Source organism: Camarhynchus parvulus, chromosome 3 (genome assembly GCF_901933205.1).
Source record: "Camarhynchus parvulus chromosome 3, STF_HiC, whole genome shotgun sequence".
Classification (NCBI taxonomy): Eukaryota; Metazoa; Chordata; class Aves; order Passeriformes; family Thraupidae; genus Camarhynchus; species Camarhynchus parvulus.
In genome coordinates, this window is record NC_044573.1 from 4600528 (window position 1) to 4734753 (window position 134226).

The 134226-nt window shown below is 50.0% G+C and overlaps 10 protein-coding genes across 20 annotated transcripts in view; 5 read left to right on the forward strand and 5 right to left on the reverse strand.

Annotated features, from left to right (window-relative positions):
• Positions 1-277: 277 nt before the first annotated feature.
• On the reverse strand, positions 278-8748 carry ERLEC1 (endoplasmic reticulum lectin 1). 2 transcript variants are annotated; one of them, XM_030945186.1, is made up of 14 exons: positions 8586-8748; positions 8005-8109; positions 7833-7913; positions 7289-7366; positions 6669-6732; positions 5560-5600; positions 3672-3895; positions 2473-2602; positions 1998-2159; positions 1653-1712; positions 1435-1559; positions 941-1018; positions 679-754; positions 467-538 (listed from the first exon to the last, which is right to left on the reverse strand). In XM_030945186.1, the coding sequence occupies exons 2-14, from the start codon at positions 8065-8067 to the stop codon at positions 467-469; spliced, it is 1254 nt and encodes a 417-aa protein (XP_030801046.1). In that variant the 5' UTR covers positions 8068-8109; positions 8586-8748. The 2 variants fall into 2 exon arrangements, with proteins under 2 accessions (XP_030801045.1, XP_030801046.1); XM_030945185.1 differs by lacking the exon at positions 8586-8748 and having other exon boundaries at positions 278-538; positions 8005-8130.
• A 125-nt stretch (positions 8749-8873) lies between these two features.
• Positions 8874-23762, forward strand: ASB3 (ankyrin repeat and SOCS box containing 3). 3 transcript variants are annotated; one of them, XM_030946038.1, is made up of 10 exons: positions 8874-8916; positions 16757-16966; positions 17267-17428; positions 18218-18330; positions 18696-18831; positions 19030-19207; positions 20517-20714; positions 21503-21754; positions 22478-22611; positions 23176-23762. In XM_030946038.1, exons 2-10 carry the CDS (start codon positions 16771-16773, stop codon positions 23421-23423), a joined length of 1617 nt encoding a protein of 538 aa, XP_030801898.1. In that variant the 5' UTR covers positions 8874-8916; positions 16757-16770; the 3' UTR covers positions 23424-23762. The 3 variants fall into 3 exon arrangements, with proteins under 3 accessions (XP_030801898.1, XP_030801900.1, XP_030801899.1); XM_030946040.1 differs by having other exon boundaries at positions 21503-21748; positions 23176-23696; XM_030946039.1 differs by lacking the exon at positions 8874-8916 and adding an exon at positions 15340-15428.
• On the reverse strand, positions 10042-15494 carry CHAC2 (ChaC cation transport regulator homolog 2). The gene is made up of 3 exons (XM_030946041.1): positions 15345-15494; positions 13437-13472; positions 10042-11903 (listed from the first exon to the last, which is right to left on the reverse strand). The coding sequence occupies exons 1-3, from the start codon at positions 15477-15479 to the stop codon at positions 11520-11522; spliced, it is 555 nt and encodes a 184-aa protein (XP_030801901.1). The 5' UTR covers positions 15480-15494; the 3' UTR covers positions 10042-11519.
• On the reverse strand, positions 23704-26587 carry MALL (mal, T cell differentiation protein like). 2 transcript variants are annotated; one of them, XM_030946043.1, is made up of 4 exons: positions 26166-26587; positions 24920-25087; positions 24578-24706; positions 23704-24243 (listed from the first exon to the last, which is right to left on the reverse strand). In XM_030946043.1, the coding sequence occupies exons 1-4, from the start codon at positions 26265-26267 to the stop codon at positions 24181-24183; spliced, it is 462 nt and encodes a 153-aa protein (XP_030801903.1). In that variant the 5' UTR covers positions 26268-26587; the 3' UTR covers positions 23704-24180. The 2 variants fall into 2 exon arrangements, with proteins under 2 accessions (XP_030801903.1, XP_030801902.1); XM_030946042.1 differs by lacking the exon at positions 23704-24243 and having other exon boundaries at positions 24408-24706.
• A 1342-nt stretch (positions 26588-27929) lies between these two features.
• NPHP1 (nephrocystin 1) lies at positions 27930-40775 on the reverse strand. 2 transcript variants are annotated; one of them, XM_030945225.1, is made up of 20 exons: positions 40293-40775; positions 39186-39250; positions 38410-38470; positions 37864-38000; positions 37338-37533; positions 37051-37152; positions 36479-36573; positions 36319-36358; positions 35955-36039; positions 35282-35376; positions 34876-35004; positions 34052-34126; positions 33692-33802; positions 32679-32761; positions 31747-31823; positions 31372-31471; positions 31152-31264; positions 29824-29897; positions 29672-29716; positions 27930-28294 (listed from the first exon to the last, which is right to left on the reverse strand). In XM_030945225.1, exons 1-20 carry the CDS (start codon positions 40383-40385, stop codon positions 28016-28018), a joined length of 2055 nt encoding a protein of 684 aa, XP_030801085.1. In that variant the 5' UTR covers positions 40386-40775; the 3' UTR covers positions 27930-28015. The 2 variants fall into 2 exon arrangements, with proteins under 2 accessions (XP_030801085.1, XP_030801086.1); XM_030945226.1 differs by lacking the exon at positions 40293-40775 and adding an exon at positions 39424-39492.
• Positions 40776-41016: 241 nt separating this feature from the next.
• Positions 41017-52552, forward strand: LOC115902186 (two pore calcium channel protein 1-like). Of its 3 annotated transcripts, XM_030945503.1 has the most exons (20): positions 41017-41095; positions 41208-41290; positions 41848-41962; positions 43029-43157; positions 43361-43477; positions 44158-44276; positions 44405-44506; positions 45125-45251; positions 46104-46305; positions 47029-47173; positions 48242-48427; positions 48674-48738; positions 49009-49096; positions 49311-49380; positions 49916-50135; positions 50246-50336; positions 50977-51090; positions 51480-51598; positions 51765-51933; positions 52170-52552. In XM_030945503.1, exons 1-20 carry the CDS (start codon positions 41075-41077, stop codon positions 52246-52248), a joined length of 2361 nt encoding a protein of 786 aa, XP_030801363.1. In that variant the 5' UTR covers positions 41017-41074; the 3' UTR covers positions 52249-52552. The 3 variants fall into 3 exon arrangements, 2 of the variants coding, with proteins under 2 accessions (XP_030801363.1, XP_030801364.1); XR_004060598.1 differs by lacking the exons at positions 51765-51933; positions 52170-52552 and adding an exon at positions 49464-49503 and having other exon boundaries at positions 51480-51595; XM_030945504.1 differs by lacking the exon at positions 51765-51933 and having other exon boundaries at positions 41075-41095.
• A 448-nt stretch (positions 52553-53000) lies between these two features.
• Positions 53001-65206, forward strand: BUB1 (BUB1 mitotic checkpoint serine/threonine kinase). 2 transcript variants are annotated; one of them, XM_030946463.1, is made up of 25 exons: positions 53001-53074; positions 53264-53323; positions 53416-53560; positions 53808-54004; positions 54499-54539; positions 54804-54898; positions 55208-55254; positions 55357-55547; positions 55746-55894; positions 56668-57005; positions 57641-57693; positions 58191-58331; positions 59087-59182; positions 59493-59583; positions 59951-60026; positions 60531-60711; positions 61203-61296; positions 61679-61902; positions 62290-62430; positions 63007-63122; positions 63752-63913; positions 64038-64195; positions 64278-64455; positions 64624-64730; positions 64911-65206. In XM_030946463.1, the coding sequence occupies exons 1-25, from the start codon at positions 53058-53060 to the stop codon at positions 65104-65106; spliced, it is 3294 nt and encodes a 1097-aa protein (XP_030802323.1). In that variant the 5' UTR covers positions 53001-53057; the 3' UTR covers positions 65107-65206. The 2 variants fall into 2 exon arrangements, with proteins under 2 accessions (XP_030802323.1, XP_030802324.1); XM_030946464.1 differs by having other exon boundaries at positions 61203-61281.
• A 2564-nt stretch (positions 65207-67770) lies between these two features.
• Positions 67771-79784, forward strand: BCL2L11 (BCL2 like 11). The gene is given in 7 exon segments (XM_030946627.1): positions 67771-67774; positions 67904-68043; positions 69412-69457; positions 69603-69692; positions 69695-69967; positions 74275-74387; positions 76670-79784. Coding segments are annotated over 7 exon segments (756 nt in total). The 3' UTR covers positions 76760-79784.
• A 13708-nt stretch (positions 79785-93492) lies between these two features.
• Positions 93493-118537, reverse strand: ANAPC1 (anaphase promoting complex subunit 1). The gene is made up of 47 exons (XM_030945313.1): positions 118218-118537; positions 117303-117464; positions 117124-117175; positions 116461-116570; positions 116215-116297; positions 115299-115372; positions 114929-115074; positions 114081-114301; positions 113241-113450; positions 112861-112956; positions 112522-112612; positions 112367-112432; positions 112077-112214; positions 111605-111745; positions 111309-111369; positions 110834-111021; positions 110313-110387; positions 109918-110183; positions 109616-109707; positions 109172-109320; positions 108135-108213; positions 108020-108056; positions 107857-107927; positions 107563-107741; positions 105427-105653; positions 104203-104321; positions 103513-103784; positions 102748-102982; positions 101923-102014; positions 101649-101783; positions 101448-101530; positions 101257-101335; positions 100909-100983; positions 100303-100379; positions 100023-100113; positions 99876-99929; positions 99419-99612; positions 99113-99199; positions 98711-98828; positions 97878-97955; positions 97474-97541; positions 96391-96529; positions 95703-95789; positions 95151-95246; positions 94801-94999; positions 94216-94350; positions 93493-93728 (listed from the first exon to the last, which is right to left on the reverse strand). Exons 1-47 carry the CDS (start codon positions 118428-118430, stop codon positions 93613-93615), a joined length of 5856 nt encoding a protein of 1951 aa, XP_030801173.1. The 5' UTR covers positions 118431-118537; the 3' UTR covers positions 93493-93612.
• Positions 118538-123707: 5170 nt separating this feature from the next.
• MERTK (MER proto-oncogene, tyrosine kinase) overlaps positions 123708-134226 on the forward strand; it is a 16949-nt gene continuing 6430 nt past the window's right edge. For all 3 annotated transcript variants that reach the window (XM_030946477.1, XM_030946480.1, XM_030946479.1), the window contains exons 1-8: positions 123708-123993; positions 127492-127825; positions 127918-128018; positions 128107-128280; positions 129397-129483; positions 130063-130178; positions 132321-132504; positions 132886-133037. In XM_030946477.1, the coding sequence (XP_030802337.1) occupies positions 123924-123993; positions 127492-127825; positions 127918-128018; positions 128107-128280; positions 129397-129483; positions 130063-130178; positions 132321-132504; positions 132886-133037 (1218 nt within the window). In that variant the 5' untranslated portion in view covers positions 123708-123923. The remainder of the gene's footprint in view (positions 123994-127491; positions 127826-127917; positions 128019-128106; positions 128281-129396; positions 129484-130062; positions 130179-132320; positions 132505-132885; positions 133038-134226) is intronic.

Here is a 134226-nt window from a genome sequence, read left to right on the forward strand (position 1 = left end):
GAAAGAGCAGCTGAAGATGGGTGAGGTACAGTGACAGGAGAATACAATTCCCAGCAGTTAAGAGTGAGGTAACAGTGGTGTTGGGAGACAGCAGGAACAGTAGGAAAACCATGAGTGGTGCTGTGGCTCCTGAGCAGGAAGTGTTGGCTTCACCTTTTCCTTCTGTTGGCAGCTGAACTCCTCCCTTGAAGCTTCAGTTATTTTTGTGCCTTTTCTGAGTCGAGTTTACACCTTAACAATGGCATCAACGAGGGGGGAACGTGCCACACACGAGCCAGGCAGGAAGTGCAAGACAAGGTTTTAATCATTAAAAGTTTATCAATAAGCTCTTATATACACATAGTTATACACAAAGTGGTTCACGAGTCCCTCAGCTTGGAGAGCTGTGCTGGTGAGGCCTTTGTCAGCTCACAGACACTGTTCCCATGGGAATGGCCAGGATTTGGCCTTGGGGGCTTTGCTGTCCTCAGCTGGGCACTGAGAGGAGCCCGTATTCATCTGCTGTATCCAGGATTTTACAGATGACTGGAGATTCCACCTGGAACAGAGAGACCAAACCATGAACTCAGCCCTGCAGGAATCTTGGGAACAGTCACTGGGAGAAAGGGGCCACCTTAAACATAATCCTGGAGATGTGCTCTACTACCAGCCCTGACCTCAGGGAGTGTCTGTACGTACCCCAAGGATGTATTGGCAAGAGTGAGGCTCCAACATGTAAATGGTCACAGCGTGAGGGGAGTCTGATTCTTTACATCTGAAAACAGAGGAAAAATTGGGGAGTTGGTAGGCAATAAGCACACAGTAACATGTATTTCACTGCTGTCTGCAGCATTTTATTAAGTTAACAGCTACTGCCTTCTGAGCCTTATGACAACAGCAGCATTTTCCCCTCTGACCCAGGAAACAGACACAAAACATCACTTTGTAAAAGTCCACTTACTTCAATTTCACAGTCACCTGCCTTGGCTTGTCTGTCAAGTCGCAAACATCTCCATTTCCATAGAAATGAGACACCATCCTGCCATGAAAGATCAGAATGGAAGAGTTTGGGAAGTATCAAACACAATTTTTAAGCAGTCAGTTCAGCAGTGTGATCCAGCACCTCGTCATTGGTCAAGTATTTAATATAGTAATAAACAGCAACTAGTATACTATATTATGTATTATTATACTGTATATTATACTACTGTTCTATATAGCTATTATATTATTATATAGTAAGAGGTTGCATTGCAGTTACTGCAGAGGGAAAGAGTTGCTCAGTGCTGAAAGATTTTCCTCTGTGCCACACCCGAAGTGCTGAATTCCTTATTTGTGATGCTGACTGGGGGGTAAATCTGAACATGCTGCTCTTGGCAGTTTATTTTACCTGTTGATAACCCAAATTTCACAGGGCTGGGCTCTGTGTCCCAGGTGTGAGAGCCTGGTTGGTACCTGACTGTCTGGGTGCCATCCTCTCGCAGGTAGAAGGTCCTGGCCGCGTTCTTCCTCGACCACTCGATGTGCTCCTCCTTGCTCCACGTACCCACCACCACGGAGGTCTTGCCACTTTCCTTATCCTAAAAAGGGAAAGCTGACCACTACACCCTGTCCAGAGGACTGTATTTTCTTAACAGGAACTTAAAGGAACGAACAGAACTCTCTGAACACACCTCGTGGTACTGGTGGACGTATTTGCCGTAGCAGAATTCGTATTTCCACCAGCCAACGCCCTGGGGAGAGGAACAACCTCAGTGTTAGAAAGAACCAAACAGAATCCCTAAAACAAACAGAACACCCCAAAACAAACCCATCCTTTTCCCCCCAGACCCTAAACCAGCTGTTTCAGCTGTAAAACTCTGCATTTGTTAGTTAATGAAAATCCTTCATGGCTAATGCTGTTACCTACTTTCATTTCACTGTCTGCTCAAATTAACATTTCTATTGAAATTCAGTTTAAGATAAAAACTAAACAAGTACACAAATTAGGATGTACTCCACATAGCTTTGCTGCTCACCCCATGGAAGCAGTAGGAGCCACTGAGGAATTCCTTGATGAGCTGCTCATCGGTCAGTTTGGAGATGTGGGTTGTCCCCACCGTTAGCAGCTGGTGGCTCCCAACAGCCACAGGCTTGTGGATGGAAGAGAATTTCTCTTCCTTCGTTGAAGGCATTTCTTCCTGCAATTAAAGGATACAATTAAATCCCCTACAAAGTCTTACAAGTTATATGAAGTTACTGAACACTGAATCAGGCTGGCTGTTTTGGGCAATTTTAGCTGAAAGAAAGAAAATTCCACTCAAAATCTTCACACATTTGTGAACTGTAGGCTACAAAGACTACAAAAATTTAAATCAGGAGCCCACACTTGCTTTGTTTTCCTTCCAAATAGGGTGAGTTACAGATGGTTTCAACAAGCTTAAAGACAAGTGAAAGACTGACATCATCTTACAAAATATCTTAAAAATGGAAAGTAAATGAAACAAATCTCACCTCCTTAACCCTCCTAAAAGGCATCTTCAGCATTTCCTGCTGTTTCTCCAGCTGTTCCAGGTTGTGGGGTTTAAGTGGGGATCCTGGCAGGGACTGGCAGAAGATGTCATTCACAGGGGAAGCCCTGAACCTGCCCAGCAAGGTAAGAACATGTCACTGTCACACCTTCAAGTACAGGAATCAGTGCTCTGAGCTTCTGGATCTGCTGCTGCTCAGGTGGTGCAGGTGCATCGCTGGATGAGATGCCAGGTGTACAGGGAAAGCCCCAGAGGCTGAGGCACTGCTCAGGGCTGTTTTGGGAACACACAACAGGAAAAAAGGTGCACTGAACTTGGAATTTGGGTTGTGATCCCCGTGATGTCACTGGGCAGCATTCCCAGGCTGCCACCTCCACCTTTCCTTTTTTACCAGGGTGACGTAAGGGGGGGAACGATGATCCTGTGTTTATTTTCAGTGTTTCCTGCTGGTGGCCAGGAACCCTTTGGAAGGAGGCAGCAGCTCCAGATTTTATCCTTATCAAGCAACAGAACAATATCCCTGTGCACCTTCTATGCTTTTGTCCTACTGCTCCAGAGGCTGAAGAGACTCACACATTAAACAGATAACAGTGCAACAGATAAGTGCAGAAGATAACAGAGTATGACCAAACCCATCCACATGAGAAAATTTACAGTGGATATCAAACATTAAAAATGTTTTTAGCACTTAGTAACTCCAACTGCCATGTGTTTACAAAATGCAGGATTTTGCCTTCAGCCCTTGTGGCCTGTTTCAGATCCCTGATTAAATACTCACTTGTTCCAACATCTGTGTAAATCCAGGAATCCTGTCCATTATTCCCCCTTGTCTGTATAGCACATTCCCTTTGCAGTTCTCTTTACATCCCTTGGAAGGTCCAAAGACTCAGGGGGACCCTCAGATATGTGGTACAGTTCAGGGAAGGGGAGGAAACAAGAAACCTACACTTCATTTTTGACAAAATAACACTGAAATTGTGAATTCTCCATAAGGAAATGGCTTCTAAGAAGCTCCTCATGTTGGGAACAGCTAAAGTCAAGGTCAAGGTTATGCTTGGAGAAGATACTTTTTGGTTTTATAGACTTTTAAAGTGTACACACATGGTATCTACAGTTTTCAAATACCACGAAGATGATCCCTCAAGAAATCCCAAACCAAGAGGAGACAGAGGTGCTCTGTACCTGTACTTGGGGTGGTTGCAGAGCAGCGGGGTCAGGATCACCACCTCGTACTCACAGGTGGTGACTTCTGCCACGGACAGGATCTCGTGCTTGGCCTCGGGGTGGCAGATGTACATCACTGTGCTGGACCTGGGCAGGTTCTGCCTCAGGCTGCAGGGAGTGCCATTGCCCAGCTCCACGGGGTAGTAGGGTGTCATCTGCCCTTCAATGTTCTTTGTGGGGATCTGGGTGAGGGAAAGGAACAGGTCATAACCACAGCAGAGCTCCTGAGACTCCTCTGAAACAAAAAATGTTATTCCTGTGTGCAGAGCCAGCATCACCAGGTTAAAATCAGACCCTGTGTGGCTGCTCAGTGTTTCTGCAACATCCAAACTGTCCTGGTGTTCACCCCACTGGCACCAGGCTCTAAAGAATCAAAAAAAAAAACCCCTGCAAAGTCACCCTGGTACCTGCACTGCACTTCTCAGTATTCTCTGCCCAGGCTGCTCCTTATCCCACAGCACGGGTGGATGTGGCTAAAGAAGTTAATGGTGTATACAATGTAAATCCCACTTTGTCACACCTTCCAGTCTGCTCCCTTCGGGTTTGCTCCTTTGTGTTCCATCCAGCTCCCTCTTTAAGACATTAATTCCCTAAGTGGTAAATCTCTATCCTGGAATTAGCTGGAGTTCCTGCCTTCCCAAAGCGCCCAAACTCTTTTTTACCCAGGTTGCTTGAGCTGCTGAAGGTTTTCAGTGCTGAACAGGCAGGGGTCTGTGCTAAAAGACAGAGGTGCTTTCTGGGGTCAGGACACTCCAGGGATCCAGGACCTCTCTGCCCCTCACCTGCTCTGGCTTTCAAGCCACGTCACCCTGTCCCAGGCCACTGACTCCTCCCAGAAACTGCTCCACAACCAGTGAAGACATTCACGAGATTAAGGAACCAACATGCCCTTGCCTGATAAGAGATTCCAGGAAATCCTGACATGGCAAGTGCGTCATAAATACTGCCCAAGAAAAAGGCAATAAAAAGACTTCATTTCCTCTGAAGGTGAAGGAAAAAAAAAAGCTGCACTGCAAAACACTTGGTTTTCTTGGCTTTCCAAGAGGCACAGCTGCCACTGCCACCAGAACAGGCCACGTTCTGCCCCCACATGACTTTCAAAATGCTCCTCAGGCCTGGGTGCTGCTGAGAACCCTACATAACCACCACCCTGGGCTATTCCAAAGGCCACAGACACAAAAACTTCATTTCAGCATCACAAACAAGGGGAACTGGCAACAAGGTCCAACCTGTTCTCACTAATTCCAAACTCCAGCGTGCTTCAGGTATTGCCATTGCTCTGCTATAGAACCAGCTGCTCAGGAGTTGAGTTTTGGGGCCTAAACAAGTGGGGAAGTCCTCTAAGGGGAAAGGGAAGCACAGACTATTATGGGATGGGTCAGCAAGTCAGCTCCATCTCTTAGGGATTTTGTGCTGTAGGGCTTTGATAAATTGCAAGTAAGTAATTTGAGCAGCAAGACTAAATAAATTTTCTGAGCTGTGACTGTAATTAAAAGCAAGAGAACTGCAGCTTAGGAACAGTTCCATTTCTTGATATTCATTTTGGGAGGGGAATAATTACATCATCTTATCATTAGACTGGATATTAGGAAGAAATTCCTCCCTGTGAAGGTGGGGAGGCCCTGGCACAGGTTTCCCAGAGAAGCTGTGGCTGCCCCATCCCTGGAAGTGTCCAAGGCCAGGCTGGATGAGGGATAGTGGAAGGTGTCCCTGCCCATGGCAGGTGGCACTGGATATCTTAGAGGTCCCCTCCAACACAAACCACTCTGGGATTCTATGATTAAATATATATATAAATTGCCTCCACTATTGATGGCAGAAGTTAAAACAGATGTTTTTCACTTGCCTCTTTTGCCCCATCTTTGGAATTTTCCTTCTCTTCTTGATCTAGGGAATAATTAAGAACGAGGTAAGTTTGTGCACTTGGAGAAAAAAAAAGGAATCTCACAGAGAAGCTTTTCTGGTTTGTGTATTTGCTGGTGCTTTATACACTGCCAAGAGCCACTTGCAGGTGCAAAAGAGGAAAGAAAGGAAACAACCAGAGATCTGAGGCCCACAGCAAACAGAGCAAAATACACGTCAGCTCATCACAAAACCACCTGGAGCTGGTAGGACAGGCCAAATCCAGCCCTGACAGCAAGGCAGGGCTGCAGAACACGTCACTGCAGCTGTTTGGGAAGGGTGGGAATTGGACAGGAAACAGGCAGGTGCTTTGGAAGGAGCAGGAGGTGCCAGATAGGAAGCAGGGAAAGGACACAGGACACAATCTGCCACCTAAGCAGGAAGGGCAGAGGGACAACAGCCTGACAGCCTCAGCTATGGTCACCTGAGGTCCCATCAGGCTTCAACATCCAGCCCCACAAAATGGGGGACTCCAATCAAAACATTCTGTGCTCTGTGCAGCAGCAGAATGAGGCACCCCTGCACAGAGACTGCACCCACCCACCCAGAAAAGCCAAACAAGGCACGTGCTGAAGCCCTGGTTCTTTCCAGGACTAAGATCCCTCACTCAGGGCTGCAGCCAGAGATCCAGAAGTGGGATGAACAGCACTAAATCCCCCCCAGGAAACTGCAGCATTCCAGTTCATCGCTTCTAGGAAAACAATGGTGTCTGCCTTTCACACACTGGCCTAGAATGAAACAAACACCCCAGCCTAGGTCATGTTTTCCTATTCTGCTTCTGTTCTTTCCATCAACCCTGAATGACCACTTAGCCTGTGGATTTCTTTGAACTAATCTGCAGGCAAAACATGCTCCAAAAATCAGCTATTCCAAACTGCCCCTTGAGTTTGGGGCTCAGCGACCTCATTTCCACCCAAGTCCCACTCTAGGCACTCAAGTATTTCAGAGGATCTGTGCCAGGTTCTCTAAAAAAAGGCCCTCAAACTGGTCAGACAGGAATAATTAAAACCCAAAAAATTCATTATCAGCAGAATGAAATAATCCAAAACACACCTGGTTCTGACAACGGGCTCTTCATTATCATATTCCCCAGGTAGTATTCTTGGATGTTTATTTTCTACAATCAAAACAAACATCAGTTACCAGTTTCTAAGTTATTTCAGGGACTTCAATGTTGCAAACAGATAAAAGAAGTAATAAAAGAAAGGCCCTATGAAATCAGGCCTTGCTCTGCTAAAGTGCCAAAACTAGGCTATCACTTCTAAGTGCAGACAGCTTGCAAGTTCCCATACAAAACAATTTTGCAATTTTGGAAATGAAAGATCATTAACACAACAATCTACTTCTATAGTGAAGAACAAATGGAATCTGTAATAACAAGAGATCTGTCTCATGAGAATCAATAAAACAGTATGTAAACTAACTAAAAATACAGAAGTTTAATTGACATGCAAAATACCATGTACTGAGCAATGAACTAAGTGTATTGCCAACCAGCAAGATTTGACACAGTGCCTTCTGATAACCCTATAAAAATATGTCCTGTACAGTAAAGATGCAGTTTTTCTGCATGAAGAAAGTGGAATTATGGCTAAATTATTACAAAAACTCAAGTCTGCAGGAGCAATTCAGCAGCACTGTGCCAGTGGGAAAGGGGGTTGCTTGCAGCCTACCTGCCCCGTTTCCTTCTCCTCGTGGTACTGACGGATGTGCTTCCCATGGCACACCTCGTAAGTCCAGTAAGATTCAATCTGAGAAATAAAATACATTTTAAAAATTAACTTTAGATGTATTTATACACCACAAAACCACCCAAATGTTGGCTTTTGCAGCAAAATGCTGGAGCACCCTCAAAAACAAGAGCACAGCTAGTGGTCTCAGTGTTGCCCAAACAAAGACAACAGAAAAGACTTCCTTGACTTTCACACAAATAAAACAAAGAAATAAATTAAATGAAAAAAACCAATATTTTTATATGGATTATATTTATATGGATTTTATATATTTTTTATATATATATATATAATTATAATCCATAGCAACCCATTTATCTGAATTCTGACATCTCTAATCACACAGAATTTTGTCAGCAATATTAAGGCATAAAGATTGTGTTTCAGACTGTGTTAGTATTTAATTTACTACCCTAAAACCTTGACATGCACAGGCCTGTAGCCTTTTAATTGGCATTTAATGAACAGGACAAAAGTAACATACTCTATAGGAACAGCTGCTTTGCTTAAAGAGAGGCTCCAGCAGCTCCCCTGGAGTAGGACCTTTATAGTCCTTTTCTTCTTCCTGCAACAAAAGGACATCTCATGATATTGAAACTGACAGTATAAAGACTCAGCTACAGTTTATATTTACAGAATCACTCGCCTGAACTCACCTCGTTGCCACTGGCTATCAATGGCAGGAGACACTTGTACTTCTCTTTATCCACAGTGGTCATGATGATATAATTGTCCTCCTTGTACAAGACACCGGTGGTCGGCTGAGAAAACAACCAACCCATGATCAGCCAGGCAGGGGCTTTTTAATGCTACTCATTAGAAACACCCCTGAATTCCTGAGCGGCGCTTCAGAGTATTTCCTGGGATTTAATTACACCACAAGACGCGAGTTTGGTGGTTTAGCTGGCTGGGAGCTGCTTGCTGCTGCCTTCGCTTTGGATCTTCTACTTCCAACTATTCCCTGATCCCCTCCAGATGCCCGATCCCCTCCATGCCCCCTCACTCCTGCTCTCCCATTTCAGACCTTTACTACAGCCCCCAGCCCCAGCCATCCCCCTTCACCCCCAGCTCTCCCCCCACCGCTTTCGGCACAGGATCCCCCGGGATTCTCTCCCAGCTGCCGGGCTCCCTCCGGCGGCGGGCCAGCCCCACCCGAGCCCCCCTGAGCGCCGAGGCGGCTCCGAGCCCCTCCGCGGGGGCGCGGCCGTGCGGGCCCTCCGGTGAGGGGAGAGCTCACCAGGCTGAGCTCGGTGCCGGGCCAGTTCACCCTGAACGGGATGTCGTCGCTGAGCTGCGGGAGCGCTCGGCCGCCCTCGGCCACCGCGGCCACGGCCGCCAGGAGCCCGCAGAGCAGCGCCGGGGCCGGGCAGGGCGGCCGCAGCTCGCAGCCCCTCCGTGGGGCCGGGGCCGGGCTCGGCGGCCGCAGCCCGCAGCCCCTCATGCCGGCCGGCGGCTCCGCCGAGGCCGCGCCGCGCCGCCGCCACGTCGGCTTCCGGCAGCCGCGATCAACAACCGGGGCAGCGCCCCGCCGCCCGCAGCGGCATCCGGGGCAGCGCTCGCCGCCGCAGGTGAGGGGCCGGGCGGGCACGGAGCGAGCCAAGGAGCGGGGTGAGGGGTGGGGGAGTGATGGAAGTGAGTGATGGAAGTAAGTCAGTGAGTGAGTGAGTGAGTAGAAGTGTGAGGGAGTGAGGAATTTGAATGAGGAGTGTAGGTGAGGGAATGAGTGTGAGGGAGGAGTGTGAGGGAGGCAGGAGTGTGAGGGAGGCAGGAGTGTGAATGAGGGAATGAGTGAGCGAGGGGTAAAATGGGGGCGAGTAAAAGGACGGGGAGGGGAATGGGATGCGAGTAATTAACTTTGGTCAGCAGTGGCAGCGCTAAGGGTTAAACATAAGCAACAGGTACGAGGTTATGAGTGTAAAAGAGCACTTCAAGGGCTCTCTGTGTGTTTCTCTATACACCCATGTGTATATTTGTGTGTGTATCTATACACCTGAGAACCCAAACAGTCTTCACATCAAAGCAGGTTAGGCCAGTCCCACCTGATCCATGGGAAACATGGAGCAGATAAATAATTGAAGGATGTAAGAGTGAGAAATTAATTGGCCATGCTACAGAGAATGCCCTTATTACAGAGCCTTGGAGTTATTCTGGTTGGAAATAGCTTGGAGATGATGGAGCCCAACCCTGAAGTCTGGATTTCCCTCTGCCTCCTCTCTGCATTATCTTCTGTGAATAGTCATGGATGTGCCTGTTGTTTCCCCAAACACTGTTTGAGAACAGGTTTAGCAGTGGCTTTGTGTGCGTGGTTGTGTAGTGAAGCCTACAGATATAAATCTGTATTTGCATAAATAGAGACTGAGCTTAACCAGTCAGGGAAAAAATGAAGCCTAAATGGCATAAAATTTTTAAGGTAACAGATCTGGAAGGGGTTTTTTTTTTTGGTAGGGACCAAAGCTGAGGGCAGAGCAGTGGCTTTAATCCCGCACAGCAAGAACAAATGTATCTATTTATCCTTCCCACGCTTTAATTAATTCCTAATGTGCCACAGTTTATAGCAGCCCCTGTGTGTTGTTTGTCATTTCCAGCCCCAACAACAATTTTATAGCGAGGCACAATGAACACACCCCTTGATGTCCACCCTCAGACAGACACAGTTTAAACGTAACATTTCTGGAAATCTCCAAGCCCGTCAGTCATTGTAATGCGTTTTTATTGCACTGAAGTCGTACACAGGAACGTGTATTATTGCAATGGTTTATGCATTTAAGAAGCAAAGAACACAAAGCCTTGGAGGCAAAGACAGAGAATGTGGAGCTACACAGAATCACAGTACTTAAATAATTAGCATTTTAAAGGGAGGATCAGCCCTGATGGCTCTGGATCCCCTGCCCTCTTTTAAGGAACAAGGATAAGTTTTTGAGGAAAGAATTTTTAAATCTAAAAAAAAAAATTCAAGAAAGCAGAGAGTGCCACTGCACACTTTACCTTCACAAATATAAACCAGGAAGATGTAAAGAACACAAAAGGTCAACCTTTTTAGGGGAAAACCACGCTTTTGTTGCAATTATAGATGCAGAATCCAGGCTTCCAGGCTGCCACTAAACACTTACACATTCCCTGGATGGGAAAACAGGATGTTACGTGGTGTTTGAAACAAGACCTTTTATATTAAGATATAAAAATATACTCGGTTAAAAGTTAATAAAAATAAACTTTTGAGGAGCAAGTCCAAGTTGGGATGGATTGCATCAGGAAGCCTACCAGCCTAAATGGGGCTTCCCAACCCTCTTGAGATGTGCAAACACACCCCTAAGGTTACTGGAGAGAGGGTTCCTCCCTTAATTACCTTCTGTTGGTGAATCCCTGAAATAAAATCTATCCTTGCAGCTGGGATTTTCCAAGAGATGGGGGCCACAACAGCACCTGAAGTAACAGAGATGAAAATTTCTCTTCTTGCTGTGTTGTGACTTCAAGTCATGCTCTTAGTTAATTTTAATGTTTGGGGGTTATTTATATTAGGATTAAAAATTAAAAGGAGGCATTGACAGGGTATGGCTTGGTTGAGCCAGAGTGCCCAGAGCTTTGGTTTTCAGGGCTTGACATCAGCAGCCGAAGGAAGGAATTATCTCCTTTATAATAAAATGGTTTATCCTCTGCATTTAAGGATAAATTAACATATGAAGGGTGAGATGACTAATTCAGTGGCGTAACTTTATTTCAGAGGAGTTGAATGTTGATATAAATGTTCTGCTACAGAATTTAGGCCAACCACTTAAAATTCCTGCACTGTGGTCTGGGATCAGAACAAACTATCACTTAAATCTAAGGAACTTGTTTCTGCATGCCAATTTTGACCTCAAAAATATTCTAAAGATTTATTTTAAACCTGAAATAATAATAAAACATAAAGAGAAGTTTAAGTGGTTGTCTTGAGGTGTAGTCTTTGGATGAAAAGCTGAGATACCGAATTCGAACCTAGAAGACTTTTGCTGCTCTCCTTTCTTGAGAAAGAATGGAAGAATGATTTTGGCAGTTTTAAGTAACCAACTCCTATTCTGAATGCAGCATTAATTAAGATATGCAGCACTAATTAGGACAGCACAATACAGACGAGCATTCCTCCCAGGGTTTAAAACTCTGACACCAGAACCAGGCCTGTTACGAGGTCACTTCACAGACAGTTGAGATTTTGGTGCTTGTTCAAGAGCTCCTTGACCAGTGTCTCTAAGGAGAAGAGGTGCTCATCCACATCCTCGGGCACGAGGTTCCTGATGGAGTTGGCCAGCTCAAAGAGGTACTCGGTGTTCCTGCCGCTGGGCCCGGCGGCGCCGAGGATCTGGCGCGCGATGTCCTCGAGCGGCGCGGGGCCCAGGTAGTTGGGGTTGTCGCGGGTGCCGATGTAGAGCAGCACGTCGAAGGGCTGCACTGACGGGTCCTTGGGGTAGAAGATCACCGTGGTGGTCCTGTAGCCGCCCTTCTCCCGGAAATCCAGGTAGGCCTTCACCTCTCCTTCCTTCCCGGCTGGCAGTCGGTAGGCGACGCCCCACACGCAGCCCTGCCCGAGGAAATGTGGTCAGAGGGATACTCGGGAATCGCTGCATTTAGGCAAAGCTTTCAGGAAACTGATTTCCTGCCTGTCGCAAACATCTTTTATGAAAAATCCTTTCCTTAGGATTTTTCTTCTTGAGAAGCTGAGAGGCTTCAGGAACAAGATGTAAACATTGATTATCTGCTGCTGTAGAATGCAACAAATAGATTTTTGATTGGCCTATGCTAGTTGTTTTTAATTAATAGCCAATCACAGCTTAGCTAGCTCGGACAGAGAGTCCGAGCCATCATTCTTTTTTATCAATTCTTAGCTAGCTTTCTGAAGAAATCTTCTATTCTTTTAGTATAGTTTTAATGTAATAGATATCATAAAATAAATCAAGCCTTCTGAAACATAGAATCGGATCCTCATCTCTTGCCTTAACCTGAGACCCCTGTAAACACAGTCACACCTGCCCTTCTGCTGCTTTCTGCAGTGTTTGTTAAGAGTCCCAAAGTATTCAGTCCCTGCTTTATTCAGGCAATTATCAGTGATCATCCTCGTTCTGCTGTTTTGGGGTTATTCTTTAGATTAGGATTAAAAATTAAAACGAGGCACTGACAGGTTATGGCTTGTTCGAGTCAGAGTGCCCAGAGCTTTGGTTTTCAGGGCTTGACACCAGCAGCCAAGGGAAGGAATTATTTCCTTTACAATGAAATGGTTTATCCTCTGCATTTAAGGTTTTCTTAACAGAGCAACTTCTTGTTTTGTTTGTATCTGGAGTAGTGAGTGATTAGCCTTGGTGCAGGCCACTAAGGAGCTGGCAAAGAGGACACAGAGTTTCTCCCTGACCTCATAAGATTTATGTCTGAAAATGACAAATTTAAATAATGCTGAATTTGCTTTATCCAGGCAATTATCAGTGAAAACAGTGATCGTCCTCTTTCTGCTAAGGCTGAGATTTTCCACAATTTTTTGTTTTGTTAATATTTGGAGTAGTAAATAGCTTGGTACAGGGCACTAAGGAGCTGGCAAAAAGGACACAGCGTTTCTCCCTGACCTCATAAAATTTATGTCTGAAAATGACAAATTTAAATAATGCTGAATTTGAAGGAATTTTGATCAGGTCCCTTGTGTTTAGTGACACTTGGGCAAGGACCTGAGGGTCACCTACACCTGTTACACATCTGAACTGGTGTGGTGTGCTGAGATACCTTCACAATCTGGTCAAACCTTGTGAAGCTGAAATTAAAGCAATTACATTTATCATTCAATGCTGATGTCAAATCATGCATGTTTGATATATCTTTCTATCAAATTCTACATCTCACAACTGGATAGCCAAAGTGATTATTCCAGAATATACTTTAAAATATCCCTGTGGTAATAACAGACCCAAACTACTTCCAGTTTATATTGATTATTTGAAACAATCATTGGTGTAATTCTGGGAAACACTGAGAGAACTTTTCCCTGAAGATAAGACAGTTATCTGCTCGTAGAAAAGCAAAAATTAATGAGTGGAAATGCAACAGGACATTCTGTGCAACAGTACTGTACCTCAGCATCTTCAACCAGGGTCACAACTCTTCCAGGCTAAAATTTAAAAGACAAAATCATCATTCAGTCAGAGGTTTTTGCCCTAAATCATGAGCAAAACCAAACCAAAATGAGAAAAAAAACCAAGGAACAGGAATGAAACGCTCACAGCACTAATGCAGCACAATTCCAGTAAGGTCCAGATCCAGTGTAAGTATTTCTGGATAGTAGCTTTGGATGTGTATTAGATAAAATAAACATGTTAAATTCTGGGTGGACAGTGCCTGTGATACAAAAATTAAAGGCAGTCAGAAATTGGGAGGGTTTGAATGTCCTGGCTTTACGTGTGCTGCCCAGACTCAATTCCACTGCAATTTAAAACACTGACAATTAATTAACAATACAATAACAATGATAATTAAGAGTTTCATTAATGCAAAACTATCCTCAAGGAGTCCTTGGAGCCACACTGGGTGGAGGGAGGATACCTTGCAAATGGTTTGTTTTCCCCAGGAAGTTCATTCTTGTAGGAAAAAATAAGAAGCCAGTTTGTAAATACTGGAAATAAAATAGTTGAAGTTTGTTGTATAAAACTTTAAAACATAAAACCCTATGTTGAACTACATCTGCAGTTTAAAATTGCTGCTTTTGGCATCAAATTAGTTCTCTCCCAGCGTGAGCAATTTATTCCTGACCTGCCTGATAAAATAAGGCAATAAAGCTACATGAACACTAAATGACTCCTATTTCCTGAGCAGAAATGAGTCTGTTCCCATGATACACCAAAGATAACTTCAGTGTTCCTTTTGGATTGTTTTTTCCATAGTCATTGATAGTTCTCTAACTTGTGCACTTGCAATGGGTCATGAAGATTTTTGTGAATTACGGATTAAAGAGACATTCTGTAGTGGATGGAAATCAACTTCTTGCCCTTGCTAGGAATGTCTGTAACTGTTGCCTGAAGTCATTAAATTTAATTTAAATCTGATTTGATTTAATATGAAGGGCAGTACTGAGGAGAACTTCATGTTCAGGTGGGCTGTGTGAAGGAAGAAGGATCTGTTTGCCTAAGGAAGGGCAGGATATTTACTTAATTGCTTGCAGAGTCCTTGTCTTGCCTTGAACTACTCAAAACAAACATTAAGAAACAAATTACTAAATACTTATTGATCAGAGGAATTAAGTACTGTTTGTACTACTGGGAATAATCCTCTGAAAATATTTTTAAAATGCAGCTAACAAGTAATTTGCTGTATATTTGTAAGAACTGTTTTTTCCTCGTTGCTGTTCTTTAATGTGTGTCAGTGGTGGCTCAAGCTGTGTTCTTTGAGCTCTGTGCAAGGTATTTTATGGTGTTTGATATTCTAACGAGTGTTGTTTCATCTGGCCCCTTCCACGAAGCCAAGACATGTTCTTTAAAATAATCCTGATGCTTTTTCTCTCTTAAAGCCGCTTCAGGTTTTACAGTGGAGTTACCTGGGTGCAAGGTTATACCTTATCCTTCCCCCGTGGCTTAAAAACACATGACAGTGGGAATGTTCACTTGGAATTTTAGTTTCTTTTTCTCCTTTTCCAAACAGTGAAGAATTTTAGAACTCCAAATATTTCCTAATCCATGGATTTTCACCTGAGAGTAAAATAAGTTAAAACACAGCCGGGGGTTACTTGGGTCAATAATTCCGGCTTGTCATATTCCTTGTGCACAGCCTGACACCCGCCCCTCACCGAGGGCATTTAACGCCCTGAATGACAGATGCGGGCATTTTTGAGCCCTGTTTAAAGCGCGTTATGTTTGTTGTCGGTGCGTTTCTGTTGGTGTGTTTGTTGCTGTTGTGTTTCTGTGCAGCCCTAGCGGGCGGCTCCGGCCGCGGGGCAGGGCCCCAAGCCGGGCCCGACGCGGCGGCCGCGCTCCCCCCGGCCCCGGCTCACCTTGCCCGGCACCCCGCGGTGGTCGGTGCTGCCCTGCCAGAAGCGCCGGCTGTAGCCGCGGACGCGCCCCACCAGCTTCTCCTGGTAGGGGAAATCCACCTTCCAGATGAGGGAGCCGTAGCCGAACACCCACATGGCGGCCCGGCCCGGCGGGGCCTGCGCAGAGCCGCGGGGCGGCCCCGGCCGGAGGCGGCGGCCCCGAGCGCCGGCGGGGCGGCCCCGGTGCGGCCGGGCCGGTGCTGTGGCGGCTCTCAGGGAGCTGTTCCTCGGCCCGGACAGCCTCCGCCAAGGCCACAAACGATCGTCCCCGCTAAAACCCCTCAGCGACCACGTCCCAAACCCACAACCGACCTCCCCCCAGCACCTGCCTCACCCCCCAATCCTGCAAACAACCGCATCCCCCCAAGCGATCACCTCGCCCCAAAGCCCCCGACCATCTCTGCCTTCAAACCCCGCAAAGAACCACCCCTTAACCCCATAAACAACCATCTCTCCTCCAACTCAACCTCCCCTTAAATCCCCAAACACCTTCCAAACAACCACCTCACCTCAAACCTCAGCCATCTCCCCTCAAAACCCACACACGACCTTCCCCAACCCACCCTGTGATAAATTGGGTTTCATTTCTCACAGCCCCAGGTGTGAAAAATGTATATTTTATGATTGGCTTTTCGCAAATATTAAAATTAATATTATATGTATTGTGTTAGAAAGTAATGCTGTGTTAATTCTCTTAAGTTGTGTGTTAAATATATTTTTAGGTTATAACAAAAAATAGAAACTGGGCTATGTAGGATACTTTTTTTCCCAAAGAAAGGACTTGCACTGAGATAGCAGCCACAGGACACCTAAATCCTTCAGAGAAAGAGAATTTATTGCTCCATTATCAGAAGAAATGAACTTCTTCCTGCCTGGCTCAGGCTTGAAGGCGCCGTTTAGGATTCAGAGGAAGAAGTCGACAATGACCAGACAGAATCCTGTGTGTGAATGGAATTTATGCATCATGTATGAGATGTATGAATGTACAACAGGTTATTGTTTTTAAGGATTAATCCTTGGTTAACGTGAGTCCTTTTTCGGGCTTATGCTGCCCAGAAAGGGTACCTGGACGTCCATAACTCTTTGTTTCTATTGTCTCGTATTGTCCTAATTCAAATTGTCCAAATTATTATTACTCTAATTGTATTACTATTTTTATAACCATTTTATTACTATTAAACTTTACAAAAATTTTAAAAACAAATGACTGGCATTTTTCACACCAGGCAATTACCTCTCCCTAAGCCCCCCAAACCACTATCTCCCTACAAACCAAATCCTCTGCCAAACAAACGAAACCACCCTCATATCTATATTGTACCAACACACATCTCTTTTTTTTTCCTCCCTTTACTCCTTTCCTCCTGCTGCAGAGTTCCATGCAGGGATGGATTTTACAGAAGCCTATTCGGACAGGTGCTCGGCCGTGGGCCTTGCAGCCAGAGAAGGAAACGTTGAGATTCTGAGGGAATTGATAAATCGAGGATACAGCGTCGATGTCCCGGATAACAGGAGGTGGCTGCCCATCCACGAAGCGGCAGCACACAATTCCAGTGAGTGCCTGAAGCTGCTCATTGATACAGGTAAGGAAAACCTAATGGGAAATGGTGTGGTTTTGTGTTAAATTACCCTGTCATAGAAAATACAAGTTGCATGGATTTATCCTGTTCTTGTTTGGGGATTTTTCTGTGTAGTTTCCCAACTGCGCTAAGTAGAAATTGACATATTGCCGTTCATGGGTGATACTTGAGGTGATAACAGCATATTCATGGGTATTCCATAGGCCACATATCTCAAATAACTCTGTTATTTTCGTAAAAAAATTGTATTTTGTAATTCACTGCCAAATATCCCTTTTTCCCCCTCATTATGCTCCTCTGCAGCTCCAGCTGATGACTACATCCACTCGAGGACGTTTGAAGGGATGTGTGCTCTGCACCTCTCAGCCCGTCACGGCTCTGTGGAATGTCTCCGGGTTCTCCTGGAAGCTGGGGCTGACCTGGACAATGTCACCACCGAATCTGCCACCACCCCACTCTTCCTAGGTGACAAGAGCTTCCCTCAAGTCCCAGAGTTTGAACTCACCAGTTAAAACTCGAGTTTCTCCGAGTTTAAACTCACGGGAGTTTCTTACTTGCCTGCCGTGTTGCAACTTTTTGTAGCCCTAAATAATTAGGCTTTAGACTCAGAGGTGTGGAAATAACCTTTTGCTTATGGGTAAATCTGCTTCAGACAGTGTTTTAAAACAAATTATAAAAGCAAATTATAAATTATAAAAGCAAATATATTTTCTGCATCAAGCACAGAAAAACTTTAGGAGGTTCAGGATTACATCTGTATGAGGCTTTTTCAAAGCCTTTTTGATTTTTATAATTCCTCCCTAATTCTTTTGTAAAAAAACTTATTTTTGACATTCCTAGTTTGGCAGTTAAAGTCCATTGTTTTAGTATTTTTTCTGTTACTTATGTTTGACCTAATTGAATGCTTAAAACCTTTGTTAAGGAGAATCCTGAGGGTCTTAATCTTCTGATTAAATACGTTTATCGGTTTACTTGCCTCTGTGCCCAGACATCATGTGTGCCATGTTACCTTTGTTTCCAAGTCTTTTCCAAGTTTGGGGGAATTTGGCATCATTTCCATTCCCCAACACTGTTTTGAGGATCTAAATATAAAAGGCAAGCAAGTATATAATGGGCTAATTTGAAGGAATTATAATTGTTGTTTCAGGAAGTTGGCAGTGAGACATTTTGAGCTTTTAAATCCAAGTACTTGAATTATTTCTTTTTCAAGTCCTTCAATAAGATTTTTTTCTTTTTATTACTGTTCTATGGAAGCTGTTGAAAATAAACATACAGAGGTTGTCAAGTTCCTGCTCCAACACGGAGCAAATATTGAAGGTTCTCATTCTTGGTCTGGATGGAATTCTTTGCACCAAGCTTCCTTTCAGGTAACCTGTGAGCACATCGTGTAATTTTGGTGTAACTGGTGTATTCTGGGGGATAATAATTTGTTTAATAATTATTGCATTTTTGTCGGGTAATTTTTCCTAACCTACTCTAGCAGGCATAAGCTTGTAGTTAAAAATATGTTGGCTTAATGGTTCTGACACATACAAATGACTTTATCATGTAAGTGTGCAAAAGTGATCAATTTGAACTTGCCTAATTTCTTTTACCATTAATTTTTAAGTGTATCTTTAGGATATTGAATATATTATGGGTTTTATTATTTCTATCTGGAGCGCGTGGGCAAAAACGGATTGTGTGATTTCCTCGTTTTCCTGCTGGTTGAGAATAAAAACATTGATTTCAGGGTTCCACTGAGATAATGCAAATGCTCCTGGAGAAAGGGGCCAGCAAGGACTGTCGTGATGACTTTGGAATCACCCCTCTGTTTGTGGCTGCTCAGTATGGCCAGCTGGAGAGTCTGCGCCTGCTTCTGTCCCACGGTAACCACCATCCTCCATTTCCCTGGCCACGCTCCCAGCAAGTCCCACTGAGTGCAGTTGGAGCTCTGCTCCTGCACATCATCATTTCCAATGTCAGAGGTTTTATTTCCTTATTGCTGAGGAGACCTTGCTGAATTTGAAGCCACCCTGTGAAAGATAATGACTGATGGAGGTGACTTTGGTTTTGTCTTGTGTCAGGTGCGGACGTCAACTGCCAGGCCAAGGACAGGGCCACTCCCCTGCTGATTGCTGCGCAGGAGGGACACCTGGACTGTGTGAAGCTGCTGCTGGCTGCAGGGGCAGACCCAAACCTCTACTGCAACGAGGATAACTGGCAGTTACCCATCCATGCAGCAGCTGAGATGGGCCATGCAAAGTAGGTGGTTGCAGAGGCATTCAGACAGAAGGTCCTGGTCACACAAATCTGATCCCCAAAGGAGGAAGTTCAGCCCTAAAAGGGGGGAAAATTGAGTGTTCAAACTGTAGTTTAGAAGTTCTGATTATTTTTGTATTTTAAGTGTCTCTTAATAGTTTCTTCCACACTGAGAGGTAGTAGGTTTAGATAAAATATTAATGAAAAATGCTTTCCTGTGAGGGTGGTGAGGCCCTGGCACAGGTTTGCCAGAGAAGCTGTGGCTGTGCCATCCCTGGAAGTGTTCCAGGCCAGGTTGGACAGGGCTTGGAGCAGCCTGGGATAGTGGAAGTGTCCCTGCCCATGGCAGGGGGTAGAACTGGATCGCCTTGAAGGTCCCTTCCAACCCCAACCATTCTGTGATTATATGATTTTTAATTCGGCATCTAACCTGGGTTTGATCCATAACCTAATGAATTTAGAGAGATTTCCACAGTCCTGAACCAGATACCAATTCACTCCATGGCCATTTTACTTCTCCATTTAAAAATGCAAATAACCGTGTTATACATTATACATGACTTGAACAGCTGCTAATTAGAATTCTATATTAAGTAGCAGAAGTAATTATATGCAAATATTGAATTAGCTGGACCAACCAGAAAAAATCAAAGCCACAAAAACAGTTTCTTTAATCATTCCAGAGATGCATTTGCAGCTTTGCCCAATTTCAGATATACAAGTCAGTTCCACAGCAGCAAGCCAAGAGTGGAAGGAAGTTTTGGGAGTAGACCACTGGGGAGAAGGATCTCTCAGGAACTCCATGATTCACACATGGACAGCACTTAAGTTTATAAATGATGACACATCACTGGCAACTCTTATGCAGCACCAGTAGGTGCCAGCAGCAGAGGAACTGGTGTTTGCCACTAATGTGATGTGGCCTGGGGTGTGAGGTGTGAACAGAATGATTTTTCTGTTTCACAGAACTAAGAATTCGTTTCATTTGCAACTCACATTTACAGTTTGCTTCCAAACTTCCTTGGAGTTGGGATTTAATGTGCAATGGTGTTCTGTTGCTGTAAAAAGAGTTTCTGGGTAACAGTAAGTAGCTGTCCCTGGTTTGATTTAAAATACTTCTTTCCAGCCCAAATCCATCCCAAAGCACAACATTTGCCAGGGGTCTGTGTATGGAATTATAAAGCTGCAAATTCAAGAGTGAAAAAACCACGATTTTCTTCCAAAGCTGCAACGACCCTGTGAAAAAATAGCCGTGTGTTTAAGATTAATCATTGCAATGAGATCAGAAAGCAGTGGTTTTAAACACCTGCAGGATACTGGAGCTGCTGATTCCAGTCACTGACCGGCTGTGTGACAAGGGCGAGGGCAAAGTGAGCCCCGTGTACTCCGCGCTGTACGGCGGGGATGGCGAGTGCCTGGAGATGCTGCTCAAGCAGGGCTTCAGCCCAGATGCTCAGGAGTGCCTAGACTTCGGCTGCAGGTCCCCCATGTGCATGATCTTCCAAAAGCAGTAAGCAAACATCTTCTATTTTGGAGTTATTCGTAATCATATTTGCTTTAATTAACTTACTTTAAACATGTAGTTTCCCGCCTTCTTCCCTCAACAGCTGTCTATCATCTAATATTTTTCCAGAATTTCAGTGTCTTCCCCCTTTGCAGACACTCCTTATTATTCCCATTTCCTTGGGAATATTAATGTGAAGCCCTGCAGTGTGACTCACTTGCTGCACTAAGGAAAACATCTTCAAAAACGGCTTTTGAATCCTCTCAGATTTTAACAGATTATTTCTTTGTACATGGATTGAAATTTATTTATTTATAATATATAAATATTTATTATAACATTTATAATATTTTTTATAATTTTATAATTATATATAATTATATAAAATATTCATATTATTTATGGCTGCCATTTAAATTAATGAGGTTTGTTAGTAGTGAATTTAGTTTGTGACCTGCTCCTGGGAAGCTGCCTTTAAAAATCCTTGGACACCATTTTTCCCTTTCTGTCCTGGTGTTGCTTTATAATAAATAATTTAAGAAGGGATGCAGAGCAGGTGATTGCTCTGTGAACAAGGCAGGTAACACATGTCACCACTTCTGTGGAGTGATGTGTCCTCTAATCCCTAAAAGACAACACCAGTCACAGTCTCAGCCCTTATCCTATTGGGGGTAATGATAAAAGGATTTTAATAAAAACATTCTGAAGTGTTTTATTGCAGACAGATGTAACAAGTGGTGGGTGCTTTCTGAGGCAAAGCTCACAGGATGCCCTGTTCCTTCTCCTGCTCACAGGTATTACCAGTTCATTGATGTCCTGCTGAAATATGGCATCACCCTGCGTGGCATCAACTTGGCTCACTGCCTGTGCCATAAGAAGTTTGCTCTGTTCCGGCGCTTCCTGAGGTTCGGCTGTTCCCTGCCCTCAGAGGAGGAATTAACAGACTTCATCCTCTACAGCAGCACGGTGCAGAAGGAATACAAGGAATGGCTGCCCTGCCTGCTCCTGGCTGGCTTCAACCCCGTGAATTTCATGTGCAGGTTCTGGTAAAGCAGGGAGCCTTGTCTTTATTTACTTAAACATCCCATGCTAATGTGCAAAGCTGCTACAGGATGGCCCTTGATAATCTGTTGCCACCATCAGGAACGGGAGGGGTTGTGGAAAGTCTGAAATAAATCATTCACACGTCACGTCTGGAGACAGTAAAACAATTTTCTTTAGGAAGAAAGCCAAACTGGAAATTGCCTTTCTCTAGAATAGCAATAAAGCATCACTTCCCAAGTTTATGTCTAACATCTCTACTTAACCCCCAAATTTAGCTGCAAATTGTGTGTGTGATACTTTAATACAGCCATGGTAAGAAGAAATTTCAATGGGAGAAATAGGTCAGGAGGGATGGGAAACAAATGGGAAATGAAGCTGGGCCAAGGCTGGGAGGAGAGGAAACGGATGCAGTTTGAGACTGTTTTGTTTAACACAATGTGGCAAAAATTCCAGTCAGATTTTTTTATTATTATTATTATTATTGAAGTTTTTCCACATATAAACAACAGCTTGGTGATGTTTTATATTTAATTGGGCACTACAGGATTAGAGTTTTTAAATATTTGTATTTTCTTCAGGCTGTAGTAAACACACCACAAGTTTGCTACTCAGTCACTGAATGAATGTCACTGTCTTTGTGTATCACATGTGATGCTTTTTGGTCTTTTATTCTGTAATCTACAAATACTTTTAAAAGGTATTTTAGAGAAGTCTTTGTTACACAGGATTTTCTCCATGAGTGAGGATGTCCTTAATTTTGTCCTGGAGTTCATGAATTGGAGCAGACTTCCTCCAATTGTGGAGCAACACCTTTCCCAATACAAGGAGAAGTTCACTTGGACTTCCAAGAGCCATTTTGGTAAGGAATACAGGCAGGAAAATAGTGTCTCTGTGTGTCCAGCTTCCAGGCTGCAGGTGGGGAGATTTAGGAGATGACAATATGACTTAGTTATGTTTTGCTTCTCTAATTTGATTTGTATTTCCAGTGAGGCATCTGTCCTGTTTTCTAAGCATTGGACAGTAATTAAATGCAAACCATAAAAATCAAACATAATCAAAATGTGACCATCCAAAAAGATTCAATTGGTTGTGCAGGAATTTTTCATAGTTCAGCCTTCAGAAAAGCAGGTCATGTGTTATGTGACTGAGAAACTGCACTTTGGTGTCTTTGTTAATGATTCCTTTCGAAGAAAATTCTTCTTTAAAAGAGTCTGTAAGAATTTTTAAGCTGTCCAAGTGATAATGTCATTTAATAATATTTCCTTTAAAGTGCTTGAAGCTAATGAGGATGTTTTTGGAGTTAAAAAATGGGAGTTATTTGAGAAAATGGAGATTAAGTTCACTCTTGATTTCCTTTTTTATTAGTAAATATATTGGTGTAGTAATAGCTGCTCTGTGTTTGACTTGGGATTCCACTTTCCAGCCTTCCTTCCTTCCCTGTCCCACCTGTGCCGCCTGGAGATCCGGTCCCTGCTGCGGAGCGAGCGCCTGCGCTCGGAGCGCGTGATCCGGGAGCTGCCGCTGCCAGCCTGCCTCCAGGACTACCTGCTCTACCGGGATGTGCTGCGAGCCTACAGCGTCCCAGAGCTGCAGGACTGCCTGGAGCAGGGACAGGAGGGAGCTCCTTCCAGTCACTCCGAGGCAGAGGACACGGAGGAGGGACAGCAGTAACACCAGCGCTCCGTGACGGCGGTGCCGGTGCCTGGACTCCACAGCCACAGGTTTTGTAATGGGAATCAGGAGACACGGGAGGAGAGCTGCTGTAAATGTCTGTTCTCCTCCCATGTAATCATTCTTTTCACGCTGTAGTTTTGTACTACATCTAGAAATTTCCTATGGGTTCTATGATTTGCGTGTTTACAATCTGTTGTAGCTTTGTAAGTGAACATTTTCTGTTTCTTTTCTAACTCTTGGGAAGTAAAATGAGCTTTTTCAGTGAACACAGCTTACAGAGTAGTCAAAATCTGCCCATTGACACTTTATTCCAAATACAACGTTTACCAAATGAAACCATCTGAAAAGTCAAGGAACACAATCTTGTATCATTGTTATGAACTTGTGTTGGGGAGGGATGGAGCTGAACCGGAGAAAGGCACATTACATAAGAAAGGAGATTTTTTGCTGAAGGAACGGTGATTTTTTTTTCTCTTCCCATGGTTGTCAATATTTGGCAGAATGTCAGTGTTGGAGGCTTGGGGCCTGCACCCAGTCCCTCCCCTTGCGAGTCCCTCCCCCAGACAAGGCAGGAAATGTCCCACAGGCACGCCAACGCGTGCCAGCAAAATCCCTCCTGTGACGAAGTACAAAAGGACTTGCTGTTCCCGAGGCCTGGTGCCAGGGCTGGAGCAGGGACACCTTGGGATGACAGCAAGGTCTCTCACACTGGGAAAGACCTCGTCCTGTCAAGGTGAATCTGGTGCTGCCAGGATCACTGGTAGTAGATGCTGAAGGCGTGGAGGATGTACAGGAAGGTCGTGAGAAAGGCGAAGAACTGCATGAGAGGAAGAAGAGGAAGGGTCAGCTGGCAGAGTCAAACCCCATCTCCTCCCAGTGCTCTCAGCATGGGGAAGCCTCCCAGCCCAGAGCTCCCTCCAGCCTCAAAGGAGAGGCAAAGCCTCAGCTTTTCCCAGCATCCAGCCACATCAGGCTGTCCGTGAACTGGTGCACCCTGAGAAGCTAACGCCAGCTGCACAACTCACAGAGCTGAGGAGCTGAAGCTCTGCCCTGTTGGCACTTGGGGTGGCTCTGCTGTGGCTTTAGCACGTGCTGCTGCCCTTGCAGGGGTGAGTGTGTGTCCTGCAGCCCGGCAGGTGCTCTGGACTCACCGATGCGGCGCTGTTGAGTTGGTAGTTGAGGGGCGCGTTGGTGCCGAACTCAGAGTTGATGGTGGCGTTGGCCTGCAGGACAGCGGCGCTCATGTACAGAATGGCCGTGGTGCCATGGTACAAACTGTCCTGCAAAACAAGGCACCTGTGAGTGCCCCAGAGGGGAACAGGGGCCTGGAGAGGCCTGGGACCGAACCCTCCCAGGCAGTATTTCGCAGCAGAGCTCCCCTGGACTTTCCAGTCAAGGCAAAAGGAGGAAAGGGTTGGTGGGTCACCAGCCATGGTGATCCTGCGCCCTCATTGCTGCTGCCAACATCCACCCATGTTCCATCCCCTCCTTACCAGCACTTTCCAGTTCTCGCTGTTCCTATGGAAGCCGAGGAGGTAGCTTAAGAGGAGCAGCAGGGAGATGAGGCAGGAGGTGAGGGACACGTACATCACCCATCCCTGCAGCAGCGGCAAGGAGACGGAGGTAGCAGCGACGAGGATCCACACCCAGGTCCCGCAGACCTGCCGGGGACAAACAGGCGCCTCTGATGAGTGTGGGATGAGGAAAAGCTCTTTTCCTCCCCAGTTCCCTCCTCGCCTCCCCCCTGGGCCAGCTGCAGCAGCCAGCGGAACCCCTGCATCTGTCCCAGAGCATCCCGGTGCTATGGGAAGCAAGCAAGCAAGTTGGCACCAGTTTCCCTTAAAACTCATGGGAAATGAGTGTTCACACGAAAGGGAAGGGTTTGCTGCCGCCTTGCAGACAAGGAAATGTCTCACCCCGAGGGATTTGGTGGAGAAGCCAGAAAATGTGCTTTTATCTGGGAAAAGTGAGCAGTTGTCGCAACCCAGCCCTGTCCACTTGTTAATATCCAGGGCTTGGAATCACAGCATGAGGAAGTCTCCTCTCAGCTCCACGCACCAGCCTGGAGCGAGTTGCTCGCTCCGGATCCACCCAAAATATTTACTGAGCACAAAAAGCCCACGAGGTCATCGGGATGAGCCCGTGCTGCCCTGTGCCATCCCAGCTGCAGTGGGTGAAACCCCTGGAATTGCAGCAGGGAGCTGAGCCTGCCACCACGGGCAGGGATTGTGCCTGTGGAGCACAGGGTGTGTGGGTTGCCAGCCCCGTGCACCATGACAAAGTACATCAGGTGCTATCTTGGCCCGGTCCCACCGGATGCCCTCTGGACCCAGAAGCAATTGAAAGAATCATGGAATGTCATCACACATTACCAGACGCCCAATTGCCTTCTACCCCTGGAACGACTTGATACAGAGAGCAAAATTGCCTTGATTTTCAAGCCATTTCTACAGAGAGCTGTTTCATGATAGCAAGAGCTGTAGTCTGCCCTGGATGAGCCAGCAGCTCTTCAGCCTCTCCCAGCCCCACAGCAGCCGGTGACCCTCACACGGGCTGTGATTGGAGCCGAGTGCGCCTTGTCCTCAAGCAGTTCCTAAAAACCCCTTCAGGAATACTTTGTGCCTTCAGCATAAGCTCAAAGACAAGATGTCACTTCCCAGTCAGGATGCCTTCAGGATGGCTTCGGGGGATTTTAGCCAGGAGCGGGCTCCGTGAGGCAGCGGAGCGAGGCATACTCACGATCTCCGGCAGCATGAAGGCGTAGGGGATGGTTTTGAAGACGGCGGCTCCGGAGGGCAGGGCGGGCTGCGTGGAGGCTGCGGAGGGACCCACCGAGGCCATCTCTGCCCCGCTGACAGCGCTCCGCTCGGCTCCGCTGGCGCTCGCCCGCCCCGCGCCGCTCCCGTGCGGGATTTAAGGGACACGCCCGCGGGACGTAAGCACAGGAACCGGCCCGGGCTGGCACCGCGCCGCTGCCCCGGCCCCGGCCCGCCGAGCCCTGGCACCGCCCGAGGCTGCGGCCGCTTCGTGCATCCCCCTGCCAGCCGCGATGGGACACACGGGACCCCGGCCCCGCCGGGCACCAGTGCAAGGTCATTAACTGCAGGGGGAAGGAAAAAACTTCCTACACCTTGCCGGCACAGAAACGTTTCCTGCAAACAGTTCTCTTGGCACGCTTCCAATCCTGAAATATTTTAGCTTCCACTGTTGTTGCCTCCTCCCCTTTCTGTTCAGGTTTCTGCTCCGCAGTCACGTCAGACCCCTCCACACCCTTCAGGCACATCCAGCCTTCAGAAAGTAGCAGGTAAATTTTACAAACACACCAGGAGGGTTTGGCAATGTGCTCCCGAGTGCCCAGTAAGGTGTGAAGGGGAGCTGCAGGAATTTCTGCCTCCTGGCAAATGCAGTTTGGAGTCGGGAAGCACTTGCTGTCTCATCCAGTGCACTCTGCCTGGCCCCAGAACTCCCAGATAAGGGGTGGGATGAAAGGCTGGGGGTGGCACTTCTGCCTGGTGGCCCAGAGAGGACCCAATGACCCCATTAACCAGGGCAATGGGCTACAGCAGGAGGAAGACACTGTCCCAGTGAGTTATCCCAGTTCTGCTAGAGACAGGTGATGCCCCAGGAACTTGGCTTCTATGCCAAGCTCTTGCACAACAGAGCAAAGATCAAATCCATGCCTCTGAGTGCTTCCTAGGCTTGGGGGAAGTGTCCTGTGGTATTCCTGGAGGCTCCAGTTTACAGACACTCCAGTGGGAGCTGGTTTTTGGCTCCATGCAGTGGAGGTTTTCAAAAATCTTGTTTCAAATCTCACCAGACAAAACTGAGCCTGGCCCGGGCTTAAATCCAGGTGTGACTCAGTGGCAATGTCCCCATCACCCTGCAGGAAGCATCCAGATGCTCCAGCACTAAAGAGAAAGTGGATTAATCACTTCCCCTTGGGAATGGGCAGCACACAGAGCCTGTGGTCACAGGGCTCTCAGGGGTCAGCAGAGGAAACAATCCTGGGGAAACACAGCATTCCCAGGATTCCCACCTGCTGCTATTTGTGTTGGGTCAGGCATATTCCTGGGAGGAACCCAGCCTTCTCCTGAGTGGGGGAGAGGAACAGGCAAACAGTCTAAAGACAGAACAACCTGCTGGTCACTGGTTGGGCAAGAGAGGATTCTTCCCCTAAGCTGGCTGTCCTTGCTCAGCAGCATTCTTAAAGATCTCTCTTCTTTCCCTTCCCTGCTCCGAGGCTGCTGGGGGACTGGGACAAAGAGCCTTTTTGTTCACCCTGGTTAAAACAACACTGGAAATTAATTGGAAGCTGCACGGGAGGAGAAAAGAGCTACCTCAGCTTTGGCAAAGTATGACACCTGACATGGCAATAACAAACAGGTAATAACAGGCAACCAGAGCCTTGTTTAACCCTGCAAAGTTAAAAATTTAAAATACAATTTCCAGTAGATAAACAGATAAAATAATTTTAATCTCTCTCAAAATCTTAATTGTGCTAAAATATCCATTACAATTCAGCTCCTGCACAATCTCTTTGGTAAGAATTTAATTTTATTGTTACCACATCCTTAGAGAGCCTGAATTGTTCATTCTCCAGGATTGTTTTCTCTCACTTCTCCTAAGAAATCATAGGCCAGCTCTGAGATGTCAAAGGCTCTGTGGGTGTTTTCTGATGACAGCAGGTACTCCAGGGCACCGTCCTTCTCCTGGCTCCTCTTCAGGAAGTCATGGATCACCTTCCAGCGAGACAATTCCACCTCCTCCTCAGCCCATGTGTAGCTGGGGAGGAACGTGGAGCAGAGCAGAGGGAACACAGAGTCGTGGTACACCAGGACAAACGCAGACTTCAGGAATTCTTGATCTCTCTGCAGAGAAGAGTGGCGAAAACACCTCAGTGCAAACACGTGGTGTTGCCAAACACTTTCCAAAGTATTGTACATGGGAAAAAACCCCAAACAACTCACTCTCAGTTTCCAGGAAAACAATGGGAAGAGATCTGATCTTCCTAAACATACATCTGTTATCTCAGATAAGCCTCCAGCATATCCACACTCTGCCAGCCTTCCCACAAACTACAGGCACTGAGACCCCTTTGCTCTGGGGTATTTATATTTCTTAAAAGCAGTGCCACATCCTCCCTGCCCTGGAAACCCAAATTCCTGTTATCTCCCTGCTGTCCTAGGCAGAGCATGGCTCTGATCCCACTCCTTGGAGCCAGAGCTGATGCTGCCCCCGGGCACTGCTGTCCCACTCTTTGTGCATGGTGTGACCTCTGTGCTCCCCTGTGAACATCAGCTTGGAAAACCCACAGACAAAGGATCAGCCTGGTCAATTATCAAACACATGGGAAAGATCCAAGTCCAGAGTGTCCCAGCCCCAGGAGCGCTGTGCCTGGCAGGGAGCGTTTCACAGCTCAGCCTCACGGAACCACCCAGGGGTGAGCATTCAGCAATCCTCCCCTGGGAGTGGCACATGCCAGTCAGGTAGAACTGGATGGTTCTGGGATCCCAGGGAGTTGCCAATTCCGTGAGTAGATCTGCTCTCCTTTTGGATGAATGGCCCTGACAAAGCTGCTCTGACTCAGCGGGTGTTTGTTCTGCGTAAACAGGGAGCCCTCCTCGTGCATCAATTCAGGAGCATGCACAGGAATGAAATATCCCACTGCTGCTTCCAGGAAATCCAGCATTCAGAGCCAGTGGCTTTCTCATTCAGTTCCTGCAGCTGCTCTCTGTCCAGGGGACAGGATGTTGGACAAGGTCTGGGTGAGCCCAGGGACAACCAGGTAAATTCTCCAGCTGTCTTTGTGCCAAAACATGGGATTACAGCTGTCTGGGGTAGGGACATCTCAGGAATTTAGGGAGCCTTTTCCCAGGCAGATTGTGGGAGGACTGAAGCTCAGAGTTTGGAGGAGGGAAGATGATTTTGTGGGCATACACAGACCCTTTTTGTATCCATGACTGTTGGAAGCACATCTTGACAGGGAGCCACTCTGGGTACCAACCTATAACAGGTTCCCCCCTAACAACACTGGAATACAAAGTTACAAGTCAATTTAATTTTCCTCTTGCTCCTGGTTTACTGTTACATATCTGGGTGAGAAATGTTAAAAACTACATTTACATATCTCTACTTTCTAAACAGATGTATGGTGAGAGGAAAAGCTAAGCAGCAATTGCACTGGCAGGGAGCAGCTAGTTGGAATTACTCTGAATATTTGGAAAGAAAAACCTGTGGTTTGTTACCTTCTCAATTCTCTTCAATGTTCTTTCTTTCTCTGCCCAGGCACTCTAAAATGAAATGAAAAATCAGAGCAAGGCTGGAGAACTTTGTCTTCTCCGAGGACAGGAAAAAAAGCGCTCAAATTTAGCCTGGAAATCCTAACAAGGTAACATACCCGAAGTGCATCCATCAGGTCTGGCTGATCCAGGAGTTGAGGGAAAGTTGCTAGCACAGGATTACAGATTAAGTCTGAAACAGAAAACAAACACATTCAAGGCTAAGGAAGAATCAGTTTTCAAAGTATTGGCACATCCAGGTATCCAGCACATCCCCTCCTGTCAGATTATTCCAAAGGGAAAATGAGCTGTGACAGTTCTCCACAGCAGGGAAAGTAGAACTCCCTAAAAACTGTTCTGACTGCAGCCAATTCTCAGTGGCTGAGACAGTTAAACCAGGAGAGGGGACACACAAACCCCAGTGCTCTTTATTGGGAATGCCAACAAACATGAACCCTTCCTGATTTACCTGTCAGAGGTGTTTTCCCTCATTTCTGCACCTGCCTTTTTTACACACAGCTGCAATTGTGCTGCTTAGTTTGGATGTTATGGATAAACACACTTGGGTTCTACCTCAGCCTGGTGTGGCATTTTAGGAGAACCAAGGACCAAGTGCACAGTGAATTTTTCCAATGGAGCACACATCCCACTGCACAGGTGTCCTGGTGCTTTTTGGGTCATTTCCATGAGAACTCACGCTGCTCCGGTGATTATTTTAATTAATGAGACTGTGGATAAGATTCCAAGTGACAGAGAGCAGGATTTTGGCTAAGGTGTTTTCTTTATCATGTGATTTCAAATATTGAATGTACACTTGTTCCTTCACCTTGAAGCTGATGGTAAGTTTGGTAAACATGAAGCATTTACTAATGCCCAAACATTTCGGGGAAGACAGCCAGGACTGATGACTTCTGGGAAGGAGAACAGGCATTTTCAGTTGTCTATTCCTAAAGTGTTGGTGGATTTTGAAATAATAGAATCTTCTTTAGTTGCTCAGCTACCAGAACAACTCCTGGAATAAAGCCTTGCAATGGCTTCACATGAAGTCTGAATCCAAAGGGATGCAATTTAACTCCAGGAGAGGTCATCAGCCTGATCTACTGTCCTAAACTATGCAGATCAAACCAGGTAAGTGTGGCAGTTCTCACCTATATAAATTCATATGTAGTACAGGTCAGAAATGTAAATTTTCCTTATTTCAAGTTGGTTTTAAAATGGAGAAGGCTATGAACTATCATTAGTTCTGTTGAATAATCAGGGCAAGACATTGAGTTCTAAATTCAGAATTCTCCAACTTCTGTCTCTCCCTACTGTCAGCAAGTAAATAATAATTAAAAACTAAAAATAAAGAGGATAACTTAGCCTGAGTGCCAAAAACATCTCTTACCAAAGGGACAGCTGGCAAGAGTCATTCCCTGGATGAACCTGATCTTCCTGCAGTGCTCACCTGTGCTTTGCATGCTCGTCCTGTCCTTCAGGAGGGCATCTCCAAGGATTTGCCGATAAAACACCAGGAGATGGATGTAGCACATGCCCCCAACTAATGTTTCAGGGAGAAAACTGTTGTGAAAATAAGGGACAGCAGTTGAGGTGTTCACTGCAAACACTGCAGATTTCTCTAGGCTGTCTGGAATACTTTTTCATTTTATGGAAGCACAAGGACTCACTTCAGGATGTCTTTCGAGTGCACACTCGGTGACTTCACTTTCACCAGAAGCACAGGCTGCTTCCTGAGGCTCATAAACTGCTGAAAAACCCCAGAGCCTGCTGCAGGAAGAGAGAGCCCAGATTCACACAGCCAGTTTGAAACAACAGTAACAATTCTATTACAAAAATGGGCATTTCAGTGGGTTGAGAACTCTTTTGAGTTTAGTAAGCCTGGTAACATCCAGCTCCCCACAGCCAAGGCAAAAGCAGATAAATAATGAAATGCATGCAAAAATAGAACACACAAACCCAAACCAGGCTGTGGGGACTGTTGTGAAGGAGATGCAGCATTGATCACATTATTATGTTTATGTTATATTGAAAAGAAACCACACCTCTCCTCGATATTGATGGGTCAACCTCAACGCCTCTCTCATAGGGAGTTCCACCACTCAGGACCAGCTCATGCATCCTGCCAATAAAGATAAATTTGAAGCCCATATGATATTGGGAATTCAACTATTTTTGGAATTTAATTGTGCTGGGAGGTCAATTATTTTAAAAGCCATTAACAATATTGTTTCTTTTCCATAGCCCAAGTATTTTTCTTGCATGGAATTTAGCAATTGTTTCGCTACAATGGTTTTGAGGAATCACCAACAATTAAAATCTTCCATATTTAAAATTTGTTAAAGAATAATGTAACCCCAGTTCTGCCAAGAGTAAGTCACTGCTGAAACAAGCATGAAATTGAATCTGTAATACCATGCTTCCTTAATGAAATAGTAGAAGAATATTTTAAAAATGAGACTTAGAAGAGATTTAGAGACTTCTAGAACAGTAGAGGTGTCCTGTGGGTATTTTTTTTTGCACTGTAACCCAGATAAATTCAGAATACATATACACAATATATATATGTCTACCAATACTTGGCAAAAACCAAGTTTTGAAAGTTGAGCTACAATGAATTATTTCTGTCAATAAACAGAAAGTTTTCCTATATTTAATAAAATAAAAATATACACACTTTAATATTCTTTCAGATGACTGGACCCACTAATCATAAACCGTAATTCACACTCCAAGAGCAGTGAGAGATTAATTCACAACAACTCCCACCTGACTCCATGTCTTGGGAAGCAGTATCCCAATTTTCACCTGGGAAAGGGATAATGCAGCAAAGAGCCAGAATCCCAAAGGACTGGGCTGGATGCCCCTGCCCCAGCAGTGTGTAAGTATGAAAGATGAGTTTTACTCTCAGTCTAAAACAAATGTATATACATCTGTGTGTAAATACAGGGAGAGTAGGAAAAGGCAAAAAACTCACTTGGAAGGAACAGGAATCCCACTGGAAGTGAAAAGCTTCAGAAAGGCCCAACCACAGCTCAGCTCTCCTCTTTCACCTGTTGACTAGAAAAAAAGAGAAATGTAAATTATTTGAGCAGCTGACCCAGAATGAGTGACTGAACCACAAGTAATAACAGTAACCACATGAAAACTCTTGTAGTTATCCCCTTTTCCTCGTTCACCTTTGTGTGTTCAAAAATCACAATCTGCCTTCTCTGAGGGTCGTTTTTCTGGCTTTACCATCTATTGTCTTACTACCTGTTGTGCTTTCCAGCAGCATATCCCAGATGGACAGGCTCTATCTGTGTAAACTGGAGCTGGAGACCACTGTCCATGCTGCTGAAACAGTTAAAACTTTAGTTTTCCAGCTGTACAGGACATTAGTCTGAAATAAACCACAGAGATGGAAAACTGCAGGAGTGAGGGGAGAACTAGTCCATTGTGATCCCCTGGCATGGGATCTTTGGCACAAGTTATTTCAGTGTTGCTACAGGGACACTCATGTCCATGAGTCAGAGGGATTTTTATTCTCTAATTAAGAATATTCTCCCATTAGAAAATCCCAGAATGGTTTGGGTCGGAAAGGATTTTAAGGATCATCTTGTTCCATCCCCTGCCATGGGCAGGGACATCTCCCACTATCCCAGGTTGCTCCAAGCCCTGTCCAACCTGGCCTTGGACACTTCCAGGGATCCAGAGGCAGCCACAGCTTCTCTGGGCAGCTGTGCCAGGGCCTGCCCACCCTCACAGAGAAGAATTCCTTCCCAGTATCCCATCTATCCCTGCCCTCTGATAGTGGGAAGTCATTCCCCCTTGTCCTATCACTACATGAGCTTGTGAAAAGTCTCTCTCCATCTTTCCTGTAGGCTCCTTCCAGGTAATCCTATTCTCTAATCCTGTTCTCTAATGAGGGATATTCTCTAACTGGGACCAGCTGGTTCCCTTTATAAACCTGCCCTTGGAGGGACTTCCACTGCACCTCCCCACACTCACATTGCACTTGTATGTGATGCCAAGCTCAAACAAGATCCCAATGTCTGAAGACAGGGAGTTGGACCTGACAAAACAGTCACCATCAAGCAAGCTGGGTAAGATGCCCATCACCTGATACAGAGAGGGGAGGAAAAAAAATTAATATACCTATAAAAAAAATCTTTAAAGCTCATCAAGCACATCCCTCACTCCAACACAAGATCTTAGACCCAATCCATGTAAAAATGAGGAAAGAACCAATTCCAGTCAAAACCTTGCTCCCCTTATTGTCTCTCCATGGAGCACAGCTGTGCCACCAAGGAACACTTTAGTGACACTAAAAGGAAAAAGCTGTAAACAGCCAGGGGCTGTATCACCTACCCTTGGAGAAAAGGTCCAAGTTTGAGGATTTTTAGGCAGCCACGTGGCTCTCACTGTGTGAATGTTACTCAGCACCTGAAGTGGGGAAAAAAGCTAAGGTCAGTTTTTCTGGAAAGCCCCTTTCAGAAAATGCAGGGTTATCCCAGATGGATCCAACACTGCAAACAACCAAGACAACTGGAAGAAAACTGCTGGATAATCAGGGTTATGTTTTTACAAAAAGCTGCTCTGCACACACACAAAAGAACAGAGGATCGAGGGCATGTGGAGGAACCTGCCCCTGACCCAGCTGCTCCAGGCCCATCCCAGGAGACAGATCAGCCCAGGAAACACTCACTGCAGGTGGGGGACCCGAAATTAGGGAATTAGAGAAATGGAGCTCCCACCCCAGCCCCTCCCAGGGCCACCCAGCACAGCCCCAGGGGCAGGGTGTGACTGTCACCCTGAGTCAGGAGCAGCTCCCTGGCTCACCTCACACTGCTCTGGGGCATCTTGGGGCTGCACCTGATTTACCACGAGAAGAAAGCAGAGGGAGAGAAACCAAAGGCAGAAAAAGGGAGGGGTCCAAGTGCCTTGTGGAGCACCTTGGGTGGGAAGCTTGGCTTGCCTGGCCATGCCCAATGCCCATCAATGCAGTCTGGCCTGTTTTATCATTCAGTTCTGTTCTTCTGGGTGAGTGGGCTCAAACCAGACTCATCTGAGCATAAATTAAGCAGCTTGGAAGGTGTGTGTGTCTCTGAGACAGAGAGGAAGCAGAACCTGAAGGATGCTGGCAGCTCCAAACCTCCTGCAGTCCTTTTTTGGGAAGCAGACATGTTCCTTACCCGGCTGCCATCGAAGAGGCAGAGCCGGACGTGCCGGCTGAGGACGCGCACACCGCTCCCAGGGAAAGGGATCATCTTGCAGCTGCATAAAGTGACAATCAGGGACACTCTGGTGGGTCTAGGATGGATCTGAAACACAGCAGAAGAAGGATTAAACCTACAGGCCCCTCTGCACGTGGTCTCATCTTGTGTTTATGGACCATTGTCATTTTCCCAACCACCAACCCAGTAGCAGCAGGATTTCTTCACAAGCCTTTAGCTCTGCCCCAGGGATGTTTTAGAGACAGACAGAAGGTGCCAGCAGAAGAAATATTTGCACCAGAAACGGTGCAAATTAAGACACAATCACCAGCCAAAAGGAAAGAAGGCAAATAAAGTTTGTATCGCCCTTAGCAGCAATACTCACAGTATTTCTCTCAGAGTTCCACACCAAGTCTCTGAAAGCCAGCTGGGATGGAGTAAGCTTGGGTTGCAAATAGTAACTTGCTCGAAACTCTTCACCTACAACAAGAGTAAATTTAAAAACTCTTCATTTTTCAAATGATCTTTATTGTGCCCAAAAGGACAACACCCAAAATTCATGTCCACTTGAATATTTGAGTACACAAAACTATGGAATTATCTGCCATGAGCACTGTCTACTATTTGTGAGTGTTCTGAAGTATTTAATCTCAAAAGCACAATAACTTAATTTAAAAAAGAGATTAAACAGCTTTAAACAGAAAGACTAACAAAACATGAGATATCTTATATATATTTCATCAAGAGACTAGAAAAGACCTTTAAGAAAAAGGGAAGATTAAAATAAAATTTAAAAAATCATCATTTCCTGCGAAGTCAATAGGAAGAAACTTGCAAAGAGGAAACTCTTTGAAATCATAAGGAAATTTTTCAGGATTTCACATTGATAAATTAAAATTTAAGGGAAAAAAACCTTTTATACTTTTTTTGATGGGTCAAATACAGCCAGTTAGCCAATTAATTAAAATTGAGCAGTATGGATTGGTGTCCAACAGGCTGGTGACAGGGTGAGAAAGCCACCACAGAGACCTGAGAATCCTGCCAGGTGAGATCCCTACCTTCCTCCAGGAGCTGGAACAGCATGGATGGGCGGAACCCTGCAGGAACTGCCCCTGTGGTGGTCAGCACCTCCACAGTGTCGTTCTAGGAAAAACAAAGGACAAAGGATGTTACTGGTCCTGCTATTTAACAGCAAATTTCATCCTGATTTACAGCTGTTTACAACCAGAAACTTGAGGTATCAGTCACCTCTTCTGAAGCATTTCTGTGGCATTTCTTGCTACCAAAAACCCCCAAAACACAGATGTTAATTAAGAACAATGGTCTTTGATATGAGGCACAGTGTTTGGGAAAAGGCACAGCTTTTCTACGGAATAATGAAGATCATGGCAGGTGAAGCTGCCCTGTAAGAGGGGCACCCACCTCTACAATGGCTCGGACAGCACTCCAGTGGGAATCTGTTCTGGAAGAAAATAGAGGGAATTATAGTAAATCCTCACATGAACAAAAATTTAGCCACTAAATATTGCTCTGTTTCCAAACAGCAGCAGCTTCACAACCATATCTGAGGCATTCCATTTACCTTTTTTTAATTTCAGTTCCATCTGCTGTTTCATCCACCACTTCTACGTGTTCTTCTGACTCCTCCTGGCTTTCTTCTTCTTCTTCCTTAGGAACCTGGAATTCACATTCAAAATGGCAAAAGGCTTGAGTTCTTCCCAGTTCTGTTCTTAAAAATGCCTTCTCCAACCACAGCCCATATTAATATAAGTTTAGAATAAATTAAGTAAGTCCAGAAAAAGAGATTTTCTGTCTGTGATACAGAAAATTGTTTACATAGACTCCCATTTCAGATAAATTATTAAAACCCCAAATCCATCCACAGCAGCTTGGAGTCTTCAGAGTTGACCTTTAAGTGACAAAGATTCTGACTTTGATATTCAAGAAACTTCTCTGCCACAACTCCACAAAGCACAGAAATGCTGCTTTTGATGGATATCTCCAGCCTCATGGACAAAAACATGGAGCTATTTCCAAATAACTGGCTTTATTTCCAAACAACACATGGCATTGTGACCAGATCATTGATTATTGGTCATTAATCTATATAAAAGAGCAGAGGTGAGATGAGGACAGAGGTTGCAGCACACCCACCGCAAGGTAGGTCCTGGGAACGAGGCCTCTCTCCCCCTTGGAATTTTCAGCTACCCACCAGCCATCCTCCTTCTTGTCATGTATGAGCAGGATTTCACCTTTCTTTGGCATTGGAGGAAGGCACAGAGACAAAAAAACAAGCAAGTATTTAAATGGAAAAGGATCTAACTCCAGTTTCTCCCCAAATCCCACAATTTGGCTGAATCCCAAAAGCACAGGATTTCATTATGGTTACTGCTTAACTCAGAGTGATCTGTAGTAAAAACTCTTTGCAGAGAGATATTTACCACAAATGTGAGATCCCCTTCCTGCTGGGCATCAAAGTTCCCAACAGCAACACATTCTCTAACATTTGGATCATCCAACAACTTCTCCTCATCTTCTTCTTCTTCAGTGTCTTCCTCCTCACTTTCTTTATCTTCACTCTCCTCCTCTTCTTCGTTTCCCTCTTCTGCATGAGGGCCTTTCTGGTGTTCGTCACCCCTACCCAAAACAAATCAAACTGGTTTTTAGTATCATTCCCACCAAACTTCCTGAAATGCTGTCAAGCCTTTGCAAGGACATTATTCAGATACAGCATTTCCATTCCTCTGTTTTGCTCTCTGTCCTGAAGAAACTCCTCCAAACCTTATATTCCAGCCATAGAATATCCAGCACCCCGAGAAAATCCCAGCAAGCTTCTCTCCTGAGCATTTCTACTTTTATCCTTCTGTTATTTTTCAGCTAATTAAGGGGGTGATATAATGACTTTTCAAGGTCCATTCCAGCCATCCTTTAAAAAACCAGTTGCATTTGTATCTTTAAGCTACTCACCCTGGATAATTCTTTGTCACCTTATCCTGATCCAAGACAAGAAGGAGTTTCTGCAGCTGCTGGGAGAGTCTCAGCAACAGCTTTTCTTCCTCTTCCTTCCTTTGGCTGTAATTCCCCACCGGCGCAGGCTCGTCAGCCTGACAGAGAACCCAACAAATGCCCCAAAGAATCAAAGTTCCCCAATAAATGGCTCAAAGAATCAAAGTCCCTCTATAAACTAAGTTTTCCAGACATGCATTACATGTTTTCCCCTTCCTGGGCTGCTGTCACTCCCTCTTTAGTGACAACGTTCTTACCCTTTCACTCTGCCAAGGTGAAATTCTCTGTTAAGTTTTCACCTGGGACTTGGACAAAATAAAGCACTAAAGTGAGTTTTTAAATGATATAAATGGATATAAAAATATAAATTGGAGAGATGACAAGCAGGGATTGTGCGGTGCTGGGCACTGCTCTTGTCCTGAGGCATCTAAAATGGAACACTGATTTTCTTTAAACACTTTCCATGGTGAATTTTGGAGAAAACCACAAATTAATCTCCATACTTACTTTTTTCAAAGCATGGAGAGCCTTCGTATTCTCCTCCACCAATTCCTTCAGCTCTGTACATCTGCATTGAGAGCAAGACAGGCAGATGGTATTTTCTTAAAATTCTGACCCAAACCACAGCTGCTGACTGAAAGGTGTCATTTTAGGTGCTTTGTGTCCCTTCAGGTTGAGAGTTCCAAGCCCAAACAGCAGCATTTGCCAGAATCCCAGAATAGGTGGGACTGGGATGGACCTCTGGAGCTCATCCAGTCCAACCCCACTGCTCAGACAGGATCACCCAGAGCAGGTGACACAGGAATGCATGCAGCTGGGTTTGGGATCTCTCCAGAGAGGGGAGGGAGACTCCACACCCTCCCTGGGCAGCTCTTCCAATTCTCTGCCACCCTCACGTTGGATTTGTGTTTTAATTTATGGCCATTGCTCCTCATCCTGTTGCTGGGAACACCAGAAAGAGCCTGGCACCATCCCCTTGGCACCTGCCTTGGAGATATTTATATGGATTGGTGAGATCCCATCTCAGCCTTCCCTTCTCCAGACCCTCCTCAGCCCCAGAGGGCTGGGAAAGAACCAGCCTGGACAACAGGAGCGGGAAGGGCAGGGAGAAAGCTGCACAATCGGGAGAGAAAAGGCATGGAGGGAGCGAACACTGCTGAGGGTACCAGAGGGGACAGTGAGGGCAGCGCCGGGGCGCTGGGATCGAGGGGTGGAGATCGGGATGGGAGTCGGGATGAGGGTTCGGGATGGGGGTTCGGGATGGAGGTTCGGGATCCCCTCACCTCAGCCGAAGGGGCTCCCGCTGCCCGGGGGCTGCGGCCGCGCTCTCCGCCCGCAGCGCCTCCACCTGCAACAGGGGACGGGGCGGTCAGGGCCGGGGGGACGAGACACCCGGTATGGGGCGGGACACCCGCTGTGGCACCGCCACCGGCCCCGGTACAACCTTTGGTACAACCCCGGAACCGGCCCCGGTGCATCCCTGGTGCAGCCCCGGTACCAGCCCCGGTTCGGCCCCGGTACCTGCGCCCGCAGCTCCCGGCTCCGGCGCTGCACCCGCTGCAGCGGCCCCCGCGCCCGCCGCTCCGACATGGTCACCGGGCAACGGGGCAGCCCCGGCGCCGCCGGATGACGGGCCCGGGGCGGGGCCGGAGCGCTCCGCGGCCCGCCCCGGCAGCCCCGAGATCGGGAAGGTCCCTCGCAGCCCCAACAGCCCCGGCGGGGCTCATCTGGGGACAAACGAGGTGGCGTTTTGTGATCCCAGCCACGGAATCACAGAAAGGTGGCGTTGGAAGGCACCTCTGGAGAACACCCAGTCTGATGGCAGGATGGTTACGTTTGGGAAGGAGGTCCAAGATCAAGACAAAGCCTTAAGGGGCTCTGGGCAGTGCATTTTTCCCCCCATAGATCTGAGAACTCCATAATACCTCTGAAAAGCAGCAGCCTGCAATGAATCCCCCAGCACTCCCGTCTCCTGGCATTCTCTAGCAATGGGAAGAAGGAACTTGCTACAGCTACCTGCACAATTCCTTATGCAAAGTGCCAGGAGGAATTCTTACTCCTTTATTTCACTTGTTCATTCACCCAGCCAAAGCATGAGCTCTTTCACCACTTAATTGTCCCCATGCACACCCATAATGGGACTTGTTACATGTGCCCATAAGGCACGTTTTCACATTTATTCCAGAAATAAACACCTAGGAGCACCATGCGATGACTTTTGCGAGTTTATTGTGTTGGCAGCGCTTCCTGGCAAGGGCAGAGCAGCAGGCTTAGAGCTGGACAAGTGCAGACAACCCTTTTGTGGAACATGGAAATCCGAGAATCATGGAATCGCTGAGCTTAGGAAAGACCTCCGAGATCATGGAGTGCAACCCGTGACCGATCCCCACCTTGTCACCCAGCCCAGAGCACCGAGTGCCACGTCCAGTTGTTCCTTGGACACCTCCAGGGACGGGGACTCCAAACCTCCCTGAGCAGTCCATTCCAGGCTTGGGATCGCTGCTTGCATATCCTCGGTTCTTTCTTGGGCTAGTCTGACACAGTTTGGGATCTTGCTTTGCGAAGGGAGGAAGAGAAGTCCTGCCATTCTATGGATGCTGTCCTCTCTGGCAAGCACTGCTATTCCACGGACGATGTTCTCTCTAGCAGCACTGGTATTCCACGGATGATGTCGTTCCCCAGAAGCCCTGATATTCCACGGATGCTGTCCTTCCCGCTATTCCACGGATGCTGTCCAGTCGGCAGCCCTGCCAGCCCAGGGATGCTGTCCTTCCCCAGCAGCGCTTCCCCCCTTCCCAGCGGCTCAGGCAGCGCCCACCGGAGCCGGATAATCCACCGGAGGAGCCGCCGGGAGCCCGCTGCCAGGCCATGCCGGCGCTCAGGCCGCTTCCAGCTTCTCCTGCGCGGCGGCGAGGCGGCGCTGCAGGTATCGCTGCCGCCAGCGCAGGAAGCGGCGGCGCGCCCGGCCCGCCTGCCAGCCCACGGCCACCCCGGCGGCGAAGGCGGCCAGCAGCGCCCAGCGCACCACCCGCGGCCGCAGCGCCTCCAGCACCATCCCGGCCCCGCCCCGCTCCGCCGAGCCCGGCACCGCCTCCCGCTTCCGCCGCCGCGGGGGCGGGACCGGCCCCGTTAAAGGCGGCGGGGCCGGGGAGGCGCCGCGTCCGCCCGCGCCATGGCCGAGGCGGCAGCGCAGGTAGCGCCTCGCCCCGCGGCACCTTCTCCCCTTTCTCCCCCCTCTCCTTCCCCTCTGCAGCTCCGCGGAGTTCCCCCGCAGCTCCTCACACGCTGCCTTGTGTTTCCCCCAGGATCTCCTGCTGGCAGCGGCGTTTGTGTCCGACGCGCAGTACAACAGGAATATTCCTTTTAAGACCTCTCCGGAGGCTGTCAGGTAAGGAGGGGTGCGCCCCCCGCCCCGACCACACCTGCGGAGAGCCAGGCGCTTCCGTGGCCAAACAGCAACCGCCGGGAAAAGTCGGCGGTGCCAAGAGGGGTGGATGGGTGGGGCGCCAAAAGCTGGACTTAAACTGAAATGCTTAAAACGGAGCTCAGCACATCTGTGTGTTGAGGATGGGAGTTGACATTAAAAAGTTGTGGTTTGCTGGAGGGGAGAAAATAAAACTAACATAAAGTCTTCCGAGCCTCTGGGGCAATGAAGAGTGTGGGAGGCTTGGTTAGCTCTCAGCTGTGTGGAAGGTGCTGGAGCGGCTGAACCAAGTTAAATATTTTTGTTTACTGTAATAAATATTCTATTATTTAACCCTGCTCTGAGAGGCAATATCGTATCCGTCAGCTCTGAGGCTAATTTGGAAACACATTGTCAAATTCCTTGCTGGCAATAATGTTTGTTTGGGACAGCAAGTGCTGTTCTTCCAGGACACATTTGGTGATGCCCTGGGGATGTGACCTGTAGCCTTTATTTATGGTGCCTGTGCCTTCTTCCCCCAGGCTCTATCACCTCTACAACCACTGGATGATGCGAACAGCCACCTACTTCTTCATCTTCCTCAACCTGTCCCTTGCCCTGTTTGAGGAACCTGCAGTGTATCCGCTCCCCTTCCTGGTGAGTTTGTGGTGTAGGAGCAGCAAATGCAGCTGCTGGAGCCAGCAAGGGCTTCTTGGTTCAAAGTGGTTGTCAGAGGTGCCAAGAGACAGTGGATGGTGATGTTTTTGTGGATATCTTTGATCTTCTGCTCTGGTGAGACCTCACCTGGAGTCCTGCATCCAGCTCTAGGTCAGGACCAGCGCAGGAAGGACATGGAAAGTTGGAGTGAGCCCAGAGGAGGTCACCAGGTTTATCAGAGGGGTGGAACAGCTCTGCTCTGAGGAAAAGCTGAGAGAATTGGGGTTGTTTAGCCTGGAGAAGCTTCAGAGTGACCTAATTGGCTCTTCCAGTACCTGAAATGGCCAACAGGAAAAACTCCAAGGGCCTGGAGTGCCAGGACAAGGGGGAATGGCTTCCCACTGCAAGAGGGCAGGATTCGATGGGAGATTGGAAAGAAATTGTCCCCTGTGAGGGTGGTGAGGCCCTGGCACAGGTTTGCCAGAGAAGCTGTGGCTGCCCCATCCCTGGAAGTGTTCCAGGCCAGGCTGGACAGGGCTTGGAGCAACCTGGGCTAGTGGAAGGTGTCCCTGCCCATGGCAGGGTGTGGAATGGGATCATCTTTATGGTCCCCTTCAACCCAAATGATTCTGTGACTTTATAATTCTGTGATCTGTTTGAAATGGGGACAAAAAAGGCACAGGAGCTGGCCAGGGACTGTAGGAGCCATTGTGGCCACCAGTAATGGCCCATGTGACTATGGTCAAAGTCATGTTGCTGTTCTCCATCTCAGAGACCAATTCCAGCCTTTTTTGGGACTCAGGTCCAGTCCTCATGCATGAAAGTAGAAGCCAAGTTTTACTTTAGGCCAGACTTCTCTGCAGCCTTAATTTGTCCTGCACCAGTGTGATTGTGAAAGATGCGCTCCTTGAATCCTAAGCAAACACAGACTTGCTGGCTTTAACCTGCCTGTGGCAGGGAATTCTGCGAAAGGAAGCCCGAAAATACTGCTCTGCCTGTTTTTTCTTGTGCAAAAAGGAGTATTGCTGCTCCTGGTTGTGCTGGCTGAGCCCTGCTCTCTCTGCAGGCCACGTCAGTGCTGGAGGTGCTGTGCCTCCTGGTGTTCCTCGGCCGCCTGACACACTTTGCCAAAGTCACCCTGCACAACGTGTTCTGGAAGGACACCAAGAACATCTGCATCATGGTGGCTATCCTGGTGAGTTGGGCCCAGGGAAGGTGGATTTTTTTTTCCCCTCATGTTGCTTTCCTGGGATCCCAGACCTGGCATACGTGAGCCATGGCCAAGCCAACTGGGTCTCACAAACCTGTCATGTGTCACCTCTCCTGTATCAACGAACACTTCACTATCTAGACACATTCCAGCATTAATTCTGGGAGCTTTCCTTCTTTCTCCCACAGCTCTCCCTGACAGACCTAGCCATATATGGGGTCCTCAGGCTGTATGGTGTGAGGAGCATCCGATGGTCAAGGATTGTGAGGCCCATCTTCCTCATCAACTTCGCAGAGAGTCGCCAGGTAAAGAAAAGGTCTGGTGGGATGTCCAGGGTCCTGTTTTTTCAGACAGCCCACTGCTTTTCACAATCCAGGGGATGTAGCAGAAGGGTTTTATGGCAGAATGTAGGGTCCCGTGAGAGAAGGTTTGTTTCAGAAGTGGCCTGAAGTAATAATTTGAGGTGGGCAAAAGGGTGGATTCACACAGTACCACAGGAAAAACCCCTGTCTTTCTCCCTGAGTCAGGGACCAGGTTACTGATTTCTGGAAGTCTCGTGGGTAAACAAGTGCTGTAGTCTGGGTTTGGACTCTGATTCCTCTCAGCACGGAGAGATCTTTGTCCTGCTGCCCAAGACTGGTCTGGTCCTGACTTAAAAATGAATAAACTGTGATGTGGAGGCCTGGGGGAGGGAGCAGCTCAACATTTGGGCTCAGAGCCTGTGTTTTGTGGCCTGGAGTGATGGATTTCTGTCCCTGACTGGTTCCCTGCAGCAAGAACATCTCGGCAGTGCCCTGGGGCCCTCTGTCCCTTGGCTCCTGAGTTCACTGTGATTTGTAGCTGAGGCCTTTCCTCCTAGGATCCCCCTGATGAACAAGGAAGAAAGGCCTGGGTCTTTTGCACCCCATTTCAGGGGTTTGATCCAGGGATGGTGAGGGGAAGAAGGGGTGCCATGTTGCCTCTGAACATTCCCTTGTCCCGGCAGATCCGGAGGGCGTTCCGCAGCATCCGCAACACGCTGCCCGAGATCACCTACGTCTTCCTGCTCTTCATGTTCAGCCTCCTCATGTTCTCCCTCATGGCCTTGAAGCTGTTTGGAGAGAGGTGTGGGTACTTCCTTTGCTCCTGGGATACTCTGGGCACACTCCAAGCAATTCCTAGGGAATGCAAGCACTGCTCCTGTCGCAGGACATGTGATCCCAGTGCTTAACTCCAGGCTCTCTTCCTCCCAGGAATCTCCAGACAGCAGAAGGCCTGCCCTACTTCAGAAACTACCTGGAGATTGTGTTTGACCTCTACGTGCTGGTGACCACAGCAAACAGCCCGGATGTCATGTATGGATGTCACGTGTGGATGATCAAATCTCTCTCACAGTGCTCTCAGGGCTCTCTGGGCAGCCTCTAATTGGCACAGCAGAGTTAAAATTCTGTGGGTGTTGGGCTTTTCATCCCTGTCTCTTCTGGGTTCCCACTGTAGTTTGTGCTGGGAAGGCCCTGTCAGGAGTAAGACAGGGACGAAGGGCTCAGTCATCCATGTGCTGGAAATATCTTCAGCACAACTGCAATGGTGCAGTGACCCTGGGAATTTAAACTGAGAAATAAAATGCTGCTCACCCTAGAGCAAGTGGAAAAGCAGATGTGAGAGCAGCAAGGGTCTGGGACCAAAAAATAGCATCTGGCTGAGGCATTGCCTCATGTCTGCTCTTAAATTTGGCTGCACTGGCATAGATTTCATCTCTGTGCTGTCTTCTGCACCCCTTCAGTCAGGGCCTGACAAACCAGGATGAAAACCCAGCAGAATAAAAGTGTTCTTGAAGTGAATTAATGCAGTTTTTAGCTTTTATCTGATGAGTTTGATCTGGCAGTCCAAAACAGCACTTGGAAATCCACGTGGTAGTCTGTTTTCTCATGGACTCACTTTTGTCAAGCAGTAATACCTCTCCCCTTCTCTAGGATGCCAGCGTTTGACTTCAGCTCCTGGTACGCCCTGTTCTTCATCGCCTTCGTCATCATCAACACTTACATCTTCATGTCTCTCTTCCTGGCTGTGGTCTACAACAACTACAAAAAACACCTGAAGGTAATGCCTGGAGGGGCTTGTGACCTTCCTGCTGTTCTCTGTCAGGAACCTCTGTCTTTCCCTTGGAAAGCTTTGAGAAGGGGAAGAGCTTCTTGCAAACAACAGGCACAGACCCACTTCTCATATCATGGGCTTGTTGGGAGTTCTGCTGTTGGCGTTGAATGAAATATTCTATGGTGTTTCCCACTGATAAGAAGCTCATTCTGCTTTATCTTGGAGGCGTAGTCCTAGCTCAGGAATGCTGTCTCCATGCAGGGAACTGTTTTTTGCACAGCATCTTTGCATGTGCTCTGAGGGCAAGTGAATTGGAAATGGGAGGTCTGAGTAAATCAGAATTTTTGTAGGGGCAGTTTGGGACTTGTGATCAAAGGAGGAGAGCTGGGAATTCCTGGGTACTCCCATGAAGGGATTGGATCTTTCTCAGGAAGCAGAGTGCTGGATGTCCCTCTGCGCAGTCATGTGCAGAAGAGGATCCCACCCCCGGCTCTCAGCAGGATTCACTTGTGGATGGGAAGCATGTGTGGGCACATCCTCTTTGCTTCTGTGGCCATGCAGATCCCGTGATTTTTGTCACCTCCTTCCTGTCTGACACTACTCTTTGTCTTTCCTTCCGGTTTTTCAGTGCTGTCCCAGCATCCAGCAATCTGCTGATCCTTCCAGAGCTCGGTGTGGAGACCCCACAGCCGCCTGTTAAACACCATTTCTTACCCTCGCCCCCACCCTAACTGTGCTGTGCTTTGTGTCCAGTGCCATCCCCCTGGGTCTCGCACCTCTGTGCTGTGCAAATGAGTTTATTTGTTAAAGAAGGGGGGAGGGCACCTGGAGCCGCCTGACTCCCAGGCTTCTCTCCAGAACGAGATCCGTAAACTCGCCTACATGAAGCGCCGCAAGATGATCGAGGCCTTCAACCTGCTGAAGGAGCAGGAGGGAGAGCAGTTCGTGGTCCGGGAGGCCCGCTGGAAGCAGCTGGTCAAGCTGGTGGCTCCTGACACCAGCAATTCCCACCGGGAGCTGCTGCTCCGCATCTCGGATGACAAGCAGAAAGGGTTCGTAGGTGAGCAGTGGGGACTGGGGAGGAGGCAGGACCCTGATCCTTCCAGGGGTTTGGCTTTGGGAGTTTTGATCTGTAATGGCCCCAGAGGGACTGAGAATCACAGTCATTGAGGTTGGAAAAGACCTCCAAGATTGAGTCCAACCTGTGCCTGTTCCCCACCTTGTCACCCAGCCCAGAGCACTGAGTGCCATTTCCTGTCGTTCCTTGAGCACCTCCAGGAATGGGGTCTCCAGGCCCCTCTTCCCTCCAGATTCCGGGAGCCCCGAAAGGTTGTTCTTGCTGCCTGTGCTATAGCCCATGTCCCACACACTGTGAGTGGCCTTTCATGGCCATTTGGTGTCAGGCCAAGCTCTCCATGGGATGTGGGACCTCCTGTTCTCAGCAGAGGATGTGGAAAGCCTCCCTTGTTATCAGATGCAATGTGGCTCCCCACACAGTCCTCTGGAGCGGGAATATCAGGAGAGATGGGTCACTCTCCTTGTTCTGAATCCTTCTGTGGTGGTGGTTGGCCCATGGCTCGAGCCAATTCCCCAGGAATGGGGCGGAGAAGCTGCTTGAATTCCAAGTTCAGCCCGTTGTGGTGGACACCACTCTGGGGTTGGCTTTGCTGGGAGCAGAGACCGAGGAGCCCAGACGGCTACCGCTCCCGTGGGCTCGGACGTGCCTTTAGCAGGCACTGTTTGTTTGCCATGAGATCAGGCTGACGCTGCCACTCTACTGCAGACAAGAAGTCCTTCGTGCAGCTGGCAGACCTGCTCAACATCCAGGTGGTGACGCTGAAGATCCGCAGGCACCCCCTGGCGCGCTTGGCGCCGGTGCTGTACGGATCCGCGCCCAGCCGGCTCCTGCGCGGCCTCGTCAGGCACAGGTGAGCCCTGGCACGGCACAGGTGAGCTCTGACACAGCTCAGGGCTCTCCTGGATGTGCTGCTGGGGAGGACAGACCCTCAGGGCTCTGCTGCTGCTCCTGGCCTGCCTTGCTCAGTGTGGAGGAACCAGCTGTGGCTGTGGGCGAGGCCCCGCTGCCTGAGCTGGGTTTTGCTGACATCAGGCTGTGCTTTGTGCCCTGCCATGCACTCAGATCTGCTCCTAGCTCAGCAGTCTCTGCTGCAGAGCTGTGTCCTGCTGCCTCATCAGCCCTGGGAGTTCTCTAGAGCTCTCTTTCACCTCTGAGCCTTGCCAGGATCCCAAAATAGCTGAGGTTGCAAGGAACATCTAGGGATGGGCTAGTGGAACTCCCTGCTCCAAGCGAGGTCAGCCACAGTAGGGTACCAGGGCTGTCCTAGCTGGGTCTAGAGTATCGCCAAAGGATGGAGGCTCCATAACCGCTCTGCAACCCCTTCCAGTGCTTGATCACCCCTGGTTAAAAAAAAAACCAAACCCCAAGCAACTTCTTTGTTTAAATGGAAGTTCCTGAATTTCAACTTGTGCCCCTTTCCTCTTGTGCTTCCACTGGATATCACTGAGAAGAGTCTGGCTCCATCTTCCCTGCACCTTCCCATCAGGTATTTATGCACAGGAGCTGCTCCTGACCCTTCTCCCTGTCAGGTTGGACTGCCCCAGCTCTCCCAACACATCACATTGCACTGCCCTGTCATTCTGTCAGCTCTGTGACCTTTGCTGCACCAGCTCTGTGTGTTCAGGCCTCTCCAGTGCTGGGGAGCCCAGCTCACCCTGGTTCCTCCCCCAGCACCTCCAAGTGTGGCCTCACCAGAACTGAGTGGTGGGGAAAAATCACTTCCCTGCACCTGTTAGCCAAATTCTGTGTTGGACTTCAAGAGCAAAACTAAACTCTTCAGTGACTCTCCCAAACTCTCAGATTTGAGGAGAACTGATGGGTACAGAATTTTTGAGAGAGGAAGAAAAGAGCTTATGAAATAACTGTGTGGCTTTGACCTTCTTGGGAGCTGCAGACTGATCTCTCTTGGTTCTTGCAGGGTTTTTGTTTGGACCTACGATGCCATCATCCTGATAAATGCTGTCTTCATTGCTCTGGATGAGGAAAGCCCCTACATTTCCTATGCGGAGTGGGTGTTCCTTGCTCTGTACATCGTCGAGATCCTCCTGAAGGTCTACACTTATGAACCCAGGGAGTTCTTTGGCAAAACCCAGTTCTGGAACTGGTGAGTGGGCTGGAGGTTTGTGTGGAGCGTGGTGAGTGCTGTGCTCAGCTCCTCGAGGACTGAAAGGCTCTGAACTCCTGTGCCAGGGTGTGTTTGAGGTGAATCAGAGGTGGTTGTGACAAAGCTCTCCCGTGTGCCCATAGCCTGAGCTGGCCCTGATGTGAGGAGCAGGGGTCACTGCTTGTTTAAACCCCACTCCTGTCCCTGTCCCCCAAAATCTAACAGCAGTGCCTTCCCTCGTGCCAGGTTTGATACTCTCATCATCTTTGCTGCCCTGACTGCAACGATTCTCAATGCCACCCTCAAGTCCAGTAAGTGCAGCTTGAGCAGCCTGCATGCCTTGGGAATCCTGGTGTCCTCCCCAGCCTTCTGGCTTGAGAGGCTTTGTGACCAGACAAGGAATTTGTGGAGGGTTTCTAAGAACTAACCCAGTCTTCCTCTTTTTTCTTTTTTCTTTTTTTTTTTTTTTAGCTCCCTGTTATAGTGTTTAACAAGGACACAATCGTAACAAATCAAAGAATTTTATCTAAATGCTTCCTAGATTTATTTTCATAATAAAAACATCTTTGTTCTTTTTTCAGCCATGAAGTACAACAGCCAGCAGATCCTGGACATTGTGTTCATCCTGAGAGTCCTCAGGCTGATCCGGATTGTTGACAGCATTCAGAGGTGAGGAGGGAAGTGGGATGGGAGATGGTTTTTGGGGAGGGGTGGCTCTGTGCCAGAAGAGGTGTTCTGTGTGCCCACACTGACCATGGCCACCCCACAGAGCTTCCCAAGGCCTTGCCCCAGCCTGCCTGGGAGGAGCCCAGTGGCTGCAGGAGCCTCTCTGGGGACGTGGGGAGCGTGGGCTGTGACAATAACCAGCGTGGGCTCTCTGCAGGTTCCGGGTGATCATGAACACCCTGATAAACATCGTCCCGACCATGCTGACCTTTGGTGGGCTCACTCTGGTAAGAAATCCTGGTGTGTTGGCTCAGAGCACTCCAGTTTCAAAGAAGTGTGTCATAAATCTCATGCTCATGCTGTTTCCAAGGGGATAAATGCAATTCCCTGGATGGCAGGCCCTTGGAACTGTAAGTACCCGTTTGAGTCGTGGCCATTGTGCAAGCAAAAAGCATTCCTGCTTTTCCTGGATCAGGACATCCTCCTTGGATCCATGGGGTGTTCAGGCAGCCTGGGCTTTGCATCATAAGGAATCAAATCATGGTTTGGGCAAGAGGCTGAATGAGAAACCTCGATTTCAAATGATTTCCTAAAATGAGCTTCTGTTATGATTTGGGAATATTTCCTATCCGTGTATTTGTAGTTCTTGGCTAATTATTCCTGCTTGGTGATTGCTGTTGGGTGGCTTGGGGCTCTTGGAGTCTGTGCTGCCCTCCAGCCCCTTGCTGTGCCTGTGGAAACTGGGAAACCTGCTGGGATGCTGTGCTTGCCCTGGGGCTTGCAGCTTGCTGGAGAAGCAGGTGATGGGGTTTCTCTTCCCAGGTTGTGTATTGTGTGTTTGCTATCATTGGCATGGAGCTATTCCACGGGAAAATCCAGTACTTCCCAGCCAACTCCAATGCTCCTCACGCCCTGGAGTGTGGGAATCCAGCTCTCAAGGATTCCCTGTTTGCCCGTGGGAAGTACTGCAAGAACAACTTCAACAACTTTGCCTCGTCCTTCATCGTGCTCATGGAGCTCACTGTGGTCAACCAGTGGCACGATATCCTTTGTGGGGCACATTCCCAGCTGGATCCTTGGGACATTTGCTGGGTTTCTGGTTCCCCCCTCAGCTCCTCCTTTCCTCCTCTTTTCCCTTAACTCCCACTCCACTCTTTGCCAATGGATTTGCCAATGTGACAGCTCAGCCTGCCAAGCTCTACTTCATCGCCTTCCACATTGTGATGGTGATAATCATTGTCAAGTACGTTTTTTGGGGTGATTTCCTCTGCTTTAGGGGAAAAGGGGATCTGCCCCTGTCAGGGCACTGCTGGTGGGTGCTGGGGTCACCCACTGGAGACAGGTGGGATGGGTTTGGAGGGATCTGCTGCATTCTTGTCCCCACTGTGTGGTGGTGTTCACAGGGGTGCCGGGAGAGGGAAGAGATGAGAATCTTGACTCCATGTTTCAGAAGGCTGATTTATTATTTTATGATATATATTATATTAAAAGAGAATGATATATTAAAACTACACTAAAAGAATAAAATAAAGGATTTCATCAGAAGGCTAGCAAGGAAAGGAATGGAATGATAAAAGTTCATGACTCTCAGAGAGTCCAAGCCAGCTGACTGTGATTGGCCATTAATTAGAAACAACCAACATGGACCATTCAAAGATGCACCTGTTGCATTCCACAGCATCAGATAATTATTGGTTTTCTTTTCCTCTGAGGCTTCTCAGCTTCTCAGGAGAAAAATCCTGGCAAAGGGATCTTTCAGAAAATACCATGGTGACACCACTGGGTGCTGCTCTGACCTGGAGGCGATGGAGCACTGGGGAATGAGCCTGGGCACGCAGTCAGGGAGGAAATGCTGTCTCAGTTCTGCTCGTTGTTTCTTTCAGCATCTTCGTGTCATTCATCCTGGAAGCTTTCTTTGTGGAGTACTCCCTGGAGAAGAGTGAAGTGGAAACTGCCATCGAGCAGAAAATCCAGGAGCTGGGAATGGGAGTTCAAGAGTAAGCCCCCAGATGTACCCAAGCTGGATGTGGCCAGTTTGGCACCACTGATGGGGGAAAACCACCCTCTGTGTTGAGGTGTGAGCTGACATTCTCCTTCCTTGTCACAAAGTTCTGGCTCATCTTCCTGAAAAATGGAGATTCCTCTTCCCTGCCTTGAAGTTCTGGCTCCTCTGCTGGCTTAGCTGCCAGCAGAAGGCCCCTGGTGCTGGCCTTGCTGCCTCCCCTGGCTCTTCCAGCTGGGAATTCCAGCCCAGAGGACAGGAAGGATGCTGGAAAACAACCCCATGGCTGGTGCTTGTCCTGCCCCACTGAGAACCCATCACTGCCGGGCTCCCAGGGTGGGATGTGGCCCCTTCCCAGGGTAATTCCTGGCCCTTGCTGTGCAGGGATGAGCTCCAGCATGAACAGCTCCTGGACAACATGGAGAGTGCCGAGCACGAGCTCGAGGGGGAAGGTGGAGCCAAGGCACAGAGCAAAGGGCTGGTGTTCAAAATTGCCTCCAAACGTAAGTGTGACCCTCCAGGGTGTGCAGGCCCAAGGCTCCCAGCTGTTCCTGGGGAAGCTCCCAATCCTGCTGCTCCCTTGGGGCTACAAAAGCAGCTAAACGCCACCTGGGAACTTTGGGACAGCTGTGGACCTGTGACATTTGTTGTTTCTTTTTACTTCTGTAGCATCTTCTCCTCTCCCACCTCAGCCCTTCTGTGTTCCGTGTGCTCAGCAGCCTCCCCCTGGAGACACTGCCCTGCTGGCCGAGGTCCTGCTGTGCCAGGACACCCGTTTTCCTTTCTCCTTCCTCTGGGCTTTGCATTCCTGCTGCCTTGGATCCTTTCTTCTGGCTCGGTGACTGTTTCCCTCCTTCTCCTGGCTTTCCTGCTGTACCTCAGCTTTCCATTGTGTGGGAATAGAAGGGCTTAAACTCCCAAATAATGGCCTTACCTTCAAGAAGGGCTCAGAGTAATTAAAGTAGATGGGATGGAAGAGAGGGACTGTAGTTTGGGGGATTTTCTTGCCTGTTTTAAGGTATCCAGAGGAGCACATCTGGTGCTCACAGGGCATTTTTTTTTTTGTCCCCCCAGGATACAGGACAGTGGATGCTCTGCTCCAGCGCATGTTCGAGGCAGAGATACCCCTGGAGGACGAAGGCCCTTCCTTTGAGGAGATCCTGAACTTGTCTCCCACCTCAGCTGTTCCCAGGAGCCCGAGTTCCGAGAGCGCAGCCTGAGGGGGGGGATCAGGGAATGAAGCTCATTCCCGGCTGTCCAGGTGCTCCCTGGCCGCTCCCACGCGTGGGGCCCGGGTGACACGGTGGGAACAAACAGCTCTGTCCTGTACAGGAGCTTTATCTCATGTAAAAGTCTCATATAAACCTCTGGAATGTGGGCAGGAGTCGGACTCTCCGCCCGTGCCCGGGCTGGGACGGTGCCGCGGGCAGTATGTTATGGAATAACTACTTCTTGTAACTGGAATTGTATCGCAGCACTTTTATATGCAGCTCTGGAGCGGTGTACGCTGAATGAAGCAGCTCTTTAGCGCAATAAATTCAGCAGTTTGGAAAAACGATGGAGTATCTCCGAGTTAATGATGGGAGAGGGTTGCGGCTGCTCCAGGATAATGTGCGGGGCTTGGAGGTGGGAAAAGAGGAGGGGGGAGAGGAGTGGGGGCTGCTCCGCGCTCCCAGGGCCCTGCCCAGCCTTTCCCTTTTCCCAATTCCTCCTTTTTTCTCCTCATTTTTTCCCTCATTTCCCTTGGGCCTGGCCCCAGGGCGCCGTCCAGCGGCCGCGGTGGGAACTGCACCCGCGGAGGGCGGTGTTTCCTGTGTGATTGATGGGGCAAAGGGCCAATGGGGATGCAGTGCGGGCCGAGGGCTGGCCAATGGGGATGCAGTGCAGGCCGAGGGCTGGCCAATGGGGAGGCGGTGTGCGGGGCCGCGCGCGGCCAGTTTGAATCGGCGGGAGCGGTTGGGCATGGACGAGCCCGGGCGGTGAGCGGGGAGCGGGATAACCGGATGGGGAATGGATCACGGGATGGAGAGCGGGGTCGGGGGTGTCCCGGCCCCCGGAGCTGTGCGGCTGCCGTGGCCAAGCGGCGCCATAGGGGTGGCAGAGCCCCCGCCCGCCCCGGGCCCTTCCCAGCCGCCCTGATCCCGGCCTGACCGGAGTTTTCCCTGCAGGAATTACGAGGCTCAGATCCGGAACTACCGAGGGCCCGACCCTCTGGAGCCGTGGGACAGGTGAGCGTTGGGCCTGGCTCGGGGGGTGCCGCATCCCCGGTTCGGGCGTTGCCCCATTCCCGGGCCCGGAGCTGACCCTGGGATGGTTCCAGGTACCTGCAGTGGGCAGAGGGATGTCTCCCTCTCCCAGAGAAGCAGAGCCGCTGGCCCGGGCTCCTGGAGCAGCTGGTGGAGCTGTTCGTGAGCGACAAGCGGTACCAGCAGGACCCGCGGTTCGTCAGATACTGCGTCAAACTGGTGGGTACGGCTGCGCTTCTCTGGGAATTAAATTCAATTAAATTATCCTCATTCACCCACCCCGCGGTTCTGGCACGGCAGAGAGCTTTGGGAGGACCGGGAGGCCTCGGGAATTCTCATTCTCTGCAGGACAGGGGGATCAGAAAAAAGCAAGAGTGTGGTTTTTAAGCTGTGTAGCTTGGAGAGATTCGCCTGAACTTCTCTGATACTTTCCTCTTATGGTGACTGAGAAATTCCTGTTGTGCAGGCAGAGTTCATCTCTTCCCCGGGCCAGTACTTTGAGTACCTGCACGGGCAGGGAATCGGAGCCAGGAGCTCGGATTTCTACCTGGCCTGGGCCCGGCTGCTGCTCAAGGAGGGCAACGCGCAGGGAGCAGCAGCCGTGCTCCAAACAGGGCTCCTGAACCAGGCACAGCCCCGGGAGAACCTGCAGCAGCTCCACTGGTAACTCTGCGGCCTCTTCTGCTCGTTTACTCTGCGCTCATAATTACTCATTATTAACCGTATGATTTTTATTTTTAAAGTTTTTTTTCAGTGTGCTTATTTTTGGTAAAGGGAGGGTTAAACTTAATAATGTTTCTTTGCTGTTGAATATTCATTGGGTGTTCTGGGATGGATATTAGAAAAAAAAAAATAAATCCCAGAGTGAAGCAGATCCTTGGAATTGAGCATTTAATTCTGGGAAGCTAAATGCAAAAAATCAAAAGTAATATGTAATATAAAACATAAAACAAATACCCAATTCTGTTCTTCTGCTGCCTCTTGGAGGCCTTTTTAGTTTTGCAGCTGTGGAGATGTCCATATACAGTACAAACCTTGCTTTTCAATGTTGCATTTCATGGCGTGATTGTACGAGGAAATCCAAGATTGCTGGGAGGCAGGGAAGGGTGAGGGACAGTGATTTCATGGTAATAACTGAGGGTTTTTTTGCACTTTAGCTCCCTGCAGAGTTATGATCCTCGGAATCCTCCTTTGCAAGGTGAGGACGAAGAGTCCTGTTTGATCTGCAGCTCCTCTAAATGAATTTTTTACCTCAATGAGTGAGTTTTGTCACTGAAAAAAACCAAATTCCCTGTAGAAATCACCTTATTTTCCCTCTGTATGTGAAAAATTCTTAAGGGCAATGTATTCAAAACAAGTTATTAATTTTCCAGTGCTTCAAGTTAAGTAAAAATCACAAAGGAGCAAACAATTTTTACTCATTAATGAATAGGAAATACTTATGTTATATTTTCTGTCCCAGACCCTGCTGCTGTAAAACCACTTCAGACTTCCCATGCTGCAAATCAAATGGCTCCTCCAAAAGGTGTCTCAAGCCCTAATCCCTGCAAAACTCAGGTGAATTATGAATTATTTGGGAGAGATGTTTCATGTGGAGTTTGGGTTGGTGAGCTTGGCTGAACAGGGCAGACTGACTGAGTCTGGTGCATCCCAAAACTGATACGGAGATGATGTTGCTGCTGTGATGCTTGCAGCAGGAAAACACCCCCATAGGAATGTCCCATCTGGGAAGCACTGGGACACACCCAGTGGCCTGACACATTCCCAGAATCACAGGAATAATATTAGCAGTGCATTCTGTGCCAGTTGTGCTGCTTGAACTTAATTTAATTTCATTTTTTTTTGTGTTTTATTTCCCTGCTTTAGGGTCTGGATGCTGCTGGTTCTCAGCCCTGTGCTGCTGGAAGAGAAGTGTAAGTGGTTGGGAGGCCCCTTCAAAGTCCCACAGTGAGAAAGCAAGCTCTCTGCTGGGACAAGCCCCCCAGCCCTGGCCCTTTTCTCCCTCTCCCTGCCAGGAACTACATCACCTACATCTCCAAGTCCGAGGTTGCTCCGAAGCCGCCGTCGGGCGCCGCGGGCTGGGAGCAGGTCCCCATGTACGACAGGAACCTGCTCCTGTGCCAGGGCTCCGAGCTCTCCTTCGAGGAGCTGAGGGCCAAGAGATACTTCAGGAAATATGAGCTCCTCAGGAGGCAGCAGGCACTGGGTATCCTCCTTTTCCCAGCTCTCCAAATGGCTCTTTCCTGGTCAAGCTCATGCCTTGGGCTTCTGCCAATGCCACATTCGTGGTGTCTCTCCTGAGGAGGCACAGTGAGCCATCAGCACCACATTAATTCATTTAATCTCACTGTTTGTGGTCATGCAGAGCACACATATTCATTTAGTCTCACTGTTTAATCCCTAGAGGAGGAGCAGAAAGACTCCTTGAGGAAGAAGGAGTCTGCAGTGCTGGAGCTCCAGGCCCTGCAGCAGAAGCTGGACCAGCTCACCCAGCTCTCCAGGAGCCTGGAGGAAACGAGACTGGAGCCAGCAGCTGAGCCAGGCCAGAGAGGGGTGAGTGCTTCTGGGATGGACAGGAAGGTTCTATGTGGGCTTATCCCAGAAAATCCAGCCATGCTGTAGGAGCCAGAGTTGGTTTTTCCCTGGTGTGAGGCTGCAGCTGGGCTCTGCTGCTCCATGCAGAGCAAGATGTGACCTTGAGCTGCCCAATCTTCCTGCATGGGATAAACCCCTCTGAGGGGGCTTACAGAGTGTTACAAAGCTGAGCCACAGCTTTCACCAGCTCCAGGAGGTGCCTGCAGGCTTCTTCCAGAGCCCAAAAATGAGCTGAATTCTTCCTGGGAATGCATCCTTCAAACTGGGACGGGCTCAGCTCATCCGGTGCACGTCACAGACAGACACCAGGCTCTGGCTCTGGGCTTTCTTCAGAGCTTATTGCAAAAAGGAAAGAGGAGAGGGGGGAAAAAAAGTGTAAAAACATGTTTGATATGTTTTCCTAAGAGAGCACTGTGGGATAGGATCTCTCTCCAGTCTGGAGGCTGAGGCTGCAGTACCAGTGTGGAAACCTGGCACAAGCTGCAGCACCCAGGTTTTAAAGGTTTCACCCTGAACTGTGGCTTTGCTTCTCCACAGTTTAGTTTGAGATACAGCTAGAAGTTCTCTCGGGTTCTGGGCACATGGAACTAACAGGAAAAATAGGAATGGCTGTACCTGGGGGGAACCTAAAGGTTCTGTTACATTGTGGTCACGTGGAGCTGGTAGAGAAAATGGGAATGGCTGCATCTGGGGGGAATCTGGGTGTCACAGAACGCTTCTCATCCCTAAAGGCGCCCCCACCTGCGAGGCCCAGCACATCTCACATCCCAGGGAGCTGGATGGCACCTGCTGCAGGGCTGGATGTGCCAAAGGGCCCAGCTCTGGTGCCTGAGCAGCCCCAGCTCCAGGCACCACCAGCTGCCGCTCCCACCCTGCGGCCAGCGAAGCCCCTGGGAAACCACATCCCAGCCACCTCCCCCTGGGAAGCAGCAGAGGAGAAGGACCCAGCTGGAGCTCGGGCAGAGCCTGGGGAGCTCCAGAAGAGTTTGCTGCACCCTGCCTTCAGTGCTGCTCCAGCCCAGGAACAGGCTGGTCCTGACCCAGCTCTGCCTCGGAGCGCGGGAGAACTGTGAGTGTGAACAGGCTCCTCCTCAGACTCCTCCTCTCAGTTGTGAAAATTAACTAAAAATAAGCCTTTCTTCCCCTTCTGGAAGGGAAAAAAATACCTGACCTGAAGCCACTGTTTATTAGAGTTAAATCAAACTTGGTCCTCGTGCCCACGTTTAATTCCTTTCCCCCTCTGGTTTAATTGCAGTAAGAGGAACTTTTGTGTGTAGTGCCTGGAATAAACCCCAGGATGTGCTTTGCTCCTGCAGATCCCACTCCAAGGTCTCCAGAGAAAGATAAAAAGTGCTGGTGTTTCTCTCCTGCACTTTTGCTGTGGGACTTGGCCACAAAATGGGGGGGCAGAGGGAGAAACCCAGGCTGGCAAAGCAAGGGTGGCTCAGTGGACTTGGCCAAGGTGGGAACAGTTGTTCGCTCGTGTTCTGGAATTCCTTGGAGGCAAACTGTGTCCAAGGAGAGCTCTTAATGCATTTTAACCTTTTTAAAGGACTCTGCTGCCTCCCAGGTTATTGGCAGCTATAGGAGAAACTTTCCAGGGTGATCTTTATTAAAGGACCTCTCACCTCATTGAAATAGAGATTAAAATGGGATTTAAATAGCTTTTATCCCAGGGTAATGTTGTGACTCTTTCTTCTGAAGGTCCCCTAACAAAGGATGCACTGGATTAACTCCTGCTGCGGATGTGAAGGAAGGTGAGGAACCTTTGGATGGGGACTGATGCCATTGGTGTGGCTGTTCCCAGCTGGGAATCATTAACTGCAACCCTGGCAAAGCTTCGTGACTTCCCAGCCTCCATCCCTGCATGCCTGTGCAGGGTCTCTCTATCCCTTCCATGGGACATGGATCCAGCCCCTGTTCCCATGTTCTGAGCAGTTCCTTTTGGAGCATGGCTGGGAATCGCTGTTTGTCCTCACTGCCTTCCTGCTTCACTTTCTGTGTCAGGATAGAGCATTCCTGGGAATGGCAGATGGATTCCTTGGAAGCCACCCAGCTGTCCCAGGTCCCTGTTGCCCTCCAGGGCAGCCTCCCTTGGGACTCTGCCACGCCAACCTCTGAACAAGCCAAAATCTCCCCCCAAATTCTGCGTTGCTGCCGCTCATTTGTTTACTTCCCTCGCCAATATTTTGCTGGAATGCTCATAAACAACCCCAGGCTCCTCCAGGAATGACCTTGCCCTTGTGTTTTCCAGCCTCCAGAGTTGGGAATTCCTCCTTTGCCTATGGAAATGCTTCCCAGGCCACCCCCAACACCTCGCTGGGAGGAGCAATGGGGGCGACAACGCCCTTCAAGGTGCAGCCCTCACCCACGGTCCACACGAAGGAAGCCTTGGGTAAGGGCTGGAATGAAGTTTTCCTTCCCCTGGAGCCCCTGGGATCTTCCCTGGAAACGTTAGTGGAGCCTTTTCTAGCCAAGGGAGCTGTTCAGGGATGGGCATGTGCACCATCCAAAGAGGAAAATCACATTAAATCGTTAATTGTCTATTGGGATTATCTGGGTGACCCAAAACTTCTGACCAGAAACTGATGTTTTAACAACATCCCAGCAGCCACATCCCATCAATTCCTGCATAAATCACTGCCAGGCTTCTTTGGGAGTGTGTTGTCTGAGCTGCTTTTTCAGGGAATCCTGTTTGGGAGGTGAAGACCTAAACCACACTAATTTGGAAGTTCACAGTCAGCTCTGCTTGATGCTGAGCTGAATAAAAATGAAAAAAAAAAACCAAACCAAAAAACATTAATTAGTCCTACAAATATCTAAGTTTTCCAAAAATCTGAGAAATTAAAGAAGAATTTGCTCTCTTAGGAAACTTGGAATGTCCCCTTGGACAGGGAATAAAAAGGGCCACGACCAAGAGTGTGTTGGCAAAAATTGGCCCTTCCTGTGTCTGATCAGTTGTCTGAGGTGTTTAAATGCAAGAGGGAGGAATAACTGGTTATTGACTGCTGATAAATTATAATAATATTATTAATTGGCATTTAAGGCTGTTAATAGAGTTAATTGGCATTTGATTTGGCTGCTACACAATGGAAGAACCTCTGAAAATTTCTTTATTATTTATTCCTTTATTATTTCTTCTTTTCTTAGGTGTTCTCATGGATATGTTCCAAACACCCTTCTTGCCTGAGCCATCTCCCCTGGAAGACAGTGAGGAACAATTTGAAGCCTTTTGCAGAAAAAGTGGTGTGTGCTTTTTATTTCCCATGGAATTCCATCCTTTACTTCCCATTGACCCCTCCCACCAGCCCTTGCTGTAAGAGTTGAGCCAGTCTGAGACCCAAGGGCTTTACAAGAGTGAGCAGAGAGAGAGATTTCACATCTGGGGTTGGGCTGGAAAAATCTCCTTTCCAAGAGTTTGTAGGAAAGGAGTGGGAATTCTGCAGGTGCAGCTGGATGGAGCCCTGAGCACCACGTGCCTGGAGAGGGGGGAGAAGGTGGCTGTGTAAATAATCTTTATTGGGTGAAGATAACAGGGGTTATCTTTTATTTTCAGAGCCTGGTGGATGTTTGAAAACGAGCATTGCTGTCCCTGCCACTCCTGCCTTTGCCATCTTTGAGGATGAGGAGGAGAAGGAGAATGGAGGGTAAGGAGGGGAGAAGGAGCAGCTGAGCTCAGCTCCTTAAAAATCTGGGAAAAAATGGATGCCATTCCATGGGACTTTGCTGTGGCTGTGCCAGGATACAGCTGGTGGAGTGGCAGGAGCAAAGCAGGAGCTGCTGCTCTGGGATTGCACAACTTCCCAGTTTGGACAGTGCTTGGACAGTGCTTCCATTCCCTGCAGAATTTGGGTATAACTCTGGGCTGCTGCAGCTTCTCCGAGTTGCTGCAAATGGGGCTCTTAAAATAAAATTAAAAATTCAAGTTACAACAAACCAACCTTTGTTGTGAGCAGTGTGCCTGGGAAAGCTCCTGGGGAAAAGCTGTTCTAAAGTTTTTGGGTCATTTTTCAGGATCCCACAGCACAAGAACAAACCAGAAGAGCCCAGAACGTTTGGAGAGCATCCCTTGACTGGCTGTGCAGCAGAAGTGAGTGGTGATCCTGCAGGGATTAGCCTTGGAAGTGGGTTATGCACTTAGGAGGGTTACCACAGTGGGTGGATTCACCTCTGCTCTATCCCAATCCCATAATATTCCTAGGAATGATGCCTGCTGGAGGCTGGATACTTCTTCCCATTTCTTGAGCGTTTTTGATTGTTGATTGGCATAAAATGGATGGAGAACTCCACCTCTCAAATGTGTGGGCTTGGCATCAGTTTGGGGGAAAAAAAGAGACATTTCATCTTCCTGCAGCCATCTTGCAGCTTCCATAGCCAGGGAGATGGATAAAACTTGGAGAGAAGAGATCCCTTCCCATGGGATTGGCTTTTCCAGGCTCTCCCAGCAATTTCTGGTGGTCTGGCATTTTGCTGTGGCTTTGACTATTACCAACATTCAGACCTAGTCTAAAACTATGGAAACATGGGATTTTGTTTATATTCCAGGATAATTTTGACGGTTTCATTTTAAATCTTGGTTGTTTTTCCTGCCTAGGAAGAAACGGGGACCACGGAATTCCTGCGGGATGATTACACGGTGTGGAATGGCCCCTGCAGCAACAAAGCCCTGGCTCCCAGTCCAGACAACACCAGGGATTTTGCCCGAGCTGCCCAGCTCATGTCCACACCCTTTAATTACCTGGCAGCTCCTTCCCAGCCCCCTTTGCAGGACAGAGGTAAAATAAGGAATTTTTGGTGTGGGAAACATTGAATTTGGTGCCTCGTGACTCCATTTCTGCCCAAATCCAAATCCCACCCAGGTGTGGCTCCCGCTGCTGCCACTCCTGAGTCCACATTCCCTGTGGAACAGCAGCTCATAAGCACTCCAAGGATTTTTAATTGGGATAAGAGGAGGTGGTGAGGGACAAGAGAGGCTTTGTGTGTCCAGCTGCTGCTGTGAACCATTCCAAGGGGTTGGGAATATCCAAACATGGGCTGAATCCCATCTGGGAGCACCTTTATGCTGCTCTGCTCTTTTTAAGTCTTGGAATCTGCTCCCTGGAGAAATCCAGGTGTTATTTTAACTCGGATATTTGAAATGAGGCTTTGTTGAGTTCTGGGTTTTGCGGCAGCAGCTTTTGGAGCTGCTGGCTGAGAATACTCCAAATATTCCTGCTTTTGGGGAAATAAACATTGACTTGCTCTTGTTCTTGCTCCCTTTGTTCAGCCTGTAAGGAAAGTTTGCCCCAAATGAATTTGGAATTCTCTGGAGAACTGCACAGGCAGCCAAAGCCCAAGAAGATAAGGTATGCTGCTCCAATGTAAGTGTCCCAAGGTTTTCCCCTGTATCAGCCTGGCTCTGCCCAGCACTCTGGGGGTAAATGGACCTGGGATTGGTGACCATGCCCCCAAAATCCTTCCAAGATTTAAGTTCTGCCCCATGGAAATTAAAAATTAACTGGCCAAAAATTCCACTGTTTTCTTCTCTTGGTGAACTTGAGAATTATTAGGAAATGGGTAAAGTGACTGGACCAAACCTAGTTTTCCCAAAAAAATTCCATTTTATTCACCTCCACGTTGGCTGCGGTGGCATTTGACACATTTTTGCTCCCTAATGGTGCCAAACCCCCAAGGCAGAAGGTTAATAATAGAATACTATTATAACATTATTAATAATTAATGATACTTTGTTTAAATCCATAGCCCTGTTCTCCAACACGTCCCAGAACAGAGAGGGCTTCGTGGGAACCTCCTGAAACAAGGGACTGGAATCCAGGGAATTGCTGCAGCTGCTTCCCAACCACTGCATGAGCAGACAGCTCAAAGCAGAGCTGGACATTCCTCCTGCCTTGGGGTGGACAGACCTTCCCAGGAGATGCTCTGTGGAGCTGGGCAGGACAGCACAGCGTGGAATGGGAGACCTGCAGGTACACAGCATTCCCTGGTTCTCCTCCCTGCATTCCAAGGGCTGTGCCCTGTGCACTGGAGGGAGCAATTCCATGATTCCTGTGAGGAATCACTGCTCACCTGCGAGGGATGTGAGGAGGGATGAGTGTGGGTTGGGCCTGGATTGCACATTGCCATGGGTACTCCAGAGTGCACTTTGGGAAACTCTGGATTTCTGGGCAGGTGCAAAAGATGGAGCGTCAAAATCAAGGAATACTTCACATATCAAGGAATACTTCACATATCCTTATCCCTCCTGGGGTATTTATTATTTTCTTCAAATCAGTGATGCCCTCTCAAGCCCAAGCTTGTGTTACCTCCTTGGAATGACACCCAGAGCTTAAACACTTCCCTTTTTTTCCATGAAGTCCTTGTTGAGAACCCTTGGGACAAGGAATTGATTGGCAAATTCTTGTCGGAGCTCCCGAAGCCGCTCCACACCTACGCCAACTACTTTGAGTGGGAATCTCCCCTTCCCTTCATCAAAGTGAAGGATGAACTCTCACTGGGTAAGAGCTCCTTCCAGCTCATGGCTGCCAAGCATTTCTTGAAGCTTTTTCTAGGAGAACCTTTGGGAAGTGTGTGGGAATTCAGCTTCCTTGTGTGTGTGTGTGTGTGTATCTCCAGCTCATCTCAGCCTCAGGTTGGGAGTTAGGCCTGGGGTTGGTTTGTTTGCCTTTTGTAGCATGAGCCTTTTGGATGAGGCATTTTTCCCAGTTCTCCCTGTAAACTGGGCCACAGCTCTTCAGCTTTGTGTGGAACAGCAGCGGGCCCATGTCAACAAAAGCTGTAGGACAGGGATTGCAACATCCCTGTGGGACTTAAACATTGGTGTTTACTTTTCAGGGCATGCCCTTTGGAATTTGACTGCTTCCAGGGGGTCAGGCAAAAATAGAAACACTGGGGTCGAAAGTGTGGCGAGTCCAGCACTCCTGCTCTCTCCTGTTCCTAGCAGGAAGAGATTTGTAGGGAAAGACTTGATCTAGGATTAAATCATTCATATGGGCTGGTGCTTTTCTCTTTTTTTTTCTCCTGATTTTCCTCTGTGGAGTTGGCAAGCAGGATTTAATGTTAATCTTTTAAAGGTTCCAGCTCATTCCATGTGGACTGCTTGGTTGGAGAAGGAGCTTTTGCCCAAGTTTATCAAGCTTCCATCCTGGATGCCAGTAACCCCCAGAATAATCAGAAAGTGATTTTCAAGGTCAGTGGTGTTGGGCCACAGCAGCTCTCCTCGAACAATCCTGGAGTCTGACCCTCCCCCATGGGTGGATTCACACACATCCTTGGCCTTTCCATGTCAGATCTCCCTCAGGACCTTTATGTGGATCTCCTCTTCAACATTTAGTCCTTCAGGAAAAACTAAAGCCCCTCTTTAACCCCTGAAGTGAAACTTTTTCAGGAAAGGAAGGTGATTTATGCTTTCCTTGGAGCATCAGGGATTCACAAAGGAGTGTGTGGAATTGTGGCATGGGATTGAAGTCTAGGTTTGAGAGGATTAATCACAGAGTTTATCAACTGAGGTTAATTATTGTGCGGGTGGGGAGGCCCTGGCACAGGCTGCCCAGAGAAGCTGTGGCTGCCCCTGGATCCCTGGAAGTGTCCAAGGCAAGGATGGACGGGGCTTGGAGCACCCTGGGGTAGTGGAAGGTGTCCTGTGGCAGGATATGGAAGATAGGACTGGATCATCTTTCAGTTTCCTCCCAAACCAAACCATTCTGGGATAAGTTCATGAGGGAAGATGCCTGATCTGCCATTAAAAGCCCAACCCAAGAGGAACCCCAGCTTTTACCGCTCCCAAATTTTCCCAGGAAATCCCCTCCTTTCTTCCAGGTCCAGAAACCTGCCAACCCCTGGGAGTTCTACATTGCAACCCAGCTGGTGGAGAGGCTGAGCCCCAGCGTGCAGCACCTCTACATCCACTTCTATTCCGCCCATTTCTTCCCCAACGGCAGCGTCTTGGTTGGGGAGCTCCACAACTACGGAACGCTGCTCGTGAGTGCCACCAGCTCCTGCTCCGGAGCACCTCTGCCCTCACAGAGCCTTTCCTCCTCCTGGTTTTTACCTCCTTTGGGAATGTGTTGTGCCTTAACCCATGCTGTGTGTCCCTGGCTTCCAGAACGCCGTCAACGTTTACAAGAAGCTCCCAGAGAAGGTGATGCCCCAAGCCCTCGTCATCTACTTCGCTGTCAAAATCCTCCACATGGTGGAGGAGTTGCACAGCTGCAAAATCATCCACGGGGACATCAAGCCTGACAATTTCATCCTGGGAGAAAGGCAAGTGTGTCCTGTTGTCACCAGATGTCACCTCATGGGAGCCTGGAGACACTGAGGGGGGTGTTTATTGTCCTGGTTGAAGGTTCCTGGACAACAGCACGTGTGACATCGACGGGCTCTGCCACGGCCTGACCCTCATTGACCTGGGACAGAGCATCGACATGAAGCTCTTCCCTGAGGGAACAGCCTTCACTGCCAGGTGTGAAACGTCTGGATTCCAGTGCGTGGAAATGCTGACAAACAAACCATGGAACTACCAGGTAAGGGATGGCCTGGAATCTCAGCAGTTACTGCACACCAAACAAGGGGACTCTGGTACCAGAGCTGGAGCCTCTTGCAGAGCCTCTTCCCCTCCACGGGGTGTTTTCAGCTCATTTTTAGTGCTCTGGGTGTGTTTTTGACACGAAACTGGTGTGTTTTTGGTTTAGACAGACTACTTTGGGATCGCAGCCACCGTGTACTGCCTGCTCTTCGGGTCCTACATGCGCCTCAAGGACGACAACGGGGTCTGGAAGCCTGAGGGAACCTTCAGGAGGTGGGTGTCCAAAAAATTCCCCAAATCTTTGCCTAGATTTCCTAGAAACCCACGTTAGTACCACATTGCTCCGAGGTCAGGTTCTGTCACACCTTTCCTAACTGGGAGCAGAGTAAAAACGAGTATTTTAACAGCTGCATTTAGCGCTTTTTTTTGATGCTTTTTTGTCCCTTTTTGTAGGCTTGCCAACGCTGAGCTGTGGAAGGAGTTCTTTGAGAGCCTGCTGAACATTCCCAGCTGCCACAGCCTGCCTTCCCTCAGAGCCCTGCGCCAGAAGCTCAAGGATTTATTCTGCAGGTCCTACGCTAAGGAAATCAAGTTCCTTCGGAACAGACTTGTTGTGTTGCTCATCGAGCACAAACGCTCACGGAAATAAGGGTTGACTTTGCCCAGTTTCCAAGGACTTGGGGTTTTATGGATGTGGAATATTTTTGTAATAACTTGGTTTCAAATAATAAATGGGTTTGGGGTTGACTTCAGCAACGATGGCTTGCATGTTTCTGTGCTTTTTTGGGGGGGAAAAATATGCTAAATTGAGTTGTTGATTGCTTTGGGAGGCAATGGGTGTACTTGGACTGGGTTCTTCCTGCTCTGCCTGTCCTTAGGAATTCCTAGGATGGAGGAAATGGAGGTTTGCAGGTCAGATGTAAGTTGGACAGGACTGAACCCACCCTTGGCACCTCCAGTTCTGACCTCCCCCCACATCATTATTCAAGCTCAGGGGAAACTCAGAAGACAAATGTCTCTTGTTTGACTGTAACGGCAGAATTTTGGGAAGTGTTCCATTAAAAGGGATATTTTAGCAGCACAACCCCCGCGAGGGAGGGGAGGGCATTAATTTGAGTTTTGCATCTCCCCACAGGAGGGAGACAACAGCCTCCTATTCTCCCTCCTCCTGCTTGTGTTTCAAGGGTGTTTTTCCTCTGCTTAAACTGTTCAGCTGGAAAACCATGGTGAGCCTGAGCACCTGGTAGAGCGTGGATGGTTAGGAGGAGCTGAGATGTGTTCTAGACATTGCTGTTCTCCCTCCAGCTGGGGCTCCTCTCCCTGCCCTGATGGCAGAACCTCTCAGATTCCCCTTGGAAGCAGCCCACTTCCCGTGGCACGTGGAAAAGCCTTGGGCTTTGATCCGAAGCAGCTGGTTCCTGACTCAGCTGGAGCGAGTTGCACCAGGAGGCAGATCAGCTGGAGCAACCTCAGAGCTGGTGGAAACATAAACATTGGATGCTGGGGTGGCTTTTTTTGTTCCCTTTCTCCCCTTAGTTGCATTTTTTTTTACGAGCTGAGCCGGAGCCAGCTGTTCTCTGGCCAGGCCAAAATCTCTGCCAGGCTTAAGTTTTTAGATGTATATTGTAAATTATATATTTTTAGTTCCTCGTATAATGCAGAGGGATGAGTGGAGGAGCACTTTCCAGAGCATTATGAGCACAATGGAGCTTTTAGCTGCAGATTTGCCCTTAATAAATGCTGTTATTTCACATTAAACACCCTTAAAAACAGCCCCCTGTCCCAGCCACCTGCTCCTGCCCCCTCCCACCATCACCCCACCAGAGGCAGGGAGGAGAAAGGTTAAAACCTTTCTACGTGGGGTAAAAATGGATCAGTGGAGTGATGAGGCGGGGTGGAGGTTCTGCTGCTGTGTTTTATTTAAACCAAGCTGTTGAAAGACCCAGGAGTGGAGCCCAAGGAGGGCCCAGCTGGCAGGGCGACGTTTCCTCGCCGGCACGCGCCGGCTCCACGCCGCTGCAGATCTCGAGGTATCCCCAGAGTCGCCCTTTAGAGATAACTCATCTTGGGGCCTCCACCACCCACACGGGAGAGGAGAGATTTCCTGGCGCGTGGGTGGGTGCCTCTGCCTTTTCTTCTGCAGAAAACCCAGGTTTTACTCATCTTTCACCCTCTCCCATCGAGCCGGGGCCCCCGGGCTCTGAGGCTCTCTCCCGGCTCCTCCATCCCTTGCTGGTGCTGGCCCATCACCACTCAGCCCCGGCCAAGCCCTTTATGCTGCCACCTCCCTGCAAGTCCTGGCCAAAATTCTTAATTTTGGCTTTGAAGGCATTAACAGGGATAAAGTGTGAGGTTATTCAAAGCTGCAGTCACCTCAGGAATTAGTCAGGTGCACGCTAATGAAGCAGCAGTCCTGGTCCCCCTCCTTGGGGTCACCCACGGCGATATCACTTGCCCCATTAGGAACAATAAATAAATTTAAATATACATTAACAGGTCCCAAATGCACTGGTGGCAGCAGGGAATCCAAGCACCACCCCCTGCCCAGCCCAGGGACCACTCAGGTCACAACAGGACCATTCTTGTCACTTCATTCACCCCCACATCACTGTCACCTCCGTGGATGTGTGGAGATCCCCCAGAGAGGGTTTGGGGGTTTCTTTAACTAAAATACACATTTTTTTAACAAAACCCACCTGTTCTTATCTCTATCCAACCTTTGCTGTTCGAGCACCCCCACGCTGATGACACAGGGCTTGATTTTGGGTTGGTGTTTGAAACTGGGAGCTCTGTAAAGGTCAGGCTCCAAGCCTGGCTCAGACAAAGCCTCGTGCTTGAGGCTCAAACCTGATTTTATCTGGCAGCACGAGTGAAGTAACATTTATCATGATGGGTGAGGGAGAAGGAGAACAAGGTGTCATTTTTTTCCGTTGGTGCTTTGTTCAGGTCAGAATGGGTGAGCACCTGCTGACTGGGGAGGAGGGCTTGGGGGTGGTTTTCCCTGGGGGTTTTCAGGGCACTGTGAGGAGTCTGTTCCCTCCAGCCAGGCCCCATCTTCTTTGCTCCAATCTCCTCCCTGGCCGCTTCCCAATGGCTGGGACAACCTGCTGGGGTTGGGATTGGGCTCCATGATCTGGGAGGTTGTTTCCAACCTAAGTGATTCTGTGATGGCACAGAGGGAAGGCTGGGTGGGAGATGCCACAACTGGAGTGCTGCAGCAGCATGGGATCCCCTCCATCCTCCTGCATCCCTCTCCTTTCTCCCTCCTCATTTCCATGTGGGACATGGGAAAGCTCCCTGCACATGGATGCCGATGGGTGCGTAGGAGGGCTGGGATGAGGCATTCCCAAACAGCATTCCCAGGGAGCTGGGGATGGATGCTGCAGGGCCTGAGGCAGGGCTGAGGGGCAGGTTTCAACTCCCCCTCCCTCAATCTGTGCCCACAGTGCCAAAAATGAAGGACTTTGGGATGGGCTTTGGTGTAAATTCCTCCAAGATGGCTCACGACAAGAGGAACGAGGATAACGTCGAAACAGATTTCTTCCGTGAGGCTGGAGCCGTGATTCACGGTGCGAAAATGCACTTGGTGCCTGTGCTGGCTCTCCAAAATCCCGAGGGCAGGAGGAGAAGGGCCAGCTCAAGGCTGGGTGCTGGAAAGGCCAGGCGGCTCCCCATCCCCTTTCTGCTCGCGTGAGCCGCCCACGCAGAAACGAAAACGACCCAGGAGGAGAAAATAGACTCAACATCTGCTGCTGGCCCTGTGTCCCCGCAGCCCAGGTGCCTCCAGTGTCCCCCTCGCTCTGCCCCACCACCACAGGACGCTCTGCAAGGCCCAGCCAAGGGGAAAAGCCTCGGGTGGCTCCTGGATCCAAGGGAAGCATGAGGGAAGCGGGGCCTTGTGGAGCCTCGTGGGTACCACTGCTGGAGGGCTGGGAGAAGAGGAACAAGCCTGATTTTCAGCACTGCTTCTCCCTCACTGTTCTGGTGTGGAAAGGTGATGGCCAGGCCTTTTGAGCCCTTCCCTTCTGCTGCTGGGCCCTGTCTTCAAATTTTTCCCTAATGTGTCTTCCTAAAAAATTTCCCTTATTATTTTTGCCCACTCAAACACCCGTAGACATTTTTCCTTCCCCTCCCATTGGAGAGGCATGAAGGGGGTGGGAACAGAGCTGGAGCAGCCAGGGATGCTCCAGCAGTGTGTGGGACCGTCCCTGGCTGAGGTGAGGGACACTGGGGTGGAATGGGGGACCCGTGACCACCCCAGAATCGGCTCCAGCAGCAGCGCTCAGCCCCTGTGGTGGATGGGCTGGGTCCTTCCTATCCATAAGGCTTCTTCCACCCCGTGGTCCTTCCTACCCCTTCATGGTTCTTCCTCCTCTCCATAGTCCTTCTTCCTCTCCATGGCCCTTCCTCTCCACAGCTGTTTCTCCACAGGCTGGAGATGCTGCTGCTCGAGGGATGCACCAGTGCTGGTGTGTGTGTGGGCTGTGAGGTGTGCACGCACATGGGGGTGTGTAAGGGGTGTGCAGGTAAGGGGAGCACCCACGGTACACGGGGTGCGTGTAGGGGTGAACCCCGCGGGGTGTGTGCTGTGTGTGCAAGGTGTGAGTGCGTGCTGCAGGGTGGGAAGGGTGAAGGTATCAGAACGCAGCTCTCGGGCTGTGTTTGTGTGCGATGTGTGTTTGTGTTTGTGTGTGTGTGTGTGTGAGGCTGGCAGCGCACGTGTGCGTGTGTAAGGCCGTGCCGTGCCGCGGGCTGTGTTTATCAGCCTGGGCCCTGTCCCGGAGCGTGTGTAAGCCTGTGCCCGAGCCCAGCCGGGCGCTCCCCGCGGGCGGGGCGGTGCCGGGGCGGGCGCGGGGCGGTGCCGGGCCGGGGCGGTGCCGGGCCGGGGGAGGCCGGGGGCGGTGCTGGGGCTGTAAACACGGGGCGGAGCGGGCCCGGGGCCGCTCCCGCGCAGACCCGAGCGCAGCCGCGGCCGGGGCCGCTCCAGCGGCGGCAGCACCGTGAGCGGGGCCGGGGGCGCGGGGGCGGGGGCCCGGGCCGGGGCCGGGGCCGGGGCGGGGGCGCGCTCGGCAGAACAATGGGGCGGGCGGGCGGGCGGGCCGGCCTGGGCGCGCTCGGCCGCTCACCGCGCTCCGCTCCCCGCAGGCAGCCCCGATGGCCAAGCAGCCCCCGAGGTGAAGGCGCGACGCGACGGCGAGGGCGGGCGGCTGCCGGCGGCGGAGGGGCCGGGCCGGGCGCGCAGCTGCGCCCCGGCGCTCCCGCCGCCCTGCCCGGGGCCGGCGCGGTGTCCGCGGCCGCCGCGGCGCGGGGCCCGCCCGCCAGCCCCGGCCCCTTCGCCACCCGCTCGCCGCTCTTCATCTTCGTGCGGAGGTCGCCGCTGCTGCCGCGCTCCTCCAGCGGGTACTTCTCGTTCGAAGCCGAGCGCAGCCCCGCGCCCCTGGGCTGCGACAAGGCCACGCAGACCCCCAGCCCGCCCTGCCAGGCGCTCAGCCACTGCCTCAGCGCCATGGGTAAGCTCCGGGGCGCGGCTCCCCATCCTCCTCCTCCCCTCCCCGCCGGGCTCGGCTGCCCTCGCTCCCCCTCCTCACCTGGCGTGGCTTTCCTCAGAGCCGAGTTGCTGTGGGGGCGTGCGAAGGTGTGAAAGTGAAGTGCCGGGGGAGATGTGTGGAGGGTGAATACACAGGTCAGGGGTAGGCTGAAAGTGCGGGAGCGCCTTTCCGACCCTTCACCTGGCTTGGCTTTCCTCGCCTTCCCCTCCTCACCTGGCTTGGCTTTCCTCAGCGCCGCGGAAAAACACGGATTCTCGTGGGGTGTGTGAAGTGCCGGGGTTTGTGCACAGGTGTGGATGAAGAGGAGGGGTGTGTAAAGCTGTGAGCACACGGTGCCAGGGGGTTGTTGAGGGGTGCATCAGGGGTCCTGCCCTTTGGCTTCCCTTGGAAGGATGGAAAACGCAGGTAGCCACGCCAGGCACCTGCAGCAGCACCTCCCGCATCCCACCCACCCCGTGGATTTTGGGAGCAGCCGTGCCGCGGGCTGGAGGCTCTCCCGGCGCTCAGGGATTTGTGGAAGCTGGCCGGGGCCGCGGGCAAACACAGCGCCGGGGAACTCCCGCGCGTCCAGCGCCGGGGTTTTTATTACTATGATGTTTATTCTTTTCCGGGCTCGGTCAGTCACTGCCAGGGGAGGAGGGGACAAGAGTTGTTGAGTCCAGTTTTCTGCTCAGGGCTCGCTGTCCCAGGATGTTTTGCCAAGCAAGTGGCTCCTGGCTCGTGTGCCGCTGCCGGCTCTCTCATCGATCGGTGGCGGAGGTGCTGGGGCCATGCATCCCGAAATCCCGCTGGGAAGCGGCCCGGAGGCGGGCGGGGGCGTGTTTACCAGTGGCTTTGCCAGGTGAAGCCTCTCCAGCAGGGAAAACCTGCCCGCGGGAGCTTGCATGAGTGTCCAGCATTCCCCTCTCCTGATGCATTCCCTGGTGAATTGGAGGAAACCTTTGAACTCGCACCAGGGCACGGTGGGAGCGAGGCATGGGGATAACAAACACCAGCTCCGAGCTTTTTTGGGATCTCCACACCAATTTTTTTGGTTGGTGGTGTTTTTGCTCCCTCGTGGCTCTGGCTGCGGAGGCCTGGCTGTAACGTGCCCTTAGGGTAGATTTTGTGACATTATTGCAGTAATTACAGCTTAATTCGTGTTTCACAACCTCGCCCTGGCATGGCCAGGCAGGGATGCTCCCGGAATTCCTCGCCGGGAGAGCCAAGGCTTCAGTTTCTTTTATCTGGGAAGAAATTGAAGTTTTCCCTGATTTTTTTCCCCCAAATTCCTGTGCTCTCATCAGCTGTTTTATTGGAGCCTTTGCTCTGTGAGTGTTGCTAGGGGCATCATCCTAAACAACTATAAGCGAATGGAAAATCCTCAGTGCTGTTTAACTGGGACTCCTGGATACTCCTGAATGGATTAAGCTGGGAACGTGGAGCTGCAGATCTGTTTTATCCCCATCCACATCTGCAGCTCCCAGGCTGTGACTTCCCATGCAGCTCTCCTTGGGAAGTATTCATGGCTTTGCCCTGCACACCTCCTCCTCAATCCCTGTGCCTTGGCAGTGTCCAGCTGGATGCGTGCCGTGGAGTTTTCCACATGGAAGTGGGTCAGTCCCTCGGGAAGGAAGCAAAGGAGATATTTTTGTTGTGTTTTTACCCACTGATTTTATCTGTTGTGAGCAGAGGCTGCAAGGTGGAGAGTTTCTCTCGGAAGCATAAGCAATAATAATTATTATTTTTATTAAAATAAACAGGCGTTTCCTGCGAGCAGAAGCGATGGATGCTCCCGGCCTCTCCCATGGGCAGTGGGGAGCTGCTCCAAGGCTGCTCCAGCATGGCGAGCTCATGCTCTGCCTCTCTAAATCCTGCAAAACCTTCCCCAAAGGCTTTGCTGAGGGCAGATAAAGGTGGAGGCAGCCCTTGGGAATGCCCTGGGTTGTGTAAGGAGGAGCTGTTGGTGTGGAGGATTTGGGAAGTGATGCTTTGGGCTGTGCCACCTTTCTGACAGTCCAGGGGACGCATCCAGCTGCCTCCAAAGCTGTTTCTTTTGGGAAATGAGACAAAAGCAGCGAGGGGATGCTCTGGGATGGAAGGGAACAAGGGCTGCAGTGCCAGCCTGGAATATCCAGGACGATGCTTTTGGGGGTGGGAAGGAGAGGAGCAAGGGTGAGTTGATTTGTTTGTTCTGGGGGAAGAGGTTGGCAGGGATGGGGAATTCCCAGCTGGGAGTGTAAGTCACCCGAGATAAACTCACTCTTTCTGGAGGGGTTCGGTCACTCTGTTTGTGGTATTTTGTGTCTCTCCTTCCTTTCCTTCCATTGGATTTTTGGTCTGAAGGCAACGTGTTTGTTCGCATGTGGATTTTGGGAATGTGGCTGGAGCAGGTGCTCTGGAAATGGCTTTTCCCAGTGCTGGTTTGATCCCGGTGTGTATTCCCATGAGGAGAGGAGCAGTATAAACCTGTTGCTCTCCAAGGAGATTGTCCACGTGCAAATAGTTGGATTTAAGAGGAAGACCTTGAGCTGGGAATCTGCTGGTGATGTCCTGATGCTCTTGTGTTGGAATCGCTGCTGTTTTCTCCCGGCTCTCCAAGATTTCCTTCGGTGAGGGATTGGATACCTAACCCAGGAGCTGACGTTGCACTTTGGGGTTGCTTTCTTTGCCCTTCCGAGCTGGAACCGCAGCAATTCCATCCTGGAGCATCCCACGGGCCGGAGCCAGGCGTGGCTTCCCGGCGGTGCCGGTGCCCCGGGGTTGTCACCCTCGGTGGTGGCTCACGCTATGACTGTGTCCCCCCGCCCCCGAAAGCGCCCGTGACTGGTTTGGGGACCCGGTTATGACTGGCCCCTTTCGCCGCCGCCGCTCGGCAGCGCCGCAGAAAGTCCTTTCTGAAAACCTCAGCCCGATTTCGCTCTCAGCCACCGAGCCCAGCCCGAGTCTCTGGGGCGGGAGGGAGGATGGCACGGCGGGGAAAGGATGGGGCGGACGGAGCAGCGCGGCTCCCTCGCGTGGTTCTCCTCACGTCCCCGGCGCTCCTCGCCTCTCCGTGCCCCGGGCTGGCCGCGTGTTTTTGTTTGCCGGCCGGGCCGGGGAGGGATTTGGGAAGCGGCTCCGCCCCGGCCGGTCCCGCCCGGCTCCGGCGGGATCGCGAGCGCCGCGCGTGGCGCGCCCGGCGGCGGGAGGGGCAGCGCTCGGGGCGGGCGGCGGGCGCTGCTACTACAGCGTGAAAACAAAACACAGCCCCCGGCCGGCCGAGCGGCGCTGCCTTGGCTCGGAAATGCATTTTCCAATCAGGTTGGAGCCAGGCTTTTATTTAATTTCTTTCTTTCTTTTTTTTTTTTTTTTTTTTTTTTTTTTTTCTTCTAACTGCCCTACTAATCCTTTGAATGTTTGGAAGATTGGAAGCTATTCCTGTTCCCTTGTGATTTCTCTGAAGCTGTCGTGCCAAAACGCTGCTTTGTTTTGTGCAGTATTTTTTTTTTTTTTTTTTTTGGTTTTGTTGGTTGTTTTTTTTTTTTAAATATTCCTTAAGACTTCAGTTCCTGCTTGGATCCTGAACTTTAAGGAAGGGGGATGAGGTGGTGCTGGGCATCATACACAGTACTGTTTCTTTTTTTTCCCCCCTGGCTATTTGCAGGATTTATCACATGTTTAATAACTTTTTAAGATGGAGACCTAAATAATTATGTATCCTGCAGTATAATAAACACATTAACTCTTTCTTTTCTCTTTCAAGCCAGCACTTGGATTTGCTGGAACTGTGGTTTCTCCGCACATAAATCCAACTGTGGTTTTCTCCTCCCTATGACAAACCCATTGGTTTTCCTTGTTGGGCGCTTGAGAATGATTTGGGGAAGAAATGTGAAAATTGAATGAGGCAGAGGGTTTTAAGGTTAGGGAAGGAGTTGCTGCTGAAGGAAAAAAAGGGGGAAGAGGAGGTTTGGCAAGGGAAGGAAATTGGAGTGTGGCATCTTGGCTCTCATCCCTGTTTAAGAGGACCAAAGCTTGGAGATGGTCCCCTGGAAAGTCTACAATAAATAAATAGAAGCCTGATAGTAGTAATAATAATACAGAAATAACCAGGAATAAAAGCCTGTTCATTGTACACAGTGAGTCCTCACATGCACCCCTGGGATTTAAGAGAGATAAAACATAATAATAAAAAAAAATAGGAATAAGATGGCAAGAGCTGACGGGTTACTAGAGAGTTTTATGTAGTAAATTCTATACAATTAGTTCTTCTTCCTGGGTTTCCAACTCTCCTGTTCCATCCCCCGCAGCTTCCCGGTGGCAATCCCCCTCTCCAGCTGAAGAGGTGCAGCCGGAGATCTGGATCGCGCAGGAGCTGCGGCGCATCGGGGACGAGTTCAATGCCTCCTATTGTCCACGCAGGGTAACTTTCCCCTCTTCACCTCCCGTTTCTCTCGAAGGGAAGGGCTGAATCATTTCTGGAAACTCTCTCTGCGGTGAGCATTTCGCTCGCTCAGACGAGAAAAGGCTGCGCGGGCGGGGGTGGCCTGGACCAGGCAAATCAGCGGCGGCGGCCTCAAATCAATGAAAAATAACCTTTAAATCAATTGAAAATAACCTTGAAATCGGGGCTGGAAGCTTTAGGGCACCAGGTTTGCACAAGGGTTTTGGGGCAGAGGTGTTAGGTTGGGCCTGGACCTGATGGTGATGAGGAAACTTTTAGAAAGGAAGAGGCAGGGGAAGTTTGGGGGTTTTGGGGGATGCACTGCCTGGCAGCATTGCTTTTAGGGAAGCATTTAGTGGGATTCCCAACCCAGCTCCCAAATCCCAGCTGCTGCAAAGAAGAAACTTGGTCCTAGAACTTGCTTCTCTTGCAAAGACTGTTTTGAAAGAGTTTTTATAAGCCCATGAACTCGCTCACCTTGGGGTGTTGCAACCCAAGTCGATGCAGTAATGCCCCAGAGGAGCCCAATCCCAAGCCCAAGGCAGCCCAGCCCAGGGGGTGAAGCAAGATGGGCTCGCCAGGATGGGCTGCTGCATGTCCCTGCTTGTGGATTCTGCTCCATCCACCTGGGCTTGGCTGTGGGAAGAGGGGCCAGGAGCAGTGTTGGTGATGGAATGCTGGCTGCTGAATCCTTATCCATCCTCTTCAGCTCCCAAATAGCTCCTGCAGTGCTTCCTCACTGCTCCCAGGGTTGGCTTTCCCACAAAATGGGGGTCACGCTGCTACGATCCTGCTTTTTCCACATCATCTCCACCTGCTCCACTTTTCCCAAATGCCCTGGCATTCCTGACCTGCAACAAAGTGGTGATAAGCTGATACCCCAATCCAGAATCCAAAATCCAGAATGCGCATCTTCAGACCTCCCCCACCCAGGCTGATCCCTTGTGATGCAAAGTGGCTGCCTTTTGGGATAAAGGATATCTTTTCAATGAAAGGGAGGGATAGGCTGTCCAGAAAGCTGGAGGCACGTGGTAGCAGCAGGCAGATCCAGAGGAGCTGGAAGAAATGCAGAGTGCCATGGAATATCTTGAGCTGGAAGGGATCCACAAGGATAATCCAAGTCCAAACTTCTTGCCCTGCACAGCCCCAGCAATCCCACCCTGTGCCTGAGAGCATTGTCCACATGTTCCTTGAACTCTGGCAGCCTTGGAGCTGTGACCATTCCCTGGGGAGCCTGTTCAGTGCTGGACCACCTATCTCCCATCTCCTCCCTGCCTCCCAGAGCAGTGCCTTAAATTTGGAATATTTGTGAGGAGCAGGAGCATCCTTCCTGTGTTATCCTGGCTCCTTTGGTGCTGGAAATCTCTGGGCACATCATGCTGCTCCCTACAACCCTGTGGTGGATAAGGGGGTGAATTTAATGGGAATGGGGGTGTTTCCCAGGCAGCAGCAGGGTGAGGTGCAGGGAGCATCCCCCAGGGTTGCACGAGGCTGTTCCCAGTGCCATGGCTGCAATTCCAACCCAGGGCTGGCCCGGGATGAGGAGTGGAGCGCAGAGGACACGTCCTGCCTGCTCAGGTGTCACGAGCAGGGGACGTCATGCGTGACCCTAAAAACACTTTGTACCTGCTGCAGTCAGCATGTGACAAATTCTCACTCCCTGCACCCAAAACTTGGGAGGTTTCAGAGCATTTCAGCCATTGTTGAATTATCATCCCTGAGGCACTTTGCGGAAAGGTCCCTTTTCCTTCTGGAAGTGTTCTGGCTGCTCCTGAGCTGTCTGGGCTCCGGAGGGGAGGGTGGAAGGGCTCATGCCTGCCGGCCCTGCCTGGCTCTGAGGTTTGCCCTTTCAGCCTGAGGTTAGAAATGGGGAACTGCAGCAGTGCCAGAGCTGCACTCGCCGGGCAGGTCGGGGCTGTCGGACGGGTCCCGGCGCGGTCCCGGCGCCTTCCCTGTCACGTTCCCCAGGGTGTGGCCTCCCCCCCGGGACCATTTCTCGGACAAGACACCAGGAAATCGGGCCATTCGTCATCCAGCCACTCCTTGTCCCAGCAAGGCTCGTAGGTCCCAGGCTTTTCCTGGAAGAGGGGGCATCCCTTGACTGCTGTCACGAGCCCCAAGCTCTGCTGGCTGCAAAGCGTTGAACACTTTGTGCGTCTGGAATATTAAATGGGGGGCTTCATGCTGGGAATTAAAGTCACCACTTCGTTTGGTTTTTCTCTTTTTTTTCCTTTTTTTGTTTTTCCCTCCCTCTCTTTCAGGGTTTCTTGGATCACCAGCTGGGAAACCCCCAGGTTATGATCTTGCGCCTGCTGCGTTACATCATCAGCCGCATCTGGAGGCTCCAGTGAGAGCGCCCGGCGCATCCCGAGCCACCAGGACTGAATTCCTCGCTGGGAAAGCCCGGGAAGGACGGACTCATGGATGGATGTGGGGCTCCCACCCTGCCTCTCCCCCAGGACACGTGGAAGGATGAGGGTGGATATCCCATTCCGACCGCGGCGTTTTTGTGGCAGAGTGGTGTTTACTCGGTGTTTCTCTCCACTCTTCTTATTCATTTTTTTGCCTTTTTTTCCCCCAAAAGAGTTTCAGCGAAAATGTGGAATCATGTTTTGTCATCGTTCCTGGAATTCTGTGGCATGAGCCCCATGGCAGGAATGAGGGAAACCTGAGCCAGCTGATGGGCAGAGCCCTTGGAGTTTGCCTTGCAGAGGCTCAGATTCCTCCCCCTCCCTTTGCCCCCCGGGGTGTTTGCCCCCAAAAATGCTGGAAAAAGGGCAGAGGGATTTAATATCAGCACTTCTTTTACCTGTAAATACCTAATGCTACCCCAAATCCAACTTCATTTGCATAATGCAAATCAGCCTATTTCCTGCTGACTGATTTTTTAATTTTTTTTTTTTTTTTTTTTGGGTTTTGATATCTCTATTTTTTTTATCCGCTCTGAATTTCAAGACTTCGCTGTCGAACTCCAGGGTCCAAACCATCACAACTAACCAAACCCCAAGCCACCAGGTTGCCTTTTTTTAAAGAGATTCTTTCTATAAAACGTGTGAAAACGCTTCTGTAGTGTCTGCTGTCAGATGTGGGGGACTGAGTAATCCAGCAATAAACCGTTCCGGAGGCAGGGAGCAGCTCCCGGAACACCACAGCCAGAGGCGACGGCAGCAGCACCTGTTGGGAGTCGTGGCTGTCCAAAGAGGTTTCCAAGATTGTGTTTTCCTGGGATCCTCTCCGTGTTTGGACGGGGATGAGCACCCAGATGCAGATGGAAGGATGCCAGCCCGACATGGATCTATCCAGGACATTCCAAGGGGATCTGACTGCTCTGTGTCCTCCCAGAGAAGTTCCCAGGTACTCCATGTCCCAGGGCCTCTCCCCTTCCCCCCCTGGAGCCATGGATCCATGGGTATTCCCCTTCCCAGCAGATGTTTTTGGGGGATTGGCTGCTCCAGCCATCCCATATCTATGCACAAACACCCCCTTCCCTCAGGCTGGTGCAGGTGCTCCCCAAAAGCTGCAGGGCTGTTTCTAGTCTCACCAGCAGCATAGGAAAAGAAAAGAAGGAAAACTCCATCCCAAGCCCCCCTTGGAGCGGTTCTTCCCACAGGGAGAAGCTGCTGAGTGCCATGGATGATAATTAGTGTTAATTAATGATGGACAGACCCCAGTGGGACCTCTCTGCCTGGCGGGCCGGAGCGGGGCCTCCCCTCCTGCTCCTGGAGGATCATGGAGCTGGTTTTAACCTCGATTGCCAATTTTATTCCCTTTTTTGTCCTTGGAAGTGCAAGGTGAGCAGCGGTTGCAGGAGCAGGGAGTGTTTTGGGAAGGGCATTTTGGAACCCTCTGGGGGGACCCTTTGCCCTGGTGGAGAGTGAGCGGTTCAAATAACGAGGGAGCTTGGCCAGGGCAGATCCTGCTCCTCATCCCTTGGGATTTGCCTCTGGCTTTGGCTCACCGTGGCTGTGCTGCCCCAGCCAGCCCTACTGTAGGCTGCCACCAGGGATTTCCCATGGAATTCCACTGGTAAAATTAAAAGGATAAAACTTGGCAGCAGAGTGGGGGAGACCCAGTGAGATTTTTTTTTTCTGCTCCCAGTTGAGTTCCATCGTTGCTGGTGGATGAAATGGTGCTTTGGGATCTCCCAACTTTGGGCATCCCAGAATGTGTCCCTTGGAGTACACCAAAGAATCACCAAAGAGCACTTTACCCTGTCCTCCCATGGAGACAAATTCATTTTAATGAAAAAAAAAAAAAAAAATCAGTATATTGGCAAAGTCTCCCAGGGCCTTCTCCACAGGAGGAGTTCCCAGCCAAAAATCATAGGAAAAGGAACTCTCAAAAAATAGGATTACTGTGGAATTGTGAGGTTTAGTGAGAAAAAGCCCCCAAAAAAGCCTCAAAACAGAAGAATGATATAGAATAGGGATTTTTTCTCCTTTCAGCCATGTTGGCTGCCTGCTCTGGGTCGTGTTTAAGTGTAGCCTGTGCTCTGTGTTGCACCAAAAGGATGAAGAGTTTTCCTTGGAAACCAGATTGATCCTGTTCTTGCTTCTCCTCTTTTGCACCAAACTGTAAATACTCAAATATTTATTAGAGTAGAGTACCATATTATTTCCATCATCTGAGCCAAATATCTGTGTGCAATGTACTCCCTCTCCTTTCTCTCCTGTAAGTTTTGTACAGCTTAGAAATACTTTAAAAAAAAACTAAAAAAATTTAAAAAAAAAAGTTCCTGTTTTTTTCCTACACTTTTTTAGAGTGGAATTGGTAAATACTGTAGGTCCTTTTATTTTCTTTTTTTTTTTCCCTGTGTAATTAATGCACTCTACTGTTTAATGCTGTAACTTGTAGAAATGTTGTATATTTATTTCCTGCTTATTTAAGTTCCTGTGAAGATTCGGTTTCCTCCCTGCCAGAAGTGTTGGATCCCCTTCCAAAGCCATCGTGGTGTGGATAACAAGATTTTAATCTTATTTTTCTCCAAGTGCCTAAGTCTCCACTTCCCAGGAGTGATTTAGGCACATCAAAGACTTCAGCATTAGTGAAATTCAGTGGGAATTTGGAATTTGGTTCCTCCACCCCCCGGGATTGCTCCAGCCAGGTTTTCCTGGAGCAGCCATCCCATGGGATCACGTGAATCACTAAATCGTGTCGCAGGACCCAGCTAATGTAGCATTTTTGACTGCAATTTCCCTGCCTTCCTTGTGTTTTGCACTGATGAATTTTGGACAGGGTAATTGCCACTTTACTTGTGCAATACTGCTGTAAATAATTGCAAGAGCCTTGTTTTTCGGGGGTTGTTTTTTGGTTTTGTTTTTAAGAATCTTTTATGTTCTTTAATATGAGTTTTATATGAATAAAAACTTTCAACTATTTGTCCCGAGTGCTGGTTCTTTGTGGGGATTGAGGTTCTCCTAAGAGGATATTTGTGGCTTTATCACCAATTTTCCCCATTTTTCACCCATTCTCCCTCCAGACCTGGTGTTCCCCTCTCCATTTCTGTGTCCTGGAGCTCCAAGATGCTTCAGGCCACCCAAAATGCAGCTCTTGAATGAATTTGCTTTGTCAGGTGCTGCCTTGAGTGTTCTAACCTCAAAGGCTGCTCCACCTGGGAGTTATTTGGGGATTCCTTGGAATTTTTTTGCTTTTCCTCACATTTCTGTGGTCGTGGGCTCAAGCCCAGCTGATGGGCACCTTCCATGCACTTCTTGTCCCCAGCTGGTTTTCACTGGCACTGAAGAAGTTTTGGGGGTTATTTTATGCTTTGTGTCTTCTTTTATTTTATTGTTTAATGCATTTGTTAACATTATTTTTTGTTATGGAGCATCACTACTTTTTCCATTTTATTATTTCACATGGCAGTTTTTATTTTATGGTTTAAAATCTGCTCCTAAAAATTCCCATCCCACCTTCCTTCTGCCTGGACCCTCCATCCCATTTGTCCCTCCAGCCCTTCCTATCCCTCAGGAAGAGATAATGTTCCTCAGCAGTCACCACATGGAAAGGATTTAAAAACACACCAAGTCCTACTTGATAAACAACCTAAAAAATTTCTGGATTTTTTTTTTTGTTTTGTTCTTGAGTGTGTTTCAAATTACAGAAGTTCCTGAAAGGGAAGTTTATTGGTTTCAGGTGCTATTTTGGGGGCTTCTTTAACTCACAAAAAAAAGGTTTAATTGCCCAGCCGAGCCTGTGGCAGCTGCTGGCTCTGCTCTCCCGGTGCCTCTGTGCTCCTGTTGGGATTTGGGAGCTCATGGATGTGTCCAGGTGAGTTGTCACACCTGGGAGGTGGCCCTGCTGTGATTCAGGTTGGGAGGAGCTTGTGCCCTGCCTGAACCCGGTGACCTCGGTGATGCCGCGGGAGGGAAGTGCTGCCCCTCTCCGGGATCTGCCCCCGGCACGTGCCAGGCCCAGCTTGGCCAAGGCCAGATCCAAGGGGGTCATGGCCACCTTGAAGGTGTCCCCACCCCAGTTTGGCCATGGCCAGGCTCAGGCTGGCCTCAGCCCACACTGGACATGGCCAAATCTAAGGTGGGCACAGTCCAGGTTGGCCAAGGCCAACTCCAAGGTGTTCCTGGCCCAGACAAGGTGGTCGTGGCCTGTTGGTCATGGCCAAGCCCAAAATGGCCTACCAAACTCAGCTTGGCCTCAGCCCACGCTGGACATGGCCAAATCCAAGGTGGTCCTGGTTTAGGTTGGCCAAGGCCAACTCCAAGGTGTTCCTGGCCCAGACAAGGTGGTCGTGGCCTGCTGGTCATGGCCAAGCCCAAAGTGGTCGCTGGTCCACCAAACTCAGCTTGGCTTCAGCCATGTTGGCTACGGCCCAGGCCCACCAAAGCCACATCACCAGCCAGGCCCTTCCCATGCTCTTTAATTCTAGGAACTCATAAAAACCCCCACACAATTGTTTTAAGGATGACAAATGGCCTTTATTACTTGAAAAGGAGCAAAGTCCCAGATTTTATTAATGGAAAAAGCCACAGCTCCCTGTGTCCGTCAGAGCTGGACACTAAAGTCTGCCATGTGCTCATGCGGTTGGGGACACACAAAACTGGGACATTCCTGCACTGCCACACCCCTGCCAGCCTCAGGAATGCCGAGCAACCCAAGCTGAGGATGATTCCAGTCATCCAGAGCCACGGGAGCGACACCAGGCTCTCCCCACACACAGAAATAAATAGATTTTTTTTTTCCAATGACTCGCCACTGACCTTTCAAACACCTGTGCAGCCTAAACCAGCTAAAAATACCCCCTGAGCTTTGCATTTGATTTTCATATTGCAACAAAGCTCTCTCTTTCCAGCGGCTTTTCTGCCTTTCTGGCAGCTCCTTGGATGCTCGATCTCTCCTGGGATCACACCCGGCACAGACTGAGATGGGAAGTGTTGGATACCAGGGAGGTCCCTAAAAGCAGTAAAGGGATGTTAAAGGTGCTCTGGCAGGGTTTTTATAGGGTGTAAGACAAGCTCAGGGATGGCTGGACCCAAGGGGACCTTCCTGCTGCCCTTCCTGAGCATCCCAAACCTCTTTTCTGCAGTATTTGGAAAAATTAAACCCTGCAACCCAAGGAAAGGCAGACAATGAAGTTACCCCTGATGGCGACACTACTGCTCCAACAAAAGCTGGTCCTGTGGAGCTCAGAGGGCCTCACACAACCCTTGTGGGGATAACAGGGCCTGTTCTTCCTGGATTTGATGGATTTCTCCTGGCTGGGTTTGTGACAGGCTCCTCCATCCCTTTTCCCAGGAGCACACACAGGTAGCCGGTGCTTCCCGGCCTGGCGGGCTGCTCATTAACCCACATCTCAATTATGGGCAGAGTGGGCCGAGCCAACCCTGTTTTGACAATCCCACACTTCTCCTGGCTGGTAATTAATGAAAATCAAGCTGGAAGGTGGCACGGAGGCCATTCCCTAAGGATGGAAGAGACAGCGAGTGCTGCAGCTCTGCCTGTCCCCATCCTCATACCATGTGTGACCTCGCGCTGAAAAAGTCAGGATTTTTCAGAAATCCTTCTGATTTTCACACAAATAATCCCCCTGAGATTTGAGGGAAGACCCATGGGATGCCCTCGGCCCACATTCCAATGCCTATCCCTCCTGGAGCCAGCAGAGTCCCCCTGTCAGCCGGGGGCAGAGGGAACAGTCACACGCGTCTGCTATTACCATTCAAATGACTTATTGGCAGAAATGGGTTTAAAAATAGGGGTTTTATGATAAACAAGGTAACCTCATACAGGAAGTGAGCTGCAAATACTAAAACATGTTGTACAAAGGTGGTAGAGAACAGAGCTGCCCCACAGAACCGAAAAAAACAACAACAAAACCCAAACCCTGCAAGGGGGGAGTCCAACATTTTCTTGGGGTTTTTTTTAAAATATGTTTTTCGAAGGAGGGAAAAGGGGTGAACTGAGGGGAGAAAAGGGCAGGGGGCTGAGATAATTTCTGCTCCCCATATGGCCCTGAAATAAAGGTGATGCCAAGGCAGCTCTGCGATGTGAGCCCTGAGTCTGAGCGCGCCGGGACTTCAAAAAGTGTCGGGTGCTGCTGCTGCTGCTGCAAAAAGGTTTTCCTCCCGAAACCCCGAGTGTGGGCTGTGAAAGAACATGGTAATGAAGAAAAATTTCCCCAGGGCTGCTCTTTGATTATCACCAAAGCCATCGAGTTTCAGTTTGAGTGATTTGTATTTATTTATAAAAACAAAGACGAAATAAGTAGAACGAAAACAAAAACCTCATCCTAATTTCTGAGCTGGAGCCTGATTTATTCGAGCAGAGACGTTCAGGTAGAGCAGGCTGGGTCGAGAAAATGAGTTGAGTTACCCACGTGCTGCAGGGCACATTTTTTAAGGTTAAAAAAATACCACAGACCTCCCCCAAAACACATCCAACCACCCTCACTGGTGCCAAAATGCTGATTTGCGAGCCCCTGGGCTGGGCAGCAGCTCCGGCCACGGGGTTCAACCCTGGTTTGGTGCTGGAGCATCTTAATTCGAGTGGGAGAACAAAAGAACATTTCTCTTTTCATGTGTTTTCACTTCCATCGTGAGAGAGCTGGTTAAAAAAACACACAAAAAAGCCCTTCAGTGGTCTCTCTGCCTCCACTTGTTGTTTTTCTACCGATTTTCTGTTGTTGGCTTTTGTTATCAGTCTCATCTGCAATTTGTGGCCAATTCTGACATGTTTCAGGCAGACAACGTGTTCCCAAAACTGCTTGCAGTACAGTGGCGAGGACAGGCACAGCAGAACCACAGCACAACGAGAAAAAGGGCAGATTTAACCCCAAAATCAGCGTTTGCCCAAATCTGTGTCCCCAAGGCAGGGACGAGCCCCAGGGCAGTGCTGGGTGACACCAAACCAGCCCCTGCCCACCCCCTCAGTTTAATTGGAATTAATTCCATCTCCCCCTCGCAGGAGAAGCCAAACTCAGCCCTGCGTGACCCACTGGATTCTTCCTGATCCCAAACAGCATTTCCCAGCATTTTCCCACCCGTGGGCACAACCCCATCCCAAATACCCCCAAATACCCCAAAGAGCCCGGGGTGAGCCCCGGTTTTGGCAGCAGAGCGTGGATTAAATCACTGGGGCTGTGAATTACCACCGAAAGCCAACGCCGCCGACCTCGCAGCCCTTCAACATTAATAGCGAAACCAAAAAGCAAATTAATACCGCAGGAGCAAGCGGGAATTTGGCGATTTGGCTGAAATTCAAGCAGAGTCACCCCGGGGCACGCCACGCTCGGTGTGGGAGGCGATGCCGGCCAGCAGCAGCAGCAGCAGCAGCAGCTCGGGAGGAGCAGAGGGGATAACCCGAGGGGTTTTTGGGGGGTTCGGGCTGCAGGGGAGGGCTCGGGGCTGTCACCCCGCCGGGCCGGGCTCGGTGCTGCCGCAGCAGCCGCGGCTCCCCGGGCGCGCCGCCGAGGGAAGCGCCGCGCCGAGCGGCCCCTGCGCAAGGAGAAAACCAATTTCGGGCTTTTTCAGGGCAAGAGGCGGCTCGGCTCGGGCTGCCCGGCCGGGGGAGGACTGAGCCATTGTGAAACGCGGCTCCTTTTCCTGAGGCTGCGGCTGCCGGCGGGAGGGAGCCCGGGGGATCCCGGGGAGAGGCTCCAAACGGATTCCCGGAGCCGGGACGCCCCCGGCCGCCCGCCCCGTGCCCCAGGCACGGCACAATTTCGGGCTCCCCCGAGCGGGGAGCAGCAGCCAGCAGCTCCCTCAGGAAGGGCTGCCTTCAGCCCACAGACCCCTCCAGCCCCAGATCTGCCACCTCGGGGTAACTGGGAATGGGGGGGGTCGCAGCGCCCCGCTCCTCCCATCCCGATCCCCCCCGGCTTCCACCGGGAACCCATCCACGCCATGGGCTCGGCCGGGAAAACGCTAAAATACAGAAATTCAAGTCAATGTCTCAGGGCTCTCCCAAAGCTCTCTCCACTTCCTGTGACAAAACAAAACACGCTTCGTTTGAAACTCATTCTTCCTCTATTTAGTGCCGAGAAACGATGACCAAAAGCGCCCTCAAAACCCTCCCGGGATGCTGCTCCCTTTCCCGAGCCATGCACACCGCAGGCAGAGCACGGAGCGGGGCTGGGGCAGCCTCAGCAAGGCACGGAATCTTTCATTTCAAACGATTTCATTTCAAATCTCGAGCTGCGCTGAATTTCCACGTCGCTATTTTCGTCTACCCCCCTCCCCCTTCCCCCCTCCTTCCCCACGTCACTGATCTCAAACCTGAGCCAAAGGTGGCAAAAGGGGGGGACAGGGGAGAAATTTGGGGTTTGCCTCATCCACTTCCCTGCGCCGGGGTCAAACACACTGGGAATATTTGCAGAGAAGGAAAATCGAGGCAAATCTATTTGCTTTGACTCGTGTGGGGAGAGTGGAACACTGAGAGATCCCAAAATCCTCAGGCTTTTCCCACTCATTCACCACGGGTGAAGAAAACAGATTTTTTGGGAAGTTCAGCCCCAGGAATTGGACTTTGATAATCCTTGTGAGTCCATTTCAACTCGGGATATTCTACCAGTCACATTTCCAGCACTTCTGGGCTGCCCTCCCGCCAACACTGCTCCCTGAGCATCCCCTGGGCAGCTGAATGGAAAAACAGGGGAGAAAAGGGAATTTGTGGTTGATCTGATTTTGCTCCATCATAATTTTTCAGTGGATGCTTGACCTGAGGGGGAATGGCTTTTATCCCGGGAAAACGGGAACAGTTGGCTTAAAAATGTCGCACCCGGAAAATCGTACAGGATTTCCCCAGGGGTTTGGAATTTGCCTCTGAGATTTAAGCTGAAAAATTCGATATCAAGAAACCCAGCTGGTAAATCACACAGGCCTTTCCCAGAGACTGGGATTTGCCTCTAGGAATTATTCTGGAAAACTCAATACCAAGAAACCCACCTGCCATGATTCTCTTAGAAGTAGCAGTTAAATCTGTGGGTGCTTCCCTCTATTCCCAATCCTGGCATTTATTCCCAATCCTTGCATTTATTCCCAATCCTTTCCTATTATAAAAATAATCCTTTTAAAATAATCATTTTTTTAACTTTTTTTTAAAATTAGCCCCCCCACTTGGCTTAATTTATACTATTAAGGATATAATTGTTATTATATGAATTATATTATTTTCATTATATTTATCACATTACATTAATTCTCTCTATTCTATCACAGTATGTTATTAAATTTAATTTAATAAATAGATTTTTTATATTTCAACTTTATTTAATAAACAAATATTTTGATGTATTAATCACCATATTATTCAATAAACATACAAACAGTTTACATGTAAGAATACATTTAATAATTTTATTTGAACAGAAATAAATGTCTTTGTATGCAATATAGAAATAAAGAAAAATACATTTACATATAAATAGAAATATATTTACATAAATTTAATTTTATATGAATATACATGTATAGGATTTATTTAAATATAAAAAGCAGGGGAATGTTGGGAGCTGTTGGATTTTAATTAATTGCCGTGCTAGATTTTAATTAATTGCCCTGCTGGATTTTAATTGCCTTTCCTGATTTAAATTCCCCTCCCTGATTTTAATGCCATGGAAAAGTGTGGAAGAGCTCAGAGAGCCTGGGAAGGGGCACTTTTGTGCCAGGATTTAGTCCCAAAAATTTGGCAAATATTTTCAAAAGAAAATAAATCCCAAACATCTGAAAAGCCCCAAATCCCTAAAACATAGCCTGGGTGCCCTTGGAATCACAACACCACAGGAATGGGCTCCAGGGGGACCTGGGTTGGACCTGGGTGCTGGGACGGACATGGCAAAATCCCTGTATGGGATTCCTGGGAATTCCCGGCAGGGGACAAGAGCAGCTGCCCAAAAGTCCTGGGAATGGGCACAGAGAGAGGGAGCGGAGCAGCTGGGAGATGAGGAATCCCAGTACCAACACCAGCACCACCAGCACCAGCAGTAAAACCAGAACCAGCAGCGCCAGCACCACAGCACCAGCATCACCAGTACAAGCAGAACCAGCAGCACAAGCACAACCAGAACCAGCAAACCCAGTACAACCAGAACCAGCAAACCCAGTACAACCAGAACCAGCAAACCCAGTACAACCAGATCCAGCACCACCAGCAGCACCAGAACCCAGTACAACCAGAACCAGCACCACCAGCAGCAGCACCCCCAGCAGAACCAGCCCTGGCAGCCACCCAGTCACCGCTGACTCATTTTCGGCCGGAGCCTCCCGGCGCTGCTGCTCCGTGGGGTTTTCCCTTCCTCCTCTGCCACCAAATTACCCAACCCCCCCATGACGTGGGGCTGCAGTTCCAGGAACTGCTCAGCTCCCCACAGCCCAGTTTCCAGCCCAGGAGCCGAACTGGTGCTGTTGGAAGTGCTGGTGGCACCCACAGCCTCGCTCCGGCAGCGGGACACAGATCGGGCACCCGGCATTCCCAGGCTGGGCCCCTCAGCTCGGCACTCTCGTCCCAAAAACTCATCCAAAGCCACTCCCTGCCCTTCCCACAGAGACTTTTATCCATCCCGTGGAGGCACTCACCGGGTCCATGGCTCCTTCCCCACATCCTCTGGAGCGTCTGAGACGGGAAGAGAGAACATCCAGGACTGGGTATGTTTTCATGGGAGTGGGTGGAAAAATCCCAAAGTGCTGACTGCAATTGTTTCCCACCATTAAATAATTGGGAAGGGGAAAAGATCCTGCTTTCCAGTCTTAATCCCAGCAGGACAGCCATGCTTCTGCTGATTCCCTGGGGAAAAATAAGGAAAAAAGGCTTTTTTTTAGTTTATGCTGCTTCAAAAACCTCTGCTGCTTCTTCTGTTCCAGAAACAGGGAATCACCTATGGAGGAAGCAGCACTGGGAATGCTGGAAGCAGGAGAAGAGCAGGATTTCTGGCCCTCTGCTCCCAGGTTTATGCCGGTGGGTTTTGGGCTGCAGGGTGGGAATGATCCATGGCTTTGTGCCCCTGGGATCACAGGCAGGATGCTCCACCACAGGGATTCACCCCTGTGCTTCCCACACTTCTCCTTCCACAGCCATTTGATGGCAAGGGGTGAGGATGAGCTTCCCTGGGAAACCCCAGCCCCATCCAGCACAGCTTCAGCTGGAATGTCATGAACTCTCTGATATCGAGGATTAACAGGAATGACAGGGGGATGTTGGGATGAGAGCAGAAACCTTGGCTCCAGCATCCTTCCCCGGGCTGCAGGAATTGTGCAGGCAGAGCAAAGCACAGATAAAAATCCATCAGCAAGGGAAAACTGTAAGAATTCCGCTAATTCCAGTCTCACTTTCCCTCTGCTCAGAGCCCCCTCCTTCCCAGCCACAGGAGCATCCCCCTGGAGCAAATTCCCCACACCCCAATTCCTGAAGCCACCCATGGATCCCCTGCCATGGGATCCCTCCATGGATCCCAGAGCAGACCAAATCCATCCCCCATCCTACCTGGCCTCTCCTCTCCTCGCCGCACTCCCAGCCCGGGATGTGCCGAGGGTTTTTATGGCCCCGTCCCTCCCGCCAGGATGTGGGGAAGGAGACTTTCCCATGGCCCAGGGGCTCTCCCACTTCCCCCATCGGGAAAGGATCAGGGAGTTTTTTATCATCAGAAAGAGATTTTGCTGGGAAAGGTCTCGTTTCCCAGGGCCTGGAGCCAAATCCATGGGGACTGTTGGCTGAGGAGCTTGGGAAGGGGATGAGATATCCCAGAATGGGAGCGGGAGGCTCCTTCACCCAGGGAATGCATCCCTGAGCTCTCAGGCACCTTGGATATTCTTCCAGCCTGGAAAACCCCATTTTCCCCCCATTCCCATCTAAAAGAAGCCGTGTCCTCCCAGCAAATCCCCTAGGAAAGGCTGTGGCTGCACGTGAGGGATGGAAACCATCCCCATTCCCCAGGGAGCAGTTCCAGAGATGCTCACCCCACTCCAAGCCCTTTCCCTCCCAGCTCAGGGACCTTTTCCCTCTCTCCTGCAGCCCGGGGGTGGCTGTCACCCTGCTGCAGTCCCCACTCTGGGTTTTTCCCACCACGTTTCTGTTCCATGTGCTCTGGAGCTGCTGTATTTCGGGAAAACAACGCGCCCCATGGTCAGCTTAGGGCAGGGCTGTGCTCCTGGATGCAGCTGGAGTTTGGAGATGACTCAGGGGCACGAGCAGCCCTGGGAGCTGTGACACGGCAGGGAGGGGGAGCCCCGGGGGGTGACAGAGGGAAGGGGCAGCTCCGGGAACCTTTAATCCGCCTTTTCCAAATCCACGCTAATCACACTCGGATTTATGACACTGGAGAGGCAGCTCGGGGGCAGAGGGGGTTGGCACTGAGTCCTCCATGGCCATGCCACCATTCCAACCTCAATCCTGTCTTCAGGACCTGATGGTGGCTTTAACCCTTCCAGCACCATCACTGCAGCGCAAGGAAAAGCCTAGCAGTGCCTGAGGGAGCTGACATGGGATGAGCGATGGCCCGGCTCAGCTGAAGGAGGAAAACCACCCCAAACCATCCCTTTTTTGTCCTCATCTGCGGCTTTCACCCATTTTCCATCCAGCTCACTTGCCCGAGACTCCAGGGATTACAAACCTCCAAATGAACCCAGGAACTGTGGAATTCTGGAGGCGTTGGAGCACCACACTGGCTACAGTGGCACCAAATGCTTGGCTACTCCCCCCAAAAAACTGGGAGATGGATGGAAAATTCCTCCTCTTTGTCCAGTGCTTCCCACCAACATCCCTGGAGCTCCTCCCAGCACAGCACAAGCCGGTGGGAAATGCCCTTCCTGGAAGAAATCACACCACGAGCATCCTATGGGAAGGAGGAACATGAGGGTTGGGAGTATTTTCCACTGTGGTGGGAAAACACTCAGCCTGCTCCCTTTCCACCTTTTATTCCCCCCAAAATTGCAACAGGAAAATGTGCTGGCAGTCATTAGCATCTCCCTGGAAAATGCCAGCCCAGCTTCCAGATCCAACTCTCCAGAAACCCCTGGAGTGGCTGCGAGCTTTAGGGAACGCCAGAATCATCGTCCAAAATCCCATTTTCCTTCTAAAAAGAAAGGGGTGGAAACTGCTCCTGCTGGATATTCCCGGTGGGATGGAATATCTGCTGCAGGATGCAGATCCCAAAAGAATCATGTCACACCACCACCTGCATCACCTGTGGGGTTCAGCCACATCCACCCGAGCAACGCAACACCCCAAGGGATCCCTTGGGATAGCTGGGATCCCACGGGATCCGGCTGCTCTGCCGGGCATGCCGGCACCTGCCTTCCCGCAGAACGAACAAACAAGTTGCTAAGTCACAGCAAAACCATGAAAGCAAAACCACAGAGCCCCAAAGCGCCTCTGAGTCACTCCCCGGCCGCCGCCACGGCCCCACAGCTCTCCCAAAATTCACCGCCACCTGCAGCCGCTGATCCGTGCTCCAAAGGGCTGCTCCGGCGGTGCTGGGAAGCGTTTCCCAGCAGGGAAAGCCTCTCTGAGTGCGCACAGGATGGATGGAGGAGCTGAGGTGATGCCCAAACCAATCTGGCAGCTCCACTCATCCCTTCTTTCCTGTAACCTCACCTGGATTTTTTATTTTTATCGTTATCGGACGGTGCCGAACGCTGGTGAGGACGGGGATGGAGCCGAGCCCCGGGCAGAGAGCGCTCCCGGGATTAGTCAGCGGTGGCGACATGAGTCACGGAGGTTTGGCCGCCCAGTAAACCCGGGATTTTCGGGTTCCCGGCTCCGGGGTTGTCCTGGGGACACCTTTCGGTAACCGGTGCCCGGTTCTCGCAGCCGCCTCCCGGCGCCGCTGCTTTGCCGTGGCATTCCGCAGCGGCTGGAACGGCGGGATCGGTCCCAAATGACCGCGTCCCGTTCGTGCCTGCGGTGGGAATTGCGATGGAGGTGCGGGATGCAGGCGGGTGACAGCGGGGCCGCGCCGGTGGCCGCGGTGGCGATGCCGACAGAGGTCACTGTTGCCGAAAAGTTGCGAGCCCCAGCCAAAAAAACCAAAGGGAACTCGGGGGGGAAGGCGGCGATGAGGCCGGGCTGGAACGGGCACTGTTGGACCTTCCCGGGAATGATGCACCGGGAAAAGCACCGCGATCCATGGGATGGGATGAGCTGGAGGAGCCGCACTCTGCCCGCAGCCACCGCGGGACACCCCAGGACTAAAGAAGGATCATGAGGATAATTCCCCCCTGGAGAGGGAATGCGCTGCCGCCGGATGATCCCGAGGGAGAAAGCGGAGCCAGAGCAGGAAAAGGAGGGAGCCCGGGGCTGCTGAGCCCTGGCAGAGCCCCTCAGCTCCGGGACAGCCCACGGGACACGGGGAACCGCAGCTTGGGATGTATCGGGCGGCGGGAGAGTGGGAGAGGCAGGAGGGGAACTCGCTGCTACCTTCCCCAGCCCAAATCCCAAAGGAGAGCCCAGAAGGAGCGGGAGAGGGCGGCACGAAATGCCCCAAAAAGGTGACTAAGCACTGAGGGGGCAGGCATGACGCCAGCGGAGCCCGGCCTCCCTTCCCAGCTGTGCCATTATGGTTGGTATCAGGGAATGGCTGGGGTGGGAATGTCCCATAAAGCCCATCCCGTTCCACCCCTTGCCATGGGCAGGGCCACCTTCCCCTCGCCGAGGCTGCTCCAAGCCCCGTCCAACCTGGCCTGGGACACTTCCAGGGATGGGGAATGGAGTCACCCGGGCGCAGGAGAATCTCCACATCCCACCTCCCCCTTCTCCGTGCCCGAGCAGCGCTGCTTCCCTCCCTGCGGCTCCCGGAGCATCCCTAAATTCCTCCCAGCTCCAGGGCTCCTCCAGCAGATCCCTGCGGGCCGAGGCAAAGCGCACACCCCGCGCCAAATCCCAAACGTTCCCCGCTGCTTCCATGGATTGCTTTTCCCCCGGCAATTCCTGGCAGCGGGCGAAGGGAGCAGCGCCTTACCGTGGGCGGTGTGTGCGGGCCGCCCCCGGGCCGGGGGCTCCCGGTGTTCCCGGTGTTCCCGGCCGGAGCCGGGAAGCGCCGCGGCGGGGCCGTAACGGGCGCGGGCGGCCCGGGCGCGCTGTGCCCCGATCATTGGTCCAGCTCACGGCAGCCGCTGCTTTCAAATTCTGCTCGGAAGGAAACAGGAAGCCCCAGAGCTCCTCGCCAGAGCCTCCCGCGCCCACCCCCGCCCACGAACTCGCCTCCCTCGCCAAACGCCGGGAACGGGGCTTTTCCCGCATCCGGCGGAAACCGGGAGCATCCCGAACCGCCGAGGTCCCGGCAGGGAGTTGCTGGAGATGCTGGGTTTCGCGTTACTCGTCATTTTTCATCCTGTTCGTGGTGAAATGAATCGGCGCCTTCCAGCTTGCTCGGCCACAAGGCAGCATCACCCTGGGAATGCGGGATAAACCCCATGGATCCATCGGGACAGCCAGAGGGTTTAGGACACCTCCAGGTTTCGCAGCTTTCCACCCCAAATCCAGCATTTGGATTTTCAGCTCTTTGTCCAGCTGAGATAATCCCAGAGGCTCATTCTGGGGCTGGGGTAGAGGCTTGAGGAGGCAAAAAAAAGTATTTGTCCTTGGAAAAGTCGTGGGGAATTTAATTCCCCATCCCTGGAAGTGTTTGGGGTCAGTGTTGGATGGGGCTTTAAGGAAGGTGTCCCTGGCCCTGGTCTTTAAGGTCCTTTCCAACCCAAACCATTCCAGGATGCCATGAAATCCCACTGTCATTCCCTCTGGAAAATTTGCACTTCACGCTTCCCACTCCCTCAGTTTAGAAGGAGGTTCCCTGAGCTGCCCCACCTCGTAGGGGAAGGAACCTCCAGGATTGCCCCATGAGACCTCCTGGCTCCTCTGATTTCCCATCTGTTCATGGATTCATTGAATTCAGATGGTTGTGCTTGTGGAGCAGGTGTGATAAATTAAATTAATTAAAGGTGCTTGTGGAGGAGGTGTGATAAATTAATTAATCTGTTTTTATTAAATTAGAGAAGTTTCTGAACAGCTTAAAAAAAAAGGGATGAGGGTTGGAATTTGGCACAGGCTCTGCCTCCTTCAGGACACCTCAAGCAATCGGAAAACCGCAGTTAACACACAATACATTTGTTTTTCATAAGAATCAGGTTCCCATAATTTTCCTGCTTTTGCTCTCTTTTCAATCACTCTTGGTTGTCCTCCTCCCTCCATTTGACACTTTGCAAAATCCTTGAGGATTTGGGAAAAAATAGAGAGAAATTGGCACAAATCCTACAGAACAGGATTAAATTTGGAACAACAATAAGCAGAATCCAAGCCTTTGGCTCTGGCTGAGTAATCCCTCAACCTCTGGCTGCTTTTTATGGAGTAATTCCATGTGTTTGGTGACAAATTAAGGATCTGCTCTGCCCAGAATCAACAAGGAATGAGCCCTGCTCCAAGTTCGTCCAGGGGGATACACAAGGAGGAAGGGAACACAAAGTGTTTAAACCACGAATTATTTCCATTGTTTGGAAATAAGATCCACCACAAGCAAAGGAGTTATACAGCCAAGGAAAAGCACCATTCCCAGCCAAGGTCTTTCCCAAATTCCCCACAGAAACCACACATTTGCAAACAAACCTTCGTTACAAAAGTAAATTTATTATGACCTCACTTTTATAGCTCTTTTTTTAAATTCCTCATAACAATTTATAAATAACTCCTGGTCGTGGTTGCCACAGCTGGGGGTGAGTCTGCTGTTTGGGAAGGTACAAAAAGAAGGGGATTTTTGGGAAGCTTGGTGGGACTACAGCACCATGGCCTGGGGATTGCCGAGGAGCAGCGGAGCCAGGCGCAGGAGCGCCCGCACGGGCACGTGCAGCCTCCTCAGCTTCAGCAGCAGCTCTGAGAAGTTCCTGCTCCCTAAAAACATCCAAAGCAAAGGAAAAGGGTGTAAAAATGAGCAAAGATTTGCCTGAAATTGGAGGGGGAAGCTTCAGAGAGCTCATCCCATGGATACGTTTGTTGTGTGCTGGTTGGAAAGTGAAGTTCTACAAGAGATCTCAGATCTCTCTGAAAACAGATCCCAAATCCGGGAAGAAGGAGAACACAGAGGAAAAGAACAGCCAGAAGAGAGGTGTGTAACAGGTAACTGGAATCTTCCATGCCCAGACACAGGAATTTGTGGCCAGCACAGGATTCTTGGGATAGGCCCCTGATCCCTCATGGATGTGGTGACATTTCTGCCCCAGCCCTAAGCAAGGAACAGAGCTTCCAAAATTTAGGTCCAGCTGCCTTTCTTTTCCCTCAGTAACCTCAGGACTGGTGTATTCCCAGGCTGCTGGAGAGCAAGGAGAAGCTGCCCAGTGAAAGGATCCAGGATTTCCCCAAATCCCAGTTTCAGACTCACCTTCCAGGCCTCCAGCTGCCAGCTGCCCCGGTGTGGGCACAGAGTGGTAAATCAGGAAGCACGCCAGCATGCTCAGCTGGGACTCCTCTGGAGCCTGCCCACTCAGGTAGGAATGTAGGGACACGTCCCCTCCGGCTGCAAGGGACAAGGAATACCTTTGGTGACATTTGGGAAGCAGGATTTCCACAGATAGATCCCACTGAAGTCTCCATTCCCCACAGAAGGTGGGCTGGGAGGTTGTTTTCTGACCTCCCTCCTTCTGCCATGGCCACCCTGCTGTGGTCACTGTTTGCTTTTGCTCTGGGAAAATTCTCCCTGTGCAAGATGAGGAAGGAATTTTCTCTGGGAAACATCACTTTCCCTGCTAAAAACCTGCCACCACTCCAGGCAAACACAGTTCTCCAGGGAATGTTCCACACCACACTGAAAACACCCTCCCTTCCCTCATCAGTTTTCCATGCCTTTGAGGCAAAAACCAACCTGGATCAGCAAGACAAGAACCAGGTGAGCAACAGGGGATGGAATGAGATGGTCTTCAAGGTCCCTTCCAACCCAAACCATTTCGGGATTGAAATTCCTCCTTACCTTGAAGCCACTGATCCAAGGTGTTATCTATGGTGCACTTCATCACTGGCAGGAATTCCGAGTTCATGAAGAGCCCTCGGGTTGGATTCCTGCTCATCCTCTCCTGGTGGCTCCGGGAGCTGAAGAATTCCAGCACCAGCTTCATCTGCCACAGCTCAAAGGTCTCGGACATTTCCCTCCTTTCCAGCCTCCTCACGGCCTGGCAGTGGGAATTGGAGCAGGAATGAAGCAAGTAAATGACTCCTCAACCCCTGCCCTCACTCCTCTGGAAAAGCACATGGAATGGCCACTGTTTGCCCCCCAAAAAGTGGGAAAAAGTGTTTTTTCCAACAGGAACAGGAGTTTCCTACCTGGTCGATGGCAATGTACGTGGGCAGCATCTCCGGATTCTCCTGGGTCACACACTCGTAAAGGATGGAGGAGAAAAGATCCAGGATTTCCTGTTTCTGAAGAAAGACAGGTGTCAGGCACAATTTATTCCAGGTTCCTGCCTGGAATTAATTAACTGATTAATTAACTGAAGTTAATCCATGCAGTGGCATCACAGGAATTTGGGATAATTAATGATACCACTTGACTTCTACCCTGGGATAATTAAACTGGGTTTTATACCCTCCCTTAAATAATTTTTAAAGAAATTCCACATAAAGCACCTTCTGTGACTTCCCCTAAATGCTTCATGGCCCTCTGGATCTGTTAAACACATTCCTCAAGGAATGGGACAAAAAATCCCAATATCCATCCAACAGGAATCAAAGGATCACCCTTGTATTACACAACATCCTGCAGGATATTCCCTGCTCCTGATGGTTGCAGGGCTAAATTCTGCTCTAGAATTTAAGGCAGGTTTTCCCTACTTTTTATCCATGGAATAAGTGTTGGTCCACACCAACACTTCCTACCTGGCCCATGTCCATAGTCGGTTTACAAAAATAATCAGCAAAGGAAAAGAGAGCAGGATCGGAAGTGAAAGCAGAAATTGCTTCTGGCTGCAAAAAAAAAAAGGGATTAAAACACATTCCTAAAGTGAACTTTTTGAATTTGTGCACAAAGGTAGCAACAACTGATTTCCAAAGTGTCCAGAACACAAGGGAGAAAACTGGAACCCATACCAAAGGCTGGAATCCATGCCTAAAGGTTGGACTCAATGATCTAAAAGCTGGACTCAATATAAAGGCTAGACTAGATGATCTAAAGGCTCGACTCAGTGATCTAAAATTTTGATTCAATGATTTAAAGGCTGGATGCAATCTAAAAGTTGGATTCCATGATCTGAAGGTTGGATTCCATGATTTGAAGGTTGGACTCCATGATCTAAAGGCTGGATGCAATCTACAAGTTGGATTCCATGATGTGAAGGTTGGACCCCATGATCTAAAATTTGGATTCAATCATGTAAAGGTTGGACTCCATGACCCTGGAGGACTTTTCCACCCTAAATGATTCCATGATCAAGCACTTCATGGGCAGGACATGTCCAACACCTGTGTCTGCCCACGCAGATGCACCAACACGTGTCTGTCCTGTGAAAGCCAGCAGAATTCCCTCCCGCAGCAGCGTTCCTGGCAGGAAGCACCCTGGGAGCAGTACCTTGAAGGCCCGCGCTTCCGAGTTGCGGTGGGTGACGGTCTGTGCCAGGAGGCTGCGCCATCCCATGGGATCCTCCTTGTAGGAGAGCTGCCCAGCCCGGAGCTTCACGTACAGGATGCCACCCTTGGAAAGGATCGACCTGGAATGGCACAATGGGGCTGATTTATGCAATCAGGAGGAAATTCAGGCTGGATATTGGGAAGGAATTCTCCCCTGTGAGGGTGGGGAGGCCCTGGCACAGGCTTCCCAGAGAAGCTGTGGCTGGCCCATCCCTGGAAGTTTCCAAGGCCAGGCTGGATGGGGCTTGGAGCAACCTGGGGTAGTGGAAGGTGTCCCTGCTCATGTCAGGGGTGGCACGGGGTGATCCTTAAACCCCTCCCAACCCAAAGCATGCTGTACTAATGGAGTGAGCTCAATTTAATCCTTCCACCTGACAAGGGGGCAATCAATGATTGGACTTATTATCTTGGAGGTCTTTTCCAACTTAAATGATTCTGGGACTGATCAATGGCAAGTAAATTACCTAAAAGCACCCCATTACGGAGCAAAGATTGAGCTGGTTTCTCCCACCCCTCACTGGAGAGTGCAAAGATAAGAATGATTTCCACCCCCCCACCCCAGATCCTGTGTTCCGGTAAAATCTCTGGTTCCCACAGCTGCCCGCCACGTTTCGAGCGTGTCACGAGGGTGGGTGGCACTTTGTGACATGGGGTGACACGAGAAAAAGCATTTCACAGGGCTTTGTAACAGTCCCCAACAGTCTGGGAAATGTGATATCACCGCCACTCAAAACCAAACCAAAACCATGAGTTGTAGCTGCTCTCCGGTGCCTCATCCCACTACCAGTCTGCGGGTTTTACTATCAGGTTTTCCCCGACCCTGTTTTTTTGCATGAATTATTCACCTCAATGGGTGAAACCCAACTCTGCAGTTTCTTTCTTCACCCCTAAAGTGCTGTCAGATGCACAAGAGTGACTTCATAAAACCCAGGTTTCAACACAGAGCTGTGGTAGGGTTTAAAAAAAACCACGAAATACGATTACTACAAGGTCATGATTCAGTTGAGCATTAAAAAACACTTACTGGAGATGAGTCGTTCCCTTGCTTAAATCTATTAATAATTCCCAGTACCGGGGGCCCTTCACTCTGATCTGTCAATAGAAACATTTTATTACTAAATATAACCAGAATCATTGAATTAAGAGGCTTTTACTTTTTTTTTTTCTTTCAGAGCTGGTTTATAGTGTTGCCCACACAGAAAATTCAGGAGGAGGTTTGTGTCTCCTACAGGGAATTCCCTGCTGCATCAGATCTTGGAAGATCTTGATCAAGACAGAAGACAGAAGACAGAGAATTGTCTTTGGAATCATAATGGGACAATGTCATCCAGAGTCAGGCTAAGGAATCAAAAACCATCAGATCTCAGCTCTTGAGATTTGTGACACAAAATCCAGGTGGTTTTCCATTAGAACAGAGATTTCCTCTACCTGCTTCAGTAAGTGGAGCTCTGGGAGAAGCGTGGGTGCCATCAGCTCCTCGGTGGCCTCCCCGTACCACTGTGTGCCCTGCAAAACATCACAGGAGCCACAGGTTAGAAAAGCTCATTTCCATGGGAAAAGGAAGGAAAAGGGAACCTTGTGGGGAACAACTGCCCTGGCAGCAGGCAGGGGGTTCTGTTCCTAAGTAAACACAGGACTCATGTCTGGAAACAAAGACTTCCCAGGCCGTATTTTCCATGGATGGATAGATCAACACCTAATGCCAGGCACGGCTGAAACGTGAAGGTTTGGGAGGCAAGCTGCAATGGGAACATGGAAAACTCTCTGCCAGAATCACAGAGATCACCTCTTCCCCCTAAAAATTCCAAGAACTCAGTTCTGAGCATCTCCCTTCTCCCATATAAAACAAATCCCACAGAAAGGACTCTTCCCTGAGGGACACCTGATGGAAGCACCGAGGAGAAACATCAAGTTGTTCATCTCAGAATTAGGAGAAGGCATGGAAAACCACAAATGGCTCCAGCCACCTCTGAGCCTTTGGAAATCCTTCTGAAGAGGGAGAAGAACCTGGGTCAGTAAGGACACCCTTGACAACTCTGGTGACTCTCCCTGTCCTCCCCTCTGCTCTCCAGGTGCCACCAAAGCACATCTGAGGTGTGAGTGGGTTGAGCTCAAACCCTTCACTTATTTGTGCAGAATTCACCTCATCACCACCACAGCTTGAAACCAAACCCAAGACCGGAGGCCACTCCAGTGAAAACTGGGATAAATCCAAGTGTTTGGTCATCCCACAGCTCCTCAGGGCCTCCCAGCCACGTTACCTTGTAGGTGACCTCTATGAGGGCGTAGCAGGGGGTGTTGGTGTCCACGTCCACGGGAGTGAGCAGCCTGGGCTCGGCTGCCAGCACGTACAGGTGACGCAGAGCCTGCAGGTGGTACCTGGGGTGGGAACCAGGAGCTCAGCATGGGCTAGGAATGATCCCAGACACCCAATTCCTGCTCCACATCCCAAATACAGCTCATGTGGCCATGAACAGGAGCACAGCAGAGCTGGTGTTTCCTCACTGACCAAAGATCGTTACCACTGCCACTTACTTCTTCCATATCTCACTTTTTTTTTAATGGAGAACCTCCAAAAATTGATTTTTGGTAAAAGTCCATAATTTGTCTTTTGTAAGAAGATGGTTCAGCTGAAGGAAATGGGATCCCCATGAAAGCCTTACCGATTGTCCGTGCTGTGAACAGGGAAGTGAGGGTACAGAGCACAGAGAAGAGCAGCAATGGAGGAGTTGGAAGTGCTCAGGGAATATCTGTAGGAAAAAACCAATATTGTCCTTTAGTTTTCCTTCTAAAAAACAAAGGAGGCCAAAATATTTTGGTGGGACGAGGAAAGGAATTTCCAAAAGTGCAAAACCAACAAGACTTTCTCTGCCAACAGAAGACACCTTTATGCATCCATATATTAAAAACAGGGAAATGGAGGAAATGGAAATAAGGGCAGAGATCTGCCTTTGGAAAAGGCCCATTACCTTCCTCCTCCCAGGAAGAGGAGCCCCAAAGCCATGTGGTGAGCCAGGTGGAAGCCGTAGTTCATCTCTCCCCCTGTCTTCTTGTGCATGAAACGGCAAAGCTGGAGTACTTTGAGGTTCCCAGAGCCGGCCATCACCATGGCCAGGGCCAGGAGAAGGACACTCAGGCACGTTTCCAGGTTATAGTGACCTGTCTTCAAACACAACAGAGAGGTTTCATCACAATTCCATGGCCAACAGCACATTCCGGGTGGGATGATCCACCACTTTCCACCCCGGAGCTTGAAAACCACATTCCCCAGAAGGAGGGAGAGCCAGCAAAGTCCTTCAATGATTTGCAGCTCTGCCACATCCTATAGATCATGCGTAATCCAGGAAATTAAAAGGGCTGGGTTTGTTCCCATTGAGGTTTTGCTGAGGGTCACACAAAGCCATCTTTTTGCTTGGAAAAACTTACTATGGACGCTGTTGGAGCCGACAAGCACTTCAGGAAATCCGTGGCGTATTTGTACTAGAAAGAAAAGGAATGCCCAGTGAATATGGATCCTAAAGGTGAGTGACAGTTCCCTGGGAAGTGAATGGAATCAAATAACCCTCCTCTTACCAGGCACTGAAATGCTGCCAGATTTTCCGAGCCGGCAAAACGAAATCCCAGGGATAAACACGCTCCGGCGATGATGTAGACGTGAGCTTGCCTAAGGAACAACACAAACAGGAAATGACTAAATGCTCCTCTTCTCCTCATCTGAATACACAGCACAAACCCCTTCATCCCTTAGAAATAAAAGGGAAGACTCATCCTTTATAGGATATCCCATATAAGAGAACTCTCCTTTACAGGACAGTGAAATTCCCTAGGAGGAGATTTTTGGGATGTTACTCACGCCAGCGTTTCCAAGCTCAGGTCTTCAGAGGAAGGCAGCTCTGTTGCATGAAGAGAGATAATGTTCTCTCTAATGATCTGTAAAAAGCAGGGAAGGAAAATAAATCCATGGGAAAACTGATGACTCATTGAAACTTTGGCCATCAAGAGTTCATAAGTGATACCAAACAGGTCTAAGGGAAGGAAAAGCTGTTTTTTCCCCCAGCAGAGACCATCAGCACCCTGTAGTTCTCATAGGTATTGAGCTTACTTGGTCTTAAAAATTCCATACAATATCTTGGAATATCCCTGATTCCACTGTTGGGAAGTTATTCCTAATGCTCAACTCCATGCAGCAGTTTTGGACCTGGCAATGCAGGGAAAAGTTTAATCCCTTCCTTTCCCTGACATCATTTTGTGTCTGGAACAATCCCATGTCTCCTCAATCATCTCCTTTCCAGTCCTTGGTGCTCCTAAAATCCAGGGATCCCAGGGGACAGTCACCTCTGTCATGTTAATGTTCATTTCCTTGTGCTCCTGATGTGACTATGGAAATGCTCACATGGAAAACAATGCAGGGAGGTGAAAAATTGAGAAGCAAACACAACACACATAAACAAACACCCACCTGAGGCACATTGCTGTTGACCCACTTGGAATTGGGCAGGATGTCATCCCACAAAATCAGGCATCGAGCCAGGGTCTGGGAAAAGTGAGAAAATTTATCTATGGAATTGGGAAAAGCTATAAAAATACACCTAAAATTAATGTAACATTTCCCATAAATTGTGTCTTTCATCTATTTATCATTAAATTCTGTCTCCATGGCAAGGAAGGTGCCAGACTTACAAGGAGGAATTGTTGGAAGGGGTGAGTTTGGCTGGGAAGCAAAGGATTCTGGATGATGGGCATGTTGGGCTGGAATTCCTAAACATCATTTAAATAGACTGAGGAAAGAACCCAAGGGAAATCTTACCCTCAACAAAAGGAATTCTGGTTTGACAAAGTCCAGCAGATACATGGTGTCTGGTGCTTTGAGCCAGTCAGCAATGGATCTGCAGGGCATGGCAGAAGAAAAGGGTTTCCAGGTCACATTCCAGTAATCCCAAACCTCAGCAGAGCCAACACTAGGGCAGTTTAACCCTGCAGGAATTCCCAGGTCAATACCTGTTGTTGGTCTTCAGGTAAATCATGGCAAGTGCAAGGGTGGCACCTGGACACGTCACATCCACGTTGATGGTGTCTCCTTCCTGGGAAAACACAGGGAACACTTCCCACAGGTTCACTTGGAAGGGAATCATGCTCCCAAAGTCATGGAGACACCTCCCAGAATTCCGACGTAAATGAGCCAGCACTGGCACCACGTACCTTGATTTGGTAACTGGGAGATTTATGCTTCTCCCTGTGCATTCCTGCCTGGAATCTCCTGTGTCCCCCCACCATGTACTGGTAGAGCTGCTCGGGAACGTTGAGGTCTGACATCCCAATCAGGTTACTGCCATGCTAAGGAATGGAAAGAAGGAAAACATGGAAGTGCCTTCCTCTAGGAGAAAAACCCACAGGCAGCTAGGAGCCAAGGATGGAACAGCTCTTGGAATGCCATCCCAGTGGATAATGAGTCTCCTAATTGCAGCTGACTTACCCCAAGGCACACCATTCCCAAGGCCAGCCCTGATGCCAGGGAATAGGACTCTCTGTCCGTGCAATATTCCATTTCTGGGCCGGGGGGACGCCCTGGAGAAACCAAACCAGCAAAATTCACCTTTGAAAAGTCCAGCTTATTGCTTAATTCCTACTGAAAGGAGAAAAAAAAAAAATCTGTCCCTCCTTAGGGAAGTCCTCATTGGAACGACAAGGAGCTGGCAGTTCATCTATCCACTCCCAAATAGCAACTCCCTCCTAAATGTTATGGTTGGAGTTTAGAGCCATGGTGAAAACGCCAAGTTTAACTGAGGATACTTTAAGATCCTGAATCAATCCAAATGCTGTTGCTAAAAAAGGATTGCACATATCCAATTTCTAGAAACACAACAAATTCACCCTTAAAATTTATCCCAATCCCTCTTTAATAAACCACACAGTCTCCAAGTATAGTCCCATGTAAACACGGAGAAAAGCTGTTACAAATTAACTCAGAACGAGAGCACAAGTGAGATCACAAATCTGCTGTTCACATCAGCTCTTAAGGCCTAGTGGTTAAAAACTCTTAAAATTCCAAACAGGAGAATTTAGGGCGCCAAATTTCCAGGTGGAAGAAGTAGGAACAGTAATGATGCTGCCACTTTTCTTTTACTAAACCCAATGACTTTCCTTTTTATGCTGCACAAGCTCCCAAGAGGGACCATGAGGTTTGGGAAAATGGGAAGAAAATGTGGTGGGAAAAGATGCCAAGGTTACAATCCCAACTCCCTGGTGCACACGGCGACTATCCCAGCCCTCATCCTGTTTTTCCAGTGCTGGCACCCACCTATCTCAGCCAGCAGCACCTCGGCAGTGTGCCTGTGGGCAGTGCCCTGGTAGACCAGGCCTATCCCGACCACAGCAGCCACCTGGACGTTGTGGGGCACATCCAGCTCCGTGGAGGTGGGAGGCAGCAGGGCAGGGATGTGGATGCTCAGCAGGCGGGTGATGGCCATGTCCATGGTGCCCAGCTTGGCAGCGGAGACGCCGAGCAGGAGCCCGATACTCGTCATCTCGTGGCCCTGGATAAAGGGGACAAGGAGCAGTGAGGTACATTCCCAGTGAGGAATGGGAAAACCCCTGTCCCAGTGCTCCAGTGGCCTATCCCAATGAGCTGTGCGCAGGGTGGAGAGATCTGGTGATAACGCTGCTGGAAATCTTTGAATGGAAATGGAGGTTCCTCATTCTGCAGAACCCCAGAATATTTAGGATTGGGAGGGACCTCTGGAGATCATCCAGTCCATCCCCCTGCTCACTCCGAGCAGGTGACACAGGAATGCATCCAGGTGGGTTTGGAATGGAGTTTCTTCAGAGGCTCCATGCCTTCCCTGGACAGCCAGCTCTCCACCACTTCCTTGGAAAGAAGTCCTTCCTCACACTGAGAAAGGATCCTTCCAACCCAAATCAGGCACCACAACTATAACAAAGCAACTCAGACATTCTCCCACACCAGGAAACTCCCAATGCAGCCGTTCAAAGAAACCTTCCTTGTTTTGCCTAAAGAATCCAATCCCACCAGGATCTGCCGCCTGGATGTGCCAGAATTCCTCACCTTTGTCAGGTAGTCATGGATGTTGAGGGTGGCCAGCTTGGTGAGGTGCCCGTTGAGGCCCAGGGCCATGAGGAACCCTGCGTACTCGTTGGCCAGCTCAGCGATTTTGGGCTTGTTGTAGACGATCCAGGCGGAGTCGATCTGGGAAGCAGGAGCGATCTTCAGGCCGGCAGCCACCCCGTTGTGGAAGCTGGCCCAGCAGGCCATGTTGGGGGGGACATCGATGTTCCCGCTGTTCAGATCCACAGTGGTGTTCCTTGGAGGAGCACGGCCTGCCATGGGAGAGGGGATAACAGCGGTCAGGAAAAGCCAAGCTCTCCATCCAGTGCTAAGTGAGGGAACAGCTCCAATCCAAGAATGTTCAGGAATGTCAGGACAGCCCTTTGCAGGATCTCCATCCTGTATGCCCCCAGCACTGCTTAGGCCATTTTTCCACTTCTCTCTCCTTCTGTACCTAAGAAAAGGTTTCAGTGTTTGATAACACTGGCCCTGACCATTCCAGAAGGATCTGCCACCATTCTAGGTGGCAGATTCAAAGCCCAAAGGGGCTGCTTCCCCACAAAACCCACACTTGAGCCATGAAATTCTTGGTGGAGAAGATGCTATAAAAATTACTGTAATGGGATAAGAGCTGGAAGAAAGCCCATCCTGCTCTGGGATGGACTGGGAAGGAACCCCTGAGCAACGTACCAGTGAGGTTCAGCTTCGGGATGGGCAGCTGCTCCGTTGGCACAGGATGGTAGGAGAACAGGGTGAACATTCCTCGTCCAACTGGGAGTGCCATGGTTCGCTGGCACAGCTGCAGCAACCTGGTGGGGAGGTGAATCCAAAAATCACATGGAAGATTTTCCCAAATATAAATGACCTACAAACAACAGGCACTGGACAGAACCATTTTCCCCTCATTGTGACTCCTTCTTTCTCCTTTTGAACCAAATCTTTGGTCCTTACAAGGTGCATCTCCAAGATACCTTTTAGCTGTTGCAACCTGGCACTATTTTTCCCTTAAAGCTGGTTCAATACATCCATTCCACAGACACTTCCCAGCCGTGCTGGAAGTGAGCTGAGAGGAGAAAGCCAAGTAAAGATGGTTGCCCTGTGGGATCCTGCTATGAGTGGTGATAACACCGAGTAATAACCCACGTAGAGAGGTGATAAGGTGCTTCCAAGAATGCCGACCACAGTTCTCTATGATTTAGTCTGGAAACACTTTCTAAACTCCTTAGATTACTCAACTCCCTAGGTCAGACTCAGAACATGTTGCATGATAACGGTGTTCTCAGGTTTGCTTTTTAATTTGGTTTTTAAAGAAGAGGTTTTTAACCCACCCCGCAAAAAGTGAATAAAGCAGGACAGGGATAATCGAGGCCACTGCACACAGGTTTCAAAGGAATGGGATGGGACAGGGAATGTGCTTTCTGTGGAGTTCCAAGGTCCCCTGTCTCAAGACCAGCCTATCACAAAGGGTTCTCCAGTTTAGGCAGGGCATGGATGGTTTGGTCTCTACAGAGTAGGTCCTGCTTATATTTCACATTTTTTGGGCAGAAGAAAGTGCTACGAAATCCCTTCAACTCCAACTGACCTCAATGAGCTGTCTGTCCTTCCCAAGAGCCCTCTACTCCAACACAGCAGAGCTTTGATCCACGCAACTCCAAAGACTTGGATTATGATGTTTTTTTAATTAGATTCTGAGCCTCCAAAAATATCCCCACAACCTTTCAGCTGAATGAAATACTGGGAAACAGAAACAGTTGGAAACGGAGAAATTTCCAAGGCCACACTGGATGGGGCTTGGAGCAATCAGGGATAGTGGAAGGTGTCCATGGCCATGGCAGAGGTTGGAATGAGATGAGCTTTAAGGTCCTTCCAAACCCAAGCCAACCCAAGCCATTCCATGCTTCCAGGACTCCTTACCTGTTTTCCTTCTCCTCAATGTACTCGTGGTCACTGGCTTCAGGCATCTGCACCACGTTGACGCGGACGGGCCGGGCGCTCTGGAGGAGCCTCCTCACCTCCTGCACCCTCAGGTCCTCGCTCCAGATCAGGGACATCACCTCCTCGTTCATGTCGTTCATGCCATCCTCATCCTCCTCCGACTCGGCTGCCGACGGAATGTCCGAGGACAGCACCGTGCCCACGGACTGCAAGGGAAAGGGAAAAGACAATTCCAGGGGGTAAAATTGTCAGGAAGGCACCACAACCTGAACTCACCCAGCACAATGTGATGGGTCTGCACACAGAAGGGATGGACACACTGATGGACACATGGACACAGCATTCTCATGCTCCTCACAGGAATTTAAAGGCCTGGAGGATTTCCAAAGATGGAAATCAAGTAGTTTTGCACAACCAAATGCGATAAATAACTAAAGACAAGAGGATATGACACCTCAAATGCATTGAGGAGGTGATGTGTGATGAAGTTCTTGTCCTTTCAAAATCTCTCGTTTTGGAGCAATTGTAGGAAAGGGTTTTCCTTTCCCTGCCTACTCCATCAGCCCAGTTTGTGATTATCCCAATTTGTGATGAGTCCAACCAGAGCTGCTGTTCTGCAGATTCTGCTCCAAGCCCTGTGTTATTTTTCAAAGTGTTGATGTTTTCACACATCTATTTGGATTCCCTCTACAACAACCTTGGAAAAGCAAATTACCCATTAAAGCAGCCTACACAGCAGAAAATCCCAAAATTCCTCACTATCAGAAAACTTGGGACTCATCACAGCACCAGAACGGTTTTGGAACTTCCACACATGACCAGAAAAGCATGAAAGCTTAGGAGCACTCTTGGAACAACCTTTCCCATGCAAGATTTTAGAAATGCTTTTCTAAAACTCTGCTCTCCTGTTCGCTCACATCACACAAGTGATGAGAGGACCCAAAGGGAACAGATCTTCCCGTGGTTCTCTGGGAACATGTGGCCCCAGGAAGGCAAGTAAATGAAGAGCTGATGAATGAAACCCAATTTCTTCTGGTAAATCCACACTCAATCTCAACACACAACTGCACCACCCAGAGCAGCAGCGTCCGTTCTGAAACAGGAAACTCCACCCTGCCCTCCTGAAAAATGACAAACAATTTGGGGTTTGAAGCTCACTTTGGCCTTTTAAGGTCACATCAATTCAAGGCATTGTTATAAAGCTAGTGATAAAATCAAATTTATCATCATTTTCGATGATTCGTGAGGGTTTCGGTTGGGCACAGCTTCCACCAGCAGCAAACAAAAAGGATTTTTCGTGTGGTGGCAGGTGGGGCTTTGACCTGGAGTTAATTAACCTTTCTGCCAAATTAATTACAGTTTTGATATGCAATTAGTCATAAAGCCTTTGCTGCAGAAAACTGGAATAACTTTAATATCCCTTCCAAAGCTGAGACAGCAAAAAAGGATCTTGACCAAGGTGGATTTGAGATTTCAATTCCAATTGCTGACTTTGGAAAAGGCTCCAATCTTCTGCCATGACAGGGTTTTACGTCAGCCTAAAGAAGATTTTTGGTTTTCAACAAAGGGCTTTTCAGTGAGATACAATTCCTTGGGATGCTGGTGATAGCCACCATCAGAAGAAAATGCTGAAGGGAAAAACATCACACTGTTTTTTAAATCATTTTACCTCAAGATACAAATAACTAAAACCTTTTTTGGGAAAAAAAGAGAAATGTGGCAAGTGGATTTCCAAATCCAGCTCTTCTAGTGGAAAGGAGGATGCCAGCCATGCCAACACAATGAGCCTCTGACAAATACCCACTTCCTTCTCCTTCTGCCATGGTTTGATGGCAGAGCCTCTGGAGAAAGCACCAAAGAATGGGTGGAGGAGGAGGAATCCAACAGCTCTAGAGGTAAAACTTTTGTCTAAATTTAAAAATGTGATTTATCTTGAGTTTTCCAAGCTATCCATGATTATCCATCCCTGCTGGATGTCGCTTTTCACACCAAAACCCTTGTACATGTAAATCCTCCATTTTGTTGCCCTCAGTTTGGGAATTAAGCTGGAAGTTCCCGAGCTGCTTGCTCTGCCCAAACCCTTGGATTGGAAGATCCCTTTGTGGCCATACTCACGGATTTTCCCTTCTGCAGGCTCCCTTCCCAGGCCTGCTTGGACAAATCCTGGCGGCCGATGAGGAGGCAAACAGCTTCCGGCCAGTCTGAGGCCGGCTTCTCCCGGCACTGGTAGATGGCATCTCGGATGGGAAGGGCCACACCAAAGGGAAGAGATTCCAGATCTCTCAAGGTGAAACCTTAAAATTAAGGAGGGGAAAAAACCCCTAAATAAGTTTTATCAATCCCAGACAAAGAGTGTTTCCTGTTATCCAAGCACATGGTTATTCGGGAATGTTGTTGTTCCGCTCTTACCAACACTGGTCATCCAAAGGACCAATTTTTCAGCCAGGCTGGAAACAGAAGTGCTGGATTTGAAACTGCACCTGGAAAATTAAGGAGAAGCCAATAAAAGCTCATCCAGAAGTCAGCAGGAAGTCACAAACTCAATAAAACAACACCAAGAAAGTTTCCATACCGACTGTCATCCTGCTCCATCTGCTGCTTCCGTTGGCCTAGGAAAGACAAGGCTGTGTTAATTCCATGTTTTCCAAGCTCGAGGCACTCCCAGGATGGAGTTAAAGCATCCTTACCTGATGTGATCTTGTACAAATAATGGGAGGCTTCATTCAGCACAGCACTCTCATCCCCCAGGATGTACAAAGCCACGCTCTGGGGGAGGAGAGACACCAAAAAAGTCATTTTGGGGCTGATATTCCTTTGCTTCCCAGAAAAACAGGCAGGAAGTAACTGGAATACAAACTCAGAAGTGGTGCAGGTGTATTGTGGGGAAAAGGAGACTGAAACAACTGAACAACAACAAACTTTAAAGCTTTAAATTTTGGGGGGGAAAAATCCACCCTGAAACAATGCACTGAATTTTCCCTCATTGCTCCAGAGGTAAAAGGTAAATATCTTCCCAACAGAAAAACATGTTCCCAGTTATCCTTCTTGTGTTTCTCACATTCCATTTCTACTGCAGGACACACACATTTCCCACTTGGTCTCCTCCACGTCTTGGATATTTTGTCAAGGTTCTAAGTGAAAAGTTGTTGGGTCCAGCCAGCAAAATCCAAGGGATCAGTCTCCATATTTTGAAAATGCTGGGAAAAATCACATCCAGGTAAAATGATTTTATGGGGTTTATGAAGAAGATCTTTAACTCTGAGCTCCGCAAGGGCAGATCAGGCAGAGAAAGGAGGAAATAGATCCTGGCTTTTTCTCCCTGTTTTTCTCCTTAGGCACCTCAGGCTTGACACCTCTGCTCCCAGTTGGAAGGGTTTTCTCATCAATGAGTAAGGAAGTGATGCTGACCAGGAGATACTATCAGCACTCACAGGACTAAATACTGATCTTGGGGCATGCCCAAGGAGAAAAATGGGGAATTCTCATTCCCAAAATACAGATAATTCCAAGTTCCATTATTACTTTGCACAAACCACAGAAAACCACAGAAGTGGTGAAGCTGCTCAGCTCCAATACATCCAGTAAACGAACCCCTCTGTTATTTCACCCTCCTTTAGGGATGTTTCACTCCCAGGAAATTCAGCAGCTGGAGCAAGCCCTGCCCACAGGGCAGTGCTGACAGAACAAGGCACATTCCCTGTATTCCCTGTCCCCCAGTACTCACCAGTACCACCAGTTTGCTCCTTTCACAGATCCCTGGTAAGTAGGGATAAGGCTGCACTCCCTCTCCCTTCAGGCAGGAACTCAGCCACTGGAAGATACTTGGAGGCTCAGCAGAAAAAAAGGAGGGATGGAGCATGAAACCTGTTTGGACTTAAGATGAACAGCAAAGACCATGAGCTCAGGGAAAAGGCACAAGAATCCCTCACCATTCCCAACTCCTCCAGCATTTCCTTCAACAAGACAAATCCAGCATTTCCCCACAAAATGTTACAGATCCCTCCTGTCAGATGGGATTTTATGACAGGAATGAAATCTCAAGGCATCTATTTAAGGAAGAAAACTTATCTCAAAGGAATAAGCAGGGGATAGTCCTCCAGAATGAGGGGAATGTTAAAAACAAAGGGAATACCCAAGTATCACGGAACAGCCAAAGGCTTAAACTCACCCTGGTCAATTATGCAGGTCTGCCTGGAGGTTTTGACAAGGGCTGGGTAGTCCCTGTAGTAATAATCCATGTAAGCTTCCAGTTTCAAATCCCTGGAATGAGAGATGGGGGAGTCACAGACTGGGAAAAAACCACTCCAACCTCCTGGATGCCGCCTTTGGGCAGCTGCTGCTACTGTGGGAGAATTTGGAGCCATGGAACAAATAGGAAAAGTTTTAAATATTCCTTTCCTTCAAATACAGGGCAAGTTTGCTCCAATTTGGGCAATCCCACCAAAAGAAACGATTTTCCAGTGGGAATACCTGGCCAGCTGAACCAGGAGAACCACGAGGGAGCGGAGTCCTTCTCCCATCAGACTGTTCAGTTTGAGCTCCTCGTAGATGAGGTGGAGAACAAAGAAAATGGCAGGAATGTGGGAGAAAAGGAGGGTGGAGGAATCCAAACTGAGGCTCTGGGAAAAGTCATCCCTGGAAGCTGAAACTTCCAGAGGGTCCAGGCGCAGAGCTTTGGCAACGGGATGAGACTCGAAATTCCTGTGGTAGTCAGAGCTCAGGAGATATTCCCAGTCCTAGAGCAAAGAAACAGGAAAGAAAGACAGAGAATCCATGGTGAACATAATTTCCAGAAAGGTAATTCCAAAGCACTGTTACACAGGAATTTTTTCCCTAAAAACCAATCCAAATATAACATTTCTTACCTCATCTGACCCAGTTTCTGATGGCCTTGCCTTCTTTGGAGCAATGACTGGGGAGAGTGATCCTTCAAAATCGAGCTGCAACAAATTACAGAAAAAGAAATAAAACAGAAGAAATAAATAGAAAAATAAAAATTAAATAAAGAGGTTTCTTTGTGATTTCTTAGGAACCAGGGTTTCTTGTGATTTCTCTGGAACCAAGGTTTCCCAGGTGAATCACAACATCTGAACTCAAGCCAAGCAGGACATGATGTGGCTTGAGGTACTTCTGGATTTGCTGAACAAACTCCAGAAATCCAAAATCCTCTTTAGAGAACAACAATCTGAGTTGTGACCTGTGTTTAAACTCAGAATCGATTCAATATGGATGAGACGAACCAAATTTAAAACAGCAGTGTTGGGTGTTGAGCTGGAATCAAATCTTCATCATTTATTTTTATAATAAGCACCTTGTAAATGTATCTCATGATAAAGACAGAGTAAAACAGGCCTGAAAATTAGAAGTGAAGAATGGATTTGCTCACATTCCGTGTCCAGCAGAGCCTCTCAGTGTTGTAACCCATCATGTTCATGAGACAGGTGACAAATAAATTCCATTCTGAGTGGTAGCTGGGCCCTCCTGGGGCATTATAGGCGTTGTACCACTTCACCAACATCTGCACAGCTGTTTCCTTGGGCAGGATGGCTTTCACCCCCTGCAGGCATCTTTTCACTGTTGGAAAAGAAGGAAATCATCCATCAGCTCTGGTTTCCTGGGATTTGCTTCATCAGTGGTGGAAATCTCCACAGGTTCCTCTTGCTGGACCTGCTTTCAACTCTAAATAAAGCCACAAAACTCCAACAGCTCTTCCTTGAGTTGAGCATAAATCCTCCAATTTGGAACAAAAATAAGGAAAAAGACTCCTTTTTTTGCTCATTACTGAAACCAGCCATGTCTGAACTGGCACCTCAGCCCTTCCCCAAGCAAAGCAAAAACCACCTAAAACTTTGGAAACCTACCTAATTCCGAGGTGGCAATTTCAGGAATACTGATCCGAACCATGGTGTTATTGCTGAGCTCCTGGAAAACCCAACAAAAGTGGAAATAAATCAGGAAATGCATCAAGTGCAGGCAGAACAATTTTCTATCAACTCAGAACTCCTTAGTGGGTGAAGATATTCCCAAATCTTGGCTTCTGCTACATTAAGATGTGGAATTCAGGCGCCAGCTCTGTGAAACACTGGAAATCTTGGAATTTTCTTGAAATAATCTTTGTTATCAAAAGTGCTGCCCCAAATGACAAGGAAATACCTACTAAAGTTACTCTGTTGTGGACAGGATCCCTCAGAGCTTGGATGAAAGTCCCAAGTTGTTGGAAAGTGCAGTCCTCAACGTAGGGGGAGTCGTGGAGCTTGGAAGAATCCCTTAATTCCGGAACTGGAGACAAAAGCACGCTCTGGAAAGTGGGAAAAATGAGCCCATTTTAGAGTTCAAATTGAAGTGGAATTCAGAATTAAAGTGGATCTGAGCAAAGAACAGCTATAATTGTGGGGTTTGAAGTACTAACAAGAATCTTGGAAATTACTATAAATCTTTCCAATCCCCGCCTTGGAAGTTTTATGGCAAACAGAAATAAATAAACAGGGCAGCACCACAGAAATCTTCTTTAAACACAGTTTATTCAGAGGATTTACAAAACAAGAAGGAAAGATTCAACTGCAAAAGTCACCTTAGAAGATAAAAAATACTGATCATTACAAAAAAAGGAATATTTCCTTATTTGTTACCTCTTCCAGGGGCCCCAGGTGCTTGTTCAAAGGCTTGGATGGAGTACTGATGCTATCCAAGGGAGTGCTTGGCCGAGGCATTGGGTTGGACATTGTCAGGGATGGGGCAGGAAGCCCAGGAATAAAAACCTTCCCCACCTTTTTGGTGGAAAAGGGAAACAAAAAGTTAAGTTTTTCTCTAAAAATAACCCACACAAAAATTATTTAGTTGTCCCATTAATACCATGGATGCTTCAGAACTCCCTTTCCAGCACTGTTCATAAATTAGGGATGGAAAAGGTGTCGCTTACCCGAACCACTCCAGAATAAAGCACCAGATTCCCACTGCCTTCCAGAACCAGCAGTGTGTCAATTCCCTGGAATAATCAAGCAGCACATTCAGCTCCTTGTGTTTAATTAAGGAGGCACCAGCTGCGTGACAAGGACATTCCACAGGTAACAATACCTCCACTGGAGCTGCATCCTTTGCTGGAATATTGGTGACAGATCCAAAGATCAGCTGTGATTTATCGTTGCTCTCTTGGAATTTTACACACCTAGGGATTAGGGAGAACAGGAAACATAAAAGGTTTGTCCTGGGTGTTGTTACAAAAAGAAAACACAGACTTCCAACAGTGCAGTGAATTTTTTGTGGGTTTTGTGGTTCCTTCTTTGTTTTCCCTGCTTTGCCCAAAAGAAATCAACTTATTTTTAATTTTCTAGTTAATTAAAACCCCTAATGTACTTCCAGCTAGGAATTTCTGGAGTGCTTCTCCTGGTTCACCTGTCCCCAAGGAATGCTCACCTCAGCTGGAGCTGGGATTCCACTAAAAAGCACAGGAATTTCTGCCCACAAAGGTCAGTGGAAATGAACACTTTGGATGCCTGGGAATTCTTCTCTCTGGAAAAGAGACAGAAGGACCAGGTTAGAACCTGCTTTGCTTTGGAGACTCCATGAAACCATTCAGAAAGCCTGGAATAATACACCAGCGAAAACTGGTCCGAGTGCTCAGCTCTCTGCAAGGGAGCTAGGCACTTAGGGAGCATCATTTTCCAAAAAAAATCAGGAAGTGCAAGTCCATGAAGACTCCAAGATGGCTCCAATTGCAGAAAAACCTCTCAAATAAGCTGTGATTTCACTTTAATTGCTGCTTCCCAACTCTCATCCCAAGAAAACCAGCTGACCTCATGCTTGGGACTGTTTCTGTCCACAGGTGGTCGATGCAGAGCTCAGGAACGATCGGCTCCGTCTCCGGCACGAGGAAGGAGTCGTTGGAAATGGAATTTGGGGAATGGGTAACGCTGGGTCTCCTTGGGGACTGCGCACTGCTGGAAAAGTTGAACCTCTGCACTCCAGAGAAGGAATGGACTCCCAGGGCTGGGGAATGGGAACGGCTGCAGGCAGAGACAGGATATGGATGAGAAGGGGATCTTCAAACTCACGGAAAAATCAAATACTGATGCAGTCAAAAAGTGGATCTTCAAAATTAGGATAGAACCAGAGACATTGGATATGGCCAAAAAGTAGATTCTCAAAATCAGGGAGAATCCCAGAGAGCTCATCCAATGACTTTAAAACCCAACCAAACCCTAAACCAGGAACTAGCTCACTGTTGATTTCCTTTAGTTTTCTAGCACAGGAAAACAATTCTTAAATTATTTTCCAGGCATCTCTATCCAAATCTAACAGATGAGATTTCAAAAGGATTTCAGATGGTCCATTCCATCAAAAATCCCTCCCATCCCCTTCCCTCTAATTTCTTTAGAGAAGCCAGCCCAAAACACTCCTGGGACTCAAACATCCTGCCCACATTCCTTGATCCATGACAAAGCAGCCTCCTTGGCTCTGGCACAGGCACCACCCTCCTGTACTATTGGGATAATGGCACAGGAAGGGCATTCCAAGGGAAATTTCAGGTGCTGCAACACAAGAGGCACCTGAGCTTTGGATGGAAAGCCAGAGAGCAAAACGTGTCCATGGTATTCCATGGGTGCCATCCTTTGGGATTTGCTGTGGGTGCTCACCTCAAAGCAGCCATGTTGGAGATGGTGGGAGAGCGGGATTGCAGGTTGGGAGAGGAGCTGGATCTGCTCTGGCTGTGGATGGATGAGTAGTTCTGGAAAGGGGAGCCCACAGGGGAGTCTCCTTTGGAGAGGCTCCGGAGATGAGCGGTCAGGGAGCTGCTGGTGGCCATGTGCTGGGGAGTGCCCCCCTGCTCTGGGAATTTCAGCACCAGGCTCTGCTCCTGGGAGGAAAACCAATGGCATGTGGGCAAGGACAGCCAGGGAGAGGCTTTTCCAACAGCTTTTCCCATCAGTTACGTGTTACAAATTCATGCTCAGCCTACTGAATTAATCCCATCAACCCTGCTCTTCCACTCCCACAGAAACTGCTCCCATGTTTTTTTTTGCAGAAATCACAGGATTTGGTTGGAAAAGACCTTAATGCCCAGCCAGTTCCACCCTCTGCCATGGGAACACCCTCCCCTATCCCAAGCACTGTCCAACCTGGAACACTTCCAGGAATGGAGCAGCCACAGATTCTCTGGGGAACTCTGTCAGGGCCTCACAATCTTCACTATTAAAGTTTCCATGGCACTAAGTTACTTTCCACTTTTCTTAAGCCTTCTGGTCCAATGTATGGAATAATATGTTAATAACATAATCCATGACCATCACCATCCCATGATCCCCCTGCTCCAGGCAAATCCATGGGAAAATACTTCCAAAAAACCAAAAGAACCAGCCCCACCAGATATCCTACTCTTATAAATGAAACAAATCCCAAATCCCAGGCATTCCTAACACACATCAGGGCCCAGAAATGCACACAGCTGTTTTCCAGGGATCTTCACTCCCCAGGGAATGTGTACCTCTGGCTTGACTCTCCTGAGGGCCCAGACTGTGTGTAAGCTCTGCACAGTGTCGTAGGTCATCACAATGGAAGGGTCAGCGCTGAGGAACACGATCCTCAGCGTGTGGTCAGCCACGTACTGCACCCGGGACGATCCAAACACTCCTGGAAAACAGGGATGCATCCCAAAGGATCAGCCCCACAACAATACCACGAGCATTTCCCACACTCTCTTCCTTCCACAATCTGGGTTTCTCCCCTGGGCAGCTTCCCTGTTCATGCAGCCACTCTAACTGCATCCTTGGAAGTGACTCCTCCCGAATTTTTTGATACAGGGACACACTGGGATTTGCTGCCACCCCGAGGGACTCCAGTGACATCCAATGTACCTCCAGACTTCCAGACCAGAGGGGTGATCTCATCCAGGGGGTGCAGCATGCTGAACATCGTCGGCAAAGGCTCCCTAGGGAAAAGCCAGACAAATCAGAGCCTGGAATGTGACAGCAGGGACACAGATTCCATCTTGAAAAACTCGTTGGATTCACTGAGTAGACTCAATTTTTCAGGACCCCTATTTCTAATCCCAGCTCTTCTGAGGACTAGAGAATCCCAGGGGAAAACCAAAAGAGTGGATAAAAGCTGCTCATCAGTGCATTGTCCAACTGCTTCCTTTGGGATCCACAGAGGGCTTCCACAGGGGCTGGGAGCCTCAGCCTACAGGGAATGGGATCCCTACTCATCAGGGAATGGGATCCCCACTCATCAGGGAATGGGATCCCCACTCATCAGGGAATGGGATCCTGCAACTGAGAGAAAATGTCTTGATAACAATCCCTCAGTGACTCTCCCAGCTGTCCCTGACAGCCTGGAATCAATTCCTAGGACAAACCTCAATGGAATCAGGCTGGTGCTTCCCAGATCCTATTCCCAGGACCAGCACTCCCAGACAGTTTTTAACACTCAGCTTTGAGTGTGCTCAAGCAGAGTCACTGGGATGGGATAAAAAGACTGGAAGAAGCACATCAATAAAATCCCAGAATGGTTTGGGTAGGAAGGGATCTTAAAATGATCCCATTCCACCCCCTGCCATGGGCAGGGACACTTCCACTATCCCAGGCTGCTCCAAGCCCCATCCAAGCTGTCCTTGAACACTTCCAGGGAGGGGTCAAACACAACTTCCTCCTTTTCCACCCAATTTTACCTTTTCCTATCAGAAACACACAGATCTTTCACCACTGCCCTCCAACTCCACCATTCCTTATTAGATTATCCAACAGGAAACCACCCAAATTCCTCATCCCATACCTGGGTGGACTTGGAGGCACCTCATGGGAAGAACTGCTGCGCTCAAATAGCAACCCATATTTGGTTGGCCAGACATTTGCAACCTATAAAAAATATGGATTTATGGTGGGATAAAAAATCAACCATGTGCTGTGTTGATGATGTCTTATAGGAAAATAAGATGTTCAGGGTTTTTATGCACAGCAGGGAAACACAAATGTGGACAGAAATGTTCCAATTGTGGACAAAAAGTATGGCAGAAATTACCTGGAAAGGCAGAGCAGCGATGTAATCCTTCCCCTCCATGCTGTGCACATTTATGCAGGAATTCTGCAAAATGCAGATACATTTCTCCACTGTTTCCTCACTGCCTGACACTGGAAAGGAAGGAGCAAAACAATTACACTGTGAAGCTTTACTCTGTTCCAGACATCCCTTATACTCAAAAAGAAAATTCTGACATTTCAAGTGGTGGTGAATGAGCTCCTGGAGTGTGTCCAGAGAAGGAAATGGAGCTGGGAAGGGGCTGGAAAACAAGGACTGGCTGAGAAAGCTCAGCCTGGAGAACAGAAGGCTCAGGGGAGACCTTCTGGCTCTGCACAACTCCCTGACAGGAGGGTGCAGCCAGGTGGGGGTCAGGCTCTGCTTCCAGGGAACAAGGGACAGGATGAGAGGAAACAGCCCCAAGTTGCACCAGGGGAGATTCAGGTTGGATACTGGGAAAATTTCTTCCCCAAAAGAGTATCCAGCCCTGACACAGGCACAGGGCTGTAAAAGCCACGTGGATGTGGCACTTGGAGATGTGGTTTTGGCAACAGCTGGACTTGGTGGTCTCTGAGGGCTTTCCCAACCTAAACAATTCCATGATTCCAAGCCAAGGGAGCTGAGCTCTGAGCATCTGCCCAGCAGCACAAGAAGCAGGACACTCACCATCAGCTTTTTCCGACTTTTCCTGGGGGATGGTGAAGTCACACCACAAGGCCTGAAACCCAACACAGCATCATTAGTTCTCCAGAACAAGCTGCTCCCACACAACATCACCTTCCTGTGTTCCCTGTCTGGCAAGGGTCTGTGGGTTCCCCCAGTGCCCCTTTCCCACATTTCTGTACCTGCAGGACGGGGCTGTCGACAGTGAATGCCTTGTACACGGCGGACGCCTGGCTTCTGCTGCCCTTGCTCCAGATGACCACGTTGCTGGCCACGTACAGCTCCTCGTCATAGTCCACCTCCTCCCCAACATCACTGATGCCTTTCCTCAGCTGCCAGCTTTCCTGGAAAACAGAGGTTTGTCAAGGGAAAGCCACAAGAGCCACGGGTGTGATGAGTTTGGCCAGTTACAAAGTGCTGGCACAGAGAATTGTGGCTGCTTCATCCCTGGAAGTGGCCCAAGCCAGGCTGGATGGGGCTTGGAGCACCCTGGGATAGTGGAAGATGTCCCTGATCATGGCAGGGGGTGAAATGAGATGATCCATAAGATCTGTTCCAACCCAAAAACCCCTGCCATTCCACGGTAAAGGACAATCAGGATCCATTTAGCTTTATTTTGATGGAAATCAGGGAGGAATGGATAAGGGAGACCCTTTGTAGAGTTTTGAGATTTACTCCCTAAACTCCATCTCAGAGAGGAGCCAGGTTATGGATGGATCCAATCTTCAGCTTGATCTCCATCAGAGCTGGGATGTTCACCTGGAGCAAAGAAGCCTCCAAGGAGACCTTAAAACCCCTTCCAGTGCCCAAAGGGGCTCCAAGAGAGCTGGAGTGAGACTTGGATTGACAGGATAAGGGGAAATGGCTTCCTGCTGCCAGAGGGCAGGGTTAGATGGGACATTGGGAAGGAATTCTCCCCTGGGAGGGTGCTGAGGCCCTGGCACAGGCTGCCCCATCCCTGGAAGTCCAGGCCAGCCTGGAGGAGGCTTGGAGCAACCCGCTCTGCTGGAAGCTGTCCCAGCCCACGGCGGCGGGCGGGAACCGGACGGGCTTGAAGTTCCCTTCCCTCCCAACCCCCGGCTCAGCAAGGCCCGTACCCGGTGCCGGTCGTGGATGGTGACCTCTCGGAGGGAGCCCACGAGCCCCGCGGCGCCGTCGGAGGAGCAGAGCTCCGGCGCGGGCTGCAGCCGCCGCAGCTGCAGGCTCAGGGCGCTCGGGTGCCGCCGGCTCTGCTCGCGGCCCCGCGGCGCGAACTCCTGCAGGTCGCCGGCCGCAATCATCGTCGCCCTCTCGTCACAGTGGTCCGACATGGGGCCCCGATATCCACATTATTTCCGGGACGCTCCGGCGGCTCCCGCGGGCACCGGGACGCGCGGCGAGCGGCACCGGCGGCCCCTCACGCGGGCGCGGCCATCTTGGCGCTCCCGCCCTGCCCCGCGCGCGCCCGCTCCGCCATGGCCGCGCCTCACGGGCCGCCCGCGCCGCTGCCGGGGGAGCGGGGCTGCTCCCGGCGGGTCCTGGCGGGAATGCCGCCCCTCTCGGCACATCCTGAGGGGAGACTTCCCCCAAAACTGCCGTTTCAAAGTGCCACAGTCCCGCCGAGCGCTGTTGGTAGTGGTTGGTGACTGCTGTCCTCCGTCATGGATCGCCCAGCTCGCAGCCTGGGGCTGTGCTAGACTCACTTTAAATACGTTTAGACGGGATGTTGGAAAGTATTTCTTCCCTGTGAGGGTGGTGAGGCACTGGAAGAGGTGCCCAGAGAAGCTGTGGCTGCTCCATCTCTGGAAGTGTTCCGGGCCAAGTTAGAGCAACCTGGGATAGCGGAAGGTTTCCCAGCCCATGGCAAGGAACTGGGTCATGTTTAAAGTTCCTTCCCACCCAAATCATCCCAGGATAAAGAATAATCAGAATCCATGTAGAGTGATTGTGATGGAAGCCAGGGGTGGAAAAGGGAGGAAAAGGTAAGGGAGATTCAGAATGAACCTTCTTGTTTCCTAAACTTCTTTTCAGGGAGGAGATGGGATGAAGATGTATCCAATCTTAGGATCAATCTCCATCAGGATTGGGAAAGAGAAGGAGGAGATCTAAGAGAAATCCAGGGATATCTTAGACCCCTTCCACTGCCTGAAGGGGCTCCGAAATAAAGGAAGAAAGAATTTTGTGCTGACGCTCTCTCTTTGTTGTTGTTGTGTCTCTGTGAACTGGAACAAGGGTGTTGTTCCAGAAAAGCCCTGCCCTACTTCTCCATGGCCCCTTCTCCAGTCACATCTTATTCATTTCCCTGGCCTTTAGCACCAAGGATCCTTGTCTGTTGTTCCCAACAATCCCCGTTTGGCTCCATGGCTATCTGTGTTTGAGCCATGGGCATTAGCCCAGAGAATGTCCCATGCCCGGGAGTGTTCCAGGCCAAGGTGACAGGGCTTGGAGCACCCTGGGATATGGAAAGTGTCCCTGCCTGTGGCAGGGGGTGAGACTGGATCATCTTTAAGATCCCTTATGACCCAAAACATTCTGGGATTCTGGAATTCTCTGATATGGTGCTTAAGAAACTACTTTGTGGGACTGATGGGGACTGATGCAGCCAGCCCTGGGCATGGTACAACCCCGTTCCCAACATTCCACGTGCTCGTGACATGGATTAGCATAAATCTGTGTGAGTCTGGGCTCTGCTGACTTATCCCAGCTAAAATCCTGGCTTCTGGCACACAGGAGGGGCTGTTCTGTCTGGAGTGGAGGGAGGTTGTGCCATCCCTCTCTCCCCCTGGATGGGAGTTAAGCTTGGGAAAGACCTTTCAGATCAAGCCCAGCCATCAGCCATCACCACCACCATGTTCACCACTAAACCACGTCCTCAAGTGCCACACCCACAGTTTTTTTTGAACAATTCCAGAGATGATGATTCCACCACTTCCCTGGCAGCCTCTTTACAACCCTTTCTGCTTTCATAGGATTTGTGCCCCATTCAACCTGGCCTTGGACACTTCCAGGGATGAGACAGCCACAGAATCTCTGGAAAAGCTGTGCCAAGGGCCTCCTCACCCTCCCAGGGAAGGATTTCTTCCCCGTATCCCATCTAACCCTCCTCTAAAACCTGTATGGAGTAGCTCGATGGGAACTGAAAGGGCAAATTATTTATTTTCATGACATGAATTTCACAATAATCGAAGAAGGGAGAAGCTGTTGATGAATCGAAAACATAATTGAAACTGGGTTTTGGGGTTCTTTGGTTTAAGCTGGGACAGAAGCACTTCTGAGAAAGGAGAAGCAGGATGGGAAAAGCCAATGTCCAACCTTTGTTTTTGCAAAGTGATTTGCAGAGCAGGAGAAATTGTTCTGGGAAGAACCAGCTGAGCCAAGGGACAGGATGTGCCTGGTAAGAGCTGCAGCGTGTCCCAGTGCCCAGAGCAGGCACAGCAAGAAGAAGGCATTTTAGTGGCACCACAAAATGTTCAGTTTTTCCCTGCAAATTGTTTGGGAGCTGCATCCTGCGCCTGGGGTTTAGCACTGAGCACAAACGGGCCAGCTGCCCTCAGCTAAGGATGTGTTGCCAAAGGAGTTTGGCATTTGAAAGAACAGGAGCCCCTGCAAATTGAAATAAAAATAGGCCCAAAGAGGAAGCAGAAATAAAGGAATGATTTAGCAAAATGAAAATAAAAACACAGAAATAGCCGTGGGGGGAAAACCCTCAGTAGACAAAAGCCCACCAGTCTGATTGCCAAGTGCCATTTCTGTTAAACAATCTGATTTCCCAAAGGTTGTGTTGACTCTGAGGTCCCCCAAAAGTCTGGTGAGGAAACGGAGTCGATGCTCTGAAGTGAAACTGCAAAAAAGGGGTCAGACTCAGGCACCTGCATGGCTGGGATCCTGCCAAGGGAGAGCTGAGGATCCTCTGGCACCTCCTCACCCAGGCAGGAGAAGCTGTGAGGATAAGGATCTCTCCCTCTGGGGCAGGACACAGCAGGAAAACATGGACACCTTGCTGGTGATGGATCGGATAACCTTGGATAGCAACTGGTTTATCTGGTTCAGGGCTGATCCTGCTGCTCAGGCAGGCAGGCTTTGTGTCCAGGAAAGGTTGTCCCTCCTCCCTTTGACATCAGTTGCCCTTTTCACTCTCCTGCTGCCCCAGGAGGTATTCTTAGGGCCAAAGGCCACCTGATTCCCAACCCTGAGCAGCGGGAACAGGGGATGCTGCTTGGGGAGATCTGGTGAGTCAGGGGCCAAAAACCATGAGTGGTTTGTGTGGATGCCCCCCAGCAACTGTTGAGTTTGGGCTCTGAGATTGGAAATCTGTCACCTGCTCCAAAAAAAGGCCACTCCAGTATTCCATATGCCGTGAGGAGCAGGAGGATGGCAGTGAGGTATCCAAGAGCCAAAGGGGTCAGACTGGCTCCTATCACAAACCTCACCTGAGAGCTTCTCCTCTGATTTCTCCCCTCTGACTTTTTCCTCCTTCTCCATGCACCAGCCTCTTCCTCACGTCAGGTTGTGCAACAAACCCTCTGGAGCTGGAGCAGAGCCCAACCTGCTGCAAAGAAATGACCCAAATCAGGGGATTTTGGGGTGCTGCTGAAGTCCTCTTTATGGTCCTGCATGCTCTTGTTTATTTCTTTAATTCCTCTTTTGCACAAACTGCTTCTCTTCCTCACCCCATGTTAGTGGGGCGACTGTATCCTGATGCAAGGGCCATTCCCACTCTGCAGCCCACAGAATCCAAAGGCTTTTCCATTGCTTTGTTCCCAAAAAATGCAAGGCCAGCAGGAGCAGCGAGGAATGCAGCCAGATCAAAGTGAACTCGTGTGGCAAAGGCTGACCACAAATGACAGGCATGGGACAAATGTCTGTCCCTGGTCTCGTCCTGCTCCCTGGGGGATGCTGGATCCACAGGGAATGTGCCCAGCATCTGAAGGAAAAGCAGTGCTGCTGGATCTGCATGGAAGATGCTCCAACTTCTTGCAGCAGTTTCAGTGAGTTTTCCTTCTCCCCTTTCCTCGGGGCCTCCAACTCCATGAGCCCTTCCTTGGCTGCTGATGGCTTCAAGATGTGGGAAGCTGGGAGAAAAATTCAATCCCTGTCACCAAAGCCTGGGAATGTGCAGTGAATAAGTAGCTTTGCAAGTCAAAGAAGTCTGGGAGTGATTTGTCGGAGTTTTTTCACCGAGCTCCTAAGGAGGTTTTTCTTCCTAGATGGAAAAGGCTTCAAAGTGGATTAGGAATGGTTCTATTCTTTGGGAAGAGTGCAGCAGGCAGTGACTTGTGTCACAGGTTCAGGGAGCAGAGAGGTTGGTGCAGAGAAATACCAGTGCCTTTCAGCCACATCATCAGGATGCTGGATCCCCAAATCCCAGACCCTTCCCATGGAGAGGGGAACACTCATGGCCTCGATACACCTTGGTCCCAAATGTCCCCATGCAAGGCCAGTGTTGGGGCAGGGTCTGAATATCCAGAAACTCCCTTGTTTCCTTCCCATGCCACAGGAGTTGTGTTCAGTTTGCCTTGGTTAACAGCTCATGTTGGTTTCACCTGGCTCTCCCTCCTGTCCTTGTTTTTGTCCCTGTCCCCTCTTGTCCTGCTGGTGTGGTCCCAGTGAGAAGGAGCAGTGCCTTCAGCACAGCATTCCCATGCTGGACAGGCCAGAGGGCAATGGGGTGAGATTCCATAGGGTGATGCGACTGGTCCTGTGCTTGGGTCACAACAACCCCATGGATTGCTGCAGGCTGGGAATGAGTGGCTGGGAAAGGTCCGAGGTGTGGAGTGGCTGAGCACGAGCCCCGGTGTGCCCAGGTGTGCCCAGGTGTGCCCAAGGAGGCCAATGGCACTGGTGTGGCCACAGAACCAGGGCAGTGACCATCCTCCTGTGTGACCACTGGTGAGGCCTCACCTCAAATCCTGGGGGCAGTTTTGGGCCCTGCATGAAAAGAAAAACGTGGAGGAGCTGGAGTGTATCCCGAGATGGGAATAGAAGTGGGGAAGGGTCTGGAGCACCAGGAGCAGCTGAGGGAGCTGGGGGCGCTTAGCCTGCAGACATGGAGGTTCAGGGGGGACCTTATCACTCTCTACAAGTGTCTGAATCACGGAATGCTTTGGCTTGGAAGGACTTTAAAATTCATCCCATTCTCTGCCACGGGCAGGGACATCGTCCACTAGCCCACATTGCTCCAAGCTCCATCCAACTTGGACACTGCCAGGGATGGGGCAGTGGAAGTTGTAGGTGAGACTCGGGATGGGGCAGAGGAAGTTGTAGCCAGGTGAGAGTCGGTCTCTGCTCCCGGGTAACAAGTGACAGGAAAAGAGGAGTCTGCCTCAAGCTGTGGCAGGAGAGGTTTAGGTTGGACATTGGGGAAATTCCTTCACAGAAAGGACTGTCCACACTGTCCAGAAAGGACTGGCACAGCTGCGCAGGGAAATGGTGACTCCGCACCGCGGAGGGCTGTGTAAAAGCTGTGTGGCCCTTGCGGACAGGGCTCAGGGCCGGCCCCGCTGGGGGAGCGCTCTCGGCCCGGCAGCGCCGGTGCTGCCCGCTCCCTCCCCCGCCGGGAGGCGGGCCGGGGCCGGCCCGGGGCGGAGCGGCGGCGCCGGCGGCCCCGAGCGCGGCGGAGCGAGCGCGTCCCGTTCCCGGGGCCGCTGCTGCCAGTCCCGCCTGGTGCCGGTGGCGGAGCGGTGCCAGTGACGGTGGCGGAGCGGTGCCGCTGCCAGCCTGGTTCCCGGAGGCGGAGCGGTGCCAGTCCCGGTGCCGGTGCGTCCCGGTGCCGTCCCGGTGGCGGTGGCGGAGCGCGGCGGCGGCGCTGGCGGTGCCGGCGGGCGATGGGCGGCGGGCGCTGGGCGCTGCTCTGGGCCCTGCTGGCGGCCCTGCGCCCGCCCCGCGGAGGGGCCGGTGAGTCCGCGGCGGGCACGGAGGGAACCGGGGACGGCCCCGGGACGGGGGCGGCGAGCGGAGCTTGTCCGGGGCGCGCTTTCCCCGCGGGGGCTGCTCCGGGCCGGGCTGTGGCGGGCACAGTACGGGCGCCCGGTGGGTCCCGAGGAGAAGCTGCGCTGGGATGTCCCGAGGGGATTCTGGTCGCATCGCAACCCGGAGCGGGTCTGGCTGCTCTGGTACACGGGGTTCGGCTGTCCCGGGACACGCGGTCTGGCTGTCCTGCGACACAGGGTCTGCCTGTCCCGGGACACGCGGTTTGGCTGTGCCAGGACACAGGAACTGCCTGTCCCGGGACGCATGGTTTGTCTGTCCTCGGACCCACGGTCTGGCTGTCCCGGGACGCAGGATTTTGTTGTCCTGGAGCACAGGGTCTGGCTCTTCTGGAACGTGATTTGGATGTCCTGGGACACAGTCTGGCTGTCCCAGGACAAAGCTCTGCCTCCGCAGCGTGGTCCTGGCCCAGTACTTCACTGCCTGATGTGCCTCTGCTTGCCAGGGACACCACGACAGGCAGGGACCACAAATTGTGGCAGATCGGTGTGCGATTTGCCCCATTAGTCATGAGCCAGCTACGTAGTGATGCTGAGAAAAATCCTCGGGAATCACCACGGTTTGTGGTGCTTTGTAGTGCAGGCAGTTTGGTGGCTTTTCAACTCCATTTGCAGAAAGAAATGAGGAGATAAAGTAATTTTTGGACTTTCAAAAATCCTGTGATCAGGGCGGCTCGACCTTTGGGAGCTGCTGGAGGACCTCAGGGCTGCTGGGGGGTCTCGCAGTCGCTGTGCTGATGGAATTTAGCAGGGAAGAAAGGCATGTGAGTGTTTGCTTTGGGCAGGGAGGAGTTAAAGTCCTGATTGTCACCGCAGGAGCCTGCAGTGAGGGGAACTCTCTGTGGATGTAACCAGGAATCCTGGGCTGGTTTTTACAAAAGGTGTTTGAATAAGGAAGATTTCTTTGGATTCAGGTGTGGCCCCGGGGAAAATTAATTTCTTACAATCACAGAATTGTTTGGCTTGGAAAAGATCATTGAGTCCAAGGTTAACCCGACACTTCAGGTCTACCGCAGCTCCCAGGGGATGGGAGGTTGGATACCCCACAGGCAGGGGCTCCTCATTCCTCCTGCTCAGTGAGCAGAAGCTGTTGCCAGCAGGTGAATTACTCCCAGCAGTGGGAATTCCAGGGCTAGGGATGCAGCCAGCGTTTTGGCAGACCTGGATGCATCATGACTGCAGTAAAGACCTTGTTTCAGTCGTGATTCCACCCGATTTTCCTGCTAAAATTCCCCTCCCTCCAGGGAGAAAGGGACACGGGACCTGTGCAGCAAGATCTGCCTCTGTTGGCCCTGGAGTTTTGCTGCAGTTCCAGGTGTTCCAGGAGAGCAGCAGTGCCCTTGCAAGTGGTTTGATTTCCACGCCAGATTTTGCCTCCGGCCTGGCTGTGGTTGGGACGGGAGCTGCTCCTGCACCCACACAGGCACGCCAGGCTTGCAACTCGCTGGCTTTAGCCTGGGGTTTTAGAGCCAGCCTGACTGCTCTGGACTCAAGCAAGAGCTGTCCTGCCACACAGGGCGAGTCCCTTCCAAGCTGCTGGGAGGATATCCCCATCCCAAACTTCTGGGGTACCCAAAGGCAGCGCGGGAGATGAGGAATTCCTGTACTCACATGAGTCAGAGAGGAAAGTATTTCATTCCCCGGCCAGCAAACACCTCTTCCCACTTAATTAGCGTGAAAACAAGGCTGAGATCCTCCTTGCTCTTTGCCTTTAAGCTTGGAGCAGCCCAGGGAAGCAGAAACCATCCCAGGACACAGCACAGATCCATGTCCTCCCCAGCCAGGGGTCTGTGCCGGGGGAGCTGCTGTGGCCAGAGCCAGAACCCTTCAAATGGAGCATGAAAAAAGCAGTTGGAGCCTGGATTGTGCCAGGCAGGGGGCGGCTCCAGCCTGAGTGGCCTCCGGGAGGAGCAGGGGAGGGGAGGGAATTTGGGGTCGCTGCTTGTTTGCATTTGGCAGATCCTTTGGGAGCTCTGGAGACGTGGCTGCACATCCATGGCTGTCCCTGCAGCTTTGCAGCAGTCACATGAGCTCTGTTTGTGTTGCTTTGGGAGGCTCAGGGACGCAGGTTGGAAAAGCTGCAGCTCTTTTTGTTTTGTTTTTTTTTTTTTTCTGAAAGGGAAGCCCATTGTGCTGCGGGAGAGGCAGGGAGAGCCTCCCCCTTCCCTCTGGACTGAAAAACCCTGCTGGCATTCTGTCCTCAAGCAGCATTTCTTGAGGGTTAAAAATAGGAAGAGATTTAGCAAAGGGATATATCCAACCTCAAAATTGGGCTGTGTTTCTTGGCTCTGGGGAAAACACACCAGGCTCGTGCCCCATTACTCACAACAGTGATGACGTAGCATTAAAAACTTGTTGTTTGATGTTTGAGGGCTAAAACCTGCCCAAAAACAAACTCAGCTGAGCTCAGGTTCAATAAGAACTGTGCTTTCTTTATCTTTTAAACTGTGAGTGGTTGTTTGGCTTTTTTTTCTTGGAAAAGGGAATTAATTTAGTTGAAATTCCTGTCTGGCACAATGCCTTTGCTTGCTGAAAGGGAGATTTACCACTCGGCTGGGGATTGCTGATGGCTGGGAAAGCCTCAGGAAGCTCAGAAATGATCCAGGCAAACCAGCCTGCACGTGGTGGATCCCCTAGATCTGATCTCAAAAATACACACATTTTTGGAAGAGAATTCCTTGAAGTGGAGCTGCTCTTCATGTCAGCCGTGGCTGGGTGGGAAGTGCTGGGAGGGACGGGAGAAATGCCATTTGGTGACTTGGAGGTGGGGGTATGAAGTCCTCAAAAGGAGCTTTCCCTTGGGAAAAAATGTGGGAGAAGATCCTGGGAGAGCAACAGTGAACAGCAGCTGGCTCCTATACACTGTCCAAAGGCATTTCTTCATCTGTCTGCAGCTCTTTTCCTGGGAAAGGCAGTGAGTGGAGGCACTTAGTGAAAGTTGACTCAGAGCATGTCCCGCTCTCCCTGTCCTGGGAAGGGACAGGCTCCTGGCAGAGCCTAAAATCAGCAAAATTCCAGCCGGGAGCTCTTCCTCTGCCCCAGCTGAAAATGCTTCAGATGAGGCCCCGCAAGGGGTTTGCTGGAGTAAAGTCCCATAAAGTCCCAAATTCCTGCTGCCCAGGGATCCTTTTATGTTCCAGTCCCGTGGGTGTAATGCAGCAGGAATAGCTCCTGCCTCTCCCCTTCCCAAAGAAACGTGGCTGAGTGTTTTCTTTAGCTCGGGCTGCTCCTGTTTGTTTTAAAAAGTACTTTTTTAGAGCTGCTACCTGTACAGAATCCTGGGACAACATTTTAGGAAATGGAAACGAGCTGCCTTGAACTATTCTTGGAAGCAGCGGGGTTGTTTTGCTGCGAGGTCTCCCAGACTTGCTGGTGGTGGTGACAAACCTCAGGTGTTCCCTTGCAGAGGATGCTGATGGAGAAGGAGGTGTGAGGCCGTACCTGTTGGCTCATTCCCGGCGTTCCCAGCGGAGCCTGCTCTGGAGCAGCAGGGAGGAGCCCCCAGGCAGCTCTGTTGGACAGCTCAGGTTCAACCCCACGGTGCCACGCGTGGTCATCAACGAGCACAAGGACGTCACCTTCAACTGCTCCATCCGAGTGCCTCAGGAGCTGCTCCGGCCCGACGCCCCGGGAATTTCCCTCTGGAAGGATGGGAGGGAGCTGCACGTGCTGGATCGCATTGCCAGCAGCCACTTCGAGATCCCCGATGAGGAGGAGGTGGCCATGACCTCCACCTTCAGGTGAGTGCTGCTGGAGCAGGTGGGGATGAGGGGTGCTCCCAGGGAAGATGGGAAGCCACAAGCCCTGAGGCGGTGTCCGTTCTGTCCGGCAGCATCCTCGGCGCCCAGCGCTCGGATAACGGCTCCTACATCTGCAAACTCAACATCTCCGGCGTGGAGGTGGTGTCTGATCCCATCCTGGTGCTGCTGGAAGGTGAGCTGGAGCAGCTCTGGAGTTGTGTCCTGGCTGAGTGACCAGGATTCAGAAATGGGGAATCCTTTGCTTCCCTGTGTCCCTCCAGGTCTCCCGCACTTCATCCATCAGCCCGAGCAGCTGAATGTCACCAGGAACAGCCCCTTCAACCTGACGTGCCACGCTGTGGGACCTCCAGAGCCTGTGGAGATCTACTGGTTCCAGAACAACATCCAGGTCAACCAGAAACCCCACATCTCCCCGTCGGTCCTGACTGTGCCAGGTGAGCTGGGAGTGTCCCTGCCATGGAGTGTCCCTGCCATGGGGACACCGCAGCTGGGAATGTGCCTTGTGCTGTCCCAGAGCTGCCCCCTGCCAGAGGGGCTGTTCCCATGCCATGCACAGTCCTGGAAGCCCCATCTGACCCCCTCTGGCTGCTGCCAGAAATCCCTTCCTTGGAAGAGGCAGGATGCTCAACCGACTCTTTCCTGAGCAAGCAGCAGATTTTTCCACCAGGCTCTGGCTGTGCCAACAGGAACCTGACTGCTCTCCTGGGCTGCTGGAATTCTGGTCCCCACTTTCTGGAAGAGTTTGGGATGCCCCCTGTGCTGTGTGTCCATGACAGCTGCTGGGACACAGGGAGAAAAATCCTTGGTGTCCCATAAACCCCCACTCTGGTTTTGCTGCAGAGGCAAAAGATGGGGTATTTCTTGCTTTGCTCACGAGGAGGAGGCTGGTGGTTAATTAAGAGCTGGGCTATAATTGCCTGGTCTTGGCATCCAGCGGCAGGCGGCCTTTAAAGGGCAGTGAAAGCCGGAAGGAGTGACTCATTCCTCTTGGATGTCCTCACATCCGCCTGGCACCCGCTCGGATGGGTCATTGGAGCAGAGCTTCTCCTGGCCCAGGAGCCCTGGCACCCTGCTGGGATGAGCCAGCACTCCCCATGTCCACCTTGGCATGGGACAGGCATCCCAAGCCCGGGGTCACCTCACCCAGGCCGGGAGAATCCGCCCTCGGGTATTTCCAGTGGTCCTTCCCTGCCATCAGCTGGGGGATTTGTGCAATCCTTGACCAGCACTAAATCATCTGACCAGGCCGTGGCAGGGGCTCTTCTGCTTTCTGCCTTTCCCCTTTTGGAGGGAAAACAACCCCTTCCTCAGGAGTTTGTGCAAGGTTTCTGTAGGGACATCCCATCAGGGATGGCACACGTGTGTCCCCGGAGTGGGAGCGGGGCCACTGGAGCCTGGGGTCACCCCCGGGCACTGGCACCAAAAGTGTCACAGAGGGAAGTGAAAACGGGCTAAGAAAGGAAACCTTGAGTGTTTGGTGGTGGGGAGCTGGTGGGATTGGGATGGTTTTGGGATATCCAGGGAACAGCGGGGCTGTGTTTTCCCGGCAGGACTCAACAAGTCGGCGCTGTTCAGCTGCGAGGCCCACAACAGCAAAGGCCTGACTGCATCCAGCCCAGGCCAGGTCAACATCAAAGGTCAGCTCCCATTCCCTGTTAAACCCCTGTGTAATCCCACACATCCCAGCACTCACCCTTCACAAGCTGACGGAGATCCCTTCAATCCTATAGCTAAAATCCAGCGGGATCTGGCTGTAACGTGGTCATCCTGGTTTGGTCATCCCAGCACTGGGATGGGGGAGGGAGCACCAAAATCTAAATTTGAAAGCAAAACTGTCAGCTTCAAAGCAGGATTCGGAAGGGCTGCATTGCTCCTTTCCTTCCTTCATAACCAGGGCGGTGCTCCATAGGAATTTTCCATAGGAAACAGTGGAAATTGCTGACATTCCTGATGGGAGCCGCTCCAGCAATGTAAGGAGGGTGTTCCCCAAAATAAGTCATGGTCTTTAAGCTGCCCAGAGTGGTCACAAATATAGAAATGGCCAAAATAGTTCTGAAAGTGACATTTTTGTGCTTCCCTATCCGGTGGTCCGGCACATCCGCAGAATTCGGATGTGGGGTCACACACTGAGCCCTGGGAGCTCTAGGGAAAAGCCAGCGTGCCAGGTTTGTGTTTAGGCTTCCAGCTGACTGACTGCCCTTGGCTTCTCCCTGCAGGAATTCCATCAGCTCCTGTCAGTGTGCAGGTCCTCAACAGGACAGCCCATGGAATCAGGATATCCTGGGTGCCAGGCTTTGATGCCTTCTCTGCCTTGAACAACTGCAGTGTCCAGGTAAACATCCAGAATTCCCATATCCCTGTCACTCCCCCACACGGATGCTCTGAGGCAGGTGGAAGTTGGTGGTGTTTGGCATGAGCTGCAGAGATTTCATGGAATCCTGAAATTGTTTGGGTTGGAAGGACCTTAAAGATCATCCAAATCCTTTCCAACACCTTCCACTATCCCAGGTTGCTCCAGCCCGGCCTTGGGCACTTCCAGGGATGGGGCAGCCACAGCCTCTTTGGGCAGCTTTGCCATGGCCTCACAGGGAACATTTTCTTCCCAATATCCCATCTATCCCAGCCCTCTGGCAGTGGGAAGTCATTCTCCCTTGTCCTGTCACTCCAGTCCCTCTCCGGCTCTCTTGGAACCCCTTTCCATTGGGCAACACAGTCAGGTTGTCATGTGTTTTATGGACCTGCTCAAACCCTTCCCAACCACGCAGCATTCCCAAAGTCAGGATTTGGAGGGGCAGGTTTCCCTCAGCTCCCCACTCCTGGGAAGGAGCTGAGGGGTTGCCTGTGTTCCTGGAGAACTCAGGGAACACCACCTCCATGGGCAGAGCCTGCAGGCACTTTCCACCTGCTGCACGTGGCTGGCTTTGCCAGTCCAAGCCCATCTTGCTGTCTCATGGATATGGTTATTATCCTGGAAAATCTCCACTCCAGCTGGGATAACACGTGGAGAGAGGAGACCTTTGAAGCCAGGTAAAAGTGAAAGGAATTTCAGGGAAGAAAGGTACCAGGGCTAATATTAGCACCATGTCCTGCTGCTGCCTTCCAGCCGGAGCTTGGGAAGCGGGGTGGAGAGCCAAGGAATTTCCTATGACTTAACATTCATGGTGTGTCTGTAGGAAACAGCCTTTGAAAGTGGAAAACAGGAGAGGGCTTCTGGCAAAAACACAGCGGTGACTCAGCCCTTTTGCTGCTGTCCCCTTGGATAATCCCCGGGCCCACCGAGCCAGTGACTCATTCCCGAGGGCTGCAGCTGGCCCACCTGCCAGTTCCAACTGTTGCAGTTTGCAAACATCCTGATTTCCTTCCAAAATCCACGGATTTGATGGGTTATTCTCAGACAATTGAGGATTGGGCTGGATGCTCAGGGTGTCTGGTCCTGGAAGCGTTGTGTGTGTTCCACTGGTCACTGCTCGCCTCCTTCAGAGCATCTTGTGACAGCTCGGGGATGGAGGTGGCATTCCCTGACTTTTTCAGGAGACAGGCAACCCCTCAGCTCCTTCCCATCATTTGTAAGCAATGGGAAGCTGAGGGAAATCTCTCCCTCCAAATCCTGACTTTGGGAATGCTGCTTGGCTGGGAAGTGTGTGACCAGGACAGCAGCAAGCGCAGGCTTGCAGAGTCTTCCAGAGAACTACTTGGAGCATTTCTGGGAATTTCTCCATGAAAACCTGAGGATGAAGGCTGTTCATTCGTATTTTGGCTGTAAAACAGATACTGAGACAATCCTGGGATACCATGGCGGGCTCTTTTGATTGAGCACAAGGATAGGTGTCCTGCCATCCCAAAATCATGGATGGAGGCTTTTCAGAGGAGTGCACAGCCCTGGGCACATGGATTGGGCTGTCCTTGTTCTTGCTCTTCTCTCTTTCCCCCCTCTGTCCCAATCCAGGTAGCGCTTCCCACAAAAGGTTTCCTAGAAAGCTGCAGTGGCTCTTCGGGCAGCTCCATGGGGGCTGGACATCCATAAATTTGTCTTTCTGTGAAAAGCAGGACTTGTTTTTGGGGTGTTGAATTCATCCATGCTGCTAAATGTGACAAGGATTGGGATTAGTCCCGTTACATCCCATGGAGATAAATCCTATTTTCCAATGATGTGCTGCACAAAAAAGGAGCTTTACTTTGTTTCCTTGGGATGTGCTGCCTGCTTATTTTATTCAGGGCTCCTTTTGCTTCATGTCACAAGAATCAGCAAATCATCCTTCCCTCCTTCCCAACATCCCTGGAATGTTCCCAGCTCCACACGTGCTGGAGCCCTCTCCCTGTGCCCTGTGAATGTCCTGCCACAAGCTTTCCCTGCAGGAGCTTTTCCCTGCAGAGCTCAAATGGGAGGCAGGGCTCTGGATCCTGTTTTCCAACATCTCTCCCTGCAGGTTGTTGCTGACTAATCCCTGTTTGTGGACTGATTTTCCAATTAAAGGTCAAGGAAGTCGTTCCAAGAGGCAACGTCTCCCTTCAGCCCTTCCACACCTCGGTGCCTCCCCACGTGTATCACATCCAGCAGCTGGAGCCCATGGAGGAGTACAGCATCCGTGTTTCCTGCGGGAATGAGGTGGGCTGGTCGGCATTCAGCCCCTGGATAACAGCCAGCACCACGGAGGGAGGTAGGAAACAGGGAGTGAGGACTGAGAAGGGTTTCCCTGCCTCAATCCCTCTGGATGAGAGGCACCTCCGGAGTCCTGGTTGCTCTCAGGGTGGGAAAGGAAACTTCCCCCTTTTTCATGGGCTTTCAATGAGCTCCAGCTCCTTTTCCCATTGATTCCCACATCTCTGCATCCCTTCTCCCAGCTTCCCTGAGCTCCTTTTCCCATTGATTCCCACATCTCTGCATCCCTTCTCCCAGCTTCCCTGAGCTCCTTTTCCCATTGATTCCCACATCTCTGCACCCCTTCTCCCAGCTTCCCTCAGCTGCTTTCCCACTGATTCCCACATCTCTGCACCCATTCCCCCAGCTTCCCTCACTCCTTTCCCACTGATTCCCACAGCTCCGACCACACCACCACTGAACATCACGGTGTCCTTCAATGAATCCAGCTCCTCCCTGGAGATCCGCTGGGTGAAGCCACCCCTGGAGAGGATCCATGGGGAGCTCCAGGGCTACCTCATCTGGTACAGGTGGCACAACTCTGAGGGCATGGTGAGTCACCAGGAAATGGGGAAGAATGGCTAAAATCCTGGAAAAATTCCCAGCAGGCATGTCCAGATGGGTTTTGGTGCTTCCACAGATTCTTGGGCTGTCTTGGGCTTTCATGTAGGCTTCAAACCACTCCTGGCCTTGCATTCCCTGGATTTTGAGCTGTTCCTTACTCAGATGGGATTTTTCCCTTCCTTTACCCACAGCACAGAATTTCAGAGCTCGAGGAACTCTTTGGCCCAAAGGCAAAAGAGTTGTGAGTGCATGAAATCACCTGGCACACCCTGCTTGCCTTTTCTAGGATTTGGGAAGCAGCTGCAGGAATTTGCTAGGGCAAGATTGGCCCAGGCTCTGGGCAAAAGATCCCATCCAGAGCCTGTGGATAACAGCAGGGATGGATCCAGCTGTGGTTTGGGTTCCTCTGTGCCAGGCTGGCAGAGTGACCCCAGCTGGAAACAGTGACTCATCCCCTTTTTTTGTCAGATGCTGCACTTTCTGTTCTGCTTTTGCTCCCCCGTATAGATCCAGCCTGAATGAAGCCAGGGAAACAAAATCATGGTCTTGTGACTCGGAAACAAAGTGCTGACAGGAGCTGTCTCTCTCCAGCAAAAGGCCAAACCCAGGCCTTGCCCTTTAAGCCCTGAGAGATTTATTGTTGCTGTTGTTGTTTGTTAATTTTTGTCCATTTTTCCAGCTTATGGAGTGAATTTTTTTCCAGTTCTCAATTTTTCCATGAGTCTGAGACACGAGACTGGAGTTCTGACTCCTCAAAAAGCTCCTTCTAAGGTTGGACTCGATAATCTCAGAGGTCTTTTCCAACCTAAATGATTCTGTGTGAATGATTCCATGAAATAAAGTCCCTGAGCTGTGGCCCTGCGCAGGCTAAATCTGGACTGCCCCAAAATAACCACCAGTTTTTGCAGGATAAAGTCAGGAAGAAGCTGGATTTTGGTGTCACAGGGCCACCTGCAGGCCTCTCAACAACCAGAAAATTCCCAAAAGTTGGTTTATTTTCCTCCTTAGCCAGCAGTCCTTGTTGGAGCCAAGGCTGCCTGAGTTGGGACGGGAAGAAATTCCTCAACTACCACAAAAGTCATAAAATCCCATTAAATTTGGCAGGTCAGCCCTGCTTTGTGCTCACAGTCTGGGTTTGTCCTCAGATGATACAGCAGAACCCTTTAGGACAGGGAAA

Excerpts from the sequence above, each read along its gene's own strand:
- ASB3 (XM_030946038.1), top strand. The coding sequence starts at position 16,771 with ATGGATTTTACAGAAGCCTATTCGGACAGGTGCTCGGCCGTGGGCCTT. Across the intron at positions 18,331-18,695 it reads TGCACCAAGCTTCCTTTCAG|GGTTCCACTGAGATAATGCA; the intron begins GTAACCTGTGAG and ends CATTGATTTCAG. Across the intron at positions 21,755-22,477 it reads AATTTCATGTGCAGGTTCTG|GATTTTCTCCATGAGTGAGG; the intron begins GTAAAGCAGGGA and ends TTTGTTACACAG.
- NPHP1 (XM_030945225.1), bottom strand. The coding sequence starts at position 40,385 with ATGGACTGCTCAGGGAGGTTTGGAGTCCCCGTCCCTGGAGGTGTCCAA. Across the intron at positions 29,898-31,151 it reads GACGAGCATGCAAAGCACAG|ACTTAATCTGTAATCCTGTG; the intron begins GTGAGCACTGCA and ends TTTCTGTTTCAG. Across the intron at positions 29,717-29,823 it reads ACCTGATGGATGCACTTCGG|AGTGCCTGGGCAGAGAAAGA; the intron begins GTATGTTACCTT and ends ATTTCATTTTAG.
- MALL (XM_030946042.1), bottom strand. The coding sequence starts at position 26,267 with ATGGCCTCGGTGGGTCCCTCCGCAGCCTCCACGCAGCCCGCCCTGCCC. Across the intron at positions 25,088-26,165 it reads CCTTCATGCTGCCGGAGATC|GTCTGCGGGACCTGGGTGTG; the intron begins GTGAGTATGCCT and ends TGTCCCCGGCAG. Across the intron at positions 24,707-24,919 it reads GCGAGAACTGGAAAGTGCTG|GACAGTTTGTACCATGGCAC; the intron begins GTAAGGAGGGGA and ends CTTGTTTTGCAG.
- CHAC2 (XM_030946041.1), bottom strand. The coding sequence starts at position 15,479 with ATGTGGGTGTTCGGCTACGGCTCCCTCATCTGGAAGGTGGATTTCCCC. Across the intron at positions 13,473-15,344 it reads ACCGCGGGGTGCCGGGCAAG|CCTGGAAGAGTTGTGACCCT; the intron begins GTGAGCCGGGGC and ends TTTAAATTTTAG. Across the intron at positions 11,904-13,436 it reads CCCTGGTTGAAGATGCTGAG|GGCTGCGTGTGGGGCGTCGC; the intron begins GTACAGTACTGT and ends TTCCTCGGGCAG.
- BUB1 (XM_030946463.1), top strand. Across the intron at positions 55,255-55,356 it reads TGTGCTGCTGGAAGAGAAGT|GAACTACATCACCTACATCT; the intron begins GTAAGTGGTTGG and ends TCTCCCTGCCAG. Across the intron at positions 57,006-57,640 it reads CCTCGGAGCGCGGGAGAACT|GTCCCCTAACAAAGGATGCA; the intron begins GTGAGTGTGAAC and ends TTTCTTCTGAAG.
- LOC115902186 (XM_030945503.1), top strand. The coding sequence starts at position 41,075 with ATGGCCGAGGCGGCAGCGCAG. Across the intron at positions 41,096-41,207 it reads TGGCCGAGGCGGCAGCGCAG|GATCTCCTGCTGGCAGCGGC; the intron begins GTAGCGCCTCGC and ends TGTTTCCCCCAG. Across the intron at positions 47,174-48,241 it reads CGCGGCCTCGTCAGGCACAG|GGTTTTTGTTTGGACCTACG; the intron begins GTGAGCCCTGGC and ends TGGTTCTTGCAG.
- ERLEC1 (XM_030945185.1), bottom strand. The coding sequence starts at position 8,130 with ATGGGTTGGTTGTTTTCTCAGCCGACCACCGGTGTCTTGTACAAGGAG. Across the intron at positions 7,914-8,004 it reads TGATAGCCAGTGGCAACGAG|GAAGAAGAAAAGGACTATAA; the intron begins GTGAGTTCAGGC and ends CTTTTGTTGCAG. Across the intron at positions 2,160-2,472 it reads CTTTTAGGAGGGTTAAGGAG|GAAGAAATGCCTTCAACGAA; the intron begins GTGAGATTTGTT and ends CTTTAATTGCAG.
- ANAPC1 (XM_030945313.1), bottom strand. The coding sequence starts at position 118,430 with ATGTCGGACCACTGTGACGAGAGGGCGACGATGATTGCGGCCGGCGAC. Across the intron at positions 113,451-114,080 it reads TCCAACATGGCTGCTTTGAG|CCGTTCCCATTCCCCAGCCC; the intron begins GTGAGCACCCAC and ends CTCTGCCTGCAG. Across the intron at positions 103,785-104,202 it reads CCCGAAGCTGAACCTCACTG|GCCGTGCTCCTCCAAGGAAC; the intron begins GTACGTTGCTCA and ends CTCCCATGGCAG.